Here is a 119018-nt window from a genome sequence, read left to right as displayed (position 1 = left end):
GCAACTCCTCAGCCGTTCCTGAGGGTTCCTAGGGTGACACCTTCAAATGGAGAGGGTCAAGGCTTCATCACAGAGCCCTGTACCACCTCCCGAGCTCCCACGAGAGCGACCAACCGGGTCTGCTGGATGTTGGTGAGAGGTTCTCAGCATAACATGAATGGACCATCTAAAACACACAAAGAATGGATGCTCAGAGCTGCAGCAGGAACACCACTACCCTGTGGCATTCACATTCTCTGGAAAAATTTCTTCACCCAGGGTTTTTCTCCTGGGAAGCTGAGAAGCCTCAGAGAAAAGGAAAACAATTCTTGTCTCATTTGCTTCTCCTGTGTTGTGCTCATATGTGGAATGTGTTTGGAGATTGTTTACCCACAGGTGATTGTTTCATTGCATTCTGCTGTGAGTTGTTTAACTCATTGGCCAATCAGGGCCAAGCTGTGTGAAGACTCTGGAAAGAGTCACCAGTTTTCATTATTATCTTTTTAGCCTTCTGTAAGTATCCTTTCTGTATTCTTTAATATAAAATAGTATCAAAAAGTAATAAATTAGCCTTCTGAGAACATGGAGTCAGATGCATCATTCTCTTCCTCATCAGGGCACCCTGATTTTACAATACTACCCTAAGCACACAAATATATAAATTTGAAAAAACAAAACTCAAAAAAAATTCCACTAAAAAAAAAGCCACCTTCAATTACCATAACCCCACTACCGACCCTTTATTGCTCCCATATCAGAAGAAATGAACTTCTTCCTACCCTGCTCAGCCCTGCAGGCCCCATCAGGATTCAGAGGAAGAAGCTGACACTGCTCAGACAGAATCCTGTGTTTGAATGGAGTTTATGCATCATGGATGAGGTGTATGAATATGCAACAGGTTATTGCTTTTAAGGGTTAATCCTCTGTTAACGTGGGTCCTTTTTTGGGCTTATTTTGCCCAGAAAGAGGTACCCAGACTGTCCATAACTCTTTGTTTTTATTGTCCCGTATTGTCCTAAATTCAAATTGTCCAAATTTTTATTACTCTAACTATATTACTCTTCTTATAACTATTTTATTACTATTAAACTTGTAAAATTTTAAAAACAAGTGATTGGTGTTTTTCACAGTTTTGATGCCTGAAATACTCAGGGTGGATGCTCCCAAACCTGAGAGCTCCTGGCATGTGAGTTTCCCTCCTGCTGAAGCAGGGCTCAGGTAACCAATGCACTGCTTGGGGAATAGAGACCCCAAAAAAAGAAAAGGCCCCGAGTGTAGCAGCAAAACCATGGCACCCACATGGGGCTCCAGGATGGCAGGAACCCGTTCCAGTTTCAGGGGATAAGGATGGGACTGGTTTAGACACAAGTGTCAGGAAAATTAATCCACAAACACCAGAGGTTTATGCCCAGAAAGGAGACAGAGGGGTCCTTTTTTGCTTTATTTGAATTAAGGGAGAAGCCATGGGGCATTCCCCTGGGATCTCTCCAATTTTTGGAGGATGCAGCCTCCTTTTTATCCCAATTTCCCAGCCACATTTCCCTTCTCTCTTTCCCCATTGGCTGAGGTACTTGAGAGGTTCAGACTTCCCAAAACACCTGATCCAAAGATTTCCCTCTAATGTATAACCCTCCCTTTTAATTTTTAATTCTTATGGAATTTAGGGATTTTTCTTCCCCATTGTTTCTTTCACCTTTCAATGTCTAATTTCATTTATCAGCAAACCTAAAGTTTATTTGTAAAAGCAAATCTCTTTTTCCATTCATCAATCAGTGGAATCCTTCCCATTGTTTCTTTTATCTCCCAGTGCTGGATTTATCTCCCAGCAGACCCACAGCTGGTGTGTAAAGAAAAATCTGCTATTCCTTTCAAAGGCAGGAACCTGTTCCAGCTTCAGGGGATAAGGATGGGACTGGTTTAGACACAAGCAATGATTTCCCCCTCCACACGTCCACAAAACCAACAAGGAACAGATTTTGAAGAGGGCCAAGGCAGAGTCAGCTGTTCCTTTCTGGTTTGTACTTGAGATCTCAAAGCCATGCAAACCTCTGTGGTTTGAGGGTTTTTTGGTAGTTTCTTTTTAAATTCTTACCTGGGAGCCTGATATATGGAGTCTCCTCGAGGCAGGTCTTATGAGCTCTTGGAGATTTATATAATAAATTATATATTTAATAATTTATTATATATAATTTCTATATTATATATATATATATTATACCCGAGATAGCTCAGCCCCCTCAGAATGCATAAAATCAGCAGGATGGCTTCTGTGACAGTGCTGGAAATAGAAAAGTTTTAATAAAAGGCAAAATAACAAAGTTCTTTACAGAGAAAACCGAGCCAGGGCAAGAGGTTCTTGCTCCTGGTAAAACACCTCACAAAAGCCATTATTTCCTTTTGTTCTCTTCTTTTTCTAGTAAATTGCTTAGGTGGGACTTTTTGGCTCCTGTCCAATTAGCTATCCTTAAGTTTGAGGTGAAGTCCCCAAGGTCCTATGAGATCCCTTTCCACCTATTTGAGGAGAGAAACTTCTGGGCTTATTTCCTTTTTTAGGAGACAAAAGGTAGTTTTGTCTCTCCGTCAACAGAGGGCACATTCCTGTCACACAAAGGAGAATGACCTGGAAAATCCTCTGGTGGGCAGTCCTAAAGCTCATGGCAATGTTTGTCACCCAGCCCTTCCCCCGGAAATCTGAGCATCCATTCACATTCTGTTTTGTACAGGGAGCCACAAAGAAAAATACCATTACCAGACATTCAGACATTTCCAAAGAGTACCTGAGAGCACAAAACCCTGGTTCCTTCTGAGTGCCAGCTCAGGGCTTACCACAGCTTGTTCTGGACTTCTCACTTTCCATTCTGTGAAAAATGTGTATTTTATGATTGGCTTTTTGCAAATATTATGAATATGCAACAGGCTGTTGTTTTTAAGGGTTAATCCTCTGTTAACCTGGGTCCTTTTTCGGGCTTATTTTGCCCAGAAAGAGGTACCTGGACTGTCTTCCCAGGGAAGAATTCCTTCCCAATGTCCCATCTGACCCTGCCTTCTGGCAGTGGGAGCCATTCCCTGTGTCCTGTCCCTCCATCCCTTGTCCCCAGTCCCTCTCCAGCTCTCCTGGAGCCCCTTTAGGGGCTGGAAGGGGCTCTGAGCTCTCCCTGGAGCTTCTCCTCTCCCGGTGAGCATTCCCAGCTCTCCCAGTCTGGCTCCAGAGCAGAGGGAGCATCTCCAAGTGTCTCAGGGACTTCTGACTGGCAATGAGAAGGTTTTGGTCCCATCTCCAATGTGATGAGATGTCCAGAGTTACCACAGGACCTCCCTTGGCATTATCTGCTTTGCTCCTGGAATGCAGCAGGAAGAGAATTCTCTGTGTGATGCTCTGTGAATTCCCTGCTCTCTGGTGATGTTATCTAGCAGGGTTCAGACTTTCCACTCTCCCCAAAAACATCTGTTCAGCAGCTGCACTGCTGGAGTGGCACCTTTGTTATCCCTGCAAGTTCCGTGTTCTTCTCTGTGCCCTTTGGGTGCCCACTCAGCCGCATCTGCTGCCTTCATTCAGAGCCAGCACAGGGGCTCTGCTGAAGGCCCTGAAGCTCTGAGGCTACAAGAGATCAAAGATGCAGCTTTAGAGCACAAAAAGCCCAATGATATCACGTGGCACTCACATTTTCTGAAAAATCCCTTTGCCCAGGATTGTTCTCCTGGGAAGCTGAGAAGCCTCAGAGAAAAGGAAAACAATTCTGATCTCATTTGCTTCTCCTGTGTTGTGCTCACATGTGGAATGTGTTTGGAGATTGTTTACCCACAGGTGATTGTTCCATTGGATTCTGCTGGGAGTTGTTTTCACTCTTTGGCCAATCAGGGCCAAGGCGTGTCAGGACTCTGGAAAGAGTCACAAGTTTTCATTATTATCTTTTTAGCCTTCTGTAAGTATCCTTTCTGTATTCTTTAGTATAGTTTAGTATAGTATTCTTTAATATAATATAGTATCATAAAATAATAAATTAACCTTCTGAGAACATGGAGTCAGATTCATCATTCCTTCCTTCATCTGGGGGGAACCCAAATACAATAATATCAGACAAGGGGAATTTAACAAAATGATCAGGCAGTAGGTTCAGAATAATCATAGATATTTCTTTTTCACCAACAAATAGACACCACACTTGGTACAAGCTTCCAAAATAATAAAAAAAGAGGTGTTCCAGAGCTATTAAAAAGCCAATGTGGCCCATGAGCAAACTGAGATAATCCTTGGAAGTGTCACTGGATGTGCCTTTCTGAAGGATCTGGAAATAAGAGGCCTTTCCATCATTAACCTGTTCCTCACAATTGCCCCCTGCTCCCTTTTCCTCTCCTTGCTCCCAGATTAAAGAAATTCATCTCCCCCCAGCTGATGTGCCACACACCCCCTCACCACCTTACACAGGATTGTCCAGGTTCTTTCACAGGTAGAGAGGCTGGACATCTACCAGGAGATATCAAAAAGTCAAAGATGCCTGGGACACTGACAATTCCCAGCTGAGAGACACCAAACTGTGGGGTATTTGCTGTTTAAAGCAGATGAATGCTAGCAGGGATATTGGGATTCACTGTGTCACCTCATCCTCTGGAACAGCAAAGCAGAACATTTACTGATCTGGTCAAAAAGTGTCTCATCATGACAGGAATGAAAACAATAAAATACTTTTATAAAATGAAAATGAAATGAATAAAATGAAATAAATAAATAAATAAATAAATAAAATGAAAGCAATAACATACTTTTATAAAATGAAAATGAAATGAATAAAATAAAATGAATAATAAATAAATTAAATCATAAATAAAATCATAAATAAAATGAGTAAATAAAATGAAAACCATAAAATACTTTTATAAAATGAAAATGAAATAAATAAAATGAAATTAATAATAAATAAATAAATAAATAAATAAATAAATAAAATGAAAGCAATAACATACTTTTATAAAATGAAAATGAAATGAATAAAATAAAATGAATAATAAATTAAATCATAAATAAAATCATAAATAAAATGAGTAAATAAAATGAAAACCATAAAATACTTTTATAAAATGAAAATGAAATAAATAAAATGAAATTAATAATAAATAAATAAATAAATAAATAAATAAATAAAATGAAAGCAATAACATACTTTTATAAAATGAAAATGAAATGAATAAAATCAAATGAATAATAAATAAATTAAATCATAAATAAAATCATAAATAAAATGAGTAAATAAAATGAAAACCATAAAATACTTTTATAAAATGAAAATGAAATTAATAAAATGAAATTAATAATAAATAAATAAATAAATAAATAAAATAAGAAATAAAATGCATAAATAAAATGAAAACAATGAAATACTTTTATAAAATGAAAATGAAATTAATAAAATGAAATTAATAGATAAAAAAATAAATAAGCAAATAAAAATAACAAAATAAGAAATAAAATGAATAAATAAAATGAAAACAATAAAATACTTTTATAAAATAAAAATTAAAGAAATAAAATGAAATTAATAGATAAAAATTTAAAATGAATAAAGAAATAAATAAAATTAAAACAATAAAATAGTTTTATCAGCAATTCTGATTCCAGTGCCTGATAGTGCAAATATCCCAGACAGAGGAGAACATGGAATTTGTCTTTCAGATTCTTGAGAAAAAAAAAAAAAAAAAAGAACAAGTCAAGTTCCTGGAAAGACTTAAGAGTGTTTCTATCTCCACCTTGATATTTTTTATCAGAACATGCAAAATATTTAATGCAAATTCTCCTTGGGTGTGCCATTGCTTTTATGGACTTTTTATGGCTTATAAACCAAATCACGTCATCGCTGGTACCTTCTCTGACCCTTTGGTTAAAATGTTACCCCAAGGACAATCTCATCTCTGTGTGCTCAGTGCTTGCTGAGCACTCCAGGATCCCTGGGTTTGCATGGGCTGGGAGCAGAGCCCTACCCAGGGGTAACACCACCACCATCAACACTTCCTGCAATCATTCTGCATCTTTTCCAGGAAAAGGATTGGAATTTTCTCAAAAAAGAGCTTCATTTGAAATCAGCAAATATTCTGTTCTTCTGTTTCCTAGTGGGGGGCAAGTCAGAAATTTACTGATATTGCACAAAAAGACAAAAAGAAGGGTGAGTGAGAACTGAAATGGGCTGCTCAGAGAGGCGGTGGAGTCTCCAAAATTCATCTGGAATTCCAGACTCCAAAATTCATCTGGAAAGAGTCCTGGGCACTCTGGTCACAGAGAGGTGGGACTGGGTCACCCCCAGGGTCCCTTCCAACCTCAACCACTCCAGGATTCTGTGAAGAAATGGGTTTCAGCCTCCATATTTCTGTACATTTGAAAGGAAGAAAGTTTTTTTGCTGTTAAAACAACTTATTTTCCTGCTTGCCTCAAATACTGCCTGGATTTATCTCTTCAGGGAAAATTAAAATAAATAAATAAATAAATAGATAAATAAATAAAGGGGTGGGGGGAGGAAAGAAGTGAGAGTCAACAAACATTCTGACATACAGGAAGAATATGGGAAAACTAGGACATGATAATTGCCAGAAATTAGCTTGGAAGCCAATGGTTAATGGGAATAGAAGCAGATAAAAACAACATTTCTGGATAGAAGGAATACAGGGTAGGAATTTGAAAGAGGTGATTAGTATTTTAATGAGATCTAAAGCTGGTTGTCTGAGAACTCTGGTGGCTAGAAGTAGAGAAGAGAGTGAAAACATGAGAAATACATAGAAATTATACATTTTAAACGAAGAAAAAGTGATCAGTCCAGGGAATTTTGAGCTTCAGCAGAACAGGGGGAGAAATGGGCAAGGAAATCCCAAAAGGACCAAGAGAGTTATGGGGGAGGAATGGAATGGGAGGATTAATGAAAGCTGGATAAAGAGCCACATTGTAGAACCAAGGAGAAAAAATATCCAAAAATTAGAGATAAGAGACTAGGGATGGTGATAGCAGGGAGGACCAGAACTGGCAGCCAATAAATGGAATAAATGGATGTATCAGCCAAGACCTGGATAATGTGGAAATGTGGAAGAGCCAAGCAAAGTGAGGAGAAAAGTAAGAGAAATTTGGGGGGAAATGTGAGGAAAAATTAAGGGAGAACAGGCACAAAATTCTGTGCATGCAGTAGTGGTGAGGAAGGGGAAAATCCCACCTTGCTGATGACTGTGGACACGATAACACAGAATTACACAAAGGGATGGGGGGAATCAGGGGCTGGGCACAGGGAAAAGCTGCCAGGCTCTGGATTAACCAGTGCTTCAAGGAGCTCTTGGAATTACGGAATTACTGCTGGAATTTGTCATCTCAGGGCTCAACAGCTGCAAGAAAGCTCCACAGGTGGGAGCTGGCAATAAAGGAGTGCTAAGGTGAGTGAAATCTCATATGAGGTGAGGAGGAAGATATCAGCACAGGCTGACGTCTGTCCTCTGATTAGTGATTAAACATTAATAGCAACCAGAAATCACTCATAGCAGAGAGGCTCAGGCTGGTCTGGGCTGGGAGGGATCTTGAAGCCCATCCCTGCCTGGGCAGGGACATTCCCACCCCAAGAGGTTGCTCCAAGCCCTGTCCAAGCTGATCTTGGCTCCCCACGCCCACTGGGATTCAGGCCTCACTTGCAGAGCACAAGTGGAGAAAAGGAATGAACTTTTTAATAAGTGAAAATAATGGATTTAGAAATAAGAGGGGTGTGTGAGGTATCACAAGCCTGATGGTTTGGTGAAAAATAAGGGAATTAACATGACCTTTTCTCATAAAACAAATTACCCAATTGAATTGCCAGTGAGACAAATCCTTGTAGCTCATTTTTCAGGAACTGAGGTGTTGAAGAATCACAGAACCACAGAATGGTTTGGGTTGGAAGGGACCCCAAAGATCATTTGGTTCCAGCCCTGGCAGGGACATCTCCTGCTGGGAATGCAGTTCTGTACCCATGATTCACATGAGCAGCTTTTGCTGCTCCTGCACAGGATGAAACCTGCAGGGGTGGGTGGTTGGTGCTGGCCCTGGCAGTGCTGGGTTCCACTCCATGATCCCAGAGGGCTTTTCCAGCCCTAACAATTCCCTGATTCTGTGATTCCCATGGGCTGTGCAGGAAACCAGCCTGATGAAATCCCTGCTGTGCTCTGAGCTCCAGTTCCCAGAGAGAGCTGCAAACACAGCCCTCAGTGTTTGGGTTCTGCAGAGCAAAATTAGATCTCCACTCCTGGCTCGTGGCTTCCTTTATGTGCCATCCTTTCCAGATTATTTTTACTTTTTTATATCATTATTTATATTATTATTTATTTTTTATTATACTAAAATATAATTAAATTTAAATTCATTAAATTTAATTTATATATATTTTTTTTTAATTTTTTTTAATCCAACCCAGGCCATTCTGTGTCTTTATTTTCATTTGTGCCCCCCACCCCTTCTTCCCCAGGGACACAACCTCCTGCTGTCCAACCAAACCAACCCCCAGAAATCACAAATCTCAGCCAGCAGGGACAAAATGAAGGGTTTGTGCCCTCATTTATCCCCCTTTTCCCCTCTGCACTGCTCTACACACCAGGCTAAACAAGTTTGGGGTGTCCCTGGGGCAGAAGATCTGTGGGAAGGTCTCGAGTGCAGCCCTCCTGCCCCTCCTGATCCTGTTTCAGCAGGATCTTGGTTCTTCTCCTGTTTCCAACAATCCACAGCCTCCTTCCCTGCAGGAGCTGGTCCAAGCTGCTGTGCTGGGACCTGAGGATTTGTCACATCAGCTTTAAAGGAAAATAGGAAGTCCTCTCTCTATTTGGAGAAATAACTGCAGGTTTAAAAGAAACCCCTGCAGTGTTGGAGTGAGGAAATCCCATTTCCCGACTTCAAGGCAGCAGGAAGAGCCTTAGTGAGGGATTCTAACTTTGGAATTTGCTCTGGATGCAGAATTTTGTCCTGAGGTAGTCAAAATAGTGGATGTAAGGAATCCTGTTCTACACCCTCACCGTTTTCCTGTCAAATGAAGTAGGAATTTATGCAACTCATGATAGTTTTCTAACATCAATTCTGGATTTAGACTCCAAATTCCAAGGCTGAGGATACAGATTTGGTGCACTGAGAGTCTTGGTGGAACTTGCTGACTTGAGGACTCCATAAATAAAAATAGAGAAAATAGTTACAAATAGGAGGGGAAAATGTAAAATCTCTGATATGGATTTGCATTTCCATGACAGACCTGGGGGTGCTCAGCCTGGAGCAAAGGAGGCTCAGGGGGCCCTTGTGGCCCTGCACAGCTCCTGCCAGGAGGGGACAGCCGGGGGGGCCGGGCTGTGCTCCAGGGAACAGGGACAGGAGGGAAGGGGAGGGGAGGGTTGGATGTGGGGGTCCCAGCTGTGGGTTCCTCTGGGTCTGCATTGAGGGCACTGAGACAGGAGTTCATGTTCACACTCAGGTGTTTATTATTTCTTATCAGTAAAACAGTCTCACTGCTGGGAGTTCTGCAGCTTTTCATTAGAAGGCACAAAATGGCCACAATCTCTTGCTACAAGGGCTTTTCAGACTAAACTGTCCAGTTAAGAGCTGACACCTGGATTATTTCCCCTTTTAACCCAATAACTGATCCCAAAGAGCCCCCAGTGCAGACTTTTCTGCCCAATTACAAAATGCCACCCAAACCCATGGAGAAGGAGGAAGAAGAAGCACGAAGAAGAAACCCAGGACAACACCCTGTGCCCTCCATCTTGCTGCCATCCACAACACACTAAAAACCCCAAAACCTCAATTTCTCACCCAGTGACAGACCTGCACTGCTCTCTAGAATCTATTTCACACTTTTGTGGATTCCAGTCTATCTTGAAGTCTGGGAAACTTTCTCCATGGATGAGGGTCAGAGTCAGTGCTGCCCTGGGGGTCAGGGCACCCCAGAGCAGACACAGGAATATTCCCAGAGCCCTGGGTTTGCACAGTTGGACATCAAGAGAAGTTTCCTCATGGAAAGTGTGGTCAGGAATAGGCAGGGGCTGCCCAGGGCAGTGGTGGATCCCCATCCCTGGAGGTGTCCAAGGAAGGTCTGGGGGTGACACTCAGTGCTCTGGGCTGGGGACAAGAGAGGGATCAGGCACAGGGGGGACTCGGTCATCCTGGAGGGCTTTTGCAACCCAAACAGTTCTGTGATTCTCTGACTACAAATTGATTTTATGTGGTATTTTCAGGGTCCCCAGGACGAAGGAGGAATTGAGAATCTGACTCCATGTTCTTAAAGGCATATTATATATTATATTATATATCATTATATTATTATGTTATGTTATGCTGTTATGTTATGTTATATTATATTATATTCTGCTATACTAAAGAACAGAGAAAGGATCTTACAGAAGGCTTAACAAGATAATAATGAAAAACTCATGACTTGTCAGAGTCCCGACACAGCTGGACTGTGATTGGTCATTAAGTACAAACAATTCACACGAAACCAATCAAACATTCACCTGTTGGATGAACAATCTCCAACCACATTCCAAAGCAGCAAAACACAGGAGAAGCAATCAGATAATTATTGTTTTCATTTTTCTCTGAGGATTCTCAGCTTCCCAGGAGAAGAAATCCTGGGGAAGGGATTTTTCAGAAAATGTGACAGTGACAGTTTTCAGTTCAGGACATTGTTAAAATATATATTTTATTCAGGGAAGCTGCAGACATGAAATGCCTTATATGGGGAGAAGCAAGGAGGCAAGAAGAGTATCCTGAAACAAAATCCACCCCAAAACCCAGCAATAACGAACAAATAAACAATAATATCCAAATTATTATTAGTTTTTTATTGCTTGTAAAGCATATAAACATGGACAGATAATTTCTTCACAATCTTGCTACCAATAAATAAAACATGCAATGCTTTCATTTCACTGTGATTCTAGCACTGCACTTTAGAATTATTTTCTCTCAAAGAGAGCTTAGAGAACCTTGATATCCAGCCAGTGAAGAAGTGTTCCTGTGCTCCTCTACACCCATTCCCCAAATCAACAACAATCACTACAAGGAACAGGCTGGTTTCTGGCTGCCAGAGTGTTCCTAAACACCAGGAATTCAGCTCCAGTTATTTGGTGCAGTTCTGCTACAAACTCAGAGGTGTCACCTGCAGACAGGGGGAAAGGAAAGGGATCCAACCCACTGGGAAGGAGGGACTGGGAAAGGGAATAACCCAGTGGTGTTGTGTGTAGGGGAGGCCAAATCACAGGCAGATATTAATGATTGGATACTACTTATTGGACATTAAAAAATCAGCCATTAAAAAGGCTGCAGGGGATGCTGAGTTTCACCCAGTGTGTTCAAACCCAGGCAAAATAGTGGGAAATGAAACCCAGGGCATTTCCATTCCAGTGTCACCCAACTCCTGCAGCACTGGAGGCTCTCAGAGGAGTCCCAGCCTCCTTGCTGGCAGATCTGCTCTGATCCAGGACTGCAGGAACGTCCCCACGAGCTGGCAGCTCCGTTTGGCTGCAGTGGGAGATGAAGCCCAGGAATATTGATTGGTGAAAGGACATGATCTTGCCACAGGAATGCACAAACTTCCCAGCTGGACTTGTCTTGTGTGGGTTTTTCCACCTTCTCAGAAGCAGCCAGCACAGGCAGCATTGGCACAGATCTCACACAGGTCATCCTCAGCAGCCAGGACTGTCCAGGAGAAAAAGGGATTCAGTTGGATGCCAGGAGGGCAGAGCCACCTGCCAAAGCACTTGGAGACTCCTTTGCATTCCTGCTTTATCATTTGAAAGATCCTTGTGGGTAGAACTGCTCTGAGTAAAATTAGCTCGTGCTGAAATCTGACTGAAGGGATGAAATCAAACCTGAAATCCTTGGGAAGCCATGGGAAGCAAGAGGGCAACAGGATATGGCAGCATTTTATCCTAAAGTGTCCCTTGTACTGGACAGCAGAAAACTGCGAGAGAATTACTTAAAAAAGCAAACCCTGCAGCAGCAGCAGCCCATGGCAGAGGGACTTTGGGCAAGGAGGAAAGGCTTAAGCTGGAGAAGGGGAGATTTAGATGAGACATTGGGAGGAAAATCCTCCCTGTGGAGGGGCTGAGGCCCTGGCACAGGTGCCCAGAGCAGCTGTGGCTGTCCCTGCATCCCTGGCAGTGCCCAAGGCCAGGCTGGAAGGGGCTGGGAGCAGCCTGGGACAGGGGAAGGTGTCCCTGCCCATGGCAGGGGTGGGATGGGATGAGCTTTAAGGTCCCCCCCACCAAACTATTCAGGGATTCCATTATTCTGCTTTGGATGAACTTTTCCCTGCTCACAGCAGTGGGATGTGCCCAGGGAACAGCTCAGCTCAGCACTGCAGGAATTTTCCTTGGCTGGTTCATGGAGCCCAAGCCTTGCAGGAGAAAGGGCAGCACAAAGGCAGCACAAACCCTCCCAGCTGCCCTAAAAGTGACACAGAAGCAATTCCATGGCTTTGCCTCCTGCTGTTGGAATACTCAAGGTTAAAAATCGTGGTGAAAATGAAAAAGCAATGAAATATGAACGACATACTCAGCCTCCTGAAAATCATGGGTGCATCTTCCCTCTTGCACACAGGCCTGAACTCCTCAGGCAGGCGTTTCTCCTGGCATGGGGAGTAGCTGCCCATGGGCACCATCATGCGAGGGTTGATGTGTTTGTTGCCCTCCATGAGCTCCTTCAGCTTCTTCACGGACTCCAGGGGGAATTTAAAGTCTCCATCCTGTGAAGAACCAGAAAAAAAGAAGTGTCAGGAAGCCAGGCCTTCTGCAAATCCACTCCATTTCAACCATTTCTCCCAAAAAATACAGCAGAGGGGAAAGATGGTGTTGAAAGAAAGCCAAGATAAAACCTGAGTGAAGGCAGTGGACAGAGGGAGAATTCAGTCCTGGCTCATGCCCATGAGAAAGACCCATAAAACCTGGGATAGGAAGATCCAGGCTGGGAATCTTCAGCCTCAAAAAGAGAGAACTGGGAAATCTCACAGAACCCTGGAATGGATTGGGTTGGAAGGGACCTTAAACTCTTCTCATTCCAGCCCCTGCCATGGACAGGGACATTTCCACTGTCCCAGGCTGCTGCAAGCTCAATCCAGCACCTCCAGGGATAGGAGGTAGAGATCTACAAAGCCATGGCTGGAGTGGGGATAAATGGGGATTTATTTGGTTCACTGTTCTCCTAACACAGCAGTGGAAATGTCAGTGTTGGCTGTGACCACACAGAAGCAGCTCTTCTATCACACCACACATTGCTGGGGGCTTAAACCCTTCCCCCCAAGACATTGTGGCAAGTTTCCATTCATTTAGAATCACAGAATCTCTTGTGTTGGAAGGGATCCACAGGGATCACTGATTCCAGCTTCTGGCCCTGCACAGAGGCCCAGCAATCCCACCCCATGCCCATTGAAAACTTGCTCACACAATCTGTGAAAAACAAGTTTTTGGAAGCATAAATATAACACTTCTGACTCAAAGTTCACATCAGAAACTTAAGGAAGCTGGGACAGGACTCTGAGAAATAGTAGTCTATGTTTCAGTTGCTTCTCCCTGTTCATCAGTTAAGGGTCATTCCCTCAGTTTCAAGAGATTTCCCCTTTTTGAGGTCATAAATTTAAGTTGCAGAGGTGTTGCAGCTGTTTAACCAAGTGCACAGAGTCTGTACCCATCTGCAGATAATCAGAGTTTGGCCTAGAAAACAAATAAGCATTTTCAAACTGATTTATATCTGCTGTTTTAACATGGTTTCATGGCCATCACGTGGTCAGTAAGGTGATGTGGGAGGGTTTGGAATGAGATGAATTTTAATGTCCCTTCCAACCCAAACCATCCTGGGATTCTGGAGTCAGGTAAGAGCTCCTCATCCAAAGAAATAAAATGCAGTGACTGATACAGCACAAGACCAAATATTAGCATTTGTTTCACATCCCCATGAGTCCAGTGGGGAATGGTGTGAGATGAGTGGGGAGGGGATTTGATTCTGGCTGGGTTTTTGGAGGGTTTTCTACAGTACCACATTATTTTGGTGTTCAAAGTTTGAAAAACCCCATCAGGCAGACTTTGGGTGCGTATTTACTACGTCAAAATCTCTTCTCTTGCAATCAGTTTATGATCTTACTCAGGTTAATTTATCAGTTGACCTCAAGGATCTTAGAGATCTTTTCTGACCTTAAGGGTCTATAAAAGTTAACCAGGCACTGGCATCAGCAGCCCATGGGAGTGGTGGAGCCACCATCCCTGGAAGTGTTCCAAAAACACCTGGATGTGACAGGGGCCAAGGTGGATCTCTCTGTGCTGGGGGAACAGTTGGATTAAATAATCTTAAAGGGATTTTCCAGCCTAAACAACTTTGTGGTTCTGTGATCAGCCCTGGCTGCCTATGAAAAATTCACTTTTCCTATAAAGGCAGCTCTAGATTGAGCTGTGGTCACACAACTGAGAAGAAAACCCCTAGAACTGAAAAAGGGTGGATTTCCACAGGCACAATTTCAGGGAAACCAGGAACTGGGAAGAAACCCTGACATCTGCAGGTCCTGGGGACAAAAAAGAATAAAGGAACAGCAAAATAGAGCCAAAACCACCTAAAGTAAGAAAGATGGATTAGAGAGAGCTAAATTTGACATAGTCTGGACAAGGAAGGGAAGTCTCAGGAACAATTTCAGGGAAGAAGAGTGCAAGCCAACTTTGTGCAATGAATAATCAAAGAATCTTCAAAACCTCAAAGACTTCAGGTGAAAGGAGTGCAAGACTCAGAGTTCACTGCAAGTACAGTGGGTAAGACATGGATTTAATGATTAATGAGAGGAGAATTCCAGCTCAAACTCCAGAGATGCACTTTCTACTCTTTTACATAACCTAGAAGCAGCCATTCTCATTCACTAATATTTTTTTATGGCTACAAGTATAAAATAGGGATGTTTTTCACTGGGTAGGAAGCTGTTTGCTCCTCTGGAGACTGTAAATGTTGAAGAATGGTTTGAGAGAAAGGAATAGTTTAAACCTTCTACCTCTGGATATCTCTGTCATCCAAAGGACAAAAACAAGGATAGTCCAGGACACAAAGATACCTTATTCCTGGACACCTGCTGCTCACACCTAAAGAGAGTCAATAATTGTTTAACAAGTGTTAGTTTTTATTAGTTTTCTTGGTCCCCAGAGGAAGGTGTTTACATTGCAATCAGACTGAAATCTCCTCTCAGGAGGAGTGCAGAGAGATCCAAAGCTTTCCCAATAACAAACCAGGGCCCTGAAGTACCTTCCTAACCCCTTCCACATTGTATGGAGTGCCATGGTTTGACACTCCAAAAACTCCCAAAAAAACTCAAACTTCCTTTTCAAACTCAAACCAGGACATGGAGTATCAGCCATGGGTGCTGTGTACTTGGAAAATTTCACAGGGGCTCCTTTAATCACTTCTCTGCCTATTAATATTTAATTGGATCCAGCCAAGCTCTTCTTTGCCCCTTTTTTTTACAGGCTCCATCCCATAAACTCACAGATCATCCCCACAAAGAACTTCCTGCCTAGAACCAGCTGACACAAGATAATTTCTCCTTTGTTCACACCTTGTTTGCATCACTCTCTAAAGTCAGCACCTTCACTGCACGTGGCTTTAGGTCTAGGAGAAAATTCTGGGCATGAAACACCTCAGTCCCTAAGGGATTTCAGAGCAGAGATATGGCTGGAGAAGGTAAATAAACAGCAGCAGCATTTAGTGATACCTGAGGTGCTTTACAGAAGGAAAACCCAGGGCATGGGGAGATACAGGTGGAAATCAAGGCAGAGCAAAGCAAATATTCAGGTCTATTAATTTAGTTCAAGATCCCTGTTGCAACCAGAAGTTAAAAAAATATCATCACTTTGTTAAATTTGTAATAATGACAAATGCAAGAGAAAAAAAAACTCACCTGCACATAGACTGCCTGGGAGATGTGCACCAGGACAAGGCCTGCCAGGACTGCCCAGGAAAGAAAGCTTTTCATGGTGCCTGCAGAGCCAAGCCTCCCCTGAACTGGACAGGTTTTATTTCCTCTGCCTTTGGCCTTTCTTGTGTCTCTCAGACTTTCCCTCTTCCCCTGAGCTCTCAGCAGTCAGAGCCTTATAAAGACTCCCTGCAGCATGGTGCTGGTAATCCATTAATCCAGACTTTCTATTGCCATATCATAAACCCTGAGGGGACTCTCAGTTATCTGCCCAGAGGTACAGCTGGGCAGTCACACCCAGGCACATCCTGGCCTTTATGAGTCGCTCCCACTTTGAGGCACTGGCCGTGACACCGGCAGGCAAAGCATTCCCAGCTGCAATAAATAAATAAATGGTGGAGAGAGAGCTGAGGCAACACCTGAGAGTCCCCATGATTCTGGCCACTTTCTGCAGAACTGGGAGTAAAAAAAAAGAAGTTTGGAAGGAGATAGAAAAAAACTGTTCCAGTCAGTTGCCTCTTCTGGGAGTCCCAGAAACAAGGAGGGTGATCAAATAATCAGGGGATTGTTAAAGTCAGAGAGGCCCTCTAAGATTGTTGATGTGGATGTGACACCAGGGAACAAGGTGGATCTCTCTGTGCTGGAGGAACAGTTGGATTTCATGATCTTAAAGGGATTTTCCAACCAAAACAACTTTCTGATTCTGTGAAGCCCTCTAAGATTGCTGAGTCCAACCATCAACCCAGGATCTGGGGTAGGTTGTTCACCATTAACCTTGTCCCCAAATGCCACATCAAAAAATGCCTTTTTTCAACATTTCCAGGCCTGGTGACTTCACCACTGGCCTGGGCAGCCCCTTTCAGTGCCTGCCCACCCTTTCCACAGAGAGATTTTCCCAACATCCAACCTAAAGCTCCCCTGGCACAGCCTGAGGCCATGTGGCATTCACATTTTCTGGAAAAAATCCCTTTGCTTAGGATTTTTCTCCTGAGAAGCTGAAAAGGAAGAGAAAAAGGAAAACAATAATTATCTGATTTGCTTCTCCTGTGTTTTACTCCTTCAGAATGTGTTTGGAGATTGTTTACCCACAGGTGATTGTTGCATTGGATTCTGCTGTGAGTTGTTTTGACTCAATGGCCAATTAGAGCCAAGCTGTGTCAAGACTCTGAAAAGAGCCACAAGTTTTCATTATTATCTTTTTAGCCTTCTGTAAGTATCCTTTCTGTATTCTTTAGTATAGCTTAGTTTAGTATTCTTTAATATAATACAGCATCATAAAATAATAAATTAGCCTTCTAAAAACATTCATGAAGTCAGATCCATCATCCCTTCCTTTGTCTGGGGGGAACCCAAATACATCAAGGCCATTTCCCCTGGTCCTGTCCTTTGTGATCCCACTCCTGTCAGGCTTTGGAGAGAGCTGAGGACCAAGGCAGAGAACCCCAGGCTGTGCCTGCCCATGCCCAGCTGTAAAACATCCTTGGTGCTCTTTGCAGCCCCTAATTAAAACCCATGTGTTAAAAGGTGCAAGGGGATGTCATTAAGGGCAAAAGCTGCCAGGAATCAAATCCATTTCTCTGTGACTTCCATGTGGAAACACACACAGGTGCCACAGGGATGGAGGAGCACCAGTGTGCCTCAGCTCAGTTCTGACATCAGGCTCAGGTCTGTAAATGATTTCTGGAATTGTGTGGGTTTGGATTAACACAGACACCAGGAGAACAATGCTCCTGATCCCAGCAGAACAGGAGAGGGCAACAGCCACCCACTGAGCACCTTCCTCAATCTCAGCAGTGGTTTATGCCCCAAAGGCTCCAGTTCTTGCTGGAACCCAAATCATTGTTCGAGTGACAGTGAAAATCATCTTTCTGCTTTGTGTAAAATTGCAGAATCCAAAGCAGCCAGGTCCCCAGTCAGGGGGCTTGGAGGGAGGGAATGGGACTTTTCTGATTCAGTGAAACCCAAAAATTACTGTACAGTTGAAGCTAAGCTGACAATGCAGAACATCAGCTGAAACACTTTGCCTCTCTCCTCTCCACCAGCCTACATACACAAAATTTGAACTGGAATGATCTTTATTCCAACAAAACAATGATCTTTACTGCAACAAAACAAGCCTGTTTCCTTTCCTGTAATGATTTCTCTGCTTTCTGCTGCCCTGGCCAGAAGCCAGCAGCATTTGCAAGCCCACAGCAGCTCAGGCCTCTGCCCTTAATTACTTTAATATGGGTCAAGGGTGGAACAGCAAAGGGCAGAGCAAAAAATCTCCTCTGAGAACATTTCATTTCCCACATGCTTGGGAATTCTTACACCCATTTTCTTTTCCAAAACCTGGTTTATCCTCAACCTGTCAAGTCCTGTGTACAGCTTGGTGGAAACTAAACAACGGATTAAGGAGGCATTGAGGGAACCAGAGAATTGTTAAAATTGAAAATAAACAAGATTATCAAATGTAGCCTTGGAGAGAACCCAAAGAGGCAACTTTGGAGAGGTGTCACAAGAACACTGAGCCACCAGAGGCAGACAGAGCTGCAATCAATGGCTCTGTGTCCAGGGAGGTGTGGTGTGCCTCAGCTCAGGGCCATCTCCCAATGTGCTGAGGATGCCCTGGACCCCGCTGTCTGTGCTGTTGACAGAGACATCACAAAGCACTGCTCCCACTATAGATCCCAAGGGATGCCCCTTTGAGCTCCACCAAGGCCCTTCCCCACCACCCTGTGTGTTGCCATCCAACCAACTCCCAATCCACCGAGCAACCCGACCATGAGATTTGAATTATTCCAATCTAGAGGGAAGGCTGTTGTGGCTTTGCTGTGCCCCTTTGCTCCTCAGTGTCACAGTGCAGCTCTGGCTGGGGCCACCAACCCCACCCCACATCCATGGCCCAGTTCCACTCCTGTCCCCCAGTTCCACTCCTCTCTCCCAGTTCCAGTTCCACTCCCGCAGTTCCACTCCTCTCCTCTCCCTCAGTTCCAGTTTCTCTCCTCTCCCCCAGTTCCAGTTCCTCTCCTCTCCCCCAGTTCCTGTTCCACTCTCCCAGTTCCACTCCTCTCCCCCAGTTCCAGTTCCACTCCTCTCCCCCAGTTCCACTCCCCCAGTTCCAGTTCCACTCCTCCAGTTCCACTCCTGTTCCCCAGTTCCACTCCTCTCCCCCAGTTCCAGTTCCTCTCCTCTCCCCCAGTTCCACTCCTCTCCCCAGTTCCAGTTCCTCTCCCCCAGTTCCACTTCCTCTCCCCAGTTCCACTTCCTCTCCCCCAGTTCCACTCCTCCAGTTCCAGTTCCTCTCCTCTCCCCCAGTTCCAGTTCCTCTCTGGGGTCCTGGAGCTCCAGCTGCCTCACCAAGCTCAGGGGGACCCGAAACTGCTCATTTGGAGGTGCAGGGAGGACAGCAGAGACCTCCTGCTCACCAGGTCTGCTCCTGGACCTTCTGTGGTCTCTGGGACACCCCTGCCCTGCAGACCCAGCCCAAGGCCTGGGAGAGGCCAGGGCCAACACCAGAGGAACCCAGCCATGTCCCCACCTGCCCCATCCTGCCTGTGGCCATCCTGGGGCTGGAAGGGGGGTCTGGCTGTCCCAGTCCCAGGCTCGTTCCCTGCTGTGCAGAGCCAGTTCCCACCCTGAGGTGAGGCACCTCTGTATCTTCATTCCAGTTTGTGCCCAGCACGGTGGTTCCCAGGGATGTTGGCTCACCATTCAGCAAAGCTTTATGTCATTTATACATTTTAGCAAACAAAGGCCTCAATATTCATTGGCTGCATGTTACATTAATCTCTAATTAATATTCTATCTTCTCTTGGTTAAATAACTGTCTCCCTTGTCACACTAATTAATCCACTAGTCTTGTCCATCTTTGGAGTTGGTGGAATTCTGCAGTCAGTGGCCCTGAGTTGGTTTTCATGATCCTCTCCTGCCAAAATCACCTTTCTCAGAGTGAACACCTCAGACTGATGACCTGGCCCTGTTTGTCCCTCCTTAGGCCCAGCCTCAACAGCCCTGAGAGCTGTGCAGCCCCCAGAGGACCTGGACAGGGTGGGGAGATGGGCAGGGAAGAACCTTCTGAAGTTCATCAGGGGAAATTCAGGTTCTGCATCTGTGGAGGAACAGCCCAGGCACCAGCACAGGGTGAGGGTGCTGGAGGAGCTCTGCAGAGAAGGACCTGGGGGTCCAGGGGACAATGAGCTGTCCCTGAGCCAGCAGAGTGTCCTGGGGGCCAAGGAGACTGATGGGATCCAGGGAGCATCAGGAAGAGCATTGCCAGCAGGTCAGGGAGGGCTCCTGCCACTCTGGTCAGCCCTGGCAGGCACATCTGGAGTGCTGTGTCCAGCTCTGGACTCCTCAGGACAGGAGGGAATGGAGCTCCTGGGGTGGGGCCAGTGAAGGCTGTGGAGATGATGGAGGGCCTGGAGCATCTCCCTGCTGAGGAAAGGCTGAGGGAGCTGGGGCTGTTCAGCCTCAGGAGGAGACACAGCTGAGAGGGGCCCTCATCCCTGTTTGTCCCTGTGTGCAGGGAGGGCTCAGAGCAGGGACCAGGCTCTGCTCCAGGAGGCCCAAAGTGATGCACAAAGGGGGCAGGCAGGAACTGATGCCCAGGGAGTTCCAGCTGGACGTGAGGCAGAACTTTGCTGTGCAGTGATGGAGCCTGGAACAGGGGGTGGAGTCCCCCTCACTGGGGATATTTCAGACCCATTCAGGCACAATCCTGTGCCATGGGCTCTGGGATGGCCCTGCAGGAGCAGCAAGGTAGGACCAGATGAGGCACTGGGGTCCCTTCCAACCTCACCTGTCCTGGGATTCTGTGACTGGAGTTGTCCATGTCCACCAGTCCCATCAGGATCAGCAAACACTGTTGTCCCAACCAGGGGCTCAATCTCTGGGGTGGAGCAGCAATTTACATACCAAGGTGATGGTTTTCTAGGTCTTTATTCCTTTTTCCTTTTTCCATGTGGCTGCCCCCATGTCACAGATCTGCTGCTGTCTCTTCGTGGACACTCAGCTTCTTCACCAAGCTCAGGTTAGATCCAGAACCTGTTCAGGATTCAGGAGGTACAGGGAGGAGGACAACAGAGACCTTCCTCTCACCAGGTCTGCTCCTGGAGGTTCTGCAGCCTCCCAAACACCCCTGCCCTGCAGACCCAGCCCCACCAGCCCGAGAGCAGAGGAATCCCCTCGTGTCCCCACGTGCCACAGGCTGTCACCTGGGGCTGTCACCTGGGGCTGTCACCTGGGGCTGTCACCTGGGGCTGGCCTGGCTCAGGGACAGCTCCAGGACCCCACACCCAGCTGGTAGCACTGCCAGGGGCTGCTGCAGGCAGGGAGGGATGTGGTGCACAGGAGGATGCCCCCATTGCCTGGAGAGGGGATGCACCCCCTGCTCACCGAGGGAGTCATCGTGGGACCATTTCCGTAACTGGTTCATCTGCAAGGCCTTCATGCACTGCTCCCTGGACACTTTGTAGGGCTGCAGATTGAGCAGGACCTGCTTGGCTCGTGGGGTCCTGCAAGGCAGGGACAGATTCCCCTCTCAGTCCCTGCCTGGAATCCTGCCTGGCCCAGGCCCTGCTGCTCCTGTGTCCCGTGGGCCCCACCAGCTCCTTCAGCATGGACACCAGCATCAGGGGCTGCCCCAGGGCATGCCCAGCTCAGGGGATGTCCAAGGGACCATATCCAGCTCAGGGCTCCACTTCCCTGATCCTAGAGGGTCCCTCCTTGTGGGTGCCAAGGGACAGAGAGAGAGAAACAGCCAGGGTTTCTCACAGTGGCTTGGAAGAAATTTTAGGGAGCTGGAAAGATGTGATAACTTGTTGACTATAAACAATTTGCAGGTGCTGTTTTTCTGCTTTATATCCCCAGCTGGGGGCTGTGTACAAATTACAAACAGGACAGGGCTGCTGTGGAACTGCCTTGAGCTGTTTTATTTTCCAGCATCAGTCTCATTACATGGCTATGACAATGGGAAGATGCCAGCAGCTCACATCCCAGGCAGCAGACCAAGAACTTAATGTTACAACTTACTTTATAAGTTTTTTGACCAATCACACAAAGCAAAAGCACATTGACAGTAGTTCTATCCAACCACTATAAGCACACATCCCTTTGGTTAAACAATGCTTGCTTATTTCAAATACAATACCTGCTTGTAAGCCTTAAAACACAACGCACAGAGCTCCATTATTAACCTTCAACCTTCCTAATATCTTGCTAGATAAACTTTTCTGTAGCTTAGAGAGTTATTCTAGACAAGTGTTAATACACAGATCATTGTTCTATTTGTCTTTGCTTTTCTACTTTTTAAATAAATTTTCTGCTGACCTATCTCATGACTGCTGCTTAGCTCTAATCACAGTTCTGCTGTATCTGAACCCTGCCTTTTGCAGCTTTCCCAAAACCCTCTAATTCTGTAGATTCCCACACTTTATTTTTCTGTTCCTCTCAAGGACAGTGTGTGAGAAAGATGTTTCTGTTAGTTAGCCAATAGAATAGAATCTGTTGTACCACTCTATAAAAACCTCATGGTTCTTTTGAATAAATCCTTCTTTGCCTTTTCTACCATCCTGCCTCTCCCCCGTTCCTGCCCCACCCTTGGCACAGGAGTGACACCTCCTACCTGCTCAGGTCCCCCAGCCCTGGCTGCCACTCTCCTACCTTGGCTGTGGTGTTCTCCTGCGAGGGGACGGTGCCTTCTCCTGCTGTGCCCCTTCTGGGGACAGAGCAGCAGCCACTCCTGCCACAGCTGCCACTCTCTCCTTCCTCAGCCTTTCAAATCCTCCAGGGGAGAATGCAGCAGCCTTCTTCAGACTCCTCTGCTCTGCCAGGCCTGGAAGCTGTGACATGGAGCAAAGGGAAGGCAGCTCAGACATTTTGGCAACAATGAGAGTCTCACCCTGCAGCCCACGAGCCAAGGGACAGTTTGGATGCCTCCTCTCTCCCCCAGAGTTCTTGGCAGTGACCTGAAGCAGTCTGGACAGCACAGAGGTTCTGTTCAGAGAAAGATTCCCTGAAGGATGAAGTCATTCCCAGGACTGAATGGAGGGCCCAAAGACATCCCAGAATGGGCAGATCCAAAGGGATCCCCTCAACAGCCTCCCTGCAGTGAGGCAGGACACGATGCTCCATCCATGTAACGTACCTGAGCACCTTTTCCATGCATGGTGGGAGCTGCAAACCCAGCTCTGGGCTCTTCCATCTCCTTGGTGGCTCTGCCCTTCTTCACAGAGTTCTCACTTGGAGACAGCAAACTGCAAAGACACCACACAAGTATTTTGTCTCCAAAACACTGCTGCCCACTTCCCATGCCATGGGAAGGGCCAAGGCCTTGGGCACATGCCCAGATCTGCTCTCAGTAAGTACAGGCAGCATGGCCAAAGGTGACAGCTCCTCACACCTGTCCAGGAGTGTGGAAACCCAGAGCACTGGGAATATTTCTGTGTCTGCTCTGGGGTGCCCTGACCCCCAGGGAGCACTGACTCTGACCCTCATTCATGGACAAAGTTTCCCAGACTTCAAGATAGACTGGAACCCACAAAAGTGTGAAATAGATTCTAGAGAGCATTGTAGGTGTGTCACTGGGTGAGAAATCGAGGTTTTGGGATTTTTAGTGTGTTGTGGATGGCAGCAAGATGGAGGGCACAGGGTGTTGTCCTGGGTTTCTTCTTCATGCTTCTTCTTCCTCCTTCTCCATGGGTTTGGGTGGCATTTTGTAATTGGGCAGAAAAGTCTGCATTGCAGCTCTTTGGGAGCAGTTATTGGGTTATAAAAGGGAAAATAATCCAGGTGTCAGCTCTTAACTGGACAGTTTAGTCTGAAAAGCCCTTGTAGCAAGAGATTGTTGACCATTTTTGTGCTGCTTTTCCAGCACGCTGAGCTGGTGTGGGCAGCATGCAAAACTCTAGGTAAGGTAACAATAAACAAGAACCTGAAGACCCAAAGAATCCAGTGGGTCTCTCTTTCCTGACACAAGATCACCCAGGAGGGTCTCCCCAGACAGGGGAGCCCCCTGGGAGGGCCCAGCCAGAGTCCCAGAAGTCGGGGAATCAGCAACAGGAGCATGGAATTACCCAAAGCCAGCTCTCCCGGGCTCTCACCTCCCTCTCTGCACTCCTCCATCAGCCTTCTTCTTTTCTCTTCCTGTCCCTTTCCCATCATATATCCGACTTGGAGGAAGGTGAGGACGAAGAAGGAGGCGGTTGGGAAAATTCCCTGAAGAAGAAGAAGAGGGAGCTCCTCTCAACAGCATCTCCAGGGTGCTTTGGGCATGAGGGATCTCCCAGCCCTCCTGTCCCAGCCCATCCCCTTCCCTGAGGGCTCCATGGTCCTGTCCCACTGCTTCCTTGGGTCCCCATCCAGAGGAAGAGGGACCTGCTGGGACAATTTCCTGGCAGGAGGGAGGATTCCCTTGGGCATGGAGGATGTCAGGTCCTAGGAGGGAACGTACCTGGCGTTGTTTGGTGCTTGGTCCTTTGTTGTGTTTTGTTTGTTGTGCCAGCATCTTGTAGGAAAGCACTTAGAGGATGTGGCTGGGACTTCCCATCTACCTGCACAAAGCTGCAAAGAAGGGGTGACAGCAGTTGGAGTAAGGCAGCAGAGTCCATGGCAGCCTCTGGGAAGAAGCTGTTCCAGGTTACCAGTTTTGCAAAGGAAACACAACACTGGAGCATGGGCAGGAGAGTCTCCCTCCACAGGGCTCCTCTCAGCCAGGTCTGGGATCCCTCTTGCCAGAGAGGCTTTCCAGAGAAAACAAACCCCTGAGAACATCCCAGCATCTGGGGCCTGTTGGCTCTCAATCTTTCTCAAAGGAAAAGGAAGGAGCTGGTGGAGCTCCATGGCCCCCAGTTGTGCCTCCAGGGTCTTTCCCACTGAATTGGGAAGGTAAAGCAGGCCTGATTCCCAGGGAATCCACCTGAAGAAGCCAGAATGGCCATGGGGAATTTCAATTCACCATGGAATTCAATTCACCATTGGAATCCACCCAAAGAAGCCAGAATGGCCATGGACCTTGAACAATTTCAATTCCACCTCTAAAATTAAATACATCCAAGGACTCCTCCCACATGGGAGAAGCCAGGACCAAAAGGTGTTGCTGTTTATCACCCCACCATGTACAGAAACCATTGCACTCACTGTGGCAGCACAAAGACACCTCCAGGAGGAATCTGGGAAATGTCCTTTTCCAGGTGGGCTATGGTCAACAGCTTCAGATTTGGTGACTGCAACAGAGACATGGCAGGACCCACAGGGGATTTACCTGCTGTTCACAAGGCACAAAACTCCTCTTCCACTGCCAGCCCCCAGCCCCAGCTCTCTCTCCACCACCCTGTGCCCCTTCAGTGTCCCAAATCCACGAGCATCTCCACCACCTCAGTATTTTGGGGCCAGGCCACGCCAGCAGCATCTCCACAGGAGCCAAACCCAGGGCTCATTCCCTGTGAGCAGCACAGCAGGCTCAGCTCCCAGGAGCATGGAAAGCCCCTACATTGTCCCAAATCCATGAGTATCTTCACCACCTCAGTGTTCTGGGACAAGGCCATGCCAGCAGCATCTCCACAGGAGCCAAACCCAGGGCTCATTCCCTGCGAGCAGCACAGCAGGCTCAGCTACCAGGAGCATGGAAAGCCCCTACATTGTCCCAAAACCATGAACACCTCCACCACCTCAGTGTTTTGGGACAACAAGGCCACGCCAGCAGCATCTCCACAGGAGCCAAACCCAGGGCTCATTCCGTGGGAGCAGCACAGCAGGCTCAGCTCCCAGGAGCATGGAAAGCCCCTACATTGTCCCAAATCCATGAACATCCCCACCACCTCAGTGTTCTGGGACAAGGCCACGCCAGCAGCATCTCCACAGGAATGAAACCCAGGGCTCATTCTGTGGGAGCAGCACAGCAGGCTCAGCTACCAGGAGCATGGAAAGCCCCTACATTGTCCCAAAACCATGAGTATCTTCACCACCTCAGTGTTCTGGGACCAGGCCATGCCAGCAGCATCTCCACAGGAGCCAAACCCAGGGCTCATTCCGTGGGAGCAGCACAGCAGGCTCAGCTCCCAGGAGCATGGAAAGCTGCCCAAGGCCACAGCTGTGTCCCCCCAGGAGTTTGAGGGCACATGAAACACATGCCAGACTCACCGGGAGCAAACCTTCTGCCAGGCCCTGTAACTGAGCCACCTCTTGCACCAGGCCTTCAAAGAACCTCATGGCCACGTGTTTCCCACGGCAGAGCAGGACCCCGATGTCCTTGAACACAAAGTCAAAGTTCTTCCCGCTGGACAGGGCCCACTCACAGATGCTCAGAGTGGCCTTGATGCACAGCACAATGGTGGCCTTGGGCTTGTGCAGGCGCAGGGCCACCTCAGCACAGACCAGCTCGTCAGCCTTGGAGAGCCCTGTGGAGAAAGCACCCAACAGAGTCACTCCCTCAGCCCTTCTGTGGTGGAAGAGCAACGGGGATAGGACGGTCAGGATGGATGGAGATGAGAGATCTGTGAAGCCAGGCTGTGGAATTTGGGGTTTATTGCAAAGGGCCTGGGTGCAGGGCCCTGCTGGGAGCTGCCAGCCACAGCTCAGAGCAGGCCTGAGAGAAGAGAGGGGGAGAGAGGATGAGAGGGTAAGAGAGTAAAAGCATAAGAGAGTAAAAGGGGTAAGAGAGTAAGAGGGGCAAGAACTAAGAGAGGCAAGAACGCAAAGTTCCCATTACGATACAATAAATCTTCTTCTGTGTTGAATATTCTGATTCTCACTAACCAATCTAGTACAAGATACAAATCCTATAGCATTTACATACAGCCTATAAGAATCACTACATTACCATACTGTGCTACATTTTAAACCCTAAAAACTCCTCTTTGGGCCCCTTCTGCCAAGCTGTAGGGTCTGCTCTGGCCCTTGGAGCTGTCTGCAAGCAGAGGGTGTTGTTCCATCAAAAGGGGATCACCTTCAGTGACCACACCATTGTTTCCAGTTGTTCAGTAACTGAGGGATCTCAAAGCTTGCTTTCATTCCAATCTCGCTTATAGTTTTCATATTCCCAAAATCTTTTGCCAGACAATCATATTTATAAGGCTTTCCTGTTTCATCTTCCCCAACACAGTGGCCCCTTGAGAGCCCACCAACCCCCTCCCACCACAGGGACTCTTCACCCAGCAGCAAATGTCCTGCTTTGGTGCCATGAGCCCCAGCCCTGCACTGCCAGCTCAACCACCACGCTCCAGCTCCACAGAACCTCTCAGGAGCCAGCAGCAATGCTGCTTCCTGCCTTCCCAAGGTGGAAGATCATCAAGGTGGGGGGGATCATCAATCCCTTCAGTTCCAGGATGTTGGAACTCAGTACATCCCTCCGGGTGTCCAGAGTTGCCAAGGACTGTCACAGACATCTTTTATGAAAAATCCTTTCCTTAGGATTTTTCCTTCTGAGAAGCTGAGAGGCCTCAGGAACAAAATCCAACCAATGGTTATCTGCGGAATGCAACAGGTGGATCTGTGCTTGGCCCATGTTGGTTGTTTCTAATTAATGGCCAATCACAGTCAGCTGGCTCGGACAGAGAGTCTGAGCCACAAGCCTTTGTTATCATTCTTTTCTATTCTATTCTTAGCCAGCCTTCTGATGAAACCTTTTCTTCTATTCTTTTAGTATAGTTTTAATGTAATATATATCATAAAATAATAAATCAGCCTTCTGAAACATGGAGTCAGATCCTCGTCTCTTCCCCAGTCCAAAAACCCCTGTGAACACGGTCATAGAGGACCCCGTCAGGGAGCTCAGGGACCCTGGCACACAGCCCAGAGCACCTGGGGATTTGATTTTGACCCTTGGAGCAAGTTGCCAGCTTTGTATGAGGACCTGAAAGTCACAGAGGTTTGAATGGTGTAATAACAAAATGATCACAGGGTGAAAATGTAGATTTTAGGATTTTTGGTATGGGGGTTATGGGGACAAGATGGAGGAACTTGGGCGTGTCCAGCCTTTCTCCTTCTCCTTGTTCTCTATTTTCTGCAGTGATGTTGGCACTTTGGGATTGGTTTAGAGTAGAAGTGCACTGCCTAACACAGGTGATAGGTATTGGGAATTAAGTGTAAATATGTTATATGTAGTTTGTAGTATAAAAGGACAACACAAAGAGTGCCTGTGGCTGCCCTGCTGAGCAGATCTCAGCTGGGCAGAAAGAAAATTTTATAGATAAGAATTAATAAACAACTTCAAGACCAAAAAGTGAAGAGTCCAGACTCGTTCTTGAGCCGCGCGGGCCGAAACAGAGACACCCTGCACATCTGGGGCAGCAATTATCAACCAAAACCTGAGAGCAGGAGATTCTCAGAAACCCCTCCAGGAGCTCTCCAGCAGCAGCCAGCACCCTGTGGGCACCCAGAGAGCCCTGGAGGGACCCATCCACATCCCAGGGCTGAAGGGCTCATCTTACCAGGCACAAGGCTTTGCCCATGGAGGAGATTCTTGCCCACCAGGGGCAGGGGCTTGTTCAGCTCAAACTCTGGAGTGTCTGCCATGAAACCTTCCCCTTCTCCATACCAGATGGGTTTCTTCATAATGTGGATGGTACCCAGGCCCATCAGCCCAGCTCTCTGGAAGCAAAAGCAAGAAATCAGAGGGCAAACAGGAGGGAAGGCAAAGGGTGATCTGTGGCCTTTCCAACCCTGCAGCTCCAAGGGCTGAGATGGAGGCCCCAGGAGAGCTTTGGAGGAGAGCCTTTCACTCCAAATGGCTCCTCACTCCCTCCTCTCCAGGACCTGCAGAGTGCAAGACATGTGGGAGAAACTCCTGGAGCCTGAGGGGGCCCAAGGAGTGCAGGAAGGCCCAGGAGGGCTGGAAAAGAGGGTGTCCCTCCTTCCCAGCCATCCTGGGGAAGACTCCAAGGAGGAAATCCAATGTTCTTCTACTCAAGCACCGCTTGACTTGTTGCCTGTGCTCCCAATGGGTCTGTGAGTAAAATGTAGGGTCTGCCTGGGACGCTCCTTCTGCCCCCGAGGCTGGTGAGGGCCCCAGAGGATGGGGAAGGATCAGGAAACCCCCATGGTCTGAGGGAGGACCACAAGGAAACCAGCCCCACCTTCTTCAGCAGCAGGTCCTGGCGACAGCACTCAGACACACAGTCCCAAACTTTAATGATTTCTGCCAGAAGGAGAGAAAGAGCCCGGCTGAAGTTCTGAAGTTCATCACCCTCCCTTCACTTTCCCAATGTCAGATCCCCTTCTCCAAAGGGACCCTCTCCCTGGGCAGAGCCACCAGCACCTTCCCACTCCCAGGGGCAGGGGGACGCCAGGCTTTACCATCCTTGTGGAAATACACCAGATCTGGAGACAGAGCAAGGAAGAAGCCAGAGAAAAGCTGTGTCATGGCTGTAGTTCCTTCTGCCTGGCTTCTTTCTTTCTTCCTCTCCATCCCACCATGGCCTTAGGATGGGAGGCCTGGTGGGACGGTGGGGCACCCCAGCTGGGCTGGTCTCTGACTCTCAGGGCAGTGGGGTTCTGGTTCCATGGAGGCAGAATGTCCCATTGTGACCTCATGTGTCATCAAGGGGCTGCAGAGCCCCACACAGACACCCCCCTGCCCCAGGCTTCACCCACAGAGGAAGGAGGCTGCACCCCTCATTTTGAGGGGCTGCACTCCTCATTTTGAAGGGCTGCCCCCCTCATTTTGAGGGGCTGCCCCCACCCAGGCACTGCCCTTTCCAAGGAGTCTCCCACAGCCACTGCTGAGGTGGCTGGAAAATCGGATGGAAATGGATTTAGAATGATTTACACAGATCCTGCTACACTGGTAACTGCTGTGTTATGAATTAGGAATTTGGTAGAAAAAATTTTATAGATAAGAAACAATGAACAACCTTGAGACCAGGAAATGAAGAGCTCTGATCAGGGGGTCTCTGAGCCCCCTGGCAGGGGTTGGAGCCATCCAGGACAGCCAGAGGGATGTCCTGAATTCCAACATCCATGAAGTGGAGTTCTGGTGGGGTTCACCCAGAGCAGGGTCCACTGAGTGTGGTGTATGGGGTAACTGATCCCAGTTACCTGGATCCCCTATTACCAACTACAGGAACCCAGTTACCCCACACCAGATCCATTCCTATGCTGGGCATAAGGAAAACAAACCTGCAGCACAGCCCAGAGAGCTCCAACAATGCCATTACAAGCCCAGATTCCTCTCCTGTGTCAAACCACTCAACATGGCCTCAGCCAGGGATTGACCCAGGGACATTCCTTGTGGGCAGGATGAAGGGCACAACCCCATCAATCTGTCCCTCCAAATTCCTCTCATCCCCTAGGTAAGTACAAAACTGGGGTACATTTCATACCTTATTGCCACTGTGTTTCACAGAGAAAAGCAAGGCACAACTTCCCAAGGATATTCTGGGATTCACATTCTCTGAACCTCAGAGAAAGAAAAAAAAACCAATTCTTGTCTCATTTGCTGCACCTGTGCTGTTCACAAGGGGAATGGATGGTGGAAGGTTGTTTACCTGAAGGGAATTGATGAATTACCTGAAGGGAATTGATGAATTACCTGAAGGGAATTGATAATTGGATCCTGGTGTGAGTGTTTTGCTTCACTGACCAGTTGGATCCAGGTGTGTGTGTTGGGGCTGTTGGCTGACAGTCAGGAGATTCTGTGCAGTGGAGTTGAGTGCTTGGCAGATTCAGTTTAGATGTAATGTAATATAGTATAGAATAATATAGTATAATAAAGTAATTAATTAGCCTTCTGATAAGATGGAGTCCTCCTCATCATTTCTCCCAGCAAAAATATCACCAATACTTTATTAACCATCAGAGGAACAGTGGATTTGTCTTTCCAAACCAGCTGTGGGTCTGCTGGTAGATAAAACCAGCACTAAGAGATAAAAAGAAACAATGGGAAGGATTCCACTGATTGATGAATGGAAAAAGAGATTTGCTTTTACAAATAAACTTTAGGTTTGCTGATAAATGAAATTAGACATTGAAAGGTGAAAGAAACAATGGGGAAGAAAAACCCCTAAATTCCATAAGAATTAAAAATTAAAAGGGAGGGTTATAGATTAGAGGGAAATCTTTGGGATCAGGCATTTTGGGAAGTCTGAACCTCTCAAGTACCTCAGCCAATGGGGAAAGAGAGAAGGGAAATGTGGCTGGGAAATTGGGATAAAAAGGAGGCTGCATCCTCCAAAAATTGGAGAGACCCCAGGGGAATGCCCCATGGCCTCTGCCTTTATTGGAATAAAGTCAAAGGACCCCTCTGTCTCCTTTCTGGACATAAACCTCTGGTGTTTGTGGATTAATTTTCCTAACAACCACGACTGTGCAAAGTGCTGTGGGCAGGATGGTGGCCAAACCTCCTGTTCCCTGTACTCCCAGTGTCCAGAACATTCCTTGGTGGGAGTTGCTGGGCATCAGGCAGAAGAACAAGGCCCTGCCCCATGTTCCTCTCAATGGAAGGAACAAAACAACATCAGCACAAACCCAGGACTCCCCTCTGGTTCTGTACCTGCACCATGGCCCCTGCCACAGCTGGAGCTTTGCATTTTCTCCCCTCCAGCATGGGGAGGTCCCACCTGGAGCACTGTGGTTGTTTTGGGCCCCTGGAGAGCTGTGGAAGTCTCCCACCTTGGTGTGTGAGCACAGAGCTGCTGTGGGGTGAGGGAGAACTGATGGAGCTGCTCCAAGGCATCTCTGAGGTGGGATAACCCAGGCTCCTGGGTTAATCCATCCCTTGGAATGGGTGAAAGGACATTGAATGATTGGTGTTTACACACATACACACATAGTCATATACATATGTCACATTTATTTGAACACTTTGGTTGCAGTGGAAATCACCTATGTAGCCATTTTGCTTATTTCCTTTAGAAATACACCAATATAAAAGTATAAAAATAACACTTTAGAAAATACATGAGGAAAAGAAAGAAAAAAAAAAAAAAGGAAAGGATCAGAGCAGAGAGTGGAGAGGAAAGGTCTCACCACCCATGGATGCAGTGACAGGACTTGGTTATTGCAATTTCAGTGTCCAAAGTCAAAGTGATGGTCACAGTCTGGATCCATCAGGGGTGGAAGCTCCAAAAATGCAAAGTTCAGTGGGATAATTCAGGCTCAGTGGGAACAGCCAGGTCCCTTCCCTGGGCTCAGGGGTTTTGCACTGCCCATGGAACACTGGGGTCATGCCCAGTGCTCAGAAATGAGTCTGTGCTCCCTCCAGGCTCTCTGATGCTTTGTGCCCCTTCCAGGACCTGACCCTGCCTCTCCCTGAGTGTGGCTGAGCCAGTTCTGCCCCCTCACAAGGGATGAAGCCCCCCAGCCCCTCCATGAGAGCGTTCCTGGCACTGCCCTGGGCTCTGTGGGGATGAGGATGCACAACTGCCCCAGGCACTGCAGAGGGCAGAGCCCAGGGACACCCCAAATCCCATGGAGAGGTTCTGTGCACCCCAAAAGGCTCCTGGAGGGTTCTGGGGAGCCCAAACAGGCACAGCCAGGGGTTGGGGGCACCCAAAGGCAGCGCTGGGGTCTGGGCATGGCACAAAACAAACCAAGGGGTGGGGATCCCCCCAAAATGGACACCAGGGCTTGGGCCACCCTGCAAGGGACAGCCAGGGTGCAGAGGGGGCACACTGAGGGGTCCAGAGCTCCCTGAACACACAGGGAGAGCCCAGGGAGCACAGAAAGGCCCGTGGAGATGCCCAGCTCTGCTCCCATCTGCACTTCTGATCCTGCTGTTCCCTCCTGGCACCCTCAGACTCCCTCCTCTCCCTGCTCTGCATGGCCTGATCCCTCTCACTCTCACCCAAGCATCCTCAGGGACCATCTACTCCAAATCTATCTCCTTTCCTCCCCTGGATGCTCACATCCCTCCTCTCTTCTGCCCCTATTCCATTTCCCTTTGCCCTCCCATCTCCCTCTGTGTCATTTCTGACCCCTCTGCCCATCACATCCTGATCCCAGAGCTTCTCTTTCCTCCCATCTTCCTTCCCTACACATTCCCATCCCCTCCCCAGTGCTCAGAGATCCTGTTCACCTCTGCACAGAGCAAAGGGAATGCTGAGAGTGTGGGAAAGGGGAATGACAGTGTGGGGGCATAGGGTAAAAGGGAACTTCTGTAAGTTTTATTTATAAAATTCATAGATTTGGACTGGACAGGGGATTAGGGCTGAGGGAAGACACCCTTCACCCCACCCCTCTAGCACTGTACAGAGTTTATTTACAAATTCCAGCCTCCAGTGGATCTGGGATCACACACACATTTACAGGTGGGCGAGTAAAAAAAAAACAAAACAAAACAAAACAAAAAACAAAGCTGTGGAATCATTGAGTTGGACCACATCCCAGCACTCATGGGCTCAGTGCATTTGGCAATTCTCTCTGCAGGCTCTGCTGTGTGCCATGGCTCCAGGAGCACAGACCCTGCAGCAGCATTCCCCAGTCCCAGCTCAGAAGCTCTGGGAGCCCAGGCTGTGGCTCTGCTCCTGCACAGGGGAGGCTGGGGGGGCCGTGCTGTCCCCAGGAGAGGCCACGTTCAGGTACCCAATCTCTGAAGGCTGTGAGGGGGACAGGCAGAAGGAAGAATCCAGGCTCTCAGCCTCTCCCTCAGGCTTCTGTGGGGCCTTCAGGCCTCCCAGGGGCTCTGGGAGATCTCGGGGTGGGAAGCTGGAAACAAATTTCCATTTTCTGTCATTCTCTGGAGCTTGAGTGAGCCCTACCCAACAGCTCTGAGCAGCACAGCACGATGTGGGTGCTCTTCTCTTGGAGCAAGGCTCCTCCTCCTCCAGGCAAGGAAGGGACACCCCCAGCCAGCCCAGAACCTGCTTGGAGCATCCTCCACCCCAACAGAGCCATGGCAGGGGCTGTCACCAAACCCCCAGAGCTGCACTGGCCCCCTGCCTTCCCCCCATCTGGTCTGGCATGGATTGGAATGGAGGAACACACCCAGAGTGATGTGGGAAACAGCTCTGGCCACACAAGGACTCCAGGTCTCAACACCTCTTGTATCAAGACTCCTCCAAAGGCCCTGAACACCAAGATTCCTAAATCCCACAGTGCTCCCCAAAATATTCTGAAAATTGGACTTCTCCATCCATTCAGCTGACTGGTTTCACTACCATTTTAATGCCATTTTAATACTATTTTCCCTAAAATTCCTTCCAGCCTTCTCCATCCCATCAGCTGACTGGTTTCAATCCCATTTTAAATGCCATTTTAATACTATTTTCCCTAAAATTGGACTTCTCCATCCTATCAGCTGACTGGTTTCACTACCATTTTAAATGCCATTTTAATACTATTTTCCCTAAAATTGGACTTCTCCATCCCATCAGCTGACTGGTTTCAATCCCATTCTAATGCCATTTTAATACCATTTCAATACCATTCTAATGCCATTTTATTTTCCCTAAAATTGGACTTCTCCATTCCACCAGCTGGCTGGTTTCACTACCATTAAAATGGCATTTTAATGCCATTTTAATATTATTTTCCCTAAAATTCCTTCCAGCCTTCTCCATCCCATCAGCTGACTGGTTTCAATCCCATTTTAAATGCCATTTTAATACTATTTTCCCTAAAATTTGACCAAAAACTACCAAAAAAGGCCTCTGGGAGGTGACAGCACAGGGTGGAGCAGCCAAAATTCTCCAGTGGCTCCTCCCTGGCTGCCCCTCCCTCCCTCCCTCCCTCCCCACCACGGTACCTGGCACGAGGAGGTGGCAGCACCTTACTCTGGGGGTGGCTTCCAGGAGCAAGCTTTGGGTCCTGGAAGGAAGAACAGAGACTTTGAAAGGAGGAGGCACAGGTCAGACCCTGAATTCCAACAATTCCTGGTCTTCCAAGCTCTCCCCCAGCTTCACTGAGAGTCCTCTCCACCAAGTGCAACCCCATGAGGTGCTAATCAGGGGTTTGGTTGTCCTTTGGGTGTAAATTTATTCTAAAAAATCCAAACCAAACCCTACCAAGGCCAGGTGAGCCCCAAACAGCCATTTCCCCCTCAACAGCTCATTTCCAACCTACCTGGGTTCTCTCCAAATTAAAAATCACAAGAAACTCCTAAATCCACCTGGTTGATTGGAAAACTCTTTGATTCCCTGGATTTTCTCCGCTTCTCTTGCCAAAGTTCTTCATTAACAACTTTCCCTCAGCTCAGGAATTCTTGCTCAGCTTGGCCTGAGGAGGGAACACTCCTGGCAGGAGGAACACTCCCAACCTTCTCCTTTCCTAGAGCAGCTTTAGAACTGAGGCCTTTGAACAGCTCTGAATGTGCCAGGTGAGATTCCTGCCCCTGTGGAGGGGGATCCCAGGGGCAGCAGCTCAGGGATGAGCAGGGGCTGAGTGTGAGGGCCTTCGGCTCCTCAGCACATCTGTATGGAGCCTTCAACTCCTCACAAAGCCCTTCCTCACCTGTATGGAGCCTTCAGCTCTTCACCACATCTGTATGGAGCCTTCAGCTCCTCACCACATCTGTATGGAGCCTTCAGGTCCTCCCAAAGCCTCTCCTCACCTGTATGGAGCCCTCAGCTCCTCACCACATCTGTATGGAGCCTTCAGCTCCTCCCAAAGCCCTTCCTCACCTGTATGGAGCCTTCAGCTCCTCAGCACATCTGTATGGAGCCTTCAACTCCTCCCAAACCCTCTCCTCACCTGGATGGAGCCTTCAGCTCCTCACCACATCTGTATGGAGCCTTCAGCTCCTCACCACATCTGTATGGAGCCTTCAGCTCCTCCCAAGCCTCTCCTCACCTGTATGGAACCCTCAGCTCCTCTCAAAGCCTCTCCTCACCTGTATGGAGCCTTCAGCTCCTCCCAAGCCTCTCCTCACCTGTATGGAACCCTCAGCTCCTCCCAAGCCTCTCCTCACCTGTATGGAGCCTTCAGCTCCTCTCAAAGCCTCTCCTCACCTGTATGGAGCCTTCAGCTCCTCACAAAGCCTCTCCTCACCTGTATGGAGCCCTCAGCTCCTCCCAAAGCCTCTCCTCACCTGTCTGGAGCCTTCAGCTCCTCCCAAAGCCCCTCCTCACCACGTCTGTCACCACCTACTACACGGGAGCCCTTTCCATCTCCAGGGATGGATCCAGCTCCCCCTGAGCCCCTCAGGCTCTGTGATTCCTGCTGATCCCAGCCCTCCTGGGGTCTCACCTCAGTGCTGGGAGCAGGGCTGCTCCTGGCAAGGCGCTGGGAGGAGCCCACAAGGCTGGAGAGCTGGAGCTTGTCCTGCAGCCGGGCGTTCTCCTCCTCCAGGATCTTCCCTCTGAGCACGGCACAAAGCACAAGTTATTTTCCTTCCAGCCATGCTCCACTTTCAAATGGGACTTTTGTTTTCCAACCTCAGAGCTGTTGCTCTCCACAGCCTCCAGCTCAGTGGTGAGGTTGGATGGGAAAATGGGGTAATTACATCCCTAATTACATCCTTAATTACAGACATTGCACCCATGGCTGGGGCACAGCCCAGACTTTCCTCTGGAATTCTTAAGAGAAAGAGGCACAAAACCAGGAAAAGGGGATGGACACAGCAGGGACCTACCTGCTCTGCAGGGAGGGAATCCCAGACCGGAGGCTCCAAGGGGACTCTTCCTGCTCTGATATTTTTTGGAGGAGCCGTCGCCTCTCCTGGAGTAATTTCTCATTCTCAGCAGTGATCTGGGCAATCAGCACCTTCCCCTTAGGGGGGTGGAGAAGGAAAGAACAACCACCAGTTACTCTTGACTCTGCTCTGTCCTCTGCAAAGCTCAGGGCTTTCCCAAGGGACCACATCAAGGGTGCCAGCTCCTAAACTTTGGAGTCACCATCCCTGCAAGTGCTCAAGAACCACGTGGATGTGGCACCTGGGGACACGGTTTAGTGGTGCTGGGTGGATGGGTGCACTTGAAAATCCTCACCTTAAAGGTCTTCTCCAACCTCAGTGACTCTGCAATACCCAGTTTGATGTAAAATACCCCAAAAAGAGGCTCTGGGGTCACTTCCCAGCAGGAATTGCTGAGGCAAAGGAACATGGAGCCCAGGCAGTGTCAGACTGGGATTTGAGGATGTGGCTTCCCCCAAGGGCAATCCTGAGCCAGGAATTTCCTTTTGGCTTTTTGTTACTACAGGTTGGTGCCCCTGGTCCCTTCCTGCAAGGAGGGACTTTGGACAAGGGCCTGGAGTGCCAGGACACAGGGAATGGCTCCCACTGCCAGGGAGCAGGGATGGATGGGATATTGGGAAGGAATTGTTCCCTGTGAGGGTGGGCAGGCCCTGGCACAGGTGCCCAGAGCAGCTGGGGCTGCCCCTGGATCCCTGGCAGTGCCCAAGGCCAGGCTGGACAGTGGAAGGTGTCCCTGCCCATGGCAGGGGTGGAATGGGATGAGCTTTGATGTCCCTTCCAACTCACACCATTCCCTGAATCCATGATCACTTTCACAGAATCACCAAATCACAGAATCACCAAATCACAGAATCACCAGGTTGGAAGAGACCTTAAAATCATTGAGTCCAACCCAGCTCCAACCCCTCAACTAAACCCTGGCCCCCAGTGCCACATCCAGGCTTTGTGAAACACATCCAGGGATGGTGACTCCAGCACCTCCCTAGGCAGAACATTCCAGAAGTTTATCACCCTTTCTGTAAAAAAACTTTTCCTAATATCCAACCTGTATTTCCCTTGGTGCAGCTTGAGGCTGTGTCCTCTGGTTCTGTCAGTGCTGCTGGAGAAAGAGCCCAGCCCCAGCTGAGCACAGGCACATTTCAGGAGCTGCAGTGAGTGATGAGGTCACCCTGAGTCTCCTTTTCTCCAGGCTGAGCACCCCCAGCTCCCTCAGGGGTTCCTCACAGGGTTTGTGTTCCCAGCCCCTCTCCAGCCTCATTGCCTCCTCTGGAAGTGCTCAAGTGTCTCAATGTCCTTCCCAAACTGAGGGGCCACAGCTGGGCACAGCACTGCAGGTGCCAAGGGCAGAATGAGCTCCCTGCTCCTGCTGGCCACACCATTCCTGACCCAGGCCAGGAGCCCTTGCCCTTCTTGGCCACCAGGGAATGCTTTTGGAAGCAGCAATGCCCCTGCAGCCCCCCCTTGCAGGAGAAGCCCTGGATGTGTCCTCTCACCTTTTCCACTTGCAGTTTGGACTCGCTGAGCTCATTTTCCAGCTGTTTGATCCTGCTGTCCCTCTGCTTCACCTCGTGGATGAAAGTCTCCTTGGCCCTGCGGATCTTGTCCTTGTGTCTGAGCTGCATCTCATTGTATTTCCTGGGCAAACAGGGACAACCATCAGGCTGGCAAAGGCACTTGGCTCAGGGTCACTGTTACAGCAGCTTCTTGGAGCCAGGTCTAGTAAGTTCTTGGAGGTCTATAACACACCCAAGGAGAGCAGGAAGGCTGGGAGAGATGGGGGTGCTCACCTGGAGAAGACTCCAGGGAGAGCTCAGAGCCCCTTCCAGGGCCTAAAGGGATTCCAGGAGAGCTGGAGAGGGACTGGGGACAAGGGATGGAGGGACAGGACACAGGGAATGGCTCCCACTGCCAGACAGCAGGGTCAGATGGGACATTGGAAGGAAATCCTTCCCTGGCACAGGGGCCCAGAACAACTGTGGCTGCCCCTGGATCCCTGGAAGTGCCCAAGGCCAGGTTGGACAGGGCTTGGAGCAGCCTGGGATAGAGGAAGGTGTCCCTGGTGGAACAGGATGGGCTTTAAGGTCCCTTCCCAGTCAAACCTATGTGGAATTCCCTGACAGCAGACATGGGGGGTGAGCTCACTGCACACAGGGCCAGTGGCTTTAGTGCTAAAAGCTGAATATTGGACAAGAAAATCCACAGCACAGCCAAATGCAAGAGCAGGCCCGGGCAGGTTTGTGGGCATTACCTGACATAGAGATCCTTCTGGTTCAGGAGTCTGACACCTTCCTCATACAGGGCTTTGTTCTCCTCCTTCAGCAGCGCCAGCTGCTCCGAGAGCTTCTGGTTCTCCTTCTGGCACTGGACATGCTGGAAAAGGGCTGGATTCAACTGGAGGGGCCCCTCTGCCTGGTCCCCAAAGCTTCCCTCTCATCCATCCCAGTGCTTCCCACTACAGCCAATATCCAAACAGCCCCCCTAGGGTAATAGTTGCTTTTTCGAGGTAAGTCTTACAAGCTCTTAGAGGTCTATTATTCACTCAAGATAGCTTAGTTACTTTTGGAGGCATAAAAATAGCAGGATGGCTTCTGTTGAAGTGTTGGAAACAAAAAGGTTTCATAAAAGGCAAAATAACAAACAGAGAAAAACTGAGCCAAGTGTAAGAAGTTTTTGCTCTTGGTAAAACACCTCGCAAAAGTGGATTAGTTTCTTTGTTCACTTCTTCTTCTAGTAAATTGCCCAGGCAATTTTAGCTCTTGTCTAATTGGCTATCTTTAAGTTTGAGGTGAAGTCCTCAAGGTCTTATGAGGTGTCTTTTTCACCGAATCAAAGAAAGAAACTTTTAAGCTTCTTTCGTTTCTGAGGAGACAAAAGTTAATTTTGTCACTCGGTTAACAAAGAGCACACTCCTACACCCCAGAGCACTCCCTTCTCCCCCTGACAAGCAGTGGGATTTTATTGCAGAGAGAGGCAGTGAACCCTCCCAGACAATGGACTCTGACAAAATTTCCAAGCAAAAACTCCAAGTTCTGCAAGATAAATGGAAGGAAGAAACCACCAAGCCTTCCTGTGCCCTCAGAGCTGCATCCCAAGAAACCAGCTGGCAATGTGAGACCTGCAAGGGCTCAGCCCCTGAGCAGATGTTCCCAATTCCAGCAGCTCCCAGGTGTTACCATGACATTTTATGAAATATCCCTTTGCCAGGATTTTTTCTCCTGAGAAGCTGGGAAGCTTCAGCTTCTTTATGTTTTGCTGCTTTGGAATGTGATTTGAAGAATTGTTTACTCAGCATGTGAATTGTTTTAATTTAGTGTCCAATCACAGCCAGCTGTGTCAGACTCTCTGAGTCTGTCACAGGTTTTTATTATCATTCTTGTCTAGCCTTCTGATGGCTCCTTTCCCTTTCTTTAGTATCGTTTTATAATATAATATCATATAATATATAGTATAATATAGTGTAATGTAATGTAATATAGTGTAATGTAATGTAATGTAATATAGTGTAATGTTATAATATGGTGTAATGTAATATATATGTAATATATATGTATATGTAATATACATGTAATATAATATATATGGTGTAATGTAATGTATAGTGTAATAATATGATATGATATAATATGTAATATAATATAATATAATGTAATATAGTGTAATGTAATATAATATAGCATAATATTATATGATATGATATATTATATAATATAGTGTGATGTGATATGATATATGATATGATATAATATAACATAATATAATAATATAATATAATATAATATAATATAATATCATATCATATCATATCATATCATATCATATCATATCATATATCAGCCTTCTGAGAACTTCATTCAAATTCTCACCTCTCACCTCGTCCTGGGGACCCAACAACCCCACAACACCCATGAGCAGATTCCAGCTCCTGATGGTCCTGTTGCCCCTTGTCTGCTGAGGAACCCCCTCCCTGCCACTGACCTCACCAGCATCCAGCTTCTTCTCATCCTCCAGCACATGCAGGGTCTTGGCCTGGAGCTCCACGTGCATCTTGGCCAGCGACGCCTCCGTCTCCCGGGAATGCCGGAGCTGCTGCCTCAGCTCCTCCAGCTGCTGCTCCAGGAGCCTCCTGGGAACACCACAGGGGGAACAGTGAGAGCTGCAGGGGTGCTCCAGATTGCAGGGCAAGATGTGTTCTATTCCCATCTGGATGGCAGCTGTCCTGTGTCAAGTGGGCAGTTTGCCTTATCTCTCTCTGAGTGATCACAATCACTCCTCCCTCGGGAGGGGACACCTGCTGATAACAGCTATTGAATGTCCCTGCATGGCTGATAAGAACTACAGCATCCTATTGGGAGATGTGAGCCCAGAGGGAGGAGCCAAGCATTGCTACCTGGATATAATCTGGAGATTCTGGAACACCAGCCAAGCATTCCTACCTGGATATAATCTGGAGATTCTGGAACACCAGCCAAGCATTCCTACCTGGATATAATCTGGAGATTCTGGAACACCAGCACAGCTTCTGCACTGGATTGCCCAGAGGAGCAGCAGCTGCCTCTTGCCCTGGATCTTCAGAGGCAGAGACTGCACCTTTCTCCAGGATCCCTGCTCCAGCAGAACCAGCCCTGGCACTGCAGGAGGGCTGAGCCACAATTCCAATGGGACTGTGCCAACAGCCTGACCCACAGGGTGTCAGGTTGGGTTCTGACTCTGGCAGTGTTGTTCTAGTGCACTGCGTTGTTCATTTTATCCTTTTATTTTCTTCCCTATTAAAGAACTGTTATTTCCTGCTGCCATATTTTTTGTTGCCTGAGAGCCCCTTAATTTAAAATTTATAGCAATTCAGAGGGGAGGGGGATTCATTTTCTCCATTTCAGGGGAGGCTCCTGCCTTCCTTAGCAGACTCCTGTCTTTCCAAACCAAGACAAGGGGCATGTGCCTCCTGCACCTCCTTGCTCCTCTTGCCCCTGCTGGCATGGAGGGGACAAAGGAATCAGCACATCCCAGTTGTGTCAGTGACACAGAAAGAGGGGATGATATTCTGGGATCATTCCCAGCTGCACAGGGAAGGGAGCTGTTGGCATCACTGCACTGACAGGAGAGGCCATGGCCCTTCCAAGGCAGATGAAGCCTCCAATAACCTCAGGAAGGGGGAATCCCTAGAGAACTCCAGGGATCAGGCAGGTCCAAAGGGAAGACAGGAGGTCAAAGCAGTGGTTTGGGTCTCCCTGAACCCTCCCAGGGCAGACAGGAGCTGCTGAAGGGCTGGCACAGCCCCTGCACAGCACAGAGACCTTTTCAGCTGCTCCTCATGAAGTGCCTGCTGCACTCGAGCTTCATTCTCCCGAGCTTCCTTGAGCTCCTCTTCCAGAAGCTTCTTGTCAGAAACACGAGCCTCTGCCAGCAGCAGCTGGTGCTGGGAATCCTTCAGCTTCTGCTGCAGTTTTGAGACCTTGGATTAAAATGGACACAGATTAAACTTTCTGAATGCACAGGCCAGTGTCTGAATCAGATTCCCCAGTGGCTGAGGCACAGCAAGGAAAGATTTCCTTGTTTTGACTCTAAGTCCATTGAAAGCAAAAGCTTTGGACTGGCTACCAGATTTTGGACCAAACACTATGTCATGAACTCCCAACAATCTTTTTTCAACCCATTCTGATCCTGCTCACATCAAAAGAGAATCCAATGACTTCTGCAGGAGCATGGCAGAATCAGTGCCATGGAAAACACAAAGTTTGGAATTTTCCAGGCAGTAAACAGTGGGAAATTATCTCAGCAAGAACAAGATCAGGGTTCCCTGTGCCTGTCAGCCCCACTATCAGTATTTCAGAGATACTGGGTTATCAGACATGGCTTCTATTACCTTGATTATGCTCCCACTAATTACAGGCTTTTTTCCTAAAATATGAAGCCAAGGAATCACAAAAAGGAATTTGGGGAAGCAAACCTGCTTGCTTTCTGCACTAGAGCTGCACAGAACTGTCAAACTTACACTCACCTTCTTTTGTGCTTCTCCTGCCCTGGATTTCTCCTGGGCCAGCCTTTCCTGGAGGCTGCTCCTGAGCTTATCAGCCTGGGAGCACTTGGAGAGCTCCAGTTCCAGCTCCTTGACCTTCTGCTGGCTCCTGTCCCACTGTGCTGAGAGGGAGGAACATGTTTCTGTGGTCTCTGAGAGTTTGGCCCGGGCCTGCTTCAGCTCAGCTTTAACCTGAGATCCCAGAGAAGAAATTGGATTTATACTTCAGCATAAATTAGCTGGAATGGCTTGGCTAAGAAAGGGGAACAGGATTCCAGAAAGAGAAATCACAGAGGAAGTAAAGCATGTTTTATTTGGATGCAGTGGAATTTGTCACAGAATCCCAGAGCACTTTTGGTAGGAAGGGCCCTTAGGGATCACCTGGTTCCTGTGGGAATCTATAAAATTAGAGGGTTTTGGGAAAGTTGCAAAAGGCAGGCTTTAGACACAGCAGAACTTTAGAGACAGTTCCAACCCCCCATCATGGGCAGGGACACCTTCCACTATCCCACATTGCTCCAAGCCCTGTCCAACCTGGCCAGGAACATTTCTGAGGATGAGGCAGCCACAGAAATGTCTCTGGACACCCTGTGCCAGGGCCTCACCAACCTCACAGGGAAGGATTTCCTCCCAGTAGCCTGTGTAACACTGCCCTCTGGCAGTGGGAAGCCATTTCCCCTTGTCCTTCCACTCCAGGTCCTTGTCCAAAATCCCTCTCCAGCTCTCTTGGAGTCTCTTTAGGCTCTGGAAGGGGCTCTGAGCTCTCCCTGGAGCCTTTTCTTCTCCAGGTGAGCACCCCCAGCTCTCCCAGCCTGGGGGGAGATGGGCTCCAGCCCTCATGGCCACAATTCCCACAGAGCTGAGGCACACAGGGGAGCCTGGCTCTGTCCCTACCTTGGTGCATTCCTGCTGGAGCAGCAGATTTTGCCTCTGGAGGTCAGCATTCTTCTCCCTCTCATACCTGAGCTCCCTCTCAGCAGAGCTGCACAGGTTCTGCACCCGCCGCAGGTCCTGGCGCAGCTGCTGCAGCTTCTCCTCCTGCTGCTGGAACCTCTCCTCAGACAGACCCTGCAGGAACAGCACAATCACACAGAAATTAACTTTAAGGCAGGATAAAGGTGGTTAAGGAAGGCAGAAGCCAGTAGGATTTAAGGGCATTTGGAAGGTGTGCAAAGCCTGGCATTTCTCTGTTCCCTTCCCTGTCCCTGCAGGGCTTTAGGAGCCTTGGGGATGTGGCACTTGGGGCCATGGTTTGTGGTGAACATGCAAGCTGGACTTGATGATCTCAGAGGCCTTTTCCAAGCTCAATGATTCCATGATTCTCTCCATCACCTCAGAGAATCCTATACAGCTCCTGGGGCTGAGGGGGGAGAGGTGATAACCTGGATGAGGGAACAAATCCCTGTTGAAACAAATCCATCCAATCAAAGCAAAGCCACCAGGTCACTTTGGATTCTTGTACCAGAGTCTCACTCAGGCATCCAAGCAGGAGTGACACAGCCAGCCCAGCTCCCAGAGGGAGCAGGAGAAAGGTGAGTCCTGGCAGGGGGACAGGAACCCAACAGGACAAACCTGGGCACTGGGAGGTGTCACCAACAGTCTGGGATGGCTCTTGGGAGGTAACTGAGCCCCTTAGCTCACTCACCTTCCTAGCACACACACCAAAGCCTGGCTTGGACCAAAGCCTTTCTTTTCCTGCATCCCTTTCAGCCATCCCTTGATCTCCATCCCCACTTTGCATCCTCACCTTCTGCTCTTGGAACCACACAGAGTTCACTGAAGACCAAATCTGCCTTCTCAGATAATCCCCAGGTAACTTTCCCAAGTCTTGATCCAGCACTGTGGGATCTGGCAGTGTCAGTTGTCCTGGAGGTCCATTGGCTCCATTGATTTTGTGGGGTTTTCCCCAGCTGCTTCCATCAGGACCCACAGCACTCCTTGTGTCCTGCTCTGCTCCACCTGGATGATTTCCTGCTGCTTGGATACAACTGGACTCTGATCCTCTACTTCTCATTCCCACCCCGTCCTCTTTTCTCTCCCAAATCTTTGTACAGAAGCTGAGCTCCCAAATCTTTACACAGAAGCTGAGCTCCTCCTCAGTCTCCCCATCCCAAGTTCTTACAGCATTTCCTCCCTTTCTCTTTCAGCTCACAAGGTGAGAAAGATGAACAAATTCCATTTAAGTAACTTATTTCTGCCACGTGTAATCAGTTCAGTTTATCCAATTCCCCACCACATCCAAAAGCACAACACAAGGAAATCAACACATCCCTAATTGCCAGCCATCACTCACACACAGGGCTGACTTCCAGCCCACTTTAATTACATTTTGCCTCTTAATTAATGACAAAAAGCAGGATAAATCTTTACACAGAAGCTGAGCTCCCAAATCTTTACACAGAAGCTGAGCTCCTCCTCAGTCTCCCCATCCCAAGTTCTTAAGGCATTTCCTCCCTTTCTCTTTCAGCTCACAAGGTGAGAAAAGTGAACAAATTCCATTTAAATAACTTATTTCTGCAATGAGTTAAGTTTATCCAATTCCCCACCACATCCAAAAGCACAACACAAGGAAATCAACACATCCCTAATTGCCAACCATCACTCACACACAGGGCTGACTTCCAGCCCACTTTAATTACATTTTGCCACTCAATTAATGCCAAAAAGCAGGATGCAGATGGCAAAGCTGCCCATACCTGTTTAAGGCTCCCCTCTAAACTGCCTGCAGAGCTCTGCCATGGGAGAAACCTGTTCTCCCTCTGCTCCAAGCCTGGGGTCATCCTCCTCATGTCTCCCTGCTCCCAGGCACTCCGGATGTCACATCTGAGCTGGGCAATTTCTTCCAGCAGCAGCCGTTTCTCTTCACTGCTCTCCTTGAGCTGCTTTTCCAGCTCCTCCTTCTTCTTGTTGCTCTCTAGTAATTCAGAGCTTGAAGGAGAAATTGAAGGAGAGAGATAACTACACAAATCCAGGGAAAACACCCTTAAAGGGGAAAAACTTGGGAGATGATATTCCAGTGAAACACTCAAGTGCTCCGGGAGGCTCCAAAGGGGATTCAGTCCCGAGTGCAGCAGTTCTGGGCAAGGGTCAGTCTCCCTGGGACACTTCCCACAACACCACGTGTGTCCAAAGGCTCAGCTCTCCCTGGAAGAGGTTACAGGCTGCCCAAGGAATCCTCACAAAGCCACAGGAGCTGCTCTGCACTCAAAGTCACAGGGAAGCACTGACTGGTGTCCCAGTCCAGCTGCCTGACTCATCTCCACCCAAACTCCATTTTCTCCATCCAAGATCAAAGTTGTGGCTCCCCCACCCCTGGAAGTGTCCATGGCCAGGTTGGACAGGGCTTGGAACAACCTGGGATAGTGGAAGCTGTCCCTGCCCATGGCAGGGGTAGAATGGGATGAGCTTGAAGATCTCTTCCTCCCCAGAAGAGTCTGGAATTCTGTGATTCTATGTCCAGGCTGGAATCACCATCCCTGGAAGTGTTCAAAACACCTGTGGATGTGGCACTTGGGGACATGTGTTAAGAGTGAACATGGCAGTGCTGGGAAACAGTTGGACTCAATGATCTTGGGGGGCTTTTCCAGCCTGAATAATTCCATGATTCCTTAGCAGCTCCCTGCTGCCTTCTCCTGGCTGTGCTTTATCCCACTAATGCAGGTCACTGTAACCATGCTGGATTTAATCTTTATTTACTAAGGACAGATGAGCACCTGAGCCCAGATGCTCCAGCTCCAAATTTGTCCTGCTCAACTCAAAAGGAGGAGTTGGACCAACACCTGCTGACCCCTCTCCTCCAAAAACACCCAAATTCCAAGGACTACCCCTATCTCCAGTGGGACCAGGACCACCAGCTGCTGCCAGCAGTGAGCCCTGAGCAGCCCAAACCCACAACAGGAGATTTTTGAGACCCCCTTAGTCCAACTTCAAGGGAAGAATCCTCCTCCCTAAGGACAGCTCCCATTTAGGCTGCTCAGAATCTGGAAGAGCTGCAGAAAAAAATCTTTAATCCTGGCTGATCCTGACTAAGGAAATTCACCAAAATCAGAAATGCTGACCCAAGGACAACATGAAGATGCCAAGCCCATTTTTGCCAGAAGCAGCCCTATGGGGAGTTGGGAAAGGCTCAAAACTTAATTCAGCAAAGACAAGGAGCAGAAAATACCACAGGCTTTGTTAAGGTTTATTTACCAGAGCACTTCTTGTTCTTCCCTCAGGTTTTTGATCTGTTCTTCCAAAAACACTACTTTAGCCATCTGCTCCTCGTAGGTCTTTGCATCTGCACAGGGATCCTCCTGTTTCTGTTCCCCTTTGAGGCTCTGTTCTCTGTCTTGCAGGACTTCAGAGGCCTGTAAGGTCAGAAAACACCAGGACTTGGATTTCCTCTGCTCTGATGGAAATCTCTGGAGCCATGCAGGGCAATCTGGGGACTCCAGCAAGACATGGCTTGTGATTCTGTGGCTAAATAATTGCACTTCTTCCTCCTCAAAGACACATGTGAGTTCTTATTCCTGCATGGAAAGCAGCTGTGTCTCAACTACCACCAAGCCATGGTTCTTGATTTGATTTCATCCCACTGTGGCACAACTGCAGTTCCCAGGGATTTACAGCATATGGCAAAGCTCTTCACAAAAGCAGCAGCTCTTGGCAAGCCAGGAGGGGAACAAAGTGTGGGTTCAGGTGGCTCTCACAGAGGGGCCCCAACTCTACCCCAAACACCTCCCTAGGGATGGCATCTCCACTGCCAATGTCACCTAACCCTGTAACACCAGGTAACAGCACACCCTCAACAGGAGACTTGGGGAGAAGATGCCAAGAAAATAAAAGGGGTGGGAAAGGAGGAATGGACCAGGACAGAAGAACTCACAGCTGAATCACAACTGGAGCCTGCCCAGTGTCAGATCTGCTGCTCATCTGTGATGGACCCAAACCCCCTGGAACAGGGGCTCAGGTGTCTGACTCATCTCCACCCAAACTCCATCTCCATTTTCTCCATCCAGGGTCAAAGTTGTGCCTCACCCACCCCTGGAAGTGTCCAAGGCCAGGTTGGACAGGGCTTGGAGCAACCTGGGACAGTGGAAGCTGTCCCTGCCCATGGCAGGGGTAGAATGGGATGAGCTTGAAGATCAGACACAAACACCATCATCCTCACTAAACACCAGCTTTGATTGCTAAAGCTTTTTAATCAACAGCTCCTCCTGAGCTTTCAGTCCCAATTATTTCAACCCCAAGGCATCTTATCTACACCAGGACAAATTTGCTCATATTTGAGCAACACACCCCAGCAGCTCCTGCCTGCATCAGGAACCACAAGAACTGGGAATTCTTTCCATGTCTCACCTCTGGAATTAGCAAAGCACTGTCTTTGTGTAGCTTCTCATGGGATACATCCACAAGATCCCTGCTGGCTGATGCTCTCTGGAGACTTGGGAAGGTGTTTCTGTGGCCTGTGAGCTCTGAGTGGGAGTCAGGGAAACCCTGCAGAGGTAACAACAGAGTCAGTGCATGGCACACACCCCAAAGGACAAGCTCAGGAAAACATTTCTCCTCTTAATTGGCCAAAAATCTCTTAAAAACAAGGAGAGATTTCCAGATGACAGAACCCAATGATTTCATGCAAATCTTGTTTCCAGCATGTTGGGAAATGATTCATTGCAGAACAGTGGCTCCATCCAGAGGGAATGAGCCCATGTGGGAGGCCAGGAATTCACCAAATCCATCCAAAGGTCTCTATGCTAAAGGCTGTTCCAGCCTAACACAGGGCTCTGGATTCCACCTCCTCCTGATCCCTTTGATGGGAAAACAGTCCCTCCTTCACCCCCTGGCCAGTGGGGGGCTGAATTCCAGCCAGACCTTCAGGCATGGATGATTTGGATTCAAAGATCCCTGGATCACGAGCAGGCTGAACTACCGGCTTCAAAAAGGGCTCCAAAAGGACTCTTCCCATTTTGCCCACCATTCCCCACATCAGACAATTCCTTCCCATGTGTGCATTGATAGACTGACCCAGCCTCTTCCTCCTAGCCAGGCTGTTTTCATCCCAAGCTTTGATCCCGAGTTTCAGTGGGGATTTGTTGCAGCAGGACTAAGCCCTGGCCTGTAGATGCCACTGTTCCTGCAGCACTGCCTGAGTCTGTGCAGCTCTGCCAACAGCTCAGGCCTTCCCTGGATTTGCACTTGGATTCAAGGAAGTGACAGAACTCACAAACTGATCTAAGGCCTCTCAGAGTGATAAAAAATGGGATTTGTCACGGCTGTGCCCCCCCATTGCCAGTCTCCCATTGCCAGGTCCCTTTGTCCAGGCCACAGATCTGTCAAGCTCCTGAATTTTCACCCTCATTTTCAGTGCTTGTCCTGGCAGCCCTTGGACAATCTTGCTGGCACCACTCACTGTCTCTCCTCTGTGGCCCAGCTGGAATACAAGAGTTCCAGCAATATTCCCAGCAGGGAAACCTGCAGGAGTTGATTTAGCACCTAAATTGGTTCAAGCCAAGTGGGCCAAGCAAGGCCCTTGGGGAAATCCCAGCAGGACGTTCATTTTTCAATTCATGAAATTATTGCCTGAAAAAACTAAAAAACTCCCACTCTGCCCTCCAGAGAATCAGAGTTTGCCTACAAAGTTGGAATTCCTGATTTGGTATCAGATTGACTGAAAGGAAGGTAAGTTCTGGAGTTAGAGATGATGCCATGAGAGCAGCTGGATTGAAAACCCTCCACCAAAGGTCTGAAAGTGGCTGGGCTGGAGAAATGCATCAAGAGATGCCAGGCAATGAGTTTGGGGCACACCTGGGGATGTTTCATGGAGCACCCAAAGGCAGCTGGCTCCTGCAGGGAGCCCCACCACAGGGCCTGGACATACCTGGCTGCCCAGAACCTTCTCAGCCTTCAAATCTTCCCTCAGCAGCTCCAGCTCAGATGCCAGCTGCTTTCTCCTTTCTCTCCTCTCTCCCAGCTGATTTCCCAACTTGTCTATTGTTTCCTGACAGCTTTCCAACATCTGGAAGAAGAAAAGTTCAGAGTCACTCCCACAATATCAGAGAGAAGCAGATTGCAGGATATGTGTCTTCTAGGAAACGAGGAAAGGAGAAGAATGGTTCTCAAATGTTCCCAGTGGAATTCCTACACCTCTTATCCAGGGCTCACAGAGCCTCAACTGACCCAAAACACTTTGGGAAGCTCCTCTCCCATCTCTGTCTGGCTGACACACCAGGCAGATGCAGTTGTTGGGCTGGCAAGGATCAAATGGACAGGAAGGTTGACCCAGAACGTGATGGGAATCAGCTTTAAATGTACCTACACATCCCCTGGTTTCACCAAACCCTCAACAGGAATTGAGCACCTTCACACAGGTGAAAACTTCACACTCATGGGGAGACAACAAACTCCTCAGCTGGCAGAGCTGAAGGCAAGAACTTCCTAAGGGCAGAGTTTTCATGGAGATCACATTGGCTGCTTTCCTGCAGTGATCCATGAGGAGCTACAAATCCTCAGGAGAGGGTGACAAGAGCATACCCAGGAAAGAGACACTTCAGAGGCTCATTTAAAACATTTCTAAGCAGAACAGTTCATTTCCCAAGGAAAAGCTCTCACCTCCTGCATCTCCTGAGCTCCAGATGTCACCTGCTCGCTCCCATCCATCTCACTTTTGTTCTTCTGCACCTCAAACAACTCTGTTTCCAAACTGGTGATCTGAACATGGACAAATCCCAAGTTAAAACCAAACCAGGACTCACAACTAAATGCAGAACTACTCCTGAAGTGCTCCTTGTGCTGCTGTGTTGAAGATTGCAATGCAAGATGTTTTCAATTCCCATCTGTATGGCAGATTATCTTTGTCAAGTGGGCAGTTTGCCTCATCTCTCTCTTTGAGTGACCACATTCACACCTCCCTGGGAGGGGACACTGCTGATAACATCTATTGAATGTCACTGCATGGCTGATAAGAACTACAGCATCCCATTGGGAGATGTGAGCCCAGAGGGAGGAGCCAAGCATTGCTACCCAGATAGAATCCAGAGGTTTTTGAGACACCAGCACAGCTTTCTCCACGGGATTCCCCAGCGGAACAGCAGCTGCCTCTTCTCCCACTGGATCTTCAGAGGCAGAATCCATCCTTCTCTACAGGACCCCCTTGCTCCAACAGAACCAGCCCTGACACTGCAGGAGGGCTGAGCCACAATTCCAATGGGACTGTGCCAACAGCCTGACCCACAGGGTGTCAGGTTGGGTTCTGACTCTGTCAGTGTTGTTCTAGTGCACTGCATGGTTTATTTTATCCTTTTATTTTTTTTCCTTTCCCTAGTAAAGAACTGTTATTTCCTGCTGCCACATTTTTGCCTGAGAGCCCCTTAATTTAAAATTCATAGCAATTCAGAGGGGTGGGGATGGTTTACATTCTCCATTTCAGGGGAGGCTCCTGCCTTCCTTAGCAGACTCCTGTCTTTCCAAACCCAGACATGCTGTAATGGGATAAGGCCCATGTTGGAAGCAAGGAACAGGAGGGGATGTGCATGGCCAGCTCCAGCTCATCCCTCATCCTGCTGCTTCCAAGGAGGAAGGAGCCAGACTCAAGCCAGAAAAAGATGGAATTCTGCTCCACAAAAGGAGTGGAACAACCCAGGCACATGGTGAAAACTCAAAGCTTCCACACATTGTGGTGCTCCCCCAGCATGGAGGAGCCCAAGACACCCCAGTTTAGGTGCTGGGTCATCCTTGCTCCCTGTGCTCAGAGTGCAGATGTTGAGCCTGGTCCATCAGGACTCACCCTGGTCCCTTCACTGCTCATGGGAAGTTTTCAGTCACTCCTGAAGGGCTCCAAGGCCTTGGGATTGGGACAGCAAAGCACTGATCTCTGTAAGCACTGATCCCTGCAAGCCCTGATCCCTGCAAGCCCTGATCTCTGCAAGCACTGATCTCTGTAAGCACGGATCTCTGCAAGCACTGATCCCTGCAAGCACTGATCCCTGCAAGCACTGATCTCTCTCTAAGCACTGATCCCTGCAAGCACTGATCCCTGCAAGCCCTGATCCCTGCAAGCCCTGATCCCTGCAAGCCCTGATCCCTGCAAGCACTGATCTCTCTAAGCACTGATCCCTGCAAGCACTGATCCCTGCAAGCACGGATCTCTGCAAGCACTGATCTCTCTCTAAGCACTGATCTCTCTCTAAGCACTGATCTCTCTCTAAGCACTGATCTCTGCAAGCACTGATCCCTGCAAGCACTGATCTCTGCAAGCACTGATCCCTGCAAGCACTGATCTCTGCAAGCACTGATCTCTGCAAGCACTGATCTCTGCAAGCACTGATCTCTCTCTAAGCCCTGATCCCTGCAAGCACTGATCCCTGCAAGCACTGATCTCTCTAAGCACTGATCTCTCTCTAAGCACTGATCTCTCTCTAAGCACTGATCTCTCTCTCTAAGCACTGATCTCTCTCTCTAAGCACTGATCTCTCTAAGCACTGACTTTTGCTCCTCCTGGCACCTCTGGGCAGGTGCAGTTTGGGCAAGGTCTCATTCTGCCTTTGGATCAAAGTTTTTGGTCCTGAAGTTCCAAAGGGCTCAAAGGAGCTCTGAGCAGCCCAGATAAGATCATCCCAGAGGAGCAGCTCAGTTTCTCTTCCCCATTAGAGATCCCACAGACCCTTTCCAAAATCCAAGTCTTGGCACTGGCAGCCCCCCTGCTCCTCTGCCAGCTTCCCTTTCCTTAGGCCTGACATCCAGCCTGGGCTTATTTCTAAAACCCCTGGCTGGACTGCCTAACTGCCTGAGCTTGGCTCTCCTGAGATGAGCTGGGACACTAGAGGGAGATGAAATCCAGCTCCACAGAACCCCAGACTGCTTCTGGAGATGCCAGAATCCCAGGATGGGTTGGGTTGGAAGGGACCTTAAAGCCCATCCTGTTCCATGGGCAGGGGGACCTTCCTCTATCCCAGGTTGCTCCAAACCCCCTCCAACCTGGCCCTGGACACTTCCAGGGGTGGGGCAGCCACAGATTCCCTGGACAACCTGTCCAGGGCCTCCCCACCCTCACAGACAAGAAATTCTTCCTCATATGTAATCCCAAAGCCAAAGAAGTACCAAGTCCCTGCCAATCCCAGTCCATTTGCACAGCAGCACCTCAAAGCCCCTGAGCTCTGATGAGTTCCTGGCACCAGCTGGGTCTGCTGGAGCTCCCAGAAGGGAATGGTCTCTTCCCAACACACAGGAAAGCTGCTGCAACTCTGCTTTTCAAATCCAGATATGAGCCCAGCAATGTCTGAAGAGGTATTAGAAGTGGGGTGAAACACCTAGACCTCTCACAGAAGAGCTAAAGGACAACAAACCCCTCTCCTTCTGCATGACTGGATGATAATTTGGGGTTCAGCAAGACTTTGGAGCTCCAAAAGGGATCTCAAATGCAAAACACACCCCCCCTCCTCACCCCCTGTCAGCCTTTGGTCAGAAGTTGATATCCAGCAATGCATTTCTTTAGTCTCCATCCAAGCCATTAACTTTTAAGCACTGAATTTGTGCTCCCAAATCCCATGCCAGCAGCAGAACAATCCTCACTCTGTATCCCACTGTCCTGATCCTGAGGCACAGCCTGACCAGCCAAGGCTTCTGCAGCTGGGCCAGGACCAGCAAAAACCCTCCCAAGTCCTTCCCAGGCAGGGCAGGACTGGAAAACACCCAGCAGAGCTCAGCCTTGCCCAGGCTCCAGCCCACTCCCTCCTCATCTCCAGGGCTCTTTAGGCCCCCTGGGAATGCAGGACACAGCAACCTCCAGCTAAGCAGATGCATCTATCCATGGGTTTAAACCCCCCTCCTCATCCACCCTGCCTCTGCTCCCTGGCCCTGCATCCCTCAGAATGGGTCTTTGTTGTGGGGGTCCCAGCTGTGGGTTCCTCTGGGTCTGCATTGAAGGCACTTGAGACAGGAGTTCATGTTCACACTCAGGTGTTTATTATTTCTTAGCAGTAAAACAGTCTCACTGCTGGGAGTTCTGCAGCTTTTCATTAGAAGGCACAAAATGGCAACAATCTCTTGGTACAAGGGCTTTTCAGACTAAACTGTCCAGTTAAGAGCTGACACCTGGATTATTTTCCCTTTTATAACCCAATAACTGATCCCAAAGAGCCCACAAGTTTTGTGAATTCCCCCAAACCCATGAAGAAGGAGGAGGAGGAGGAGGAGGAGGAGGAGGAGGAGGAGGGAGGAGGAGGAGGAGGAGGAGGAGGAAGAGGAGGAAGAGGAAGAAGAGGAAGAAGAGGAAGAAGAGGAAGAAGAAGAAGAAGAGGAAGAAGAGGAAGAAGAGGAAGAAGAGGAAGAAGAAGAAGAAGAGGAAGAAGAGGAAGAAGAGGACGAAGAGGAAGAAGAAGACGAAGAAGAAGACGAAGAAGAAGACGAAGAAGAAGACGAAGAAGACGAAGAAGACGAAGACGAAGAAGAAGACGAAGAAGAAGACGAAGAAGAAGACGAAGACGAAGACGACGAAGACGAAGAAGACGAAGACGAAGAAACCCAGGACAACACCCTGTGCCCTCCATCTTGCTGCCATCCACAACATCCTAAAAATCCCAAAACTTAAACTGGGAGAATGAGGCTGGGGAACTGTCAGCATCTCTGGGTCTGCATTGAAGGCACTGAGACAGGAGTTCATGTTCACACTCAGGTGTTTATCATTTCTTATCAGTAAAACAGTCTCACTGCTGGGAGTTCTGCAGCTTTTCATGAGAAGGCACAAAATGGCAACAATCTCTTGGTACAAGGGCTTTTCAGACCAAACTGTCCAGTTAAGAACTCACACCTGGATTATTTTCCCTTTTATAACCCAGTAACTGATCCCACAGAGCTGCAATGCAGACTTTTCTGCCCAATTACAAAATGCCACCCAAACCCATGGAGAAGGAGGAAGAAGAAGCATGAAGAAGAAACCCAGGATAGAGCAGAAATCCTGGCTGGTTTTCCTGTCAAACCAAATACAGCAGAGTGCAGGGCCAGCTCAAACATCATTCTATTTTTCCAATCAGAGAGAAAAGTAGATGGAATTAAAGAAACCCAAACCTTGTCTCTCCTGTTCCTTACTCACCTTCTGGTGCAGTCCCTCCACTTTGCTCTCCAGCTGCTGCTTCTCTTGCTTGCTTTGGATCTGTGTCTCTCCCAGGATTGATTCCAGCTTCTCATTGTGCTCAACCAAACCCTCTTGTTCCTGCTCCAGTTTTTGCAGCTTGTGAAGGAGCTGGGAATTCCTACCCTCAGTGCTCTCCATGGCTTCCCTGCACCTGCAAGCAAAACCCAGCATCACCAAGGCTGCAACTGCATCCCAACTGCTGCAGGGAGGAAAAGCCAAGGTTTTTGTCACACTCTCCTGCTGGTTTGCAGTCTCACATCCAGCGTGGCCTTATTTAGATGGGAATTAGGGGTGATGGGATCTACACAAGGGATGATGGGCAGGAAACAGGTCAGGCATGAGGCTGCCAACTGCAAATTCAGCTGCTTGAGGTGCAGAACAGGCTTGGGAAGCTGAAGGGAAAAGGGTCAGAGGGCTTTTTGAAGAGGATCAGCTCCCCTTTCCTCCCTGAACCTGCCAGATGAGGTGCAGCACTTCCTGAGCAGGTACTGGGAGAACAAAGCTTTGAATTCCCTTAGAAATCCCTGTTTCCATATTTCTGGTTGAAAGGCAGGTGTTTTGGTGCACTCCTGGAAAGCAACAAAATCCAAAGAAAACTTCCCAGCACTTTAACAGGTTTAAAAACAAGGTTTTTAAACAACATGATTTTTAAATAATGGGGTTTTTGTCTGTGGAGAGCCCCAACTCTCTTCTTTTAGGGAAGCAACAAACTGCAGGAAGTATCAGCATTAAACTGGAAGTGATTCCTCAGGACTGCATCTCCTCCAAATTTTCCCATTTGGGAGCAGAAGGACAAAGTCCTAAAGAGTATTTCAAACAATTCAAGAATCAAATAATCCTGCAGGAGAGAGCAGCAGAGACACAGCACCAGGAACCAGTGGAAGTACAAGGGTGAAGGATTTCTACACCTCTCACCTTTTGTGGAGAGTTTCAACACCCTGATCTCCATGTTCCTGATATGGGGCAGCTCTGCTGGCACCAGGGTCTCCATCAGCTCCTGCTTCTTCCTGTGTGCCCTGTGCCTGAGGGAAAATCAACATTAGCACAGAACTAGGATTGAGATCCCAGAATCCCAGGATGGATTGGGTTGGAAGGGACACTAAAGCTCATCCTGTTCAATGGGCAGGGACACCTTCCACTGTCCCAGGCTGCTCCAAGCCCTGTCCAGCCTGGCCTTGGACACTTCCAGGGATCCAGGGGCAGCCACAGCTGCTCTGGGCACCCTGTGCCAGGGCCTGTCCATCCCCAGAGCCAGGAATTCCTCCCCTATATCCCAGCTAACCCTGTCCTCTGGCAGTGGGAGCCATTCCCTCTTGTCCTGTCCCTCCATCCCTTGTCCCCAGTCCCTCTGTAGCTCTCCTGGAGCCCCTTTAGGTATTGCAAGGGGCTCTGAGCTCTCCCTGCAGCCTTCTCCAGGTGAAAACCCCAGCTCTCCCAGCCTGGCTCCAGAGCAGAGGGGCTCCAGCCCTCAGAGCATCTCCTTGGCCTCCTCATTCAGCTCCAACAGCTCCACATCTTTCCCACGCGAGCACAAAGTGACTCCAAGGCCACAGAAACAAAACACAGGAGCCACACCAGCTCCATCTTTTGGCCCTGGGAGCCCCCCAGAACAGCCAGGCTCTTACAGACAGCTAGGGGACCACGTTTTTCTGGAATGACAAAGAGGGAACACCTGCAGTGAGGCCACTCCAAGTCCCTCTGGCGCTGGTGGCTCTGGCCTCTCGCTCCGCTGGTACTCACAGATCTCCTCCTTGAGCTGCTCCACCTGCAACACACAACAGCTGCCCTGAGCTCTCTGAATGCTCCATTCTCATGTTTGTTATCCATGTATTCACTACTCCCTGCCCTGAGGGATTGGCTGAGATCCTGTGGATGCTTCAGCTGCTGAGTGGCCTCAGGTAAGGAGCAGTGAAAGTGGGGAATGCTGCTGCTCCAATCCGCTCAAGGATGATTTTCCTGAATTTATTTCACTTCCTGACCTGTCAGATTTCAACTGCTGTTTCTGAGGACACTTTATTTATCAATGGAATTCCATTAGCAGCAGCAGCTCTTCACAGTCACAGCTCATCCCAGGCCAACTGCCCAGCCTGTTCCTCCCCTACCCTTCATAACCCACAGGCCACAAAACACCTTTCAGGACACCGAGCTGCTGTAGCTGGTAATAAAGCACATTTTCTACTTCTCTAAATTAAAAATTAGGGGGTTCCCAACTTCTGTGCCAACAGTTAAACCCCAATCCTAAGGAATAAAGGGAATTTGCTTTTAGCTTAACATGTGGCTGGAAATTATCTCAATCTGGCTACATTTTTTTCCTGTTCAGTGATCAAAATATATTACATGTATCTGTATGTTTTTGTCTATATAGACATATATATATATATTTAATATTTTATTTCTACTCTTTTATAAGCTGTACATACACTTGTGTATCCAGAATGACTGAAAGGAGCAATGTCCTACAACAAGGAAAACATTATTTGGAATAAAAAAATAAGTAAACAGAGGGATTTGAACTAAGTTATGGTTTTTTGCAGCTCCAGAAAGAGACTGTGCTGTAAATACAAGGCCTGAGGTGACAGACATGGAAAAACCAGCAACTTTTTTAAATGCAAGGAACAAAACAATAAAAAAATCTCTGCTATAAAAAATACTGTTAAATTCTTGAATGGGATTTATTCCCACCTCAAATGGGAATAAACCCCATTCAAGATATTATCTGATAAACATGATTTGAAAAGTATCTTCTCAGAGATACTTGTATTAATTTAGCAATATTCATTTGACATGAGAGAACTGCAAGAGAGCCAAGAGCTCTCAGTGCTGGGATGGCAGAGGCTCTCAAAGGCTGATATAAGGAAATCAGGAGATAAGAACAGCAGTAGATTTTGTGCCCAATTATACATTTTAATAGGAAGCAGACTCTTCTATCCCTTCCCTGTTGGCAGCCTCATTAAGGAATTATCTGGTTGATAGTTCCTTAATTGCTCCTTAATTCTAGGTGGCATTTAGAGAATCCTGGCTGTATAACACCAAGCTTTTAACTAATAGTAATGTAAAAAGTCATTCCATTAAGAAAACCCACAGAAAATAAACAAATCAATCAATGTGGCTGAGTTAAAAACCAAAGGGGCTGAGAGGAATCAAAAATGAGCATAAATTCCAATGGATTTCTCACCAGCTGGTGGAGGTTTTAGGCTAAACTTAGGTAAAGTGAACTCTTTAATCCAGTCCAGGCAAAGGCACACGTGTTCCTTACTCTCTTTACACACCTGAGCTGGGTTAACCCTGATCAGCAGGGAGCTGATCCCTCTCCATGGGCACAGGAAAATGTGTCCCAAAGTCTCCAAGCCACCACTTAGGTGGAGTCCCTCAGACTCTTCCTGCATTGAAGGAAGTTCCCAGAGCTGCATTCTTCCTAATTCCCGATTTTTAAGTGCTCCATGAACCCTGCCACAGCCAAAACTGCAGCTCTGGAAAGACTGGGCATACAACAGCGAGGGGAAAGGGGAAGGCAGGGCAGGTTTGGGAGCAGTGAGGACTTTCAGGATTGTTGGCTTGGCTTGGTGGGTGCTCACCAGCTCCAGGAATGCTTTCCTCTCCAGGTCGAGCGTCTGCACGCGCGCCCGCAGCGCCAGGATCTCCTTGTCCAGCCGGCTGTTGTGCTCCATGGCCCTCTGGAGCTCAGCCCTGTCTGGGGACAGCAGCACAGGGAATGAGCTGGGCACTGCCTTGGCCCTGCCTGCCCCACGCTCCAAGCAGGGATTCCAGGCTGATCCCACATGTGGGAAAGGTGGGAGGCAGCATGGACATGCCCCACATCCACTGGGAGCAAGTCCCACATCCACTGAAAACACATCCCACATCCACATGGGAACACATCCCACATCCACTGGGAATACATGGGAATACATCCTGCATCCACTGGGAACACATCCCACATTCACTGGGAATACATGGGAACACATCCTGCATCCACTGAAAACACATCCCACATCCACTGGGAATACATGGGAATACATCCTGCATCCACTGGGAACACATCCCACATCCACTGGGAACACATCCCACATCCACTGGGAGCACATCCCATATCCACTGGGAATACATGGGAATACATCCTGCATCCACTGAAAACACATCCCACATCCACATGGGAACCAATCCCACATTCACTGGGAATACATCCTGCATCCACTGGGAACACATCCACTGGGAACACATCCCACATTCACTGGGAATACATGGGAATACATCCTGCATCCACTGAAAACACATCCCACATTCACTGGGAATACATGGGAATACTTCCTGCATCCACATGGGACCACATCCCACGTCCATTGGAAACACATCCCACATCCATTGGGAGCACAACTTCATGGAACACAGGCACATGGGACACATCCATGTGGGAACACATCCATCCCACCTCCCTGTGGGAACACATCCACCCCACATCCATGTGGGAACACATCCACCCCACATCCATGTAGGAACACATCCATCCCACATCCATATGGGAACACATCCACCCCACATCCATGTAGGAACACATCCACCCCACATCCATGTAGGAACACATCCATCCCGCATCCATGTGGGAACACATCCATGTAGGAACACATCCACCCCACATCCATGTGGGAACACATCCACCCCACATCCATGTGGGAACACACTCCACACCCATATGGGAACACATCCATCCCACATCCATGTAGGAACACACTCCACACCCATATAGGAACACATCCATCCCACATCCATATGGGAACACATCCATATGGGAATACACCCCACATCCATGTGGGAACACACCCCACATCCATGCCTTCTCCCTCCCACAGCAAAGTCTGATGTCCCTGGAGATCCAGGTTCAGTCTCTCCATCATTATTCCAGGGATTCTGGATCACAGAGGTAAACCTCATTTAAATCACACACCTCATCTAATATGGGTTTTTCACTTTCTCTTTAGAAAACCTCAACATTTTCACCATAAAATCCATCAGGGACACAATCCCAGCCAACGTATCCCTGTTGTCTGCACATTAAAATTTAATGGAATGGCTACAACTGGAAAAATTGCACACCAGTTTTTCTATGGATCAATGGATCAATGAATAAATTAATCCCAACACTAATTAATGCATATTCCCAGTACTTCCAGGGCAGAAATAGGAAGAGATGTTTGCATTAGGAGCACATGTTGAGGACACACTGGTATCCCTGCCCTGTCTTGGAGAGACAATTTTCCTTAGAAAAGGGAAGAAATATTATTCCCTTTTCAGCTTAACAATGGGCACAGAAATTTTAAGTTTAAATTTGAGTTCTATTCAGGCAAAAAAAAAAATCTGCTTTTTTGGTTCCACCATGGGAATACATCACAAAAAAAAAAAAAAAAAGCCACAAATTGGAAAAAGCAACAAATTCCTTTTTCAAACAAGGATTTTCAGTTGTGTCATTTAAAATAAAAAGCAAAGAACATCTCCACAGAATGACAGAATGGTTGGGTTGGGTTGGAAGGGGACCTTGAAGATTATCTCATTCAAATCCCCACATTACACCAGAATTAAAATTTTACTCAAAAGCCTGTTGACCACCACACAAATTTATTATAAAATTATAATAAAATTATGATTAAAAGGCTGATGAAAGGACAATAAAATTTTCCTCTTGCAAAAATCCTGACCATCCCCTATTTTCCCATTCCTTCTCCTGTTTTTCCCCCTTCAGGGCTGACCACAGGGGTGATTCCACAAGGACAACAGTGTTTGGATGTGGCAGCCAAGTTCTGCTTTGAAAAATCCCACAGCATTCCTTATGCACTTTGTTAAATACCATTTAAAGCCTTTCTTCACCAAAATCCCACTAACTGGGCTCAAACTGGTCAGGAATTCTTGCCTCCAATGCACACACAAGTTATCACTGAACCAAAAAAATGCTGTTTAGGGGAGTTTTACTAAAGATGAGTGACCCCAGTCCAGGTTTTTAGCAGCAAATCAAAATTCATTCCCAGAGCAGCTGGCTCAGAGCTCAGGAGGAGAAACTTTACAGAGATCCAAAACCAGGGAAGCCACTGGGACATTGTCACCCTCATTCTGCACACACAGAGACAAACCCCAGAGACAAAACAAGCATGAAACCCTTACTCACATTTTGGACAGCCTTGTGTTCATCCAGCACCTCACCAAGCACAGATTTCCCTGCTACAATCCATGGGAGCCCCAGGCTGGAGCCTGCCCTGCTCCAGAGTCAGCGCTGGAGCTGCCACATCACTGATCCCATCCCTGGGGACTGTCATTGATCCCACCCAGCACAGGCAGGGAAGGGCTGGGAATGGTGGCACTGGAGCTGGAGAGGGGCTGATGGGGCTGGAGAGGAGCTGATGGAGCTGGAAATGAGCAGATGGGGATGGAGAGGGGCTGGCAGGGATGGAGAGGAACTGATGGAGCTGGAGAGGAGCTGATGGAGCTGGAAATGAGCAGATGGGGTTGGAGAGGGGCTGACGGAGCTGGAGAGGAGCTGATGGAGCTGGAGAGGAACTGATGGGGCAGGAGAGGAACTGATGGGGATGGAGAGGAACTGATGGGGATGGAGAGGAACTGATGGGGATGGAGAGGAACTGATGGGGATGGAGAGGAACTGGCAGGGCTGGAAATGAGCTGAGGGGGCTGGAGAGGGGCTGAGGGTGCTGGAAATGAGCAGATGGGGTTGGAGAGGAGCTGGCAGGGATGGAGAGGAACTGATGGAGCTGGAGAGGGGCAGATGGGGCTGAAGAGGAACTGATGGGGATGGAGAGGGGCTGATGGTGCTGGAGAGGGAATGATGGGGCTGGAGAGGAGCTGGCAGGGCTGGAGAGGAACTGATGGGGCTGGAAATGAGCAGATGGGTATGGAGGGGGGCTGATGGGGCTGGAGAGGAGCTGGCAGGGATGGAAATGAGCTGAGGGGGCTGGAAATGAGCAGATTAGGATGGAGAGGAGCTGATGGGGATGGAGAGGAACTGATGGGGATGGAGAGGAGCTGGCAGGGCTGGAAATGAGCTGCTGGGGCTGGAGAGGTGACTCTGGAGCTGGAGAGGAACTGATGGGAATGGAGAGGGGCTGATGGGGCTGGAGAGGAACTCTCAGGTCCTTGTGCTCTGTGTAAGAAGCAAGGGGAGCCCAGGACCTGCAATCCTGCTCCAAACCTGCCCCAGATGGTGCCAGGCTCCTCAAGGCAGTTGGTCCCTGCAAAGGCACATGGGGCTGGAGTCACCTCATCCCAGCTGCTGCTCTCCAATGAAATTCTGCAGCACAGATTTGGGGACAATGCAAGGAATCCCCCAAAAGAGCATCCAGACACTTGTGTGTCACTAAGGACATTTTCCATGGACATTTCACTCCAAGAGCAGCTGTACCACATCTCCCTCCAGAAAACTGTTTATTTCTACAGTCAGAATTTATAAAAAAAATCCTACTAATAAATAACACTTCAGGGCTGGTGAGCAGTTATTTCAAGAAGGAGATAAAGGGAATATTCTCAGCAAGGACAATGCACCCAGTCACTTCCCCACTGCTGCACTTGCTAAGGATCCTATGGAGGCAACATCCCAAACTGTACCTGGAGAACTTTGGGATAAGAGGTCCAGCTCTGCTAACATGGTACTTCAGCTACTCTGCTTCCAGAGTCATCATTCCCTCTCCATCCCCTCCCAGGGCAGAAAGCTCTCCCTGGAGAGGAGAGAGGAAATCCCCAGGGATAGGAAATTCCTCCACACTGTGTGGCTGCATCACAGATCAGAGAAGCCCAGTGTCAGAATTAATGGATTTGTGACTGTTAACTGTGGTGTTGGGTCCCCAGGACAAGGTGAGAGGTGAGAATCTGACTCCATGTTCTTAGAAGGCTGATATCATATCATATCATATCATAGTTATATTATATTGTGTTATATATTATATTATGATATATATTATACTATATTATGTTATGTTATATGTTATATTAAATTATATTTATATTATATTATATTTATATTATATTATATTATCTTGTGTTATATTATATGTTATATTATATTGTGTTATATATTGTTATATTATATTATATTATATTATATTATATTATATTATATTATATTATATTATATTATATTATATCATATTATATTACATCATATTATATCTATGCTAAAACTATACACAAGAAAGAGAAAGGAGACATCAGAAGGCTCAACAATAATGAATAATAAAAACCCATGACTGACTCAGAGAGTCTGACACAGCTGGCTGTGATTGGCCATTAAGTAAAAACAATTCACACTCTGGGATAAACAATCTCCAAATCACATTCCAAAGCAGCAAAACAGGGAGAAGCTGAAGCTTCTCATCTTCCCAGGAGAAGAAATCCTGGTGAAGGGATTTTTCAGAAAATATCATGTTAAGGACTGCATTCCCACCTCCTAGGGAGCAGGCTGGCTCCTGGCACTGATTTTCCCACATTCCAAGCAGAGGGCACAGAGTGGCCACCAGAGCAGCACTTACCTGCTCCATTCTGCTCTTTGCTTTGTGCATCCAGCCCTTCTGCCACCCTCTGGATCTCCTCCTGGGACTCCACCAGCCTCTGTGGGGCCTCATCCAGATCTCCCCCATCTCCTGCAGGCAATGCTTGCTCCCCCTCCAGCTCTTCCCTGCAGAACTGAAGCACAAGGGTTAATGTGCCAATGGAAACGAGGAACCCTCATTTGGTGGTGATGTGACCAAGGCAGAGTTGTTTGTCACCCCCTCCACACTGGTCCCATCAGAAAATGTGGATTTCCTCATCTCCAGTGCCAGATCTGAGACAAACCAAAGGCAGGAGATGCCCACCAGGCAGCTCTGCCCCAAAATGTGAGGTGTTCCCCTCATGATGGGATTATTTCCCACCCAGGCTGGCAGAGTGTGAGGATGGGGCTGTGACACTGTTTGGGCTCTGGGTTTTTTACTCTAAACCTGGTAAAAATCTGCTTAAGGACAAACCTGAAACGAGGGAGAGCAGAAGTGTGATGAGGAACAGATGAGGGAGCTGTGGGGATGAGAAAAGGAGGCAGCAGTGCTGGGGGAGCCTTTTCAGAGAGGAGCAGATGCTGTTTGGCTTTGGGGTGCAAACACACACTCCTGGCTCCTGTGCAGCTTTCAATCCACAAGAACTCCCAGATTCATCCTGCAGGGCTGCTCTCCATGAATTCCTCCCCCAGCCTGTGCTCATTCTCACACTGCCCCAACCCAGGCACAGGGACTTGAACCCCAAGAGCTTCCCTGGATACTTCCACATCCCTCTTTTTTATGGAGTTATTCCTGCTCCACTGCATCTGCTCTGAAGGGATTCTAAGGCCCCAAACCAGGCACAGGGACTTGAACCCCAAGAGCTTCCCTGGATATCTCCACATCCCTCTTTTATATGGAGTTATTCCTGCTCCACTGCATCTGCTCTGAAGGGCTCCTAAGGCTCAGCACATCTGTTGGTTTGATATTTGGCCCTTCAGAGGGTGGGTGAGCCAGCCATGAATGGCAATTCATGCCATGAATCCAGAAGGCATTTCCATAAGGATTTCTCAGAGCTGACCACACAGAGAGGCAGGTTTGTATCCCGCCTTTCTGCTTTCCTGGGGATGCAATAAAACAATCAATTCTGCTTGAGCAGTCTGGTTAAAAGCTGAATTCATCCCTGAACCAGACAGGAACGTGTCCAGCCCTTGATTCCAAGAGTGGAACAGGCCAGCTGGGAACAAGCAAGGCCACACATTCCAGTAAACAGAGTAAGAGGAGCAATTAACACCTTAACCTGTAACACTAATGGTTCTGCAAAACAAGTGGGATGCTCCCGGGAACAATGGAGTGTTTAATCAACAGTTTGTGCTCCAAAGGCACAGACAGGAATGACATCACTGGGGACAGTAATCAGTCCTGTCAGGGAGACAGTTTTCCGGGAAAACACATCTCCAATGTGTCCTTCACCTGATTAAACAGAAAGGAACAAGAGAAGGGGCCCTGACCCCTATTTGAGGTCTTGCTTCCTCCTCACAGCTTGGGAGCTCAGGGACAAACAGCAGCTCCTGGAACCCCAGAGCATTCCTGGACTCCAGTTCCACAAAGACATGGCCACAAGTCATGAGTGGGTGGAAAGTGATGGCCTAGGAGCCATAGAATCAGAATGTCCTGAGCTGAAAGAGACCCACAAGGATCATCCAGTCCAGCCCCAGCCCTGCACAGGCACCCCAGCAATCCCAGCCTGTGCAAACCCTCCTGGAGCTCTGGCAGTGCTGGGGCCAGGACCATTCCCTGGGGAGCCTGGGCAGAGCCCAGCACCCTCTGGGGGAAGAACCTGATATCCAACCCAAACCCCCTGGCACAGCCCCAGCTGCTCCCTCAGATCCTGGCCCTGCTCACCAAGAGCAGAGATCAGAGCTGCCCCTCAGGAGAGGCTGCAGCCCCCACTGAGCTCTGCCCTCAGCCTCCTCTGCTCCAGCTGAACCCAGAGAAACTCATTCTTACACCAAACACATCACAAACTCCTCAACACAGGATTACAAATAACCCATTTCACTGTCCCTGTGCAGATGTGGGAGTAAATCAAGTGCAAAGGGTGAGAATGAACAAAGGCACTGACTTAGAATCCTGGAATCCCAGACTGGTTTGGGGCTGGAAGTGATCTTAAAGCTCATCCCATCCCACACCCTACCATGGGCAGGGACACCTTCCTCTATCCCAGGCTGCTCCAAGCCCAACCTGGCCTTGGGCACTGCCAGGGATCCAGGGGCAGCCACAGCTTCTCTGGGCACCCTGTGCCAGGGCCTCACCACCCTCACAGCCAGGAATTCCTTCCCAATATCCAATCTAGACATATTCTGCCAGTTTGAAACCATTCCATTCCATCTTTCTTGTAATCCTTTCACGTGTTTCATACCCAACACTCCACAGTGGCCTCAGAGAAAGGAGAAACCATTTTCATTGCAGAAATATCCCAAAAATATTCCTTTCCCACAGCTCAGAGGCAGTCAGAGCCAGGGAGCAGGAGGTACCTGGAGCCCATCCATGCTGCTGTGGGATCCCAGCTGCTGGGCTGCCACTTCCAGCCTTCCCAGCAGCGCCGCCCGCTCCACCAGGAGATAGGCAACCTGTTCACTGGCAGCACTGCAGGAGATCTGGGACAAACCTTCCTGCTCCAGCATCTCCTCCACCTCCTTCAGCTGGCTTTCTGCAAGGCAAGGCAAGACAAGGCTTGTGTAAGTCTCTGTCTGAAGTTGTCACAGACATCTTTTATGAAAAATCCTTTCCTTAGGATTTGTCCTCCTGAGAAGCTGAGAGGCCTCAGGAACAAAATGTAACCAATGGTTATCTGCTGCTGTGGAATGCAACAGGTGCAGCTGGGATTGGGCTCATGTTGGTTGTTTCTAATTAATGGCCAATCACAGCCCAGCTGGCTCAGACTCTCTGACCGAGCCACAAACCTTTGTTATCATTCTTTTTCTATTCTTAGCCAGCCTTCTGATGAAATCCTTTCTTCTATTCTTTTAGTATAGTTTTAAAGTAATATATATCATAAAATAATAAATCAGCCTTCTGAAACACGGAGTCAGATCCTCATCTCTTCCCTCATCCTCGGACCCCTGTGAACATTGTCACACAAAGCTTCCCTCACCTGCCCCACAATTGTCATGAAAGGACAGAGATTGGGGACCACTGAAGAAAAAGGACAGACAAGGACCCTTGTCTGAAATTCTGCTCTTGTTGGCTAAAGTCGCTTGGCAAGGCCCTGAGGCCTGAGCACAGCTTCTGGCACTGCCAAGCTATTGTTGACAGGTGTGTTTGCTGCATGCTACACTGAGCCCAGTGAAAGGAAAAGAGGAGCACTCTGCCCTTTTTGCAACAGTGGCCCTGGAATTTCCCCACCTCTCGGCTCTTCAGGACTTCTCCTGAGGTAGTTTTGGTGGTCCCCACAGAAGACCCCTCTGCTCTTTCTACAATCCTGCCCCTCACCTGTTCCTGTGTCATTATAAAAACTGCGTGGTTCTCTTGTATAAAACCTTCTTTGCTCATTCTACAACACTGCCTCCCACCTGTTTCTGTGTCACTATAAAAATTGTGTGGTTCTCTTATATAAAACCTTCTTTGCTCATTCTACAATCCTGCCTCTTGTCTGTTCCTGTGTCACTATAAAAACTGTGTGGCTCTCTTGAATAAAAATTTCTTTACTCTTCCTACAATCCTGCCTGCTGCCTGTTCCTGTGTCATAAAAACTGTGTGGTTCCCTTGTATAAAACCTTCTTTGCTCATTCTACAATCCTGCCTCTCACCTGTTCCTGTGTCACTATAAAAGCTGCATGGTTCTCTTGTATAAAACCTTTTTTGCTCTTTCTACAATCCTGCCTCCTGCCTGTTCCTGTGTCACTATAAAAACTGTGTGGTTCCCTTGTATAAAACCTTCTTTGCTCATTCCACAATCCTGCCTCTCACCTGTTCCTGTGTCGCTATAAAAGCTGCATGGTTCTCTTGTACAAAACCTTTTTTGCTCATTCCACAATCCTGCCTGCTGCCTGTTCCTGTGCCATTCTCAGCCCCCAGTGACACTCAGGCACTGATTTAGCCCAGGCCCAGCACAAGCACATCCCGAGGCTCCGATCGATCCCATGTTTCCACTCTGTGCTCGCAGCCGGCTCCATCCAGCCCTGGATGGAAAACACCCTGAGGTTCCCCAGGCTCTTCCCCAGGGAGACAGAGCCTCAATGCAGGGTCAAACAGGGCTCCCCAGCAGCTTCCTGCTGCAGCAGAGCAAACCAGGCAGTTTGCAGGATCCAAACTGCTCCCTGTGCCTCAGGAAGAGCCCATGGATCACATTAAACTGAACCTGGCAGTTCCTCTCATGGCTTTGCCAAATGCCAGCTAAAATGAACAGAAACTGCTCTGGTTTATGCCCAGGATGGGACCCCCTGTGCCCTGAACCACCTTCACCTGGCAGTGCCCTCCCTTGTCCCCAGCCTGCTCAACTAAACTGAGCCCCTGCAGGAGCGATGAGGGCAGGACAGTCAGGATGGACGGAGATGAGAGATCCCTGCAGCCAGGGCTTGGAACCTGCAGCTCATTGCAAAGGGGAGCTGCCAGCCACAGCTCAGAGCAGGCCCAAAAAAGAGAGAGAGAGATAAAATGTGGTAAGAGGATGAGAGAGAGCAAGAGAGAAGAATAAAAGCAAGAGGGAAAGAGAGCAAAGTTCCCGTTACAATACCATAAATCTTATTCTGTGCTGAATATTCTGATTCTCACTACCCAATCTAGTACAAGATACAAATCCTATAGCATTTACACACAGTCTATAAGAATCACTACATTACCATACTGTGTTACATTTTAAACCCTAAAAACTCCTCTTTGGGCCCCTTCTGCCAAGCTGGCAGGGTCTGCTCTGACCCTTGGAGCTGCCTGCAAGCACAGGGTGTTGTTTAATCCAGTTCAGCTGGCCATGCCATTGTTTTCCAGTTGTTCAGTAACTGAGGGATCTCAAAGCTTGCTTTCATTTCAATCTCACTTATAGTTTCCATATTCTCAAAATCTTTTGCCAGGCAATCATACTTATAAGGCTTTCCTGTTTCACCTTCTCCAACAAACCCCAAGCTGCCTGGCAGCTTCCTGCCATGGCTTTGCCAAATGCCAGCTAAAATGAACAGAAACTGCTCTGGTTTATGCCCAGGATGGGACCCCCTGTGCCCTGAACCACCTTCACCTGCCAGTGCCTGTTATAGTAACTTTTCTGAGCTAGGTCTAATAAGCTTTTGGAGGCCTGTAACACACCCAAGATAGCTCAGCTACCTTTGGAGGCATAAAAAATAGCAAGATGGCTTCTGTTGCACTGTTGGAAACAAAAAGGTTTAATAAAAGGCAAAATAACAAACAGAGAAAACTGAGCTAAGTGCTAGACATTCCTGCTCTTAGTAAAACACCTTACAAAAGCTGTTAGTTTTTTGGTTCACTCCTTTTTCTAGTTAATTGCTTAAACAAAACTTTTTAACTTCTGTCCAATTAGCTATCCTTAAGTTTAAAGTGAAGTCCCCTAAGGGCTATGAAGCAGCTTTTTTCACCTAATCAAAAAAAAAAAAACCAAACAACTTCTAAGCTTCTTTCCTTTTTAAGGAGACAAACAATAGTTTTGTCACTCCATCAACAAAAAATACACTCCTATAAGTGCCCCCCTTGTCCCCAGCCTGCAATGCAGGATGAAGTGGCATCATTTTAGATCCCAGAGGCTGGAGAGGAAAAAGGATTTGTGAGGATGAGGGGGTTCTGCCCACTCAGCACAGGTTACCTATGAGTAAACCCCACTGACTCCTCACAAACCCCTTCCCTGCTTGGGAAAACCAACCCCTGCCCCAGGCACAGTCACACAACAGCTCCACCGGCATCTCCTACCTCTGTCCATGATTGTTAGGAAGCAAATTTTACATTAATATTTATATTTTCCTACCCCAGGAATACTGAGAGAAACAGCAGCCACCTCACCCCACCCCAGCCCTACATCCTCCAGCCCTGCTGGGTGTGTTTAACCAGCCCAGCTGCTACAACAAACAAGCTCAGCCCATGACTGTGTCTCCTTTTTATTCCACTTTTGAAATAAATGCAGGCAGCTCCCCCAGCACTGTGTTTCACTGCACTGCAGTTGTTTTTCAGGAAGGCTTTTGGGAGCACCATCGATCACCAACAACACCCGGCGCGTTCAGCGAGAGCATCACAAACGCATCAGGAACTGCCTGGAGGGAAGGAAAAATGTCACTGTGGGCAGAGGTATCAGATGAGGTGACAGCTCAGCTCAGCTCGATGGCCCAGCATCAACCAGCCCTGGCTGCTCCCTGTAGGATCCTGTGAGCCCAGGATGGGCAGGAGGCAAATGTGCGAGGGAATATTTGCTTTTTTATCTTCAAAAACTGCTCAGTGTCAGTCAGCAGCACTGACTGTCCTCAGGAGGGCTGGAGAGAGAGCCAGGGATGCAGCACAGAACCCTGAGAGAGCTGGAGCAGCCCAGCAGAGGCCTTTGGGGTTGTGCAGCATCTCCAGCACAGGAACATCCAGCTACTCCACACTAGAGACAGCCAGGGGGATTTTGTTATGAAGAGGCTGAGCCAGAACCATGGAACCACAGAATGTCCTGAGCTCAAAGAGACCCACAAGGATCAAATCCAAGCCCTGGCCCTGCACAGACACCCCAACAATCCCAGCCTGTCCAAACCCTCCTGGAGCTTTAGGGCTGTGCCCATTCCCTGGGGAAGAGCCTTCCCCTGACACCCAACCTAAGCCACCCCTGGCACAGCTCCAGCCCTTCCCTCATGTCCTTTTCCTGGTCCCAGAGAGCAGAAATAAAATCCTCCTCCAGAGGAGCTGCAGCCTGGGATGAGCTGTGCCCTCAGCCTCCTCTGCTCCAGCTGAACAAACCTGGATAAAAGGATCAGTCACTCTCTAAAGTGCTCTACAAGGACCCCAAAACATCTCAACCCTGGCACCTCTCCCTGCAGGTGACAGCCCAGAGGCAGCTTCCAGATTCTTAAATTATCCACACACATCCCAGGATAGCAGCCAATGCCAGCAGTGAGCCAACAACAAGTCCTGAACCTCAAAATCTGAGTGATATCCCAAAAAAATCCCTCCAGAAACACCAAACCACACAACCCCCTCAGGGACAGCAACCAGCAATGCCTCCTGGGTACACCCAGATCCATGGACAGGGATCTCAGCTCCCACTCCAGGGGTGCTCACTGCTCCAGAACCTCAGGAACCCCCGAGGAAGGGAGGAAGCCCAGAGGAGCAGAGCCAGCAGGAGGAGATGACCACGGTCAGCTCTGGGGACATTCTGGGTCTCTCCTGACACCTCGTGGAAAGGCAGAGAACCAGGAATGGGGTTTTCTGCCACAGCCAGGCTCCCAAGAGCTCGTTATTCATTTCAAGCTTTGCAAGCAGCCTTTTCACCACAAACCACAGCTTCAAGTGCCCACAGACATCACATTTTTAGGTAAATCCATCTTTGGAAAGTCACACCACCAGATATGCTCTCTGAAAACCCAAATGATGCTCAAAATTTCCCCCAAATTCCTGTATTTGCTGCCCCAGAGCCTGGATCATGAAGAAACTCCTAAAGTTGAGCCATCAACCCAAATTTTATCTTAGGACCAGGACAACACAGCTCACTAAAGGAGTTAATGGTGACATGGGCTATGAGCACCACTGCAAGTGCAACAGAAGACTGAGGAAAATCAAGAATTAAACCTACCAAAAGTGACCCTACAGTTTGAAAGGAAATTATTTCAAGTGAAATAATTTGTTTAAACAAAATTACTGAAGTTCAGAGGGGCCCTGAGCAACTTGGTCTAATGGAAGGTCCCCCTGCCCATGGCTGGGGGTGAAATTGGATGAGCTTCAAGGTGTCTTCCAACCAAAACCATCCTGGAATTCCATGACAATGAACACCCAAGTTTTGAACCATCAGAACAAACAATTCCTGTCCCCCCCCCATTGTTTTAAAAAATGTGGGGTTTGTGTGAACCAAAGCTAAGAGCAAATTCACTGACTTGGTGGGAGAGAGAGATAATTTAGAGCTGGAAACCAAAGAGCACCATCAATCCTGGTCTTCAAACAGCCTCTGGACAACAGAGCTACATGGAGAACCTGCCAGACTCCCTGAATAAAGGCAGTAAAAGCAGAGAAGAACCTCTAAATCAATTACAAATCTGTTTGAACAGCTCATTAACACTTGAAGAAACTTCTCAAGCAACCATTGAGAACTCCCCAAAAACACTGCTGGGCTCTCCAAGAAGCTTTGCAGAGCCAAACAGCTGCCAGTGCATTCCCAGGGATGGGGAAGGGATTACCCTGCTGCAGCTGTAGCTGGGCCAGCTCCAACCTGAGCTGCTCGTTCTCCTTCTCACACTCAGAGGCAATGGCATCCCTCTCTTCTGTCAGGGCACGGACGTGGCCCACGTAGCTCTCCACCTGGAACAAAGGAAACTCTGCTGTTCCCACATCTGCTGGCACTTCCAGTGAGCCAAATATTCTCCACTGTGGCACTCACATCCTCTGGAAAAATCCTTTCGCCTAGGGTTTTTCTCCTGGTGTGAAAAATGTGTATTTTATGATTGGCTTTTGGTAAATATGAAAATGAATGTTATATGGGTTGTGTTAGAAAGTTATGGTATGTTAATTTTCTTAAGTAGTTTAGGTTTCTTAAGTAGTTTAGTATGTTTAGGTTATAACATAAGGTTAAAATAGAAACTGTGCTATGTAGGATTTTTTTTTCTAAAGAAAGGACTCACAGTGAGACAGCAGCCACAGGACACCTGAATCTTTCAGAAAAAGAGAATTTATTGCTCTCTTATCAGAAGAAATGAACTTCTTCCTGCCTTGCTCAGCCCTGAAGACACCCTCAGGATTCAGAGGAGGAAGCTGACACTGCCCAGCCAGAATCCTGTGTTTGAATGGAATTTATGCATCATGGATGAGGTGTATGAATATGCAACAGGCTGTTGCTTTTAAGGGTTAATCCTCTGTTAACGTGGGTCCTTTTTCAGGCTTATTTTGCCCAGAAAAAGGTACCCAGACTGTCTGTAACTCTTTGTTTTTATTGTCTCGTATTGTCCTAAATCCTAATTGTCCAAATTTTTGTTACTCTAATCATATTGCTATTTTTATAACTATTTTAATAGTAATAAACTTTTAAAATTTTAAAAACAAGTGATTGGCTGAGAAGCCTCAGAGAAAAGGAAAACAATTCTTATCTCATTTGCTTCTCCTGTGTTGTGTTCACATGTGGAATGTGGTTGGAGGTGATTGTTCCATTGGATTCTGCTGGGAGTTGTTTTCACTTTTTGGCCAATCAGGGCCAAGCTGTGTGAAGACTCTGGAAAGAGTCACAAGTTTTCATTATTATCTTTTTAGCATTGTGTAAGTGTCCTTTCTGTATTCTTTAGTCAGTTATTTTAGTAATCTGTAATATAATACAGTATCATAAAATAATAAATTAGCCTTCTGAGAACATGGAGTCAGATTCATCATTCCTCCCTGCCACAGGGGTCCCTGCAAATACAATACTCCACCCCATCATGTTTATAGGCTAACCTCAAATATTTACAATGTGTCTTATGCCTTTGGAACACCTGGGAATGGTAAAACCTTGACTGGGAGGTCAGGTCATGCAGCTATGGGGGTGCTGGGCTGTGGGGAGCTCTGAGGGAGCTGCGGGGCTCACCAGGTGCTTTTTGATGCTCAATATGAGGAATGGGAATTTAATCCCCAAATTCCCAAGGGCAGCAGCGTGGTAATGACACACCTGCACAGAGGGGATCAGGGGATACACGCCTGGCTGGGTTAACCCCGGGGGTATTCCAGAAGCAACGAGGTTGGAAAAGGCTCCCAAGTGTCCAAGCTGTGACAAAACTCTATCTTGTCACCATACCAGAGCAGTGAGTGCCATGTCCAGTCATTCTTTAGACACCTCCAGGGACGGGCACACCTACCAATGCCCGACAACTTTTTCGGTGAAGAAATTTCTCCTGATGTCCAAGCTGAATCACCCTGGGCACAGCCTGAGGTTGTTCCCTCTGCTCCTGTCCCTGTTCCCTGGAGCACAGCCCGGCCCCCCCGGCTGTCCCCTCCTGTCAGGAGCTGTGCAGAGCCACAAGGGCCCCCTGAGCCTCCTTTGCTCCAGGCTGAGCCCCTGCCCAGCTCCCTCAGCCCCTCCTGGAGCTCCAGGTCCTCCCTCCCCAGCCCAGCCCCAGCCGGGCCCGCTCTCCGGCCCTTACGTCTCTCATGTCCTGGGCCCGCCGCCGCTCCAGCTCTCCCAGCCGGGTCTCCGCTCGCCGCAGGAGCCGCCAGGCCAGACCCAGCTGCTCCTCGGCCGGGGCGGCGGGGTCGGCACCCTCGGCCCGAAGCCAACGCCGGATGGTGTCCGCCGGCACTGGGGGCTCCGCCGGCACCGGGGGCTCCGCCTGTGGGGCAGCCAGAGGGGCCGTGAGACACGGGGGGCCGCGGGTACCCCGATCCCCTTGGGGTACCACCGACCCGACCCCCCGAAACCCCTCCGGGCCGGCACTGACAACACCCTGAGCCCCCCTGGGCCGGTCGCGGGGGTGCAGCCGGCCCCGCCGTCCCCGAGCCGGTCCCGGGGGTACAGCCGGCCCCAATCCCCCTTGGGCCGGTCCCGGGGATACACCCGGCCCCGCCATCCCCGTGCACCCACCGGGACCGCGTCCATGCGGCGGGACGGGCCCGCGGCGCCATGGCAACAAGCCACGCCCCCAGCAGCCGCCTACTGAATGGGCCCCGAGGCCACGCCCCCAAGCGTCAGGTGGTGTTGGGGAGGCCGCGCCCCCGCCACGCCCCCTCTCCGCTCAGTGGTGCCCCCTTGTGGCCGAGAGTGGGCACAGCGCCCCCGGGGTCATCCGAAGGGAAGGGAAAAAAGGGAAAAAAGGGAAAAAAGCGAAAAAAGCGAAAAAAGCGAAAAAAGTGAAAAGGAGAGGAAAGGAGAGATCTTTAGGAAGACCTTAGAGAGGTCTCAGAATTCTTTAGGGAGACCTTAGAGACAATGTCAGTTCCTACAAGGGACTCCAAGAGAGCTGGAGATGGACTTTACACGAGGACATGGCGTGCCAGGACAAGATGGGATGGTTTCCCACTGCCAGGGGACAGGGTTAGGTGGGATATTGGGAAGAAATTCTTCTCGGTGAGGGGGGAGGCCCTGGCACAGGCTGCCCAGAGAAGCTGTGGCTGCCCCATCCCTGGAAGTGTCCGAGGCCAGGTTGGACAGGGCTTGGAGCAACCTTGGCCAGTGGAAGGTGGAATGAGATGACTTTTAAAGCCCCCTGAAACCCAAAGGTGACTCCATGAGATTGAGGAACTGAAGAGCTAAGTAGGTCCACCCTGCAGAAGCAGCTCCCTGGCTGAAGACAGCTCACAAGGGGATGGCAGAGAAAGGGGACCAGGACATGGCAGAGTGCAGGGAGGACCTTCCCCTGAGCCCTCTGAGATCCTCAGAAAGCAATGGACAGATCCTGGACTTGCAGGAGCCACTTCCAACTTGGGTACCACAGCCAGCATTCCCAGAGTGCTGGTGCCCAAACAGTGCCAGGCTGGGAGCACTGCTGGGCTGGGTTTAAGCTCCCACAGGGAACAGGAGCATCCCTGATCCCATGGGATGGGGATGGTTGTGCCTCAGTTGGAGCCTGGGGAATCTCCCCACCCAGCACTTCACACAGAGGGGCAGACACAATGCTGGAAGCCCACAGTGTGCTCTCAAATCCAATGAAACCCCAAGATTCTCTGGGCCCACTGCTCCAGTGTGCTCCTCAAAAAGCTCAGATTATTCCTCACCTTCCCAACCAGCTCTGAAGAACTCCAGGACACTCTGAAGACAGCGTTGGTGGCATTTCTCCCAACCCTTGTCCCAACACTCCTGCAAGGCCATGTCCAACTTACACAAGTTTTATATTCCCACCCCTGCTGGCCCATCCATGCTGTCTACAGAGGCTCCAAACCAACACAAGAGAACTCCCAGACTGGACATTCCCACCAGTTTCCTACTGGCAGATGAAGACAGGCACTTCTTGGAGCTTATTCACCTTCTTTAGCAGTCCTGGCCACAGGTAAGTTGTGCCTTCCCTCTCCTGACTCAGTTTCCAGCTGGATCTCTCCCCTCCTGACCAACCTGGATTTCTCCCATCACTGATGGCATCCACTGAGCCCATCCTTGTGCTCTTTCCTTGCTCTTCTGGCTTTATTCTCCTTGTTTGCTGAGCACTCCCCACTTCCAGAGCATTGGTGCCTCCTGAACACTCCATGGTTTAGAGCACAGCCTCACCTCTGGAAATATTTCCAGCATTCCCATGTGCTGCTGTCCTTTCCAGGACCCCAGAGAGTTTATTTGGAGGGCAGAGGACAAATTTTATTTGTCTCTGCCCATGAGCAGACACACAATGGACAGCAGAGGAGCTGCTGTTAAGTTTCTTGCAGGCATGAGGAACACACACTTTGAAGTTGATAAATTGAAGTTGGTAACTTGAGCCTTGGTTGGTTCAAAGAAGGTTTAGATAAAATCAGGAACATTCCAGTTCTAAATTCCAGTTCTAAATCCACACAGCCAAGAGGAAGCTTCCCCTTCCAGGGGCAATCAGAGAATCATGGAATCACTAAGGCTGGAAAAGGCCTCCAAGGTCATTGAGTCCAACCATTCCCCCAGCAGTGCCATGTTCACCCTACACCCTGTCCCCAGGTGCCACATCCACGCTTGTTTTGAACACTTCCAGGGATGGGGACTCCACCACCATCCTGCACAGCTGTGCCAACACTTGAACACCTTTCCATGAAGGATTTTCCCAATATCCAACCTTGAACCTCCCCTGGCACAGCCTGGGGCTGTTTCCTCATCCTCTCCTTTGCTCCCTGACACAAATTCCAATCCCCCCTGGCTGTCCCCTCCTGGCAGGAGCTGTGCAGAGCCACAAGGGCCCCCCTGAACCTCCTCTTCTCCAGGCTGAGCCCCTTCCCAGCTCCCTCAGCTGCTCCTGGTGCTCCAGGCCCTTCCTTCTCCAGCTCTGTTCCCTTGCCAGGACACCACCCTGCTCAGTGCCCACTCCCCCTCTCCAACCTTGGCCTCAAGCCTGGATCCATCCTCTGTGGCCTGTGCCAAATGAGGCCTTGCCTTTGTTTACAGAGCTCTGCAGTGACACTTGAGCCTTGGAACCAAACACTGCCTTGGAAAACTTTCTGGTGTAAACAGAATATGAAACAAAGCAACCTTCAAATACCTGGGATGGAAGGAAAACCTTTGGAACAGATGCTTTAGGGACACTGCTGCAGCACCTGCAATGCAGGAACATGGGATCTCTCCCAGGATCTCTCCTGGCACAAGAGCTGCTTCCCCAAAGCTGCTGTCACCTCATTCTCCTTTTTGCTACCCTGGTTTCACAACACCAGAGACTCCCCACTCCAGTCACAAAACCAGCACATCCCCATTCCTTCCTCCTGCCATTCTAAAAGAAAATTCAAAGAGGGAGATTCAAGAAATTCTTTATATACAGAGACTTTCACCATTTCTCATCCTCCCAGCTCTCCCAGCCCACGGGACAGAAACAAGCTTCTTTCCTCCTTGGAATGGTTTCACTTCCTTGCATTTCTCTTTTAAAAAGCCACAACAGCTGTGGCCAAGCTGTGTGAAGGTGACAGAGTGTTGGATGGGCCTCCTTGTGCTCGTGGGGATTGCTTTATTCACCTGCACAGGCTCCAGCCCCACTCCCTCTGCAGCACCACTCCCTCCTTTCCTCCCAGATTCTCCTCCTCAGCCTTTCCTCTCTATAAAGGCTGTGTGCTGGCCCTGCAGGTAACTCACAATCTTCTCCTCTATTTCCATGCCTTGTGCTATCTCCTGCTCAGACAGGGACAAGGGAGTCTGTGAGTCCCTGGTGACAATGATGACAGAGGTTCTGCGGGACTCCAGGACGTTGGCCACCACCACCTGGTGCCGGTATTTCTCCAGAGCCTGCCGGGATTTATCCAGCAGGATCTGGGCATCTGTCTCCAGTTTGAAGGAAATCACAAAGGCCTCAGGGGCCCAGTCTCTGACCAGGGGTGATAGCATTTTTGGCACCATCTTCATTGTGATCTGCAGTGGGGAAAGAGAAATAGAAAAAAAATCAGTCAAAACATTGCAGGGATGTCACAGACATGTTTTATGGAAAATCCTTTCTTTAGGATTTGTCCTCCTGAGAAGCTGAGAGGCTTCAGGAAAAAAATGGAAACAATGATTATCTGCTGCTGTGGAATGCAACAGGTGCATCTGGGATTGGTCTTGGGTGGTTGTTTCTAATTAATGGCCAATCACAGCCCAGCTGGCTCAGACTCTGTCCGAGCCACAAACCTTTGTTATCATTCTTCTTCTTCTATTCTGGCCTTCTGATGAAATCCTTTCTTCTATTCTATGGTTTTAATAGAATATATATCATAAAATATTAAATCAAGCCTTCTGAAACATGGAGTCAGATCCTCATCTCTCCCCTCATCCTCAGACCCCTGTGAACACGGTCACACAGGGAGTTGTAATAAGAGATGGGATGGGAAAGAGAGAAATTCCAGCATTGTTTCATATTCCATTTGCAGCAGGAAGTTTTTCAAGGCAGCGCTCACCAAACAAGGTTCAAATGACACTAAATTTAAATTAAATTAATTAAAAGGTTGATCTGTGATTGGTCTCATGTGGTTGTTTCTAATTAATGGCCAATCACAGTCCAACTGGCTCAGACAGAGAGTCCGAGCCACAAGCCTTTGTTATCATTCCTTCTTTTTCTATCCTTAGCTGGCCTTCTGATGAAATCCTTTCTTCTATTCTTTTAGTATAATTTTAATACAATATATATCATAAAATAATAAATCAAGCTTTCTGAAACATGGAGTCAGATCCTCATCTCTTCCCTCATCCTCAGACCCCTGTGAACACGGTCACACAGGGAGTTGTAATAAGAGATGGGATGGGAAAGAGGGGAATTCCAGCTTTGTTTCATATTCCATTTGCAGCAGGAAGTTTTTCAAGGCAGCGCTCACCAAACAAGGTTCAAATGACACCAAATTTAAATTAAATAAATTAAAAGGTTGATCTGTGATTGGTCTCGGGTGGTTGTTTCTAATTAATGGCCAATCACAGTCAGCTGGCTTGGACTCTGTCCAAGACAGAAGTTTTTGTTATCATTCTTCTTTTTCTATTCTTAGCCAGCCTTCTGATGAAATCCTTTCTTCTATTCTTTTAGTATAATTTTAATATAATATATATCATAAAATAATAAATCAATCCTTCTGAAACTGGAGTCAGATCCTCATCTCTCCCCTCATCCTCAGACCCCTGTGAACACGGTCACACAGGGAGTTGTAATAAGAGATGGGATGGGAAAGAGGGAAATTCCAGCTTTGTTTCATATTCCATTTGCAGCAGGAAGTTTTTCAAGGCAGCTCTCACCAAACAAGGTTCAAATGACACTAAATTTAAATTAAATTAATTAAAAGGTTGATCTGTGATTGGTCTCAGGTGGTTGTTTCTAATTAATGGTCAATCACAGTCCAGCTGGCTTGGACTCTGTCCAAGACAGAAGTTTTTGTTATCATTCTTCTTTTTCTATTCTTAGCCAGCCTTCTGATGAAATCCTTTCTTCTATTCTTTTAGTACGGTTTTAATATAATATATATCATAAAATAATAAATCAATCCTTCTGAAACTGGAGTCAGATCCTCATCTCTTCCCTCATCCTCAGACCCCTGTGAACACGGTCACACAGGGAGTTGTAATAAGAGATGGGATGGGAAAGAGGGAAATTCCAGCTTTGTTTCATATTCCATTTGCAGCAGGAAGTTTTTCAAGGCAGCGCTCACCAAACAAGGTTCAAATGACACCAAATTTAAATTAAATGATCCATGTGGTGCTCACAGTCAGGGGGTTCTGAGGCCAGGCCACAGGAACCCTGCATTCCCAGAGCCAACCACACTGGGGGAATATAAACATGAGAAGATTTAAAAGAGCATTGGAACTGCACAAATCTGAATTTCCACCTCTCCAGAATTTGGGTAGTTTATCCCATCTTCATCATATAAAAGTGCTAAAGCATGGAGAAAAACAGTGGGAGACTGTTCTCCAGCTTCCCAACCTCTGGATCCACCACTGGCAATCAGGCCAGGTCTCACCTTTCCAGTGTTTATGTTAAAGAATGAAGCCCAGCAACTTCTTAGAAAGTAATTAATGAAATAAATGTGGTATTTGTTATAGAAAGAATTCCAGAGACACCTGCTCTGAGAGGGCAGGACTGCAGTGTTGTTCTGTCATTCGTACAAGCAAGATGGATCCCAGAGTCATGGAATGGTTTGGGGTTGGGAGGAACCTTAAATCCCATCTCATTCCACCCCTGCCATGGCAGGGACACCTTCCCCTGTCCCAGGCTGCTCCCAGCCCTGTCCAGCCTGGCCTTGGACACTTCCAGAGATCCAGGGGCAGCCAGAGCTGCTCTGGGCACCCTGTGCCAGGGCCTGCCCACCCTCCCAGGGAACAATTCCTGCCCAATATCCAACCTAAATCCATTCTGTCAGTTTGAAACCATTCACAGGGAACAATTCCTGCCCAATGTCCAACCTAAATCCATTCTGTCAGCTTGAAACCATTCCCCCCTAGTCCCAGCACTCCAGGCCCTTCTCCAAAGCCTCTCTCCAGACAAAAGGCAGCAACTCAAGCACTCCAGGAGCTATTCTTGGAGCACTTCAGCTCTCTGAGACCCACCCTCTCCTCATCTCCATGGAAGCATGGGCAGCTTTAAAGGACAAAGCCAGAAAGGCAGGAGGCACCTCAGGGGGCCCTCTTCATGTGCCACACCACAAGTGCAGACGTGTTGAAGCTGCTCCATATCAGACAGAGCAGCACTGACCTCTCTGCAGATAACCCATGGGACCCCTCACCCCTTCATCCCAGCCTAAAAATAAACCTGGATCAAAGGAGAGCAGGGCTGATCCTGCCCTGCCCTCTTATCTGGGCCCCTCAGTGCAAGATAAAACAATGCAACTCCAGGATTTCCAGAGGGTTCTGTCCCTGTGGGATCTCACCCTCTCACAACACAGCTTTTATCCACAGCCAGCTCTCAGGAGAAGGACCCTGGAAGCAAGGAGGGCATGGCTGAGGGGGCTGGCACAGGGGGCCATGCCCAGGGGGGGCCTCACCTGCAGGGGTCCCTCTGAGGACTGGATCTTGTGCTCTGGCATCTCAGAGACCGGGATGTAGAAATCCGACACGGCGGCTGCCAGGTAGAACATGGCACTGGAGCCTGTGGGAGGGAACACAGCTGCTGTCCCCTGCTGCCACCCCAGAGCCAGCTGAGCTGCCACCACCCACACCCAACAGGGGACACCATGGGGGAACCCCCAGCACAACCCTGAGCAGGGCAGCACTGCCCCCAACACCCAACAGGGGAGACCAGGGGGGAACCCCCAGCACAACCCTGAGCAGGACAGCACTGCCCCCACCCTGGGCTCTGTGCTGTACCCTCCTCCTCCTGTCCCTGGAGCCCCAGCAGCCTCCAGGGACAGCCCAGACCCTCATGGCAGGATGCAGGAGCCCTCCTAGCAAGGAGGCCTCCTTGTACACTCACAACAGAGCCCCACAGGTCCCGGGATCACCTCACACCTGGGGCCACCGTGAGGGGGTTCTATCATCTACCCCATGCTGGGGACCCCACAACATCCCCTCGTTCCTGCTCTGCCTGTCCCCTCATGCTGGAGACCCCCACGAGAGCCTCATCCCGAACCTTGCACAGGACCACCCAGTCCCTTCAGGCTGGAGACCCCCACAAGAGCCTCATCCCTTCTCATCCCGAACCTTCACACAGGACCACCCTGTCCCCTCACACTGGAGACTTCAACGAGGGGCTCCATCCTCTCTCACCCCAAAGCTTGCACAGGACCACCCCATTCCCTCACACTGGAGCCCCTACAAGAGCCTCATCCTCTCTCATCCCGAACCTTGGCACAGGATCACCTGAGACACCCCGGGAGGCTCCATCCTTCCTCACCCCGACCGTTCACTCAGGACCACCCCGTTCCCTCACACTGAGACACCCCGGGGGGCTCCATCCTTCCTCATCCCGACCGTTCACCCAGGACCACCCCGTTCCCTCACACTGAGACACCCTGGGGGGCTCCATCCCCTCTCACCCCAAATCTTGGCACAGGACCACCCTGTCCCCTCACACCCCATCCTCTCCTGCCGTGTGCCCCACGAGCCGGTGCCCGTCTCGTCCCTCACTCCCGATCCCCCCCTGTTTCCCCCCATCCCCTCACGGCCGTACCGAGGGGCGCCAGCGCTCTGGCGGCGGCGCGCAGCAGCGCCAGGTACTCCACGAGCCCGGTGAACTCGATGGCGAGCAGTGCTCCCTCCTCGGTGGCGCGCTGGTACTCTCGGAGCGCGGGTAGCAGCGCGGGCAGCGCGGCGGGGGCGGCGGCCACGCCGGGCGGCGGCCCCGGGGTGAGGCGGAGCGCGTCCAGCAGCGCGGGCCCGTGCGGCGGCAGGGCGCGGGCCCAGGGGAAGGCGGAGCGGGCGCGGTGCAGGAAGCAGACGCCGTAGCCGGCCCGCACCAGCCGCTCGGCCGAGGCCGCCCCGCGCCGCCCGCTGCTGAAGTTCTCCAGGAAGCGCACGGCGCGCGCCTCCAGCGGCACCTGCGTCCCGCCCGACGTCACCAGCGCCACGCGCCGCCCGCGCGCCGCCTGCGCCGCCGCCCAAGCCCGCACCCGCTCCTCGGTCGCCGCCGTATCCACAGCGTTGTCCTCCTCATCGTCCTTGTCCTTCTCCTCCTCCTTCACCGCCGCCGCCATGACCGGCACCGGCCCGCCGGAAATCACGTGTGGCGCTTTCCCCGCACCGGAAGTGTTGTCTCGGCAACAGAACGGCCGTTAGTGCCGGCCGGAAGTGATGGCACCGGTCCCACCGGAAGTGTCGCCCCGGCAACCGAGGACGCGTCGAGGGTTCAGGGCCCGGCATGGCGGGGCTGCCGCGCTGCGAACTGTGCGGTGCCCGAGCGGCGCCGCTGCGCTGCCCCGGCTGCCGCCTCACCTACTACTGGTGAGACTGCCCGGGAGGAGGCCCGGGGCACCGGGACAGGGCAGGAGGAGGCAGGGATTAGCTCCAGGGAGTGCCCGAGACACAGGCAGAAAGCTTGGGATGAGGATTCAGGATGAGGCCCAGGAAGGAGGAGGCAGGGATTAGCTCCAGGGTGAGGCCGAGGCACAGGCAGCAAGCTTGGGATGAGGTTTGGCATTCAGGATGAGGCAGGGACAGACTCGGGGCAGGACAAGAGGCACAAAAAGCTCAGGACACGAGGCCCAGGGCATGGGAAGAAGGGCCAGGGTGAGACATCAACTTTAAGGAATTTAGAGAGTTTAGAGGAGCTGAGGTTTTTGGTTAGAGATAAGCTTTATTGGAGTTAATCAAAATAAATGGGTAGGCCTTGATGAAGTTAAGAGTTAATAGTTAACTAATAATTGATTGCTTGTCAACATATTGTTTGGTTAACTGGGTTTATAATGATTTTTCATTATAGAAACTGATAAATAGCTTTTAGGAACATAAGACAATTGTTTTTAGGAACATGAGACAATTGTTTTTAGGAACATAAGACAATTGTGGCCTCCTCTGTTCTGGAACCAATTGAAGACAGGAACGGGAGTTCTACCAAGGGTTCATTTCTCATATTTGCATTGAAAAGGCAGAAAGGTCAGAACGAGGAAGACTTCATTTACTTCCTCATTTTGGGACCCCTCTCTATGAAAGGAACCACCAACCCATTTTGAGGAACAAACTACTCATGCTTAATAGCTTTTGAACTAATTACCATCCAAAGTGGGGAATGGCATGTACCAAAGTTATGAATATGCATTTGTATTTTGGGTATTCAATACTTGTATAGATAAAAGGGCTCTGTGATCACCTGTAAATCACAGTGTGTATCTGGGAGTTATCTCACAATAAACACACATTTTCTAACATTTTCTAACTTTAAACTGTCTGAGAGGTTTTGGATATTGGTGCTAGATCAATATCCATATTGGTAATGGGATGTACCAAAGTTATGAATATGTATTTTGGGTATTAAATACTTGTATAGATAAAAGGACTCTGTAATCACCTGTAAATTGCAGTGTGAATTTGGGAGTTATCCCACAATAAACATAAATAAACATTCACTTTCTAACTTTAAACTGTTAGAGAGTCTTTGTCCGTCACAGTTGGATATCGGTACTAGATCAATATCCATATTAAATAATGGATAAATAATAAATAAATCAAGGGTGAGGCCCAGGAAGCAGGAACCAGCCACAGGATGAGTCTGAGGACACGTGGAGAAGGCCCAGGATGAAATGTAGGAGGCAGGAACAGACCCAGAAAAGGACAGAGAGGCAGGGACAAAGCCTGGGGTGTGGTCTGGGACACAAGGAAGAGGCAGAGATTGTCCCTGGGATGAGGCTCAGAACACACAGACACAGGCATGAGATGTGGGACAAGGCTCAGCAGGCAGGGAGCAGAGCCAGGATGGAGCCTGGAGCTCAGGCAGCAGGAGCTGGAGCAGGCACACTCACCTGCAGTGCTCCTGCTGCCTCCAGCAGCTCCTGCACCAGGCAGGGAGCAGAGCTCAGGGAGTTCTGGAGTGTCACACAAACATCCCTCACACGCCCTCAGAGCAGCCACTGAGCTCCAGAACATTCCCTGTTCCCACAGGCGTGGTTGGTTTGGTGGTTTTTGTTTTTCCAGTGTTGGATTTGTTCAAACTCAGCTGTATCAGGAGTTCAGGAGTGGTGTAATAAGGATTTTAGCACAGAGAGCTGTGGGGATGGGGCAGGAGGGTGCTGTGAAATGCAGACTTTTGGGAATATCATGTTTTGGGTACCCTGCAGGCAGCCCAGGGGCTCTGGGTAAATGTTGTGGAGAAATCCTGAAAGACAGCAGGGAATAATCTCCCTTTACATAAAATCCCAGCAAATCCCAGCATCTTTCTCCCCTCCTTTTGCCAGTGATGTCTCCCACCAGAAAACTGACTGGGTCAGCATCCACAGCCAAATCTGCCACCTGCTCAGCCCAGTCCTCAGGCCCCAGCCCTGTTTCCATTCTGAAAAGGACAGAAAACAAGGCAAGGAGCAGCTGCTGAGGAAGCAGGTGGGTGCAGGAGGAACAAGCACAACTCCAAAGGGCTTCCAGGGATGGAATTGCAGCTCCTCTCCCCACCCTGGCTGTCCATGGTGGGACACACCTGGGGCAGACTGGGCTCACCTGGAATTTTCAGCCACCCTGGAGTCTCCAAAGCAGCCTTGGCTGTCACTGCCCAATCCCTATAAAACAGAAAGGAGTTTCTTGCCTCAAGCCAAGCAAGGCTTTTGCCTTCACAGGATTCACCCCTTTAGAATTCCTCCCTCTGGATGCTCCCAAGGGAGAGGATGGCACCTCCTTGGTTGATCTGGGACTTGGTTGCAGAGGTTTGAGGGTTATTTTTGTAAACAAAACCTCAAAAATAAGGGGAGTGGGAGCATCCTCTCTGTCATTCCTTGTGGCATTCACATTCTCTGGAAAAATCCCTTTGCCCAGGATTTTTCTCTTGAGAAGCTGAGAAGCCTCAGAGAAAAAGGAAAACAATTCTTATCTCATTTGCTTCTCATATGTTGTGCTCATGTGGAATGTGGTTGGAGATTGTTTACCCACAGGTGATTGTTTCATTGGATTCTGTGAATTGTTTTGACTTTTTGGCCAATTGGGGCCAATCTGTGTGAAGACTCTGGAAAGAGTCAGGAGTTTTCATTATTATCTTTTTAGCATTCTGTAAGTATCCATTCTGTATTCTTTAGTACAGTTAGTGTATCAATATAATATAATATAATATAATATAATATAATATAATATAATATAATATAATATAATATAATATAATATAATATAATATAATATAATATAATATAATATAATATAATATAATATAATATAATATAATGCCTTCTGAGAACATGGAGTCAGATTCATCTTTCCTCCTTGCCAGGGGTTTGCTCTATCAACCCCTATTCTGGGATCCAGCTGAGATTTCTTCTTCCAGGCTGTTTGATGGGAGGGTATCCCCTTTTCTAGAGTAAAGAAAGCAAGTCCCCTCCCTTTGTTTTTCCAGCCAGCTTGGAGCACCCTTTCCCACTAAATGCAGCCTTTTTTCTCCACCAGGCCTCAGGGACTTGCAGATGTGCAGCTCCTTTCCAGCCTCAGTGGTTTGCAGCTCCTTCTGTTTCTGTTTATGGAGTGCAGGAGCTGCTGTTCCACACTGTTGCTAAAATAACCCACCCAGGTGCATCTGCTCCTGAAAATCTTCCCTGTGGAAATAAATTTTCCCTCTATAAGAGCTCCCAGACACAGAATAATAGCACACAGTGGGTTTAGAACAATGCAATGGTTCCACTGAGGAGAACATCCCTAATCTTTTGAATTTTCCATGAATTATTACTTCATGAATTTTCCATGAATTATTATTTCTAAGGTGTTTCTGGACCAGCTCATTGCTGTTCACCTTTCCTGGGAGCTTCCAGAAAGGTGAAGTCCAAAGGTAAAAGTCCTGTTTGGTGAGAGCTTGTGACAGGCTTCAGGCAGCAGATTCCTTTTGGTTTTACAGGAACTGGGCAATGACATCACAGGCTGGTTTGGAAACTCCTGTCTGGCTGAAAATTCCAGGTGAGACTGTTGAGCAAAGTCCACAGAAGGTGTGTCAGGCCAGTGTGTCCCAAAGGGAAAATGCAAAACTTCCTTAACTCCGCATTCTGTTTAAGTTTGTTCTTTATAAAACCTGCAAGGAAGGTTAAAATGGGTGTCATGGGGGTGTGGCAGGATTCTGCATCCAGCAGTGCTTGAAGCTGTTCCAAGAAACTCCCCTGCTATTGAACACTGGTGTTGACACTGATTACATCACTGACTTTATTGTAACTAAAATTATGCCCATACATTCCAGCAGGCCACGTGGCTGCCAGCTGAGGGAAGTGCTCCTTCATTAGCTGGAAGTTAATCTGCTGGTTTAATTAGGTGAAGGGAAAGACAGCAGGAAGTCTGGTGGAGAGAAAGTCACTCTTGATTGGGGTTCACACTGGGTGAGCAAACAGCAGTGTGGAGCTGGGAATGGGCAAGGCAGGGAGAGAAGACTCTGGGGTTGGTTTTTGAAGTGGAGATATTTATAAACTCCTTAACAACCCCTAACATCATCTGTTCTCTGACCTTTGTCTCCAGCCTATTTAAATGAAATAGATTTTGAGACCAGTCTGTGCTGGGGACACTTTGCTTTCCTTCTCTCCAAAGAAAGGAGGGAGACAGTGGAAATCCCTCAGTTACCTGCAAGAGGGAGAAGTTCCTTTGTGTCCAGCAGGATTTGGAGCAGCCAAGTTGGGCCTGGGCTGGCTCAGAGGTGTTGGGAGAGGGGGAGGTTATTTAGTGCATCACATTCCTATTCCAGACCCAACAAAAGTGCTTGAAAAGTTCTTCCCTGTGAGGGTGGGGAGGCTCTGGAATGCTTGCCCAGAGCAGCTGTGGCTGCCCCTGGATCCTGGGAAGTGTCCCAGGCCAGGCTGGACAGGCTTTGGAGCAGCCTGGGTTAATGGAAGGTGTCCCTGTCCATGGCAGGAGGCAGAATGAGCTGAGCCATAGGCTTCCTTCAACCCAAACCAGTCTGGGATTTGATGCAAAAAAGTCCTTTGGAGTCGAAGGAAAATCTCTGCAGACTCAAGATAACCAGAGAAAAAACCTGCCCAAAGCCTGCCTTGGTTTTGCTGCTTTTTGAACATTTCTGCTGTACTTCACCCACTCCTGCCCTGTGTTTGTTTAGCAAACACAGAGCTGCAGCCTCAGTCAGGACACAGGGAAAGCTGGGCACATCCAAATGCCCTGTGGTCCAAGGAGCAGGGAGCTGGGAGCCAGGAGGTTTTATGAGTTTCATTCCTTGTCTGTGCTCCAAAGCTTTGTTGATAGAAATCTGCTTCTGTCAACATAGCCAGGGGGGTGCCTGCAGACAGCACCTCCAAACCAACAGAACTCCAAGTTTCTGTTTGGAGATGAGCTTCACCTGCCTGTGTGATGTCAGCTCCCCACAGCTCCTGGGCATGGGAAAAGATCCAGCCCTGCTCTGCTGCAGCTCACTGGAGCCTTCCCTCTCCCTGAAATCCTCATTTCTCCATCCACACCATAGATTTTGGTGCCTGAGAGTGAATAAAGGATGTGGCACTGAGCCCTGAGTGTGTTCCCACCCCCTGCTCCCACCTGGAGCTGGGGTCCTCAGCCCCCTCAAACCCCAAAAACTGTGTGGGGGCATCTTCAGAGAAACCTCAAATTGCAACACACATGGAGAGAGAGCCCAGAGTGGCAGGGCCAGGGGGAAACCAGGGCAGGGCCAAAGGGAACCATCCCCCCAGGGCTCTTCAGGGCCAAAGGGTGCCTTGCTCCAAGGCTTGGAACTGTGGGTGAAAATATTCACTGCTCCAGGGCTCCTCCTGCTCTTTCTTCTCCTCCTGGAAGCTGTGCCAGGGTCCAACCCCCAGCTTTGTCCTCGCTGCAGATGTTTCAGGCCATGGGAAGCAGTGATGATAGCACTGACAAGGAGTAAAAAAAGAATGATCCCAATCTCCAGCACCTCCCAGATGCCAATCTGGGCCATGCCCACGCACTGGGGCCTGCACTGGTTGCACCAGACTGGCACAGACAGAAAAAGCAGCCTGAGAAATAACCAGCTTTTCCTGCTGCTGCCCCAAGCTTGTGCTGGTTTTCTCCTGGCCACCACCTGCTCCCTGGACACAGTTTGTGTTTCACAGAATCCCAAACTGGTTTGGCGTGGAAGAAACCCTAAAGTCCATTTCATTCCACCCTCTGCCATGGGCAGGAGCACTTTCCACTATCCCAGGTTGCTTCAAGCCCTGTCCAACCCATCCAGGGATGCCAGAGCTGCTCTGGAGAACCTGCATTTCCCCTCTCCATGCTCTGCTAGCTCAGGAATGGGTGCTGTGTTTTCTGGCTCTTGGCTCTCCTCACTGGAGCAGGGGCTGTTGCTCTGGGCTGTGTTCTTTGGTGATCTCATTTATCCCAAAGTGTCTCTTTACCTCAGCCAGGATCTCCAGGAAACATTCCCAGGCTATCCTGGAGCTCTCTATCCTGGAGCTGCTCCTTCAATGGCACAACTCTGCCTCACCCCAAGCAGTTCAAGCTCAGCAAAATGCCCAAGCCTGGCCTCCAGGAGCTCTGAGATTGGTGTCTGTGCCCAGCTCAGCCCCAGCTGGAGGCAGAGGGTGATAAAGGGGTGAACTGGTGTTTTCTTGGTGTCTCACTGAGAAAACCAGAGTAGAACCAGCAGTTCTGTGCTCTCCAGCAGCACCACTGATTCCCAGGCAGCTTCCCTGCTGCACCACTGCTGGGAAAAGCTGATGGACGAGTGTTAGTATGGCTGGATGGGCTCTGAGCAACCTGGTCTAGTGGAATGTGTCCCTTCCCATGACAGGGAGTGAAAAAGATGAGCTTTAAGGCCCCTCCCAACCCAAACCTTTCTGGAATTCTGTCATTCTGCAAGGACCCTGGTGCTTTTTCCTTGGCATCCCTGTAAGGACACAGTATGCACAGCTCCTGGCAGGGAGCAGGAATTGGGATGGAGAGCTGTTTGTGGAGCTGGGGGTGACATCAGCTGCTGCTAACGCTGGAGAGGCCAAATGCTGTGCACTGGTAGGAGCAGCAAAAGGCAGGGAGCAGCTATATATGGATAAGTACAGGATAAGTTTTGGATTCTGACAAACCCAAACACTGCAGGAGCTGCTGCACCACCAACCCTGGCTAGGGATGGATTTGCTAAGTGAAACACATTCTGATTCTGACCAGTTTTCAGACTCTGCACACCAAATCCCAGTCCAGGAGAGTCAGGAAGAACAATACATTCTGATTCTGACCAGTTTTTAGACTCTGCACACAAATTCCCAGTGCAGGAGCAGCCAGGAGAGGGTGGGATGAAGCTGCAGTTCCCTGTGAGGAGCTCTCTCCTCACTCCCTGGCTGTGTCTCCAGCAGCTGGAGCTGTGCCATGGATATATGGATAAGTACAGGATAAGTTTTGGATTCTGACAAACCCAAACACTGCAGCATCCCCAGCTGGGGATGGATTTGCTAAGTGTAACACATTCTGATTCTGACCAGTTTTCAGACCCTGCACACCAAATCCCAGTCCAGGAGAGTCAGGAAGAACAATACATTCTGATTTGGACCAGTTTTCAGACTCTGCACACCAGATCCCAGTGCAGGAGCAGCCAGGAGAGGGTGGGATGAAGCTGCAGTTCCCTGTGAGGAGCTCTCTCCAGCAGCTGGAGCTGTGCCATGCTGGCACCACGGGGCTTGGCTGGCTCTGAGTCACACCAGAGCCCCTGGCTCTAATCTCCTTTCTGGTCTTGTGATGATCATTTTCTGTGCTTCACAGCTTTTATTGCTGCAGCCTTATGAGACCTTGTCAGGAGGCGTAAAGGATTCTTCATCCAGGAAGACACCACATGACCAAAGCTGTTCCTGCTCAGAGCAGGAATGGAGCCAGACTCTAATACCTTCTAATATGACAGCTTTAATGTCTGCCTATTAATTACAGCCACAAACTACATTACAATTGCTGCTTTTTCATTTGAAAACCCAATTTTAAAAAGAGCCTGTGCATCTGTAACCACCTGTGTGGGGGTGTTTGCAGGGGTCCCAGCACAAGAGAAGAGATGAGAATCTTGACTCCATGTTTCAGAAGGCTGATTTATTATTTTATTATATATATTATATTAAAATAAAATGCTATATTAAAACTCTACTAAAAGAATAGAAGAAAGGATTTCATCAGAAGGCTTGAAAGGAATAGAAAGGAATGATGATAAAATCTTGTGCCTGCTCACAGCCTCGACACAGGTGGCTGTCATTGGTCATCAAGTAAAAACAATTTCACATGCTGGGTAAACAATTCTCCAAATCACATTCCAAAGCAGCAAAATGTGGAGAAGCTGAAGCTTCCCAGCTTCTCAGGAGAAAAGATCCTGGCAAAGGGATTTTTCATAAAATATGTCTGTGACACACCTGGTCTAGTGAAAGGTGTCCCATGGCAATGATGAGATGGGCTTTAAGGTCTCTCCAACCCAAACCATTGTGGGGTTCTGTTGGGAAGGATGAAAGTTTGACAAGAAAGTCTCACAGATATCTGTGCTTGGCAGAAAGATTTTTAAATGCAGACTCTGATGAAGGAATAGAGATGGAAGCAAGTTTTGGTAGAGAAGAAAAGAATTGCTGAGCCAGTCTTACTGGATAACCAAGGAGGCAAAGGATATGTTAGTTAGAAGGGGTTTTTATGGCTTAGAGCAAAGGATAAACCCACCTCAAACAAGAAAATGTTTTTACCAAGCAGAAAGAGAGCACAGGCAAACAAGTCAGCAAATGTTGCAAGTAGAAAAAAGGTCTCAGAATTTTCCACTGCAAGAAAACTGAAAAACAACTTCTAGCTTAAACTGTAATGTACTGACTGTTAGTGATTGGAGAACAGTAACATGAATATGGTAATTATAGCAGTTATGATGGGCTATAGAGAATAGTTAAGGTATAGATTGGTTCTACTGTATTAAGATGCTCAGCAAAGAAAAGAATATAATGCAATGTAACCAAAAAGAAAAGTATAGAATGCATTGTAACCAAAACCAAAGGGTCTCCAGGCCTGCCTGCAGCTGGAGCTGACAGCTGTAGGCACAGGCTCTGTCACCCACGGCCTTGGGCTGCTGTAACATCTTGGATGTAATAAATTGCATTTTGGAGAGCCCCTGGAGTCCCACATCCCTCATTTAGGCTCTTACAGTGATGCCCAACATGGGGTGCCATCAGTAAGAGCCTGAATGAGGGATGCGGGTCTCCAGGCCTGCCTGCAGCTTGAGCTGATTGCTGTAGGCAGAGGCTTTGTCACTGTAACACCTTGGATGTAATAAACTGCATTTTGAAGAGCCTCCTGGAGTCCCACATCTCTCATTCAGGCTCTTACAGTGGTGCCCAGCATGGGGCACCATTAGTAAGAGCCTCAATGAGGGATGCAGGACTCCAGGCCTGCCTGCAGCTGGAGCTGACAGCTGTAGGCACAGCTCTGTCACCCACGGCCCTGGGCTGCTGTAACATCTTGGACACAATAAACTGCATTTTGGAGAGCCCCTGGAGTCCCACATCTCTCATTCAGGCTCTCACAGTGGTGCCCAACGTGGGGCACCATTAGTAGGAGCCTCAATGAGGAATGCAGGACTCCCAGCCTGCCTGCAGCTGGAGCTGACACAGGCTCTGTCATCCATGCCCCTGGACCGCTGTAACTCTTGGATACAATAAACTGCATTTTGTATACAATAAACTGCATTTTGGAGAGCTGCTGGGTAATCCCACATCCCTCATTTCAGCTCTCACAGGGTTCTGTGATATCTTTCTCCCTGTTTCTCCCCTGCAGGAGTCCCTGATTGCGGTGGCGCTGAGCAGGGCGCAGGGGCTCGTGTGGGCAGGGCAGCCCCTGGAAGCCATTCCTGCGGCCCTGCAGGCCCTGCGCTCCAGCTCCCGCCTGCTGGGCCCGGCCTCCCTGCAGCTCCTGCCCATCTGTCTGCTCCTGGCCGAGGCCTCCACGGGTGAGCATTGTCAACACGGGAATGCTGGCAAGGGCAAGGCCTCCCGGCTCAGGTTTCTGCTTTCCTTTTGCCGTTTATCTGGGCAGGAGCAGTTGTGGGCCCTCTGTGCCTCAAGGGCATTGCAGAGACGTGAGCTGTCACACACACACCCCCCTCACACCCCTTTTCTGGATCCCTCAGCACTCAGGAGATCAATGAAATCAAGTGAAATGTTTTCAAATGAAATGTTTTCTCCCTCGCCACCAATTCCCCCAGGAGAAGCTGTATGAAAGCCTGTTCTTTACCTCCATGGCCTCGGATGACTCCCCAAAGCATTAAATTCCAGAGGGTGCTTAGTTGTGCTCTTATCTCAGCAAACATTTCAGAGGCCATTGCACCCAAAGAACTCCCGGTTCATTCACAAATCTTGCTCTGCCTGAGCAGAGCTTTTTCTCATTGTTTGCTTTGGAAAACATGGCAAATAAGGGCATGGGAGCTGCTCTGCCTGTAAATCACTGCCATTCCAGGAGCTCACACAATGCTCTGCTGGCACAGTGGGGCTGACTCAGGGCTGTGGTGAGAGCAGGGAGAAAAAAACCCTGTGAGTAATTCCAGTGTGATAAAGTGAGAGACAGCAGTGCCTGCTTGCACTGAACCTGTTTAGGCCACGTGTTCCAGAGAGGTTGTGTGCAATGTGTCCTCTGCCATGGAGCCAGGCTGGGAGAGCTGGGGGTGCTCACCTGGGAAACCTCAGAGCCCCTTTCAGTGCCTAAAGGGACTCCAGGAGAGCTGGAGAGGGACTTTGGACAAGGTTCTGGAGTGCCAGGACAAGAGGGCAGATATTGGGATGGGATATTGGGAAGAAATCCTTCCCTGGGAGAGTGCTGAGGCCCTGGCACAGTTTCCCCAGAGCAGCTGTGGCTGCCCCATCCCTAGAAGTGTCCCAGACCAGGTTGGATGGGGCTTGGAGCAGCCTGGGATAGAGGAAGGTGTGGCTGGAACTAGATGAGCTTGAAGGTCCCCTTCAATCCAAATCAGTCTGGAATTCTGTGGTTTCTGGCTCCCTTTGGAGCTCTCTACACATTTACCTGTCTGTAAATGAGTTACCAGAGTAACTCAGAAGCACTTGGGAAAGAAGTGGGGAATCCCCAAAATGCATCTCCATATCAAGCTCCCCCAGGCCAGCCAGTAGTATTCTCTGACTTTCCAGATTAAAAAATGCTCCTTTATCTCCCTTATTCCCTGATTTTCCCTCCGTGTCACTCCAGGTGCTGGCCGTCCCCGACAGGCAGCCAAATACCTCTCCCAAGCCCAGTGGATCGTCCTACAAAACCCAGACTGCAGTGCTGCCCTCCAGTCCAAGCTACACCGAGGGCTGGGGCTTTTCTCTATTGCTGAAGGAAACCTGGACCAGGCTTTGTATCACCTGGCCAATGATGTAAGTCCTTTGGAACACAGGACTTTTCCATTTTAATTCATTTTCTCCTCCCAGATCAGTACGGAAATGGCAACAGGCAGATTTGGGATCTTGAGAGGGCTCACATCACAGACACCCAAACTGGAGAGATCTGAGACACCTGGGGAGCTAAAGATGTGTTTTGCCAGTTATCCCTAGTGCTGTGAAGTGACAGAGAATCATGGAACCACCAGGGCTGGAAAAGCCCTCCATGAGCATCAAGTTCTAATCATTCCCCCAGCACTGCCAGCTCCACCAGTAACCCAGGTCTTGTTTTCTGAGCACCTCCAGGGATGGTGATTCCACCACTGCCCTGTGCAGCCTGTTCCAGTCCTTGAACACCCTTCCCATGAAGGATTTCCCCCAATATCCAATCGAAATCTCCCCTGGCCCAGCCTGAGGCCGTTCCCTCTCCTCCTGTCCCTGTTCCCTGGGAGCAGAGCCTGTCCCCTCCTGTCAGGAGCTGTGCAGAGCCACAAGGGCCCCCCTGAGCCTCCTTTGCTCCAGGCTGAGCCTCCCTCAGACACTCCTCATATGTTCCTCACATTCCTTGTCTCTATGGCTCCTCCCTATACATTTCTCCATCAGCTTCATTTCAGTGCAGAGATGCCCAGACATTCCTGCCCCAAGCTGATGGAGTTGCCTTTATTCTACAGATAATTTAAATTTTGGCTGTTATTTCCCTCAATCCTTTCTTAGATCTCTCACCCATTATTTAATTAATGCCTTATTTCCCTATTTCAGTATTGGTTCAATGACATTTCCTCAAATTCCACCTCTTCAGCCATGAAAACTGTTTGGAATTGTCCATTGCCACCTGTGTTCCTGTGGATGCTTTGCCTGTCATTTGATCCTCCAAAGTCAGATGAACTTCTCCACCTCCTATTTCTGTCCCATGTGGACTAAATTTATCCAGTGACCCGGTGCTGAGTGATGTATTCCCACTCCTGTGGAATTTGATAGTGGCTTTGTGTGGGTGTAAATGATGACATAAAGGGAGAAGAGTTAGACCCTTTCTATTATAACACACAACCATGTCTCTGCTTGGTCTAGAAGCCCTTTGGGCATTTGAGAATCTCACAAAGGAATCTCCCAAAACTCTTTGGAGACTTCCAAAATCCTCCCTTTCTTTTCTTTTGTTGTTAATTCCCTAAATGTGGTGCCTGCAAAGGCACCAGGTAAGAAGTTTTTAGCTCTTAGCAAGTTCAGGACCTGCCTGGACCTTGGCTGCGTGTCTGGGATCTGCTGAGAGTCACACAGCAGCTCAGAATAGCTGGAATGCTGCTCTGGGGGAGAGCAGGATTGCCTGGGGGCTGGGAAAGCAGCAGCAGGATGGGCTCTGGGAGAGGTGGGACAGATGGACAGAGGGCACAGGGACAGGGGGACGGGTGAGAAACCTGCCCTGGACTTTATAGGATCAACCAAGAGGTGCCTCTGCCCCAGCCAGGGGGGGTTTAGGGTGTTGCATTCCCATGGATCAAGCCCAAAATACAGATTTTTAGTATGTTCCTATGGATAAACTCTGTGAACTAGGTATATTCCTATGGAGAACCCCCAAAATACAATTCTTTAGTACCTCATTCCCATGGATAACCACAAAATATAGAGGTTTTACACCTTATACCTTTACATAACCCCAAAATACAGCTTTTTAATAGGTTCCTATGGATAAACTCTGTGAACTGGGTATATTCCTATGGATCCTATGGATAACCCCAAAAATACAATTCTTTAGTACCTCATTCCCATGGATAACCACAAAATATAGAGGGTTTATACCTTATTCCTTTACATAACCCCTCAAAATACAGCTTAGTACCTCATTTCTATGGATAACCCCCAAAATACAGCTTAATACCTCATTTCTATGGATAACCCCCAAAATACAGCTAAATACCTCATTCCTATGGATAACCCCCAAACAGAGATTTTAGTGTGTCATTCCTTTACATTCCCCCCAAAAACAGCTTTTAAGTACCACATTTTCCAAACACTGTCAGGCATAATTTACACATAAAACCCCCCCAGCATTTGCAATATTCATCCACAATGAAAAACTTCCCAGGTTTGCCATGGACATGAACCTTCTGGGGCTTATTTTTTATTTAATATTGATTTCAGGTTTACCTGGCAACTGCTGAGTTTGGACTAAATTCTATTGAGGTCTCTGGAGGGTACTTCCACATGGCCAATATTTTCTTCCACCAGAATAAAATGGATGCAGCAAACTCACTCTATACTGAGGTTGGTAGAACCAAAACTTCTCCTCTTGAGTTTTTCTCAGCTTTTTTTGATGCTCTTTTCAAAGTTTTTTTCCATTTCCTTTCAATGGGATGGTGACCATATCAAGTGTCAGTGTTGCCTTTTAGGATCAGTCCCAGAAACTAAATAATTATCTGAGTTAATAAAAATTAAATAATAATAATAATAATAATAATAATAATAATAATAATAATAATAATAATAATAATAATAATAATAATAAAAACAATATTATATATAATATAATAATAAAATATAAATAATATATAAATAAAAATAAAATAAATAATTATCTGAGTTAAAACCATGAGATATTGTTCCTGTAATCAGTTCAAAATTCTTCAGTTTGAGCAGCCAAACCTTGTTAAAAAACAGCTTTGCTACCAAATTTCCTATGTCAGGGGTTAGAGTCCCACCAGTACAGAGGAGTTCCTAAATCCAGGGAAGAGTGGGATACAAACAAACCACCTGGAATTTACATTGGGAACCAGTAAAAAGCCACACTGATAAAAGATTTTCAGAATGGATTGATCAAGCAAGGAAAGTAATAATTATCTAATTTATTTAATAACTGAAAAAAAATGAACTTTTATTTGTTTAAGTCAATTTTTGTGGAAATAAGGTGCTGGGAGCTGCAAATTCCAGTCCCAAACATCAACTCCAGTAGCTTTTGATGAAGATTTTGGTTAGATTTGTTGAAACTGGGTGAAAATCAGCTGGAGAAGGGAGGGATCCTGTGACCGTGTCCACAGGGGTTCTTGGATGAGGGAAGAGATGAGGATCTGACTCCATGTTTCAGAAGGTTTGATTTATTATTTTATGATATATATTATATTAAAACTATGCTAAAAGAATAGAAGAAAGGATTTCATCAGAAGGCTGGCTAAGGATAGAATAGCAAGGAATGATAACAAAGGTTTGTGGCTCGGGCTCTGTATCCGAGCCAGCTGGGCTGTGATTGGCCATTAATTAGAAACAACCACATGAGCACAATCCCAGCTGCACCTGTTGCATTCCACAGCAGCAGATAACCATTGGTTACATTTTGTTCCGGAGGCCTCTCAGCTTCTCAGGAGGCCAAATCCTAAGGAAAGGATTTCCCATAAGAGATGCCAGTGCCAGGATCGCAGCTGGGGCTGTGCGGGAGAGGAGCGGGGCGATCCCTTTGGGAACACCCAGCCCCGCTCAGTGACCCGCAGGGGACGGGCTGTGCAGGGGCATTGTTTGGAGAACAAGTGAATACCAGGGATCCACAGGGGTGCAATAATTGCCGTGCTTCCTGCCAGGTGAGCAGCCTGTGGCATGCCTGGCTGCTGAGCTCCCTGCAGCGGCACCAGCGAGCGCTCCAGGCGCGGGCAGAGGCGTCGCCGTTCTCCGAGGAGGAGGAAGGCAGCGAGGATGGCACGAGTAAGAGCTGCTGTTGCTCCTAAACCTTTGGCAAGGGGGGGTTTGAGTGTCCCTGCACCCTACAGATCACGTTGGCATGGTGTTTCCAGAGGCTGGGTTGAATGGCAGTGCCAATTCTTCAGGAATGAGGGTGCTCCGTGGAATCCCAGCTTTGCATTCTCCGTTTCACGGCTCCCTTGGCGCTGACTGGAGCAAAATTTGATTCATGAACTCCTGGAATCATCACTTTAAAATCAAGTCCAGCCATTCCTCCAGCACTGTCCTGTTCACCACTAACCCACATCCCAAATGCCACATCCATGTGCTTCCTGAACACTTCCAGGCATGGGGACTCCACCATCTCCCTAGGCAGCCTGTTCCAATGCCTTTCAGCAAAAAATTTCTTCCTAATATTGAATATTGCAAGTAAACCTCCCCTGGTGCAATTTGATACTCAAACATTCTCATTTCTCTGCAGCTCCTTGGTCTCCCTTTAATAATGGATGTGACATCTCAGCTCCCTTAGGTGGGGGCACAGCTCCCTCCTGGAGCAGCAGGACATGATGGAATAGCCTGTACAGATAATTGGATGTATTAATCAGGAGAGCACTCTTGGCAGAAAGGCTGGGGAGTCTCTCACTGGCACATAAAGGTGCAGGAAGCATCAGTGTGCCCCTGGTACCACCTCAGGCTTCCCTGGAACCAGACCAGACTCTGGTTCTTGGCTCCTTTCTACCATCTGTGCTAATAAGGACATTGTCAGAAAAGGGAATAAAAATTTCTCTCCCTGAAATGTTCAAGGTCAGGTTGGACAGGGTTTGGAGCAACTTGGTCTAGTGGAAGGTGTCCCTGCCCATTGCCAGGGATTGGAATGAGATGGTCTTTAAGATCCTTCCAAACCAAAGCAGTCTGGGATTCTGTGATTTGAAGAGAAACATTTCTGGAAATCCCATTTCCTGGCACAACCTGCATCAGGAGTTCCCAGAGTAGGAAGAACACTAAGGCAGAGCTACAGGAGACCATCTTTGGTGTGACAGGAGTAGAAAAACAGTTCTTTTCCTGCAGCTGTTGTGACTCCACATCCTGCCTGAAGGCTGATAACACAAGCACTTGTCACTCTTGCACTGGGGTCGGGGCAGGAACGGGCGAGAGGCAGGATCGTAGAAAAGGCAAAGAAGGATTTATTCAAAAGAACCATGAGGTTTTTATAGAGTGGTACAACAGATTCTATTCTATTGGCTAACTAACAGAAACATCTTTCTCATGCTCTGTTCTTGAGAGGAATGGAAAAATAAAGTAGAAAAACAGCACCTGCAATTTGTTTATAGTCAACAAGTCATCACATCTTTTTCTAGCTCCCTAAAACTCCTCCCAAGCCACTGTGAGAAACGCTGGCTGTTTCCCTCTCTCTGTCCCATGGCTGGGGACAAGCACTGACTGGATGAAAGGAGTCCTGTCCATGGGCATGGAATTTGCATGAAGCTGGGATCACAGACACCCCCACTGGTTTGGATGGGAAGGACCTTGAAGTTCACCTAATTCCACCCCCTGCCATGGCAGGGACACCTTCCCCTATCCCAGGTTTCTCCAAGCCCTGTCCAGCCTGGCCTTGGGCACTGCCAGGGATGGAGCAGCCACAGCTGCTCTGGGCACCTGTGCCAGGGCCTGCCCACCCTCAGACCACGTTGATATTTGTAATAGAAATGCTTTGCTGTCTAGAAAAGCCACTTGGGCAGTTTTGAATGTCCTCCCTTGCACAAATGCACCCCTCAGGCCCGTTTGTGTCTCCGTGCAGCCGAGGCGCAGCGCGAGAGGGGAGCGCGGATGCTGAGCGCGGTGCTGGAGCTCCGGGAGCAGGGACCCCTGCAGCACCCGGGGGAAACAGCCCAAATCCTGCACTCCCTGGCCATCATCCACTACCTGGGCCTGGATTTAGCCAAGGTAGGTTGGCTCTGAAAGGGTTCAGGGGGACTGGGCAGCTGCTCTGGGGTCATCCTGGTCCTCCAGTGCCTCTCCTGAGCCCACAGTGCTGGTGACCAGGAGCAAAGTGCTCAAACCAAGGGCTTGGGTGGGACAGTGGGATAAACCCTTCCCTGGGAGGGTGGGGAGGCCCTGGATCCCTGGAAGTGTCCAAGGTTGGCTGGGGCTTGGAGCAGCCTGGTCTTGTAGAAGATGTCCCGGCCATGGGGTCTGAGATCACCTTTAAAGTCCCTTGCTAGGCAAACTATTCCATGATTCTGTGATCTGCACTCTGTAAAGGGTGACAGTCCTGGGGGATGTGTTTTGGTCTCTGCCAGGCCAGGAGATCCTGCAGTTTTCCACACTTTCTGGGTTCTTCCTTTATCTGGACTATCTTGGCAGTGCAGCTGCCTTTAGACCTGAGCTCAAGGGTTACACAGAGCAAGACCTGGGGCTCACAGACCTATCCTTGAGCCAGACTCTTCTCAGTTCAAGGTTCAGTCTATTGGGGTTTGTAATTCCAGTTTGGAATCTGCATTCCTGTGTCTTTATGGCTTAAAAATTCAGGTGATTAGTAATTTCTGTGCTTTACCAAGAATTGATTTTGAGGAAGTGCTGAGCAGATACCATCTGGAAATCAGGCCCTTGTGTTTGGGATCAGAGCTCAAAACCCTGAGTTTCTTCAGCCTGGGTTTTGAGGAGTGAAAATACAGAAGTTGAAAAATACTGCATTGAAATATTAATGGTCTCTTCATTGTATTATAGAAAGCCATAACTTGGGAGTGTTTGGGACACACAAACAAATTTGAATTTGTCTGAAAAATTAAAAAGACAAAGCTTTATAATTGTGAGAGTTTCTAACCCCTGCAAGAGCTACCAAGGGAAATTATTTTGTTCCTTATCAAGAGAAATGAAGAGTCAGTACAGCTGTTTTCTTTCCCTGACATGGCTTTGGGATTGTTCAGAGGAGCTGTGCTAGACTGGAGGTGATGTCCAGCACGGGGGGCTGGGGTCAGTAATCTTCTGTCTGCACCACTGGATCCTAAATATGGGATCTGCTGGCAGCTTTAGGCTCTCCTGTAAAGCAGCTTGTACAGGTCACCTCGGAAAGAGAGCCTGGATCTGCTCCAGGCTCAGCCTCAGCAGGTATTTAACTATCCCATGAGAAAATCCAGATTCCTGACCATTGCTGGGCGTTTCTTCTGTCCCATTCCAGGCCCAGGAGCTGGGGATGAAAGCCTTCGACCTGGCCAAGCAGCTGCCCCAGCAAGACTCTCTAGAAACCATTGGTCACCTGCTGGAGCTGATTAATGCCCAGTTTTCCCACACCACATGAAAACTGGCTCTGCCAGACCCAGTTTGTTTGGCCAGGTTCTCTCTTATCCAGGTTCCTGGACACCACCGGCGTCACAAGCCCTCGGTCCTTCCTGTTGCTGCCTCTTTGCAGCTGCATCTGTGGCTGTCTCAAACTGTTTGGAAAATAAACATTTTGGTCTGAGTTAGTCTTCATGTGCTGCTCCACTTCTGTAACCTCTCAGGGAGTAACAGCAGCAGGGTGAGAAACAAAAGCACCATGAACACACTGAATAAATCATTTATTGGCCAGGTTGGGAGTGAGCAAACAGCCTCTCACAGCCTCATGGTGGTTGTCCAGGAGCCAAGACGAGCTCAGGTGTGTTTCTTACTGGCTTTGCTTGCCAGTTTGGTGAGGGAGATCCCATGGAGGGATAGGAGAGGGACACAGGGAAGGGCGAGGGTGGTGGACCTGGTTGGGCTTGACAAAGTGTTGCAGCTCCCTACAGAGCCCCTCCATCTCCAAACCAATTTCCAGAAAATCCCAGCCTGGTTTGGGAAACCAGCCTGGTTTAGAGGTCACCCCACTGTGGGCAGGGACACCTTCCACTATGGCAGATGCTCAGAATTTTCTCTTTCTACAGAGCTTCTCATAGCTCTGGGCACTGAGGGACTCATTTGTTCCACTTCCAGGGGTGGAAGCTCCATGGGAAGAACTTCCATCCAGGAGGGACCATGGGAGGCATGAGGGACTCTAAGCAGTCTTGAGGGAAGGAATGAAAAGGCTCCAAGTGGGGATTCTAAGCTAAAGGAGATGCAGTTCCCCCCTGGCAGAGAGCTGGCATCCCCCTGGATCTGCCACCACCCCCATTCCCAGCTGGCTCCTGCCCCAGGGGACAGAGGGACCCTGCTGTGGGGAGGGACAGGGACACCAGAGCAGGGCCAGAAGGCTCCAGAGGCCATGGGGAGCACGGGGCAGCCACCGTGGTCGTGATCCCTCACGGCTGGGAAAGGGGAGAAGGGAATCTGGGGCTGAGCCCTGAGCTCCCATTAAGGCTCATTTACTGCAGGAGGATTTATGAGGGTGTTTAATTGCCTTGCCGAGTTGGGCTGGAGTCAAGTGAGCTTTGTAAACGCTTCATCAAGCTGGGGCCTGAGCAATTAGCAGGGATTGCTGCTGCTGGGGAAGGGAAAACCGCAGGTTCAGCCACGTTCCATTCCAGGGGGTGGGAGAAGCTGCTCAGGGTGCACGGCCCGGGCCCGGGCCAGGAGACCTCCCAACACTGCTGAGGGAGATGCTAGTGGTGTCTCCACCCCAGCAGGTGTGGAATAACCACCTCGGTGGGGTGGGAGGTGCTGGAAGGGCCTGGAACGATCGGTGCCGTGGGGTGGGGGATGCTGGGGAGCTGTGCCTGCTGGCACAGTGCCCCGGGGCACAGGGATTTGGGTCAGCAGGGATTTGGAGCTTGGTCGTTCTGTAATCCCTCCAGTGCTCCCAGGCTGAGCCTGCACGGCTGTGGGGCTGCTCTGAACAAAACAAAGCCAGCCTGGAAATGAAGGTTGTGCAGGGCTGAGCATCTCCTGGAGCCAGGAATGAAAGAGCAGAGTGAGGAGAGGAGCCCTGGGCACAGAAAGAACATTCTGGGGAGCTCTTAAAGACACTGCAAGAACAATTCCTACAACAGCCATGCCCTGCAGGGCAAAGTGCAGCTTCAAGAAATAGAAAAAAGCCTGAAGTGACCAAGATCAGCATTTCTTTGCCTGAAAGTGTTCAGGCTTGCAGCTCTTGGCACCTTCTCAGCTGGAGGGGAAAAAAACCAAAGGCACAGAGCAGCAGCAACCTCCTGCCTGCCTTGCCTTGCTCAGGTGCTCATGGCATGACCAAGGCTCTGTGCTGGGCAAGGGGAGCAGGTTTGGGATCCATGGGGCAGGACAGCTCCAGCCAGGTGCCCCCGTGATCCCAGCCCAGGCTGCTCCAGGCAATTAAAAGCTGCTTGTGCACCCAGAGCAGGGATTTTGCAAGCAGGTGAGTCATGCCCGTGGTGGAAAAGCTTTGCAGGGACACGCACTCCCAGACACCCCCCCAGCCCTGCCAGGGCAGGGAAAGTTTGGCTGTGAGAAATAAAGGCACAGGACACCAGGGCTGGGTGGCTGCTCACATTCTCCTTTATTGTTCACACCACACACCTTCCCCTTGGCACTTCACTGCAGGGATTTGCTTAAAAAACCACACACACACCCCCAGAGCTTGGTGAGGCTGTGCCACAACCAGCTGAGAACAGGCATTTTTAAAAGATTTATTTTATTCCCCCCCTCCCCTTTATTTTCTTTCACGTGTGGTCAAGTGTCATCACTTCCAAACCAAACAAATACATTTTAAAAAAGATACTATTAAAAAAAAAAACCAACAAAAAAAACAACACAAACAAAAAAAAAACAACCTTCCCTGTGGCTTTGGGAATGTGCCAGGAGCTCCCACACCAGCTGCACTCAGGGAAATGCTTTTTTTTTTGTGTGTGTTTTCAGTTTTGTTTGAAAAGGACAGTATTTCTCATGTGTATTTTTAATATACTACAGCCTGAAATTCAGTGCAATAGATACAACTACAGTGCAGAACTATACAAAAGTCATCCTAACCATGTACAAGCTTTTTTTTTTTGTTTTCTTAGTTGCTATAGAAACTATAACCTTTTTCTGTACCTTTTGTATGCAATTATACAGTGTGAATATACTCCAAGAATATTTACAGTACTTGGCTTGTCAAATCAGAAACGCTATAACTTAAATGTCTACTATTAACAACCATTGAACAAAAATATATATAATATAAATATCTTCCAGTCTATACACAGAGCAGGAAACAGCTGTATCCATGCGGTGCTGGATTTTGGTGAGTCCTGGGATGGGGGTGGTGATGGAGGGGGAAGTTGTCGTGTGCGGCTGCCGCTGGCGCTTCACTGTCGGGCAAATATTGCCAAGATTAATCCCAAAAAATTCAACAACAAGAACACATCTCCCCCCCCCTCTCCCATTTTTCCCCCTCCCAGCTGGAAATTCAGGTGAAAGGAGAGGAGGAGCCTGTGACAATGGATTGACCTTTCCAACCGATCCATCCGGACGGCTCCGTCCTCCGCGCTGCCCCGGGCGGGAGGTCCCCGTCCACGAACCCACCGCAGGGCTTGAAATCAAGGAGACTTTTAAAAAAAGGACTCATTTCCTTGGTAGGTTTTTTTTTTTTTCTTTTAAAAAAATATTAGATTTAGTCAATTTATGTGATTTTTTTTTTCCTCTATGATTAGAATGTTAAAAAATAAGTTTCCAGCTTTTTAAAAACTTCCTCTACGTGATTTTCCGTTAAATAACTATCGCGTCATCGATACAAAAAACAGGGAAACAGCCCTCCTGTGCTGGGGGCTGCATGGCTGGGTTTTAAAACACCTATTGGCTTTGAAATCTTGGACGCGAAACCAACTAAAAAAATTAAATAAAATTCGTTCCTAGCAGGAAAAAAACAAAAAAATAAAATAAAATAAAATAGCTCAGTCTGTCCCCAGTAAACCACTGGGGGAGGCTGGAGAGGGGGCATCAGAGCCAGATCCTCCCCCCACACTCCACTCCCTCCTGCCTGGGGTCTGTACAAAGTGTTTTAAAAAGTCCCCCCGGGCTGGGGGGCGGCGGCACAGCCGGGGTCCAGGTTACACCTGCGAGTCGGCGCCCAGGCTGTGGAACTCGTCCGGGGTTTTGTCGCTCTGGCCGCCCCCGCTCTGCCGGAAGCCCGAGGCGATCTCATCGAAGGTCCGGCCTTTGGTCTCCGGCACCTTGAAGTAGGTGAAGATGAAGAAGAGCACGAGCAGCACCGTGAAGATGATGAAGACGTAGGAGCCACAGAGTTGCTGGGATTGAAGGGAAAGGAGGAGGTGAGCGCGTGGATGGAGGTCACGGAATTGTGGAGTTGTTGAGGTTGGAAAAGCACACCAAGACTGAGTCCAACCACCAACCCTGCACTGCCAGGTCCACCCTAACCCATGCCCCAGGTGCCACATCCGTGTGTTTTTGAGCACTTCCAAGGATGGTGATTTCACCACCTCCCTGACCCCCCTTTCCATGAAGTCTTCTCAATATCCAATCTAAACCTCCCCTGGCACAGCTTGGGGTGGGTCCTCTCATCCTGTCCCTGTTCCCTGGGAGCAGGGCTTGACCCCCCCTCCCCAGCTGTCCCCTCCTGTCAGGAGCTCTGCAGAGCCAGAAGGTCCCCCCTGAGCCTCCTCTTCTCCAGGCTGAGCCCCCCCAGCAGCTCCTGGTAGCTCCAGACCTTCCCCAGCTCCATTCACACACAGAGTGATGGGCCATGGTTGAAGCACCAGCTGGTACCACCCTGCCCACACCGTGCCATGGCCATCCAAAACCCAGGTCCTCCTTTCAAGGAACATCTCGAGTTCCATAAGAAACACTAAGTCAAGCTCCTGCTCCAGCCCCAAGTCCTTCCCAAGGGATCTTAACCACCCAACCACCTCAGTGTAGGTTTTAGGGCTGAAGAACGTGGCCCTGGAATTCAACACTGGATCCAGCAGCAGGATTTGGCACCAAGATCTGACACCAGGACTCAACATCAAAATCTGGTAATGAGATCCAGCACCAGGAACCAGCAACCAGACCTGGGGTTTGGATTTGGCAGGAGGATCCAACAATGGGATCCTGCACTGGAGTCTGGCACAGGGATCCAGCTGGACAGTTTCCATCCCTGATACAGAACTGGGATCTGAACCACTGCAGTCTGACAGGCTGGGATTGAGACTCCCCTGGATTGCTGGGATCCTCTGGGACCTCCAGATGCCTGTGTCCCCAGTGCCATGCCCCACTCCCCCGGGGCTCCAGCCATCATTCCCCAGCCCTTCCAGCCATCATTACCGCAATGTACTGGAAGCCCATTCCCACGATGAAGTTGGAGGTCCAGTTGGAGAGCCCGGCCACAGCGAAAGCAGCGGGACGGGGGCCTTGGCTGAACAGCTCGGCCACGATGAACCACGGGATGGGGCCTGGGCCAATCTCAAAGAAGGCCACAAACCCAAAGATGGCCACAATGCTGAGGTAGGACATCCAGGGCATTTGGTCCTAGAACAAGGGAGAAGGTTGGTGCCATGAAGGGGACGTGGCACCTGGACACCTCAGCTGGTGCTGGCACAGGAGCCATGAGCTGGAAGCTGGAATTCTAGGAGCTCAGGAGAGATGTGACAATGGGGACTGAGTGCTCAGCCATCACTTCAAGGAGGAATAAGTCCTTCCTCCTCCCCAGCCATCCCTCCTCCTCCTCCTCCCAGCCTCCCCAGCACTCACCAGCAGCGTGAGGGCGATGGTCATGAGAATGGCACATCCAGCCATCCCCGCCAGCCCAATGAGGTGCAGGGTCCTGCGTCCGGCTCTCTCCACCACGAAGAGCTGTGGGATGGACAAGATCCATCAGCACCTCCCAGCCTGCAGGAAAGGCCCCTCCTCCCACCTTCCCTGGAGAGACCCTGGAGGGGCCAAACTCACCGAGACCACCGTGAAGGCTGTGTTCACCACACCAGAGCCAATGGTGGCATAGACAGGCTGCTCCACCCCCGACTTCTCGAAGATGCTGGTGGAGTAGTAGAAGACCTACAAAGGGCAGGGAGGCACCACAAGTCAGGTCCTGGAGCTCTGGGTGAAGCAAGCTGACCCCTGGCATTGAGTCCCCACCCAAACTCACCGCGTTGATCCCTGAGAGCTGCTGGGAGAGCTGCAGGACAATGGCGATGAGGATGGGCTGGCGGTACATGGGCGAGCGGAACAGCTCCATGATGGTCACCTTCTTCTCCCTCATCATCTGCCGGCTCTCCTCCTTCATCTCCTGCAGGTCACTGCTCACATCTGTCGTGCCTCGCAGCTTCTTGAGGACTGAGAGGGAGAGGTGGGCTCAGGAGAAGTCAAGGACCATGCAGAGTGCCAGGATGGGCCCTGCAGAGGGGTCACTCACCACTCTTGGCTTTGTTCTCCTCGTTGCGGTTGATGAGCAGGAAGCGGGGGCTCTCGGGGGCGAAGGGCAGGATGATGCACTGCAGCAGGGCAGGGACGAAGATGAAGCCCAGCAGCAGCGGCCAGAGAGACTCGTTTCCCATGATCAAGTCCAAACCAAACACCTGAAGAGGAGTAGAAAGGTTGAGCCACCCATCCCAGCTGGAAAAGTCCTGGTTGGACACAACTCTGCAACTCATGGTGTGCTCCAAACTGGAACAGCCATTGGAGGGACTCCTGTGCTGCTTCCAGATGGCCAAGAGATGCTGATATCCTGATGCTACCCATCCCAAACCTTCAGATTCCACAGCATCCCTGCTCCTGCTGAGCTCCAGCTTCACCCCTCCCACCCCAGATCCACCTGAAAGGTTTTCAGATCCACATCACCTCATCCTTGCAAGCCCTGAGGAGTGTCAGGGTCAAAAAAAAGGGGGAACCCCCCCAAAACATTCTGCAGTGCTCACCTGTGCAATGAGGATGCCCAGGACGATGCCAAGCTGGTGGAAGGTGCCCAGGGCCCCCCGCAGGGCAGTAGGGGACACCTCGCCCACATACATGGGCACGAAACCCGTGGTGAGGCCAGAGTAGAGGCCGATGATGAAGCGGCCCAGGATGAGCATCTCAAAGGAGAAAGCCATCTTGGAGAAGCCCATGAGCACAGCTGACACAAAGGCAAGGATGTTGGACATCAACATGGAATTGCGCCTGGAGAGAGACGGAGGAGAGAGGTGAGGAACACCGGGAGAGAACCCGGTGAGGAACACCGGGAGAGAACCCCGTGAGGAACACCGGGAGAGAACCCCGTGAGGAACACCGGGAGAGAACCCCGTGAGGAACACCGGGAGAGAACCCCGTGAGGAACACCGGGAGAGAACCCCGTGAGGAACACCGGGAGAGAACCCCGTGAGGAACACCGGGAGAGAACCCCGTGAGGAACACCGGGAGAGAACCCCGTGAGGAACACCGGGAGAGAACCCCGTGAGGAACACCGGGAGAGAACCCCGTGAGGAACACCGGGAGAGAACCCCGTGAGGAACACCGGGAGAGAACCCCGTGAGGAACACCGGGAGAGAACCCCGTGAGGAACACCGGGAGAGAACCCCGTGAGGAACACCGGGAGAGAACCCCGTGAGGAACACCGGGAGAGAACCCCGTGAGGAACACCGGGAGAGAACCCCGTGAGGAACACCGGGAGAGAACCCCAAGGTCAGCCCTTGGAACACCAGGGTGGGGTGAGGCAGCAGAGCCTCCCCAGTGCAGGATCCTCCAGGCTCAGAGCTCACCTTCCAAAGCGATTGACAAAGAGCCCCACGGAGAAGGAGCCGATCATGCCCCCGACAGAGAAGATGGCAACGGAGAGGGACCAGAGCGTGGTGAGGGTGGCGGGGCTGATGGGCTCCCCGTATCTGTACACCCACGTGACGTTGTAGAAGTCCTCAATCACCTGGAGAACAAGGAGGGAAACCAAAGCGCGCGTCAAGGCCGCGCCACCGGAGCGACGAGTCTCTCACGAGACGATGCGTCACCGGAGCCGCTGGCCAAGGGAGGAACTGCTGGGATCCACTGGGAAATGCAGCCCGACGGGTTCTGGGCTCGCCCTGCCCGGAGAGAGGGAGGGAGGGAGGCCAAACTGGCCGGGCAGGCACGGGGAGGTCACGCTGCTCCCCAGGGCAGGGCAGGAGCCAGAGATGCGCCGGCCCTGCGGAGCAAAGGGAGGAACACGGGGCAGCTCCCATCCCCTTGGATACTCCTGGAGTTGGATTTCCAGGATTTTCCCCCCAGAGAATTCCATAGGACACGATCTCTGCCATGGTTCTGCAGGACCGTGATGCCAACACCCAACACAGGCCTTGGTTTGACACACCAAGAACAGCCTGGTTTGTGAATTTCAGGTGGTTTCATATAAATTTTGCATCTTTCTATACACAAAACTTTTGTATACAAAAATTTTTGTATAGTGTCCTGGTCTGAAAAGAAAGTGAGTTTTTAGGGATGCTGTGCTCCCTGGGGGCACTGGCATTGCACCAGTGTCAAACCATGACATATATATACATATATATAAAATATATACATTTTGTATATTTTGCTGTATTTTTAAACCATGAAATATATCTACACATATATAAAATATATACATTTTGTATATTTTGCTGTATTTTTAACCATGACACATATCTACACATATACAAAATATATACATTTTGTATACTTTTGCTGTATTTTTAAACCATGACATATATATCTACATATACAAAATATATACATTTTGTATACTTTTGCTGTATTTTTAAACCATGACATATATATCTACATATACAAAATATAAAAATTTTGTATACTTTTGCTGTATTTTTAAACCATGACATATATATCTACATATACAAAATATATACATTTTGTATACTTTTGCTGTATTTTTAAACCATGACATATATATCTACATATACAAAATATATACATTTTGTATACTTTTGCTGTATTTTTAAACCATGACATATATATCTACATATACAAAATATATACATTTTGTATACTTTTGCTGTATATTTAAACCATGACACATATCCACACATATACAAAATATATACTTTTTGTATACTTGTGCTGTATTTTTAAACCATGACACATATCTACACATACATAAAATATATACATTTTGTATATTTTGCTGTATTTTTAAACCATGACACATATCTACACATACATAAAATATATACATTTTGTATACTTTTGCTGTATTTTTAAACCATGACACATATCTACAGATATATATAAAATAGATACATTTTGTATATTTTGCTGTATTTTTAAAGCTAGCCCATCACTGGTAGCTTCACCAAAAATTTTTGAATACAAAAAATTTTGCATACAAAAATTTCCTTTAGTGTCCTGGTTTGAAAAGAAACTTTTGAAAAGTTTGAGTTTTTTGAGATGCTGGGGGTCACTGGCATTGCACCAGAGTCAAACCATGACACATATATATATATATATATATATATATATATATATACACATATCCAAATTTCACATTTTTTATACTTTTGATGTATTTTTAAAGCTAGCCCATCACTGGTAGCTTCACCAAGCTCCTGTCCTTGCCCATGGCTGGGAAAATGGCCTCAATGACCCTCTAAAGGTTCCTCCCAATCCAAATCCTTTATAACCCCATGACTGAAGGGTCACCCATCCCCAAACCACCACAGCAAAGGGCTCCATAAAACCCCACCAAGCCCAGCTGGAAGGAGCAGAAATTCCAGGGATTCCCTGCTTTGCTGGGCCTCAGGTGGCTCCAAGATTTTGCTGCACTGAATGGTTTCACTCCCAATTCACTGTTTACACCACTGTGCCTCACTTTCCACTTTTCCCATCAACCCAAGCCCAACCAGGAGCCCTGGCAGAGACAGCACAAGAAACATACACTGGGCTGGGTGCAAGTGCCAACAGTATCATAATTTTGCCAAGTTGTTCCTCTTCCAAAGCACAGAAATTGTTACAATTTCCATATTTAAGTGATTTTGCTCCCTCCTGTTTTCACCCAGGGGTTTGGATGCTCTTTCCCCTTTTACCAGTATTCCCAAAATAAATAATTGATTGGATTATTGGAGAATAATTGGGCTGGCTCAGGCTCTCATAGGCCCAGGGGGTATCTTAATATAACAGCCCCTCCTGCCCCTTCCTCCTGGAAAAAAGGGAGGATGCTTTAAAGAACACAGTGGTTTTTGGGAGAGGAAAAGAGGTGAAAAATGGGTTTGAAGGAAAAAAAAATTGTTTTCCCTAAAACTGGGGCTTTCAGCTCAGTGCTGGGATTCATCCCCACCCTGCAGCTCCATGAATCTCAAACCAGTGCATCCCAAACCTGTGCCCTGATGCATCTGAGTGCATCCCCATCCCAACCCTTCACTCCAGTTTATCCCACTGCATCCCCATCCTGTGCCCCAAGGCATTCCTGTCCCAATCCTGCACCCAGTTTATCCCAGTGCCCCCACTCCATCCTGCACAGTAACGTGGCCCTACCCCAGTTCCACACTTGGTGTCCCCATCCTTAAGGCTGGGATGATCCCCTGTGTCCAGCACATCCTGCTGCCCCCCATCCCACCTCCCTCCCCTTGTGCTCCCACATGGAGCATCCCAAATCCTTCCCCTCAACGCTGGTGACTGGTCCTGCACCCTGTGCCTCCTCCTGGCCTGAGCCCAAGGGATTCATAGAAATAGTTGTCTCTTCAAGAGATAGCTCAGCTGTCTTTGGAGACACAGAAAATCACCAGGATGGCTTCTGTTGCAGCATTGGAAACCAAAAAGTTTCAATAAAAGGCAAAGTAACAAACTCTTTGCAGAGAAAAACTGATCCAGGTGCAAGAGGTTTTTGCTCCTGGTAAAACACCTCACAAAAGTTTTGTTTCTTTGTTCTCTCCTTTTTCTAGTAAATTGTTCAGGTGGGACCTTTTGCCTCTTGTCCATCTATCCTTAAGTTTGAGGTGAAGTCCCCCAAGCCTATGAGATGCCTTTTTCACCTAATCAAGGAGAGAATCTTCTGGGCTTCTTTCCTTTTTAAGGGGACAAAAGACAGTTTTGTCTCTCCATCAACAGAAGGCATATCCTCTAATTCATCCCCAAAATCATGAGGAAAACTGTGGCAACACCCACCAGGAGTGTCTGGATTTGCAGGGGGGGATCTGCAGAAGCTCAGAGCTGATCCCTGAGCACCCAGAGCAGCTGGGAGAGCATGGGGAGAGCCTCCAGTCCAGGGAACAGAGCTGCTCCTGGGATTTGGCTCTGAGCAGGGTGCTGGGCACAGCATTCCCCCCTCCCACAGTGCCAGGGCTGGGGAAAGTCAGGGCAGGTGCTGGGGAGCAGCTCCTCAGTGCCATGCCAGGCATTTCCCAGCTCCAAGGCTGCTCCAGAGGCCATCCCCATCCTCACACCAGTGCATGTGAAGCAAGGAGGGATATTTGGGATATTTCAGGAGGCCTTCAGCAGGTTCTGGGTGAGGGGGGAAGGAGCTGCAGCCTTCAGCCCTGGGATTCAATCATGCAACACCTTGAACAAATCCCTGGCTTTTTTCCTCTTCCCACAGGGTCTTTATCCCACAAGGAGTTTTCCCAGTGCTTGTGGTGACATTCCAGAAGCACTCACTGGGGTGGGATTTAACCCTGGCAGCTGCATCCTGCCCCAGGGGGTTGCAATCTTTGGGCTGATGACACCTGGGGACAGCTCTGCTCCCACCAGAGCTCAGGCTGTGCCTCCTCACCTCATCCCAGCACAAGAGCTGTGCCCAGGGGACGCTGCAAGCACCACATTGCAACCCTGAGCTTATTACCCAAGCATTTAACACCTCAAATAGCCACCAAATGTGGGAAAAGTCAAGTTTTCCATGGACCACCAGTATCCAGCAGCAGCAGGAGGGTCCTGGCTGTACCATGACACATATCTACATATACAAAATATACACTTTTTGTATACTTTTGCTGTATTTTTAAAGCTAGCCCATCACTGGTAGCTTCACCAAAAATTTATGAATACCAAAAAATTTTGCATACAAAAATTTCCTTTAGTGTCCTGGTTTGAAAAGGAAGTTTTGAAAAGTTTGAGTTTTTTGGGATGCTGGGGGGCACTGGCATTGCACCAGAGTCAAACCATGACATATATATATATATATATATATATATACACACATATATATGTATACACATATATATATACACACACATATATATACATATATATATACACATTATACACATATCCAAATTTTACATTTTCTACACTTTTGATGTATTTTTAAAGCTAGCCCATCACTGGTAGCTTCACCAAGCTCCTGTCCTTGCCCATGGCTGGGAAATGGCCTCAATGACCCTCTAAAGGTTCCTCCCAATCCAAATCCTTTATAACCCCATGACTGAAGGGTCACCCATCCCCAAACCACCACAGCAAAGGGCTCCATAAAACCCCACCAAGCCCAGCTGGAAGGAGCAGAAATTCCAGGGATTCCCTGCTTTGCTGGGCATGAGGGGATGAGCCAACATTTCCTGCACTCCCTCCTGCTCCCAGCCCTTCCCAGCTCTCTCTCCTCACAAGCCACTGTGCTGCATGCAAAACCCCCAGCTCTGGTCAGAGCAGCCACTGGGGATGACTCAAACCTTAATTAACTCCCAGACCTTCACTAAGAGCGAGGTGAAAAGTTCCACTGGCCACACCCAGGCAATGCTGGGATTTTTTTTTTTCCCCCCCCCCAACATAAAAAACACCAAGCAAGGAGGAGGAAAACAAATTCTCCAGGGAAGGCTGGAGCTAAATAACTCCCTCTCAAATCCCATTAGAGCCCTAAGCTGCCTAGTGGGATGTACTATTTTAGCCAGGCTGGCACAGAGGCTGGTTTGTTGTCAGACACAGGCTGGGGGGGCTGGAATTGCCCCGTGGAGGTTTCTGGGATCTCTCACCTTCTGCGGGGCGTTGATGACGCCGGTGTTGTACCCAAACTGGAGGGAGCCCAGCACTGCTCCTCCCACAGCCAGCATCAGGCGAGCCGTCATCTGCCAGAAAACAGGGAAAAAAGGGTTAAATCTGGGATCTTTCACAGCCCAGGGCACTGCAGGGGATGGAAATGGGGAAAAAAGGGTTAAATCTGGGATCTTTCACAGCCCAGGGCACTGCAGGGGACAAAAACGGGGAAAAAGGGGTTAAATTTGGGATCCACACAGCCCAGGGCACTGCAGGGGACAGAAACAGGGAAAAAAGGGTTAAATCTGGGATCTTTCACAGCCCAGGGCACTGCAGGGGATAAAAAGGGGGAAAAAGGGGTTAAATTTGGGATCCTTCACAGCCCAGGGCACTGCACAGGACAAAAACAGGGAAAAGGGGTTAAATCTGGGATCCCTGCAGTCCAGGGCATTGCAGGGGACAGAAACGGGGAAAAAGGGGTTAAGTCTGGGATCCTCACAGCCCAGGGCACTGCATGGGACAAAAACAGGGAAAAAGGGGTTAAATCTGGGATCCCCACAGCCCTGTCACCCCCAGCACAGTGATCCCAGGGCACTGCATGGGACAAAACCAGGGAAAAAGGGTTAAATTCACAGCCCTGTCTCTACAACAGAGCGATACCAGGGCACTGCACGGGACACAAACAAGGAAAAGGGGTTAAATTTGGGATCCCCACAGCCCTGTCTCCACAGCAGAGCAATACAGGACAAAAACAGGGGAAAAGGGGTTAAATCTGGGATCCTCACAGCCCAGGGCACTGCATGGGACAAAACCAGGGAAAAAGGGTTAAATCCACAGCCCTGTCTCCACAGCAGAGCGATACCAGGGCACTGCACAGGACACAAACAGGGAAAAAGGGGTTAAATCTGGGATCCTCACAGCCCTGTCACCCCCAGCACAGTGATCCCAGGGCACTGCATGGGACAAAAACAAGGAAAAGGAGTTAAATTTGGGATCCCCAAAGCTCTGTCACCCCCAGCACAGCGATCCCAGGGCATTGCATGGGACAAAACCAGGGAAAAAGGGTTAAATGCCCAGCCCTGTCTCCACAGCACAGCGATACACAGGACACTGGGAAGGCGGCGAGTACAAATATTCAGGATCAAAGAGAAAACACGCTAGTTTTGGTGCTAAGGGGGGAAAAATAATGACCAAAAAATGTCATTTTGAGGGGGTTAAAACCCCCATGGCTTGGGGGATTCCAGCCCTGGAGGTGTTGTGGGGGCTGCAAGGAGCTGACCCTGGGGCTCGGGGCCAGCAGGATGCTCCTGGAAGCTGCACCAACAACAGCTTCCCACCCCAGCCTAATTAAGAGTCACTGAGCAAAAGCCCGGTTAGCTGGCAAAGCCTTCCTTCCCCAGCCTCCTCTTCCTCCCGCCTGAGCCACAGCAACAATCAGAGCCTTGTTTGGGAGCGGGGTCAGGGCAGGCCAGCGCTGCCTGGGCCACCTTCGTTAGCGGCCCAATTATCGCAGGCAGGAGATTTTCCCGGCACTGGAACCAGGATCCGACATTCCCACTTAATCAGCTTTTAATCAGCCACGTGAAATTGATAAACCCCTGCACTTGAGGGGGTTCTCCCTAAATACCAACACGTCACCCCAAGGATGCTCCCAGGGTGGTTTGGATGAATATTCCCAAGGGATGGATGCCTCAGATCCCAGCTAAATGAGGGGAGGTGACTCCAGCTCCCTCTCCAAAAAGGATTTTTTTTTAATATTTAAGAAGCAAATCTCCTCTTTCTTTTCAGAAATAATGGGTTTAATGCTGCTCCCTGACCTTGCCACTCTGGCCACCGCGTGAAAGTTCCCAGGGGAAAAGCAGAGGGAATGAAGCCAGGCCCGTTAATGAAGCTCATTAATTAGGCTTGGCCCCAACACAACTAATCAGGGAGGTTTTGGCACTTGGATTTGCTTGGTGCTTTGGAGTAGAGGAGAAAACACCTCCGTGTTTGGGAGGGCACAACCAGGCTGGGAAGTTGGTGGTGTCCCCCCAAAAGAAAAACACAAAAAAAGCCCCAAAACCCCCACAATTTCTTTATCCATCCCCCAAAAAATTAGGATGTTAAAAGCACTTGTTGCTGGGGGAAACCTTATTTTAAAACAATGGGGGATTTGAGTGGGTTTGGAGGGAATTGGCAGGTTTGGGGGATGATGGGGTGATTTCCCTTTGTTTTTTGGAGGATCACCCGGGTGCATTTGGGTGCAGATTTTGATTTTTTCCTGGCTAAAGGGCACCCCAGGAGCTGGCAGGGTAGGGCAAGCACAGGTGAGTCATGGCTCCAGGGATGGGGATGCGGCAGCCAGGTGAACTTTGCTCCAGGAAGGTGAGAGGTAACAACAGCTTGATGCACCCACACCAGCCACTACCCCAAAAAAAAAAAAAAAATTTAAATTTTTTTTAAAAATCTAAAAAAAAAAAAAAAAAAAAAAAAAAAATTCATTTTTCAATTTTAACATTTCGAAAAAAAAAAAAGGCAACTTCTCATGGCTAAAATAAAATAAAAATAGATTCAATTCTGGCCAAAAAAAAAATCTTGGTATTTTCATGACATTCCAGCAGTTTGGAGATAGGAAAAGGAAAAGCTGGCAGGAAAATCGCTTTTTGGAGGCTCGTCCCGAGGAGGGTCAGGGTGAGTCAGCTCCTTCCCCTCCCTCCCCAGCCCAAACTCGCTGCCCTGCTCGGATCCCAGAGCCTTTCAGCTTGAACTTCGCCATTAAAGGCAAGTTTAGGGGGGGGGAAATAATTAAATAAAGGGAAAAGTCGATTTTTAAGGGCAGCTTTGCTCAGGCAGCTCCTGCCAAACCTCACGTGGGGCTGTGGGGAGGTTTTTTTTTTTTAACTCCTTGCAGGAAAAAAGCATCTTTATCAGGAGTTTTGGGATAAATCCCCTCTGATTTCCATAAAATAAACTTATTTAAGCCTGGCTAGACCCCCAAACTCTTGGTTTTATCCCTTAAGAATTCCTCTATGTTACAGAAAAGGCAGGTTTTTAATGAATTTATAGCATTTGTTTTCTTTTTGGCTGCTTCCTGCTTCCTCTCCAGCTCCAACACGGAAGCCAGGACACTCTGAGGAGGATCTGGGGGGCCAACAGGGGCCCCCCAAACCCGCAGCCTTTGGCTTTACAACTCTATATTTAACCTTTTTTTTTTTTATCCTCCAGCCTGGAAGGACCTTGGGATCCACCTCATGGATCAAAGGAATGAATAATCCCTTTAAAAGCAAAATAATAATATCAAAATATTTATATAAAGATATTAAAATGAGTGGCCCGGTAGGGAATTCCAACTTTTTCTCATTCGAGCATGGAGGATTTTGGGATGCTGCTGCTACATGAAAAATAAGGAATTCATAATTCCTTCTAAATAATACTAAAAAAAAGTGTCCTGGAAGAGAATTTCAAGAGGATTTGGGCAATTTTGGCATGCTGATTGTTTAATAGATCAAGTGACATAAAAAAATTCTCTAAAATCAAATTAGCAATAACAGGAAAAAAAGGTCCCAGGAGCACATCCTGTTCTTTTTTTTTTTTTTAACTCCAGCGTGGAAGATTTTGGGATGCTACGGAACAAGAACAAATTAGTAATCCCTTAAAAATCCAAATAACACTTAAAAAGGGGGGCCCAGGAGGGAATTTCGGGCAAACCCAGATGACAAACACACAATTAAAATGATCCACGAGGATTCAGGGAGCAGCCACCGCTCCCGAGGGGATGCAAAGGGGACACAGAGGGGACGTGGGCACTCATTTGCACACTCATTTGCACCAGGGCACACGGGTAACACGGCTGCAGCTGCCTCCCAACCCGAGAAAAACTCACACCCCCACCAAAAGCCAGGAAAAATCCACTCCAAAGCCACGGGAGGGCATTTAAAGGCAGAGAATTCGGGGGTCACAGCGGCCCCGTGGGGATCTGGGCTGGGGAGAGAACCGGGGACGGGGTGGGAAGGGGCAGCAGAGCGGCGGAATTTGGGTTTTTGATTTGTTTTGCTTCCCTACTTAAAGGTCATCCAGGGACGGCGACACAATCGCTGCGAGTTTTGCAACTGCGACCAGGACGGGAGAGGGTTTTGCATGGAACGAGCTGGAAAAAACACACGGAATGTGCACAGACACACGACCCGGGTTAACCGTATTAATAATATTAATTATTAAATATAAAGGGGGGTTCGAGAGGGGAGTTTGTCTCCCATCTCCCAACCTCCAGCTGCTTCCATGAAAAATCTTTTTTTTATTCCATGCAAAACCACACTCTGGATGGAAGTGTCACCCATCAGCGCTCGGCAAATCATCCTGGAGATTAATTACCTTTCCCAAAATTAATCATTTCTAACCCAAATCCATCCAAGGCCGGGCGGAGGGGGGAGGTTGCGGAGCTGGGAAAGCAGCGGGAACGCGGCTCCGGCTCCATTCGGGAAGCCGGGAGTTAAATGCGTCGGATTTCTTGGGTATGAGACCAAATTTGCGTTTAATTCCTGCCCCCATCACCGCGCTGCCGGCCGGCACGTTCCCGGCTCCCACCCCATCCCCACCGCCCGGCCTGCAAAACAGCCTGGAATCACCAAAAATACAGGAGGTTATATCGAGATCTAGATATAGATCCTTAAATTTAAGAAAAATGCGTATTTCATGGTCAAAAGCCGGAGGAGGAGGGGGGTAGAGGGAGTTGTTTTGCGGGGGGGGGAAATAAATACCGAGAGGGATCGTTCGCCCGTCGCATCTTTAATTAGGATAAAATCACGATTTTGGGGATTAATTACGCTTCGTGCCGCCACGCGGCCAGTTTCCTAACACATCCGCCCCCCGAATAAGAAAACCCCAAACCATTTGGAATTATTCCAGCTACTCCCGGTCGGGAGTATTGGCGGGGACGGAAATACTTTGGTGGTTGGAATGAAGCAAGTGGGGGTTGAGGTCAGTGACCTGTTAGAATCAACCACCGGCATGGTTCTGGGCTTTTACCCCCTTAAATTAAATCTAAATTAATTAATTTAGCACGGGGACGGTGTTGGTGGATCCCGGCGGCTGCCGAGCGGCCGGGAGAGCTCCGAGCATTTAATAACTCCACAGTCTGGGATAAATTAATGGGAACTGGGTCAGAAGCTCCGGGCGGGATGTGCCCGGCCGAGCCCCAGCCCTGCGGGGATCGGGGGGTCCCGGCGGGCTCACCCCAACCCCGCAGCCCCCCAGAGCCGCCCCGGCCCTCGCTGGGCTCTGGGGCCGCCCTCGCTCCGAAACAGGGTCAAAAGGGACAGCACTGGGTCTCTCCGCCGCGTTTCCGCCTTCCGGGGACAGCGGGGAGCCCGGGAGCGGCGGCCGGGCGCGCTGCGAGGCGCGGAGCCGGCACCGGCCGCTCTGCGGGGAGGGCTCCGCTGGGGCTGAGGGGACAAAATAAAGCAAAACGCGGCGATCGCGCGTGTGCGGGGGCGGGCGGGGGTTGCGTAACGCGGGGCCGGGGGCGCGGGCTCACCTTGCTGCCGGTGTCCATGGCGGGGCCGGGGCCGGAGCCGGGGCCGTGAGGGCGGGCGGGCGTTCGGCGGGGCCGGGGCGCTGAGGCGCGGGGCGCGCGGTGCGCTGAGCAGCGGGGCGGAGGCGCGGCCGCCGCCCGGGCATTGGAGCCGCTTAAAGCGCGGGCGGGGGCGGCGCGAGGCCGCGGCGCCCATTGGGCGGCGGGAGGCCGGGGGCGGGGCCAGGGCGGGGGTTGTACGAGGGGACGGCGCCCATTGGGCGGCGTGAAGTAGGGGGCGGAGCCAGCGCGGGGGGGCGGGGCCGAGGGGCCGCGGATGGGGGGCGTGGGAGGGGGCGCGCGGGGGCCGGCGGCGCGTGCGGGGCTGCACGTGGGCGGCGGGGGAGGGGACGGGACCGGCGGGGTCCGACAGAGACAGAGTGGCCGTGTGTCCGTCTGTCCGTCCGTGTGTCTGTCTGTGTGTCTGTCTGTCTGCGTCAGCGCGAGAGTGTGTGTGACACAGTGTGAGAGTGTCCGTGTGAGCGTGAGTGAGAGAGTGTCCGTGTGTCTGTCCGTGACACAGTGTGAGACTATCCGTGTGTCTGTCTCCGTGTGTCATAGAGCGGGAGAGAGTGAGTGTGTCTGAGACAGTGTCCGTGTGAGACAGTGTGAGTGTGTCCGTGTGTGTGTCCGTGAGTGTGAGTGTCCGTGTGTCTATGTGAGAGTGAGTGTGTGTCCGTGAGAATGTCCGTGTGTCCGTGAGAGTGAGAGAGTGTGTGTCCATGTGTCCGTGTGAGAGTGTCCGTGTCTGTGTGTTTGTCTGTGTATGTCTGTCCATGTGTGTGTGTGTCTGTGTCTCTGTGTGTCCATGTGTCTGTGTTTGTGTGTGTGTCTGTCTGTCCTTGTGCCTGTGTGAGCGTGTCTGTCTGTGTGTCCGTTTCTCAATCTGTGTGAGTCTGTGTG

The 119018-nt window shown here is 49.1% G+C and overlaps 6 protein-coding genes across 9 annotated transcripts; 1 reads left to right on the top strand and 5 right to left on the bottom strand.

Moving 5' to 3' along the window:
* Nucleotides 1-11585: 11585 nt before the first annotated feature.
* On the bottom strand, nucleotides 11586-15953 carry GUCA2A (guanylate cyclase activator 2A). Its single transcript, XM_054647982.2, has 3 exons — nucleotides 15879-15953; nucleotides 12509-12698; nucleotides 11586-11650 (listed from the first exon to the last, which is right to left on the bottom strand). Exons 1-3 carry the CDS (start codon nucleotides 15951-15953, stop codon nucleotides 11586-11588), a joined length of 330 nt encoding a protein of 109 aa, XP_054503957.2.
* On the bottom strand, nucleotides 12573-31510 carry CCDC81 (coiled-coil domain containing 81). Its single transcript, XM_077190187.1, has 12 exons — nucleotides 30191-31510; nucleotides 28946-29007; nucleotides 28301-28460; nucleotides 26013-26269; nucleotides 25011-25096; nucleotides 24325-24434; nucleotides 23975-24089; nucleotides 23020-23128; nucleotides 22536-22714; nucleotides 21270-21388; nucleotides 20674-20918; nucleotides 12573-12698 (listed from the first exon to the last, which is right to left on the bottom strand). Exons 3-11 carry the CDS (start codon nucleotides 28446-28448, stop codon nucleotides 20851-20853), a joined length of 1191 nt encoding a protein of 396 aa, XP_077046302.1. The 5' UTR covers nucleotides 28449-28460; nucleotides 28946-29007; nucleotides 30191-31510; the 3' UTR covers nucleotides 12573-12698; nucleotides 20674-20850.
* Nucleotides 31511-31642: 132 nt separating this feature from the next.
* CCDC30 (coiled-coil domain containing 30) lies at nucleotides 31643-73846 on the bottom strand. 3 transcript variants are annotated; one of them, XM_054647875.2, is made up of 24 exons: nucleotides 73785-73846; nucleotides 73348-73533; nucleotides 71422-71542; nucleotides 65596-65771; nucleotides 63080-63233; nucleotides 58133-58248; nucleotides 56230-56322; nucleotides 55473-55579; nucleotides 54516-54708; nucleotides 50039-50137; nucleotides 49308-49445; nucleotides 47789-47926; nucleotides 46640-46797; nucleotides 45145-45376; nucleotides 43343-43516; nucleotides 42431-42640; nucleotides 41727-41884; nucleotides 40411-40558; nucleotides 38684-38805; nucleotides 37929-38070; nucleotides 36376-36512; nucleotides 35991-36102; nucleotides 34552-34613; nucleotides 31643-33512 (listed from the first exon to the last, which is right to left on the bottom strand). In XM_054647875.2, the coding sequence occupies exons 1-24, from the start codon at nucleotides 73797-73799 to the stop codon at nucleotides 33296-33298; spliced, it is 3408 nt and encodes a 1135-aa protein (XP_054503850.2). In that variant the 5' UTR covers nucleotides 73800-73846; the 3' UTR covers nucleotides 31643-33295. The 3 variants fall into 3 exon arrangements, with proteins under 3 accessions (XP_054503850.2, XP_077046300.1, XP_077046299.1); XM_077190185.1 differs by lacking the exons at nucleotides 65596-65771; nucleotides 73785-73846 and having other exon boundaries at nucleotides 73348-73486; XM_077190184.1 differs by lacking the exons at nucleotides 71422-71542; nucleotides 73785-73846 and having other exon boundaries at nucleotides 73348-73479.
* Nucleotides 73847-76593: 2747 nt separating this feature from the next.
* Nucleotides 76594-82000, bottom strand: PPCS (phosphopantothenoylcysteine synthetase). Its single transcript, XM_054647684.2, has 3 exons — nucleotides 81409-82000; nucleotides 80285-80388; nucleotides 76594-77201 (listed from the first exon to the last, which is right to left on the bottom strand). Exons 1-3 carry the CDS (start codon nucleotides 81929-81931, stop codon nucleotides 76878-76880), a joined length of 951 nt encoding a protein of 316 aa, XP_054503659.2. The 5' UTR covers nucleotides 81932-82000; the 3' UTR covers nucleotides 76594-76877.
* Nucleotide 82001: 1 nt separating this feature from the next.
* Nucleotides 82002-100301, top strand: ZMYND12 (zinc finger MYND-type containing 12). The gene is made up of 8 exons (XM_054647976.2): nucleotides 82002-82178; nucleotides 84125-84266; nucleotides 91590-91761; nucleotides 93009-93178; nucleotides 95318-95440; nucleotides 96745-96865; nucleotides 98640-98785; nucleotides 100020-100301. Exons 1-8 carry the CDS (start codon nucleotides 82096-82098, stop codon nucleotides 100137-100139), a joined length of 1077 nt encoding a protein of 358 aa, XP_054503951.2. The 5' UTR covers nucleotides 82002-82095; the 3' UTR covers nucleotides 100140-100301.
* Nucleotides 100302-102240: 1939 nt separating this feature from the next.
* Nucleotides 102241-118257, bottom strand: SLC2A1 (solute carrier family 2 member 1). Of its 2 annotated transcripts, XM_077190218.1 has the most exons (11): nucleotides 118080-118257; nucleotides 112567-112659; nucleotides 107413-107573; nucleotides 106594-106834; nucleotides 106092-106254; nucleotides 105825-106012; nucleotides 105629-105733; nucleotides 105431-105532; nucleotides 105005-105208; nucleotides 103798-103989; nucleotides 102241-103053 (listed from the first exon to the last, which is right to left on the bottom strand). In XM_077190218.1, the coding sequence occupies exons 1-11, from the start codon at nucleotides 118095-118097 to the stop codon at nucleotides 103051-103053; spliced, it is 1470 nt and encodes a 489-aa protein (XP_077046333.1). In that variant the 5' UTR covers nucleotides 118098-118257; the 3' UTR covers nucleotides 102241-103050. The 2 variants fall into 2 exon arrangements, with proteins under 2 accessions (XP_077046333.1, XP_054503683.1); XM_054647708.2 differs by having other exon boundaries at nucleotides 102241-103989; nucleotides 118080-118256.
* Nucleotides 118258-119018: the final 761 nt, after the last annotated feature.

The sequence above is a fragment of the Agelaius phoeniceus genome, chromosome 24 (assembly GCF_051311805.1).
Source record: "Agelaius phoeniceus isolate bAgePho1 chromosome 24, bAgePho1.hap1, whole genome shotgun sequence".
Lineage (NCBI taxonomy): Eukaryota > Metazoa > Chordata > Aves > Passeriformes > Icteridae > Agelaius > Agelaius phoeniceus.
Note: the sequence above shows the minus strand (reverse complement) of the source record. Positions and strands in the feature narration are given on the sequence as shown.

Excerpts from the sequence above, each read along its gene's own strand:
- CCDC30 (XM_054647875.2), bottom strand. Across the intron at positions 50,138-54,515 it reads TGGAGGGACTGCACCAGAAG|ATCACCAGTTTGGAAACAGA; the intron begins GTGAGTAAGGAA and ends GTCCATGTTCAG. Across the intron at positions 49,446-50,038 it reads GAGCTCAGGAGATGCAGGAG|ATGTTGGAAAGCTGTCAGGA; the intron begins GTGAGAGCTTTT and ends TTCTTCTTCCAG.
- GUCA2A (XM_054647982.2), bottom strand. The coding sequence starts at position 15,953 with ATGAAAAGCTTTCTTTCCTGGGCAGTCCTGGCAGGCCTTGTCCTGGTG. Across the intron at positions 12,699-15,878 it reads CCCAGGCAGTCTATGTGCAG|GATGGAGACTTTAAATTCCC; the intron begins GTGAGTTTTTTT and ends GGTTCTTCACAG. Across the intron at positions 11,651-12,508 it reads CATGATTTTCAGGAGGCTGA|TCCTGGCTGCTGAGGATGAC; the intron begins GTATGTCGTTCA and ends TCTCCTGGACAG.
- ZMYND12 (XM_054647976.2), top strand. The coding sequence starts at position 82,096 with ATGGCGGGGCTGCCGCGCTGCGAACTGTGCGGTGCCCGAGCGGCGCCG. Across the intron at positions 95,441-96,744 it reads CAAACTCACTCTATACTGAG|GTGAGCAGCCTGTGGCATGC; the intron begins GTTGGTAGAACC and ends GCTTCCTGCCAG. Across the intron at positions 98,786-100,019 it reads TGGGCCTGGATTTAGCCAAG|GCCCAGGAGCTGGGGATGAA; the intron begins GTAGGTTGGCTC and ends GTCCCATTCCAG.
- CCDC81 (XM_077190187.1), bottom strand. The coding sequence starts at position 28,448 with ATGGGCCTGGGTACCATCCACATTATGAAGAAACCCATCTGGTATGGA. Across the intron at positions 24,090-24,324 it reads CAAGCACCAAACAACGCCAG|GGAATTTTCCCAACCGCCTC; the intron begins GTACGTTCCCTC and ends CTTCTTCTTCAG. Across the intron at positions 20,919-21,269 it reads GTCCCACGATGACTCCCTCG|GTTCTGGATCTAACCTGAGC; the intron begins GTGAGCAGGGGG and ends AATCCTGAACAG.
- SLC2A1 (XM_054647708.2), bottom strand. Across the intron at positions 106,013-106,091 it reads GGAGAACAAAGCCAAGAGTG|TCCTCAAGAAGCTGCGAGGC; the intron begins GTGAGTGACCCC and ends TCTCCCTCTCAG. Across the intron at positions 105,533-105,628 it reads CAGCCTTCACGGTGGTCTCG|CTCTTCGTGGTGGAGAGAGC; the intron begins GTGAGTTTGGCC and ends TCCATCCCACAG.
- PPCS (XM_054647684.2), bottom strand. The coding sequence starts at position 81,931 with ATGGCGGCGGCGGTGAAGGAGGAGGAGAAGGACAAGGACGATGAGGAG. Across the intron at positions 80,389-81,408 it reads CAGAGCGCTGGCGCCCCTCG|GCTCCAGTGCCATGTTCTAC; the intron begins GTACGGCCGTGA and ends TCCCTCCCACAG. Across the intron at positions 77,202-80,284 it reads CCTCAGAGGGACCCCTGCAG|ATCACAATGAAGATGGTGCC; the intron begins GTGAGGCCCCCC and ends TCCCCACTGCAG.